Genomic DNA, 143,486 nt, shown 5'->3' with positions numbered 1-143,486 from the left:
ATCCTCCCCTTTCTCCCCCATCTTCCTTCTCCTCTTCTTCATTTCTTTTCCCACTCCAGTCCCCTCTCACCCCCACTTTCTCCATCCTCTTCCTTCCCCTGTGCACTCTGCCTCCCCTCCTGTTTGTGATATATCTTTTTGGGCCCACTCGCCTGGGCACATTTATTACAGACAGCCTCGACACAATCCTGAAGCCGAGCCACCAGCAACACAACAGCACTGCGCGCACACACTGACACACAGAAAAGCACAAGCGCACACACGTGTGGGCGTGTGTTTGCATACTCTGAAGCATTTACAGCTTGTGCTTGCTTATGTAGAAAACTTTAATGGAAGACTTTGCATGTGGCGATAAAAGGTTACTTCTGCATGACTATACCACTGATATGTTTTGCATATAATACGGGTTTTTCCGGGATTATGTGACGTCTTACTTTTTTCTTGCACTTAAAAGCAAAATCGCATGAACTATGTTTAAATGGCAATAAAGCCTCAAAAATTAAATTATGAGTGAGTAGTTTTATTCTATTTTGGAAATTAACAAAATGCTCTCAAGGTTTTATTGCTAAATGCCAGGGAAACACATATCACATGTAGGAAGTCATAACTGAATGTTTACTATTCCTTGACTTTACACTTACATAGGTACAATTCCTATATAGCCATGCTTAAATCATAGAAAAAGTAGCAGTAAATAAGAGCATTTTGTATATTCCTGCTTGTTTGGGGGTTTTGTTTTGTTTTTTCTGTCTGTAAAAAACATAGAAGCTCGTAGGACCTTGTCAAACATCTGAGCTGCCAACCTTTCCACTCATGTTAGCCTTTGAGTTTGATAGACTCCACTGGGAGCCAATTTTGAGGTGATCATAAGCCAATTAGTTGACTTCACCAAACCACAGTGCTCCAGTTTAGTGAGGTCTACAATAACTCGCCACAGCTGAAGCAGACACCACAAAAATAGGTGGTCTGTGTCTGTGTTATAAAATCCCCAAAACAAGAGTATAGGGACTATTAGTTCTATTTCAGTTCTGATCACGGTTGATTGAGAACCATTACAGCACAGATGGTTGAAACTATGTAATGGCAAGTGCATTTGAAGGAGGAGACCACTTTTACTAAAAGGATACATTTAAGATTTATTACTACAGGTATATTATTATCATTATGCAATGTTTTTCTAATTTCTTGTTGCCATTTTGTTTCACTGTGGTGTTCATGTTCAACTTATTTCTTGTTCTTGTTAAAAAGTCTTCATCTCAACAATATATAGTTAGCTATATATTTTTCCCACCAAGTCAACATATAAGTTGCAACATGTTTTCAACAACTGTAAAGTACTATACAAGGGAATGAATGGATTTATTATATTCCTACGTATACCTAGTTGACAAGTTCCACTTTTACAACTTACATATACTTGAAATGAATGTTGGTGCTGTTGGTCTTTCAAGAATTTCTTTTGACTGGTCTTTTCATGACGTTTATTGATACAGAACACATACTTTTATAAAATAAAAACAAGTCAAGAATAAACTCGAGATCAAAATGATGCATGCAGGGTCAAAAATGTAGATACGCCCACTTCATTATTAAATCATGCCTTCAGAAAGTTCCAAAATGTCTTTTAACTTGTCAGAGCCAATGACTCGTAACTACCTATTAGTGATCATTACTGACTGCATCTGGTAGTTTCTCTGTGCCAACATAAAAATGGTTTGTTTGGCAGCACTCTTTGGATTGACCAATACACTGTACAATGGAAAAATCCAAGTAGCTCAATGCAGATCTTTGAAAGAGATTGTACATTGCACAAGTTATTGAGGAGCTCAAGAGTTTACCAAGGTCTGGAGAGGACCTATACTCTCACCTGCATGGAGGTGGTTCTGACAGTCAGAAGCAAGCAAGAAACAAATACCTAAGGCAAAGGCTTGTCATGAACTGGATGCTGCTAGAACATCAGTGTTGCTGTGTATTTTCAAGCAAGTTTCAAATTTCAGTTAACTAAGAAGCTCCAATCCAATAAAGAAGTACCTACTTTAAAATCAACATATTGGACTTTGAATATTTGCAGCCAACCACAAAGAGAAGAGATAAAGATGGACGAGGCAGAATATCTTGTAATTCTTCAGTGTGGCCCAAAACAATCAGCTGCACAGATGAAATATGGATACAACTGGGTCCAATATTACCTGGACATTTGTGTCCATGATGAGTAGATTTAAAGTTTCAAGCTTAAATATAGCCAGCTACAGCTGGCTACAGCCAGAATCATAAACAATGGAACAACATCAGAATAACTCAATCAGTTAATGAATCACTTAATGTACAGTATCTGAGATGAAGTTTGCAAGTTATCTAGAATCAAACTACGAAGACACACAAGCAGTCAGCTGAGCGTGTATTAAGAGCTAAATATCTAACCAGATTAGCTGTTTATTTGGAGGTCAGGTATCTTGTTTCTGCTTAATTCAGCAAAAATACTGCTATTTAAGTAATTATGTTATTTTAAACCAGTGTTAATTACAAATAGTAAGTAAAACTTGTATGAGCATATGATTTGTATTTTTAACCTATTGGACTTTTAAGTCATGTTGCAAGATCTAAAAGAACATTGTATATTTTTTACACAATTCTCTATGAAAGAACATTTTTTTTGCATTCACCAGCCAGCTGGAACTTTCTGCATGGAGCTTGCATGTTCGCCATATGCCCCGTTTCATCTGGGTACTCTGTCTTCCTCCCACAATCCAGTCTAACATGCATGTTAGGGCAGTTGATAATTCTAAATGGCCCATAAGTCTGTCTCTCTGTGTCAGCTTGGTGATAGACTGGTGACCTGACCAGGCTGTACATGACACAGGATGGATTGATGGATGGATGGAGATGAAGAAGAACACAGCCAGGTGAAAAATGAACTGATCCTACTAAAAAAGTGTCTATATTGCATATTAAAAATAATAATAATATATATGAGACACTTTCATTACAGGAGGCTGTGAATGCTAATATAGTGTGATCATCCATATCCTCCTGCTGCAATAAATACATGTGCACAAAGAAAACAAATACTACCCTGTTCCAAAAACAAACCTATTTTCTTTGTCATTGGTATTATATCCTGCATAGAAAACAACATCAGTAAGACCATGAAATGTAATAAAAAGGATTAATTTTAATAAAGAGATTGTATTTTAATTCTCAGTAAATACATGATCATACTAACAAAAAGCCTTTCTTTCCATCACACTCCAGTTCTTCCTTTTGCTCCTTTTCTCCTTCACCTCCTTGTCACCCGCCTCACCCCATTATTCACTTTCACATCTTTTTCTCTCCTTATGTCTCTCACTTGTTACAACAATTCTTATTCCTAGGAAGGTCTCAAAAGAGCAGAATAAGATTAAGTCATGGACGGGTGTTGAGGGAAAACTCTGACCTCTTCTCCTCCCTTTTGCTCTGTCTTTCATTTTTCAGTCTCTCTTTCTTGGCTCTTTTCTCCCCTCAGCACTCTTTTATTCTCGCTCTCCCATGTACCCCCAGCCTTCCAGATTGTAATAATAGTAATAATGATAATAATGGTGATGGGCCTGGTGACGGTGATGTAAAGAAACATAATATAAGAATAACAAACACTCTCTAACCAGTGACCATCATTTGACCTCTGTGGATGTGTACCTACGTGTGCACACAGTCTCTCTTGAGCTTCTGAAACACATACAGATTTGTGTGTCTGTGTCTGTGTGAGAGAGAAGAGAAATGTGAAAGGAAGAAGAGATACAGAAAGACAGTGAGAGAGAGTAAGTTTGCTGGCATGCTGTATATACGGTCACTTCCTCTCCAGTTTAAACAGAGCAGGCTGTGCTGGCAACCTCCGCTCCCGACTCCAAATGGTTTGCATCATGTTTAACCCCCCCCCATCACCACCCCTCCTTCTCTCCCTCTTTCTTTCTCCCTCTCTTCCTTTCTCTATAAATCATGAAAATCTCAAACTTTATGTGTTCGAAAAAAAAAATGACACCCCTTTGCTTTCTCCCTGCAGAAGGGCATAAGAAAAAGCTATAAAATAGTTCTAGGATCTCTTTCCACATCAAACACCCCCTCTTCTCCTCTTACTTCCCTCGAGCCCCCCGGCCCTCAACCAGCTTTTTGTCACCCTGTAATAACCTTGGTCATAGTGCTCTTGTATCTGGCTGAGTAGACTTCCCTTCTCAAGAAGCAACATGTTTCCAGTGAAATGCTGCATAAGGCCTCAGGAAGCAGATAATCATTAAAAAAATTCTACATTGTACCCTCCTGTTTGTGAAACATCTCATGTGGTGAATGGAATAGACTATCCAGCTCTGCAACACCAAAAGGCCCAGGAGACCATGGAAGACTATAAAAGATGATGATCACAGAATTCTTTCCTTGGTTAAGAAACACCCTTTCACAACATCTAGTGAATTGTATTATTTTCACATCTAGTGAAGAACACTCTCGAGGAGAAAGGGGCATTATTGTCAAAGTCTACAATCAAGAGGCACATTCATGACCGTGACTACTTCATGACTACTGTAATTGTGGGTTTACAGCATTGTGGAAAATACTGGTTACTCGTAAGAATTCGCTGGTCATATTAGACTTTGTGAGAACATATCTGAAGAAGCCTGCTCCATTCTGGAGAAAAAACAAAGTCTTTTGCTAGATGAAAACAAAATTAATAGCTCACTACATTATCTCTCAAATAAGGTCTCAAATAAGGCAGTGTTCTGATCGACTGAAGCAACTGAAGATGGCTGCAGTAAAGGCTGGGTAGAGCATCTTAAGGGAGGATGCACAGTATTTGGTAATGTCCATGGACTCAGGACAAGCAGTCAGACAGACACATGGGGCAAAGACACCCTTAGGAATACGAATACGCAAAGAAGTTTGATGAACTTTTGTTGCTGAGAATATTCTCGCTGATGAGAACATAAATGAACATTGTTTATGCATTACAATGCATATACATAAGTGTTGTACTGCAGCAAACAATTGTGTCCAAGTAACGTAAGAACACAACTCGAACACAGCTGCTGCAGCTTGCATGTTTGCAGGAGAGTATCTGGGATGCGCAATTAACCTGTTCAATTACTAACCATGCTGAAAATAAGTACATTTTTTACCATTTCTGCATCCCTACAGCAAAGGGACCATCGGTAATGAGCTAAAAAAAAAATAACCGAAAGAGATTTTCTGTAAGTGTTAAGGTGTTTTAAGGTGTAACTCCATAATATAGCTGTCATTTGCAGAGAGGATAAAAGGTCCTTATTTCCATTTATGTATAAATTCTTTGTAATAACCAAAGCTGAGAAAGCCAAAAACTTGTGGTTATGTATGTATGGGGCTATGTGCGGCAACAGGTGTTCCTCAGTGAAATAGTTCAGATTGTATCTATTGTGTGAATTGATGTGTTACTTCACTTTTAAATAATTCATCGTGTATTTACATTAAGTCATTTAGATATGACTAATGTTTTGTTTTGTATGCTGCACACATTTCTCTGCTTGAGCTGGCACCAGCGAGGTCATTAAGCTTGGCTGTCCCTGCACAGACCCCGTTCTGTCTTTAGTCATAAAAGGGATCTCTCAAAGCCTGAGGAGACTGTAAATCAGCCAAGATATTTTGAGTATTGCTCCAGCCTGCTGGCTGGCACACACACACATTAATGCAGAGACACACTCATAAGCAGAAAGATATATTCACAGAGTCAAAGCACATCAACACACAGAGAATTGTCTACATGGGTGGGCACACATTACTGTCAGCTCCAGTAGTGGAGCTTATAAAACAGGCCCTCAGTGCTGCAGATGAAGAGAAAGAGAGGCAATGTGGGGACAACCACCATTAAAGTAATAGACACACGCCTTAGGCTTTGGCTTTCTGCTCTGTCTGAGAAGATCATATTAAACATCTCACCTCTTGATAAGAATGTTTATCAAAAGCTTTAAGTGTTTCTACAGAGCCCACATTTATGCTCAGAACTCACAGTAACACCCTTTTACAGCCCCTTTCAAACCATTGGAACATTACAAATACCTTGTTCTCAAAAAAAAGAAAAAAAATAATCTATTCATTTGGAATTGATTCACATTGACAAATTAGTAGGGGATTTACCATTGCACCTCCTGCTATTTGTGAAGAGAGGAGGAAGCTGTGCTCATTTCCATTTCAAATAGGTGCATTGCCCTACAGCTGAATCTTCATTGATTGGACATGTTCCTCATGCAATAAACTGGACGCAGATCAAAACAAGTCTTTGATTAACGTTATCCAGGACCTCAGCTACTGAGGGCCAAAGAAACCACAGACCAAAAGTTGAGACCAGGTGTGAGAGATAAAAGATTTGTGTGTGTGTGTGTGTGTGTGTGTGTGTGTGTGTGTGTGTGGTATGTGTATGCATGCTTGCAATCTCAACAACACAGATTGCTGTAGTGAAAAACTAATGTTACCAAAAAAAGGTCAGAAAGTAATGTCATTACTTATTAATGATATAACATGAACACAAAAATGAAACCCTCAGATGTTTTCAGAATGACGTTTCACTGGGCTGTTTTTGCAATAAAAGATTGCAAACAAGTTGTTATGTTGAAATCCAGGAGAGACAAGCTTCCAATCAAGAGCAGCTGAGAGTTTGTGCACTTTTTAAGAAGCACGTGCCAATCATTCATCAAGAAGTGACTCCAAAAACATTTGTATGTGCTATCAGTTTTTTTGTTACCACAACTTTAGATATGTCACCAAAGAAAAAGAGAAACACCCCTTCAGTAACACCAAAGAGCACCTTCAGTAAACATGCTAATATATTAGCTTGGCTGTGTACACCTCCTGAAAGAACACAGTTAATAATGAACACAGATGCTTGTCATTGTTTAAAATAATTTTTATTATATTTAATTTTTTTATCATTTAATGAAGATTTCACTTTTCTTCCCACCTTCTCTCTTTAATGGTGTTCAATATTCTCTGTGACATGTCGGGGTAACATGTTGATGCAGTCAGATATATTAAGATGACTGACTTTCACTTAGATGTGCAGACTGGTGGAATGTGGATACATTTTCAGAAAAAGCAACTGACTGAAATTCTGAGCACAAAAATGAAACACAGAACATGCAAAACAGACACACACCTCTGCCTACGTCTTAGCACAGTCATAATGCAAACTGCGCTGCAGTCCGGGCCTGTTTTGTGTATCACTTGTGGTAGCACTGTGGTGACAGCTGTCTTAGGACAATTATACCCTTGCTGTATTCGAGTCAATTGACAGTCGTGCTTTAATTAGCCAAATTAAATAGGAGTCTGTGTTCACTTCGCTCATGGCTCCTTACTGATAATTAAAGATGATGTGTCCAGAAACCACATGCATAAGCCTACTGCATGGCTGACTAAAAATAATAGTACCATGTGCCATTATTTTACAGTGAGAGATTTAAGTAGCTTTCGTGGCAGTAAATACTGCAGTGGTGGCCGGGTGAAAGAGTTAGTCTGTTAAGTGTTTGGTGTTCAAACACACATACGCTACCTCCCGTCTGAGGTTTTCTCTTAAGTGATTTAAACCAAAAGGCCATCAATAGTATCAATGTTTCTATCTGAATTTGTAACAAGCTTCAAGTTTACACCAAGTCACCTCCTTGAAGTAATAGAAAGCAGCTGACCTGAAACCTCAGAATGATGCAGGTTACAGCCCTGTGCTCTGACTAATGACCTCTTGTTTTCATAGCAAGCTGAGTGCCTGGGTGTTACATGTGGCCTCAATAGAACACGTCTGTACACACACAAACACAGAGTCAGATGAAAGAAATCTCACTTCCATTTAACACCAATTGGTATGCACTTTGGAAAGTGCTAAATGTGACATAGTCACAGTCATTTGACGATGATGCACCATTTACGGTCATTGCCATTTTTAGGTGCAGCATCCTGTGCCTTGCTTAGCTGATATGCTCATGATAAAATCATGAAACATAGGTTTCTTTAAAAGCCATCCCCCATCTATGTCATCAGTTATGAGTTTCACACTTTTCTCCCTTTTAAGTGGGTGGTTACTGCACACTGAACATGCATTATCTTCGAAATCATTTTTTTCTACAGATGTATCAGTTGATCTGGGCTGTCTGTTTTCGGTTTGATAATGTGTAGTTTCCAACCCCAAACATAATGAAATAAACTTTTTTTTACTTTATCAGCTACATTAGCACTCATCTCATCACTCTAATCTTCAGAGTGAAAAAAACAGCTTGGTGGATAACCAAAAATATCAATGTCAAGGTAGCGCTAGAGGACGTCAGGTGATCATCCAAATAGACTTCATCTCCTTGCCAGTCTGCTTGAATGCTGTGGCTCAGGAGGTAGAGCAGGTCATCTGCTAATTGGAAGGTTCGTAGCTCAATCTCTAACTATTCCATTCTGCATGCTCAGGTATTCTTGAGCAAGATACTGAATCCTGAGAAACACTAAGTGTTTATCAGAGTGTGAATGATGCAAAAAAGTGCCTGTGTAAATGAGACGAACTACCCACTGCTTTGAGTATTAGTATAGTCAACTGCCCACAAGTTCAACAACAGACATTTCCATTCATATAGTCATGCCTTTAGTATGACAAAAAAACGAACTTGAGCATATGTCTTGCTAGGCCAAAGTTGGGTCACAGACATTCTCGACTGGTCCCTCTGTGGCTACAGGTGCTTCAAATTACAGCTCGTAAAACTCACCAAGAGGGAAAAATTACTGCCACAAATTTGTTGGAGAGGGAGGGGGGATGCATGAGAGGGGCATACTTGAGTAGCGCTGTATGCGGATACAGTATTGACATATGTGACTGTGTTGTGTCTGCTGAACACTTCAGCATTCCACCGCAGTGCCAGGAAAGGCCATATTGTTTTTGACTTGCACTCAAGTGTCATTTTCTGAGGAGTGATTTAGCGTGGTGCGTGCGTGTGTGTCACATGCCAGCTGGCACACTCCTGTGTTGATGGTGCGTATGCCATATGTAGCGAGAGGAAGGTTACAGGGTCACAGGGCCACGAGGTCGCTGGGAGTGCACTGTGGAGAGAGGAAACAGGCCTAATCTCAGAAAGGCTGGCAGCTTCCTGTTCTGAGTAGAGGGTACAGAGAGGACACTGTCTTCACTCTGGATACCCAGCAAGTGAGTTTACTATGTAATTCAATCAGGATTAGTCCACTTACTCGTGCCCTCCAATAATAGTAAAGGGGAGGAGGCCAGACTGAACTGTGTCTCCTCAATCTCCTCAACCCAATTTTACATTTAGACATGGTTCTTTCAAAGGGCCATTTAACCAACCCTGTATACAAAGGGGACCTGATTATCAGTCTGCATTTGAAATACTTCCTTATATTTACAGTATTAGCTATTCAAGCAGCAACTACTTGTATGTAAATGAGTAACAGAAACAGAGGGCAAAGAATGACCATGCACCAGTGACAATGCACACTTCACTACACAGAGCTGCCTACAGACCTTTCAGATGATAAGTGACTGAGTAAACCACCAGATGTGTTCATCAGGCAAAGCAGTAAGACACTGGTATATATTTAGCACACATATCAGAGACCCTATGAGTTAAACACACTGTTTTACATTTGAATAAGGCATGTATTTGGGCAGCTGTGCACGATGTGTGCTAACATGTCTCACACACAGCTGTGGTAGTCAGTGTTGCTGGTTGGCATAACAACAACATAAAGCACAAGGAGTTCATTAGACATCCATTTTTTGGAGATCTGCAGTGCATACTAATGATAATTCCTCCTGGAGGTATTTTCTAACAGGTTATCACAAGTGGGGGTTTTTTTGTTTTCATTTGTTTTTAGCTCATTTGTTTCTTGGTTTTTCTTTCCTAATGGGGAGCCACCCGTGTCCTGAAGCAGTTCTGGGTTTACAGTAAACTGATCCTGCACACAGTTCCAAAAATACAGATAGAGACGAATAGAAAAGAGAAACGCAGAAAATGAAAAAGAGCTGATCATTATTTAAATCATGCTGAGCCTCCCACAACAAGGGTAAATGAATGGCTCATTGGAATATATCATGCTTATGCAGATTTTTACATTGATTATTGCAGTGAAGTTAATCTGATCTTCTTGAAGTTTTATACTATGTATGACATGAAGTGTGAATTGAATGTTAAAACTGTTAGCTTGTCACATTCACCAGTAATTGCCTTATATTTGTTTAAACATACTTATTTTGGCATCTATCTCTGACAAGAACTGCATCCAGCTCACTAACTAGCAATGATTACATGCCAGACATATCTTCAGCTTCACTCTATGTCTATATAAGTAGTTATCAGGGGCACAGGCCCACTGTGAGGATGAGTGTTGCAACAGTAATATCTAATATCTGTTCATTTTGTTTGTGTGTTTGAGCATTTGCAGGGCATGAACTGAGGTTTGAGGCTTGCTGTAGTCAGGGTTAGAAGTGGCATCTGGAGAGATAGTATCTTACCATGTATCAGGATGTGGGCAGAGACTTGACAGTTTTTTGTTTTGTGTTTATTGCTAAACTGGGTATAGCATATTTAAACAGCTGAAGTGAAACAAAGCAACAGAGTCTCAACTGAACAGAAAGATGACCAGACTTTCAGAGTCTTTTTTCTGTACTGTTCAGTTCAGAGTATGAGTTTTAAATCGTGGCCTGGTGGCATCTAAAAAGCAAAATCCAGTGTTATATCAATGATGTTTGGAGGACTGTATATGGGAATTTAAGGAGGACAGAGCTACACCAGACAAGAAGGGCAGCAGAACTTTGGAAAACCCCTAGAGTTGAAGAGTGAATACAACCCACTCTCCAGTTAAAGGAAAATGCTTCAAAAACCCCAGTTTGTTCAGCAGATTTTTGGACTTTTAGTAATCCAGGTCATTGCAATAGAAAGATAAAGTGTCAGCTGAAATTGAGCAGTAGAATACAAAATTAATCTAATGTGGATCCTCAGGTTTTTTTTTAGTGTATTTCTACATGTTACAGTAACCAACAGCAAAAAGTGGATGCTTAAAATTAAATTATATTTTAGCCATTTGAATGCTGTTGTGTATGTGTTTCTGTCTACCTGTGTTTTAACTGTACTGTATTTTTTACGTATAAAGTACTTACCTATACACAATTAGAGAGAAATATTGTCTCCTCAATTTCATGTACAACACCTACTTAACACTTAGTTTACTTAGAAAACAAGGTGCTTGATTATAGAGTAAGGCCCTTGCATACCCACATAATGTAGGTGTTGTGGTTCCCCGGGAACAGTTACCTTAGTGAGTCATGTAAAAGTATTTCCCATTTAAATACTGCAAGTACTTGAGTTCTCAACTGAGATTATAAGATGAAATGTTTAGTTATTCAATCAGCATACAATCAGTAAAGTCTTTAGAAAAAAGGTAATGGTATCTGGAAAAGTATGTGATGTGGAGTTCTGGTCTTGGTATAACTTGGCACTGATTTGAAACCAAATTTTGTGGTATTTCCCACACTTAGTTCAAGCCAGTAAGACTGCTGGTTTCACATGTTGGTTTTACTTCAGCTTTAAGTTGTTTTTGTTTAACTTTCCAAAGGTCTGTTTACTTTACTTCAGTTGCATTACAGCATTTCTCAGTAAAACCCAACTTTTCACCATTTAATCCCATCTTGTTTTGCTGTATTTCTGTTTTTCTTTACAAAGTCTTTTTAGAGCATATATGTGTGGTCTAAATGTTTATTTTGCACCAAAGTATCCTTTGTTAGGATGGCGTTTAAATTATCCAAAAATGCTTTAACATTAAATGATGTATAAAAGCAGTGCTACCTTATTAAAAACAGAAAAACCATTTATTTATGGTTTACAAATCTATATCATCTAACCCAACGCACTGATCATGTTAACTCTGTGGGCACATATTGTATCAGTGAGGAAGTCGTGTAGAGCGGAAGCTTCACCTCTGTCATGCTTCTATCAGCAGTTCTATGTCATGTGATGATGATATCTTATCTGGCTAACCGTAATAACTGTTTATCAGAACTCACAGCACTAACCTTCTGACAATCAACTTTTCCCTCTCATCATGAAATTCATGTTTTATTTATCTGCCAATAATTACCAAATGGCAAAAATAATAAAGCTGCAGTTTGCCAGTATATTCTTTATTCACTACTCAGAATTGTTATTTTCATGCCAGCCGAAATTATTCACCACCAAAGTGTGTTATTACTGGTGCATGTTTTACCAAAACCATTTTTGCTTTCAAGCCATGTCTGCAAGGAAAGGTAAATGTTCCTCTCAAGTCTCCACTAAAACAGATCCAAGTGCTGGGGTGAACCAACAGTCAAATTTGGAAGAAATCTGCTTTTTCAGTGTTGCGCTCACCCAGTGCATTGTAGAGAAATCTTAATGTCTAATAACACATCCTTACTTGTCTTTTTATTGGCCTGTACAGCTGGTTTTGAGCTTTAGTGGTATAACGTGCAGTTCAAGCTCTCTGCAGATGATTACTGGGCCTACATAAAAGCTTGTTGAACAAGGAAATGGGTACCAAATTACCATTATGTGATCTGGGTGGATTACCGTAGCACTCGCTTCATATAAAACAGAACTAATCTAACATGAGACTCTCACAGTCATTCTTTGGGTTGACCTCCATGTCTGACTACATCAAACGCTCAACAGTAACAGAATGGCTCAGCCCCAAGCGCCGAAAAAAAACAAGCTCAATCACGAAAAAGCCCAGAGGCAAACAACTGAGGGAAAGTGAATCCCTTTATAAATGAGTAACAAGTTTTAATCACTGATGTGGTGTGCAAGTGCTGTCACTTACAGTGATAAAAGTTACAGCACACCACAGCAGGGCAGCACTTTGGGTCATGTAATTACAGTATTACTACATAATGAGAGTCATTTGTAATAATCACAGAGGTCATGTTGACTCTAAGAAGTGTTTCTATAGATGCAGGAAGTCCCAATGGGAAAAGTTGGGAATGAAAAACTGCAGGTGCACCATTAACAGAGAAGAAGAAACAACTGTTTATCTTACCACGCCATGAGCATTTTGTCAGGGCAAGTAAGGGGAGCAGTGTATAGGGTAGCAACTTGTCAATATCAGTGTTACAATAGGCCCATTCTAAAGTGAGCAGTGCTTCATCTTCTCATTTGAGTCTAATGGGGAACACAATTTATATCAAACAAACATCATCTTAGGTTTAATACGACGTAAAATTAACAAATGAAATCATCAAATCATCAAGGAACAACAGGTCCACTGATGATGCCATAGCCCTGACACTCCATGCTGCCCTGTCACACCTGGAGAAGAGAGACACGTATGTGAGAATGCTGTTTGTAGATTACAGCTCAGCATTCAACACCATCGTTCCCTCGAAGCTGGACAGGAAACTGCAGGATCTAGGACTGAGCAGCTCCCTCGGCAGCTGGATCCTTAACTTCCTGTCTGACAGACGCCAAGTGGTCAGACTGGGCAGCACCACCTCATCCCCCATCACACTGAACACTGGTGCTCCACAGGGGTGTGTACTGAGCCCTCTCCTGTACTCACTCTACACCTACGACTGCACGGCCACTAGAAACTCCAACATCATTGTGAAGTTTGCGGACGACACTACAGTGGTGGGTCTTATTACCAACGGTGATGAGACGGCCTACAGGGAGGAGGTCAGCGCCCTGACCCACTGGTGTCAAGACAACCATCTCACCCTCAACGTCGCAAAGACAAAGGAGTTGATAATGGACTTCCGGAGGTGCAGAGGAGTACACACCCCCATCACCATCAACGGCGCCGCTGTGGAGAGAGTGAGCAGCTTCCGCTTCCTTGGTGTACATCTGGCTGAGGATCTTACGTGGTCAGTACACATAAACAAAACAGTGAAGAAGGCGCAGCAGCGCCTCTTCTTTCTCAGGAGACTGAAAAGATTCGGCATGAGCCCCCGCATCCTCAGGACCTTCTATCGCTGTGCCATTGAGAGCATCCTCACTGGATGCATCACCACCTGGTACGGCAACAGCACCGCTCACAACCGCAAAGCTCTCCAGAGAGTAGTGCGGTGTGCTGAACGGATAATTGGAGGTGAGCTTCCCTCCCTCCAAGACATCTACAGGAAGCGGTGCCTGAGGAAAGCGGGGAGGATCATCAAGGACTCCAGTCACCCCAGCCATAAACTGTTCAGACTACTACCATCAGGAAGGAGGTTCTGCAGCATCCGGTCCCGTACCAGCAGACTGAGAGACAGCTTTTTCCACCAAGCCATCAGACTGCTGAACACTTCATAGACACCTCACCTTCACTACTGGAGCTTCAACATTATGCACTCCATACTGTATATAAATACCACTGTTTTGCACATACCAACCTCTGTATATTTTATATATCTTATTTTATTGTTTACTTTATTTCATTTGTAAAACATGTATATACATACTATATACACACTCAAACACACACACGTAGAAAAACATATTTAGTATACACATTCAGTAATGTATATACTAGGGGTGCAACGATACTCGTATCGATATTGAACCGTTCGATACAGTGCTTTCGGTTCGGTACGCATGTGTATCGATCAATACAAGATTTTTAATTTATTTTATCAACTTTTCTTCTGACGATGCTGTCTGTGTTGAGAGCTCAGTGGATCTGCATTCGACTACTCCGCCTAGGCTGCACTGTCGAGTGCAGATCCACTGAGCGCAGCGCAAGCTAGCAAGACAGAAGCTTAGCTCGTTGCAACATGGTAAATTGAACCTCTCCCACCCTCATTCAGATCTGGCCTTTGGAACTATTTTGGTCTTCATGTGAAGTATGACCCTGAAGGTAAGCGCATCATGGACAAAAGTAAAACAGTATGTCGGATGTGCCACGCAGTGTTCAATTACATGGGTGGGAACTACTGCGTTAGTGCAGTTTGCTCGTTAACGTGTTGACGCTGTCCAGCCCCACGCACGGGGCGATCCGCGGTAGCTCGTTAACGGAGATTTGCCGTGTTGTGGCGTTAGCGTCATTTCAGATTAACGCTGACAGCACTAGTGGGAACACAATGAATATGACTGCACATTTACTCCGACATCATCCTAGTGCAAAGACAAGTGGAAGCAGACAAAAACAACAAGCACGCATGCTACAGACTTTACCCGAGTCATTTAGACAGCCGTTAGCACATGATTCTCCTTATGGGGACCTGATATGTTTAATATGCTGCTGAGAATATACCCCAGAAGAAGCGTATAGTATAGCTTTTATTTTGGAAAGAGCCATTTCTCTGTAATAAACTTTCTTTTCCAAAGATGAGGGATTTCTCCATGAGACATTTATTTTTTTATTACTTTGTCGTTTCAGCAACATTAAATTTAAAAACTGTACTTTTGAGTTAAAATATATATTTATAATTTTAATAAATGACAAATTAAAAAGGCATGAACATTTTTTTGTATCGAAAAAATATCGAACCGTGACACCAAAGTATCGAACCGAACCGAACCGTGAATTTTGTGTATCGTTGCACCCCTAGTATATACCTTTACATATTGTACATATATTTATTACTTTTTAGATTAGCCATTTTTATATTTTGCTTGTTTTACATTATTGTATTTTGCACAACTCTGTTGCTTGTGAAGCTCGCACACAAGAATTTCACTCACATGTACTGTACCAGTGTACCTGCACATGTGATGTGACAATAAAAGTGATTTGATTTGATTTGATTTGAGGAAGATAGCTTTTTCAGTGGGAGAAATGTTTTAATCACTTTTCCCAACCTTACAAACAGAACATTTGCACAATGCCTGAAACTAGCACCACTGACAAACTATGAGGTCACTATGAGGCTATGAGGTCAGTTTCTTGATCATTAATATGCAAATTGCCATGACCATTGATCAACAACCACTGATCAATGGCCATGAGTAGCAGAATCAACTTTTGCGGATTTTCTTGCCTGGATTACTGAGCATGAATGAAGACATCAGGGAAGTGTTTTCTGAAATCATAGACTAATGAACCTAAGATCTGTTTTTGCATAAACTTCTGTACAATCATACTAAATCTAAGGAGCTTGGAAAGAAAAGCATCTGGACTTCTTTAACTTTCCTTGAAGACGTTTCACCTCTCATTTGAGAACTTTCTTCAGTTCTAAGAGTAATTGATTTTAAGCCCTATGAGAGTGTCGCCGAGAGGGTCATGGACCCCCTATTGATCCTCTACCTAATCACACAAGCCAAGGTGTGAAAATGGGTTCAGCCAAGGTTTCGGGTGAACCCATTGTGAAACCTAGCCCCACCCTATCATGTGATCTTCTGAGGTCAAATGGCCCAGGATGTGAGCGGGTGACTTAAAGAAGTTTATTAAAGCTCCTTAGACTACAATGACCTGGAAGACTGAGAACCTTCACAGACAATCATACTGTACAGACAATCATAAATACAATAATATTATAAACATATCAATATAAATACAAGTGGTGCTGAAGGTCTACAATGGCTTTTAACTTGACAATCACGTCAAATAACAAATCAAATAACTTGTAAGCCCAAGTTTTTTGGATTTGTCACCATCTTACACCACAAGAATGTAATAATGTTGTAATTTCTAAGTTATTAACACTCAATTACCTATGTTAGTTTCTTAGTTGCATAGTGAGCGGGAAATGTCCTTTTAAACTTTGCTTTAATAGGTTATTAATATGTTGTTAAATAAAATCAGGCTGATTTGCATTTCACAGCTCTGTTTCCTGCTTATTACACAGAAACTACAAAAGGTAATTGAGTGGTAATAACTTAGTAGTAATAAGGTAACAAGTAGTAATTGTTTCCCTATTACTACTTTATTACTGAGCTGTACTTCCATATTATTACCCCTAGTTTTGAGGTTTTTAGTAGCCAATTACTTAAATTTCAGTGTAATATTGCTCAACTGTAACCACTGTTGGTACCACGATAATACTTGGATTTTAAGTGGTTATTACTTTGATAATTAAGTAGTAATAACTTTGAAATTACCACATTATTACTTGTTTCTGCCTTGTTACGATACTATTATCACTTTATTAACAAGCTTTAATAGAAAGTGCTAACCACGTTTTACATTGTCATGGGCTAAGAGGGCGCAGGTGAAGACAGAAGCCTCTGCTCCAGAATTTATACCTTCAAGCTCGACTGAAATTTGCAGCTGCCCACGTAGACAAGACAAATGCTCCCTGGAGAAAAGTTTTCAGGTGACACAACAGTTTATCCGTTTGACCACAGTGACAAGAGGAATGTTTGGAGGAGTAAAGGTGGGGTTTTCAAACTGAAGAACATTACACCAACTGTGATGCATTGTTGTGGTAGCATTATGCTCCAGAGTTGTTTGGAATAAAGAAGAGGAAAGAAAACATTTATGGTCCTGCCCTTGTAACCCAGCATCTTCAGTTATGGACTTTCTGGTTTTGTATTCTTTCATGTTTTTGGTGATTTTGACATGTTGCCTGTGTCTAGAACCCAGTAATTGGAGTTTTGAATCCTCTCAGTATTTTTTGATGGGCTTTCATTGTATTCTAGGTTTTGGTTCTTGTCTATTCAGGCCCTGGTATTCATTTATCCTTCAGTCAGTCCCCTTCAATTCTGGACTCCCTTTGTTCCCATAGCTGTCTTGTCGTCTGGTCTCCGTGTTTTTTTACCTTTCTATCTCCATGTCAAATCCATGTTTCTGTTTCCATGTCTAGTTCATATATGCTAGCCTGTCACCTGTTCAGTTACTTCCTGTCCTATTTTGGTGGCCCCTTGTCTCTGTGCATCCTCTGTGGAAGTTTGTCTTGTCTCCATGTCTATTTATCTCTGATCCCTGTGTCAAATTCATTTGTCTTAGTCTCGGTCTCAGTCTGTGTTTGTCCTGTCAGTCGTGTGTCTTGTGTGCTTGGGTTCAGTTCTACTTCCCCTGTTTCATTATTCTGCGCTTGGTGTCAGCTGTGCTCCCACCTGTTTCCTCTTCCCTCATTACCTGGAGTGTGTATATATTGTCTGGGTCTCGCCATTCTTTGTTGTGATCTACCTCTAGCTGTGTGCGCCCCCGTTCTGTCTTTTTGCCACTAGCTCTTTTGCAGTTCTCACTCAGCCCTTCTTTTTTATTTGGTTTTCCTGAGGCATTCTAGCAATAATGCTGCCTTTAAGTTGAGCTCTGTTTCCAAGTAATGCATTTAGGTCCCCACTCTGCCTAACACACAGCAATAGATAACGAATAGTGCCAAATTATTAAAGATGTATGCTGTACAATCATTCCACCATGCAATGTCTCTGGTGTGTCTGTCCACCTTTACTGTTTGACTGTTTATGCTAACATTTGAAATAAGTGATCATAAGTGAAAATAAGTGAAGTCGTGACAACAGAAAGATCCTTTGCAGTCTTACATACATTGTTTTCCAAAACCTCTGTTTTCCCTGTTCAAAGATGAAAAGCCACTGAATACACATATGTCTATTTACTTTCTTTCCTCACTTATCCCAACTCATCCCTCCTTTACCCCAGGCCTAAGCCACAGAAGTAGTTTGGAGCGGTTAGGCAAAAGCAGGTCGAAGTTCTTCCTGTACAGCCAATGGACAGAAGGAACCACTGCTGGCCCTCGGCCTTCAGGGGTGGAAAATATGTCGTAGGCTGTGCTCCCACCTCCACCTCCCTGCCTGGGAACGGAAGCTGGGAGCCACCAGGGAAAACAAGCAGACAATCAGGTAGGGCCCGATCTGGGAGAGAGAAAGAGAGAATAGAAGAGGAGGCGGACCTGCTGGATACGTCAGGTCGTGAAAGCCTCAACTGAAGCTCTAGGAAAAGCACACAAATGTAATGGGGTTTGGGATGGAGGTTTTGTATATTTGTTTGTGTGAGCATTTCCTCATCTATCAAAGAAAGTGAAAGGATGTATGTGTTTTCAGAATAACCAGCACGCGGGGCGTGTGCGTGTGTTTGTATGTCACACACATGTGCATCATTTAAACATAATCCGATATTAAACTTCAGACAGTGTTTGTGTAGTGTGTGTGTGTGTGAGTGAGTGAATGAGTGCATCCTTGTGTGCATGTTTGTGTTGTGTGTTTGGTTAAGGACAGTGGCCAGCAGGGGACAGGGTGGGTTCAGAGCAGGAGAGAGGAAGATTATGGTGTTCAGTTTCTACTGGGGTGGGGGGGGTGTCTTGTTGGCCTGCACGTAACACATTGTGTGTGCATACGTGTGTGTGTGTGTGTGTGTGTGTGTGTGTGTGTGTGTGTGTGTGTGTGTGTGTGTGTGTGTGTGTGTGTGTGTTAGTGGGTGGGGGTCATGGACTATCTCTGACTCTCATAGGCACACACACAGAGTCATGTTTTGCTTCCATCACTTCGGGGGACATTGCATTGACTTCCATTCATTTCCTGGACGCTTGCCTTCTAATAATTTCCCTGCTCCAAACCCAGACCAACACTTCATGCTAAAATTTATTGAGTTATCAAGAACATTTTTTGTTCCCAAAACACAAATGGGTCCCCATAATGTGACTGTTTAGAAAGATTTATATCCCTGCAGTGTTTACTCTTATGCCGTAGAAGTACACACCCATATAAACAACAGCTAAATGAAGCAGAGTTCTGCGTTTCACAAAAAATGAGCAGAATGAAAATGTCCCTCTAATGGTATTTTTAATGCCTTTGGAAGTGGCAGTAAAGGACAAGACTGTCATTGTTATCTTAGTGTTATTGTGACAGAATGGTTTAAAATTGACCTTGTATTGAACTTGAACTTGACCTTGTAATTATTCGTCATAGTGAGGTGGTGCATCAGTTCACTGCACAAATTTTAATCACGATGTTAAATACCTATGCAAATGTTGTCATTTACATACTTGACTTCCACTCATGGATCTTTAACATTATTGCAGACCTTTCTTTTTTAGCGAGTGTGATAGAAAAAGTATCAAGTAACATCTCCAGGTCAAACACCAACCCTGAGGAAGAAGTGTCAGCTGCTCACCACCACACCTCACTAATAAGTTTAAAAAAAACTTGTCAGTTTTAATAACTCTCCACTCTGAGTCAAATGTTGGGTAGAAAGAGTATTACAGGAATGACACATGATATCCAAGTTAGGTTACAAAAAACATGACAGTTTTATATGTTGAAAAAAGAAAGAAACTGATGCTCGCCTCTCTGTTCCTCTGTATCAGCAATTCACTGCAATTTTATTAGTTTGAGGTGGCCCAAAGAGGTTGAACGTGTTCGAGACCTCTTTATGGCCACACTGGGCCGTAAAGCTGTCATTTACTTCCTCCCAGTAGTGACACTGTTTTTAAGACTGTATTGAATACTGTTAATAGACTAACTTTTGACCAGAAATCTGGCTATTTTTTCCTAAAAAGACTTATAAATGAGTAGTTTATGATCCAAATGGAGTTGTAAGCGGTGATGACTGATACAAGCAAGCATCTTAGGTTTTCAGTTACTCCACTCTTGTTATTGTGAGCGCGTATTATCAGATCAGCAGTTGTGGTTGGTTAGGATATTCTGTGCAGTGAGGTACAGAGTTTTAAGAAGTGGTGAGTTCTCTGGATCGAAGAAGAGTTTTCTTCTTGTGCTCCTTATAAACATCCCCCCCCCCCTTTTTTTTCTTTAATGTAAACTGTGTGGAGAAAAAATGAATTACATAAAGCAATAAACTGTTTGTACAGTTCTATGGGTTTTGTTTCTGTACCCTTTAGCATTTCATTCATTAGCTCTGTCTTTATTATACAATGAAATGATTTATATCTATGATGTAGCTTTGATTAAGAATACGTATGCGTATGTGGTGTGTCCGCATAGTTGCCTTTTTGTCTGTGTTTGGTACGTGCTTCATTGACTGTCCTGGGTCACAGTGGGACTCCAGTGATTGAAGCCGCATTGAGAAAGGGGAGAGAGGGGACGGACAGAGGGGAGCTGGGGGTGTGGACGTGACATCTCCAGCTGGCCTGTGACATCACTCCAGCACGCACAGGAAGTAGGGGAATTGGGAGGGTATGGTACAGTAGGTGACATCAGGGCTCTGTCTTGGATCTTTTGGTCTTCCAGCTGGGTAAATTAGACAGAGAGAGACCCCCTCCCACAAGTCCCACCCACTCATCCCCCAGCTTCATCTCTCTTGTCTTCAGCCAGCCACCTTTTCAAATCCTCTTGTGTCTGTGATTACGTTTGTGTTCGCAGGCATTATTTTCCTTTCTGACCTACACCTGTCTATAATGCCATGTGTTTCCTCATGCTGTCTCGCCTTTATCTTACTCTCTCTTTTAAGTCTGTGTCTGTATTTATGTTTACGTGTGTGTCTGCTCTGCATCCGCTCACTCTGACCTTGCATCCCCATTGAATGTGTTCAAACAGCACTAACTACCTGCTGACATTCATGTAGGCACACATGAAGGCATTGCCCTTTTCTTTAATGACAGTGTAAAACATAAAAATATAGTTTATGTAGTTAATGGTTTTTGCATAGCCAATATTTTCAAGTCTAGATAGCCAGTCTCTAGCCATTAAACAAGTATACAACTTCATGTGTAAATTAATTCACTTCAGTAACTTTGCAGTCACCTTTTTAAAAAGGCAACACAATTCGTGAACTAACTTACAGACACAAATATTTTAAGATAACATAAAACATTAGCTAGCTAGTTTACTAAAGTGAGTAAACTGTATAACCAGCAAGTGTGGCTAATTTTAGATATTTCACTTAGAATGACTGTGCATATGTTGAAACCCAGAAGAGGGGAAAAGCCCACGTGAGACCCCTATAAGAAAGAAGAACTGAGCCGTCGAGCTGGACTGCAAAGCAGCTTGCAGAGGCAGAGCAATTGACTAAAGCAGCTCAAATGCCACAGCCTGTCTGGACTAATGCTTAATATTGTTTTGTTGTAACAGAGTGATGACGTGCATTATATTTTTTCCAGGTTACAAGCTACATGGCAACAATAACCAAAAAGAACATGATGTTTGCTGAGCTGAATGTTCTGAATTAAGCAAAGCAATTGAAATCAGCCACAGACACAATTTAAGACTACACTCAAGAAAGTGGTTATGTCACAGTGTTACAGTCAGGTCCATAAGTATTTGGACAACAACACTGTTTTCGTAAATTTTGCCTATTTTAAATAGGCGATTTAAGTGCAAACATTCAACTAAAATTCTAATTCAACTACTTAGGAATTACACCCATTTTTGTGCATAACAACCTGTTTTCAGAGACTTAGAGCTTATTGTACAATTTACTCACAAGTAGTTTCATGTCCTGGTGAGGTCTGTTCCCTCATTATTCCATGAAACGTAAAGCAGACAGAAAATCTGGAGCCAATTCTAAGCGTTCGACATGTTTTATAGTCTTTCACTGCAATTCTCAATATGAGGTCTAAAGAGATATCAGCACAAGTGTAGGAGGAAGTGTCATTAGGCTGAAAAACCAAAATAAAGCTATCAAAAAGATAACAAAAGCAAAAACTTTAGGAGTGGCCAAGTCAACAATCTCGTACATTCTTAGACATAAGGAATGCACTTGTCAGCTCAAGAAGACCAAAAAGCCTGAAAGACTGGAGAAGACAACTACATAGAATGATCACAAATGATTTCATTGGTTAAGAAACACTTTTTCACATCTAGCCAAGACGAGAGCACTCTCGAGGAGGTAGACGTTTCATTGTCAAAGTCTAAAATCAAGAGACACTTTCATCAGTGTGGTGTACAACAAGGTGCACACACAACTGGTCACACTGGAGAACAAGAAAACCTGATTAGACTTTGGCAGATCTAAAAGAAAAACATTCTTTGGACAGATGAAATCAACATTAACTTGTACCCAAATGATGGGAAGAGAAAAGTATGAAGAAGAAGGAACACCTCATGATCTAAAATGTACCACATCATCTGTCAAACGTGCTGGAAGCATTGCTATGGCATTGCCTCCACCATGTTTGGTCGCCAGCAGAACTGTGTCGCTAAAGTTTATTGATGATGTGACTGCTGACAGAAGTAGCAGGATGAATTCTGAAGTATACGGAGCGATACTTTCTGCTCAGATTCAGCCAAATGCTCCAAAACTGATCAGACAGGACTTCATTGTACAAATGGATAATGACCGGCGCATACTGCAAAAACAACCCAAGAGTTTCTCAAGGCAAAGAAATTGAATGTTCTTCAATGGCCAACACAGTCACCTGATCTCAGCCCAACACAGTGTGCTTTTCAGTTACTGAAGACAGAACTAAATGCAGAAAGAACCACAAACAAGTAGCAACTGAAGGTGAACTGAATTAAACGGTAAGGAGAGTATCTCAAGGAAACTTCAGTTCAGACAGTTACTGACTGCAAAGAAATTTCATCCAAGTATTTAAAGCAAAACTGCCATTTAAAATTTGTGTTAGTTTTTCCAATTACTTGTAAACCTCTAAAGATTGGAGGTTTGTATTTAACAGAACTGAATAATTTACCAACATTTTTTCTTTTTTAATGTCTGGACATTCACGATATTCATCAGTTGAGACCGCTCCACTCTTTTTGTTACAGAAGTGTGCCGGTTGGTCTCCTTTCTTGTAATAAAAGATGCAAACACAAAGACATGATCCTGTTTTGTAGGTTCATTTCTATGACTACACAGAGAGAGAGAGACAGAGAGAGTGAGAGAGTGGGCTGCCAGTCACACAAAGTGGTTGGCCGTTGGTTTGCACATCTCCACATTGAATGTGAAACACATGTTAATGTGTGGGTGGGAGTCAAGAGAATAGAGGAGAGGGTATCCATGTCTCAATATGAAAACACCCTGTCTGTCCATCTGCAGGAACATTTAATAAGACTTGCACACCAGCAGACCTTTTTTCCACCCTCTTTCTCTCTCTCTCTCTCACTCCCTCTCTTCCTTAATCTCTCCAGTCTCAAACTCTCGTTATCTTTGATCTCCAACCTCAAATTCTTTTCTATGCAAACTAATTTTTCTGGAAACTGAAAGAAAGTGTGTTTTGGTAAAGTTGTGAATGTTTGCACCTGTATAATGTTTCACTTTTCACTGTGCTTTCTGTGTTTGTTTAGGTGTATAAATGTTTGTGATATGAACTCTGTCATATGGTAGAAGATTTCCTGTGTGTGTGTGTGTGTGTGTGTGTGTGTGTGTGTGTGTGTGTGTGTGTGTGTGTGTGTGTGTGTGTGTGTGTGTGTGTGTGTGTGTGTGTGTGTGCGTGTGCGTGCACTATCTACAGCATGTTTCACCATATGTGTTTGCTTGAAGAATGTGATACTGTGAGGCTGAATGTACAAGAGGGACCTGTGTGCATGGCAGCCCCCTGCCTGCCCCCCTCAGTGGTCTGGTGTGTCTCAGTGCTCTGCTGTGGGTTTATGATGTCTGGCAGAGAATGTAGAGAGTGCAGATGGCAAGAGTGAGAGAGAAAAGGAGGAGGGAGGGAGAGGTGTGTGGCTGCATTAATATGGTCTGCAATTCTCGTTAGTGCTAATCAGGGGCTTCCTGTACCGAGAGTAGCATAAGTTCACCTTCCCCAGTACCCTAGCACCACACACTTATATACAAACAGAGACACATGCAGGCACACCTTCAGAAAATCTGATATACACCAACGCACAAAGGCAAGTACATGCACCCACACCTGCAAACTCTCTGTCAGTCCTAACGGCTCTGTCACATCCTACTCCCTCTTGTTGAATGCGGTACAGAAGGCCCATCTCTGTCTTTGTGTTTCAGATCGCTCTCCCTGACCATTTATTTCTCTCTGTTTGTTTGGCTCCTCACGCTCTGAAACTGGCCATAAAATGAGTTGGAAAGAAGTGCAAGCAAAAGTGGAGTTTTTCCACTCTCGGGGTGACTTACCATATGCTAGAGTCACGTGAGACCGCAGTGAAGAGTTCATTCTCCCTGAGTAAGGGCCTGTCCCAACATGAACTATGAGGGGTCATGAACTTCAGCTGGAGTGCAGGGGGAACTGGCACTGAGGGCGGAGATCCACAAAGACAGGCTAGTTGGCATAAAGGTAGCACAGTCGACATCCTGGAATGTGGCAACACAATGACACACTCATAAGCGGTAAATCACATGCTGACATTGGCATTTTACAGACAAAAAAAGCATCTAAGCCTGACAGAAATCAAGTCATCTGCATGCGCACAAAGTGTGTAATACCATCTGTGACCGTTTAGCAGCTTGGAGCTTGTGTGGCCATGATGGCATGTGGAATCTTTGGGCAATATGTTGACCATAGAAACAATAGAAACAAGATTCCACAATGAAAATGTCATAAGTACCCTCGCTCCTTTTCCTCTCCCTCCTCCCATCCCTTCCCTTCCTTTCTCTTGACTTTAAAAGAGCCTCAGGGTAAGATAAATTAATGTATTTAAGATGTGGAAATCAGATATTGAAATCTTTGCCCTCACCATCCTCCCCCTTCTTCCCCTGCTTCTCCCCAAACCCCCAGCCTCCCGTACCCCTTCTCCCTGCACTGCTGCTCTCTTTAATAGAGTTTAATAGTGCACAGGGAGACAGTGTGATAGATAGACTGAGAGAAACAGAAGAAATTCAGTTCAAACTAAATTCTTTTTTTTCACAGTGCACTTTTTGTGTCAAATTTTTTTTTTTTTTTCTTTTACTGTGCCCTGGGCTTTGCAATTGATAGCCTCCTCGAAACCACCTCCCCTTCCCCTTCTCCTACTCCTCTTCTTCCCTCCACACCTTCCCTTCCCAGCCCCACTGAAACCTGGCCAGCCACAGCTGCCTGACCAGATGTGAAAGAGAAAGAAAGAGAGCAGAAGAAGAGATGGAGGACAGGGAGAGGCCATCTCCTGCGGGGAATGAGGATTGAAAAAGAGAGTGGAGAAGAAAGAGATGAAGAAAAGAAGAGAAAAAATAGTATATATATATATATGTGTGTGTGTGTGTGTGTATGCATATAAAAGTTGCAGTACCGTAGCTGGGAATCTAATGTGAGAGAGCAAGCATAAATTCTCTCTGTTCAGACAGTGACTGGCCTTGTCATTAGAGACCACCTACCCAGACCACACCATGGTCATCAAATAATGGCAAATTCATTATTTCTGCTGCTTCACACCTCTTTTCACAGCTTTAATCACCACGAGGACTGAAACATGATTGAAACCCCCTCAAAAAGTCACCAGAAAGGAATAACACTTTGCAGCTCCATCACTGAGTTAGTGGAGTCCGCATGTATCAAGGTCTCTCTATGGGTAGAGCTGATTTATGAAGCAGCTCAGCACTCTAAGCCCCGAGTCCGCTCTCACACCGTACTCCTGGGGACTGCCTGATTAGAGATGGGGGAGAGAAACCATGCACTCGCACACCCCACCATTTGGTTCTTATTACACACATGTACATGTACACCCAGGACACACACACACACACACATTCATACATGCACACATAAGCACACTCGCAGCTATGCAGATGCGGACTTGTGCAATTTCTCACAGTGCCATTTCTAATTTACCTGTGCATTGTGAAATTGGACATTGGCAGCTGTAGTGCTGGATACATGGTGCAACAATAAAATCTAGAAGTGGAACGGCAAAAAGAAAATAGCATCCCATTAAGAAAGAATGCAGCAAACTTTCCACACAATATTTATGATGCACATTTGAACCAATTCATGATATAAAAGCATAAACAGTGTTCTCCTCCACTAAAGTCTGGATTTCATTGGTTCTACATCTCCACTTTGAAAATGTCCTACTTCTCCATTTTCTCAGTTTTCATTTCTCTTTACAACACTGCTTTGTCTGTTTAAAGCAATAAATAAATATAGGCTGAGGTAGTTTATTTAGACATGCTTGTCCTGCCTCACATAAGCAGATACGTGAATTTGGCAGGTACCATCAAGCTGATGGTGTCAACTCTAAGCCCAATTCTGTGCGTCTGAAAAAAGCTAGTCCAGGATGGTACCCCATGCTGTTTAACACAAGTGTTAATATGGGAGGATTGTAAACACTTGGCTGTAATCACAGACCACAGCATGAGGTGGCTTTGAGTGCAATACGATGAGGAGATGCATGTAATAGAGGTAGAAATGAGAGAGACTGGGTGGTGCAGAACTAATCTACAGCATGAAATGCTGATTTTAACAGCTGACCAGTGTATGAAAACCCAGACGGGGTCTCTGAGATCCAGTGTAGTCTGTTCTGTTCTGGATCACGGGCCATTTGTAGCATATCATTAAAACCTTGTTAAAACTGTGTTCCCCAAGCACCCCTACCTCTTAAACATATACTGTCTCCTAACTCAACGTGAGATGTGTCCCTCTCCATGTTCTCCCCATCTTTGTTATGACAGACAGTGCCCACTAGTTTCCACTTCGACTGAATCACCTTACGGGGTGACATCAGAGCTCAGCAATGGAAGGAAACACATTAAACACATAGTTTCACCGGCCTCAATGTGCCCCTCACCAGGTCAAGGATATCACAATGGAGCTGAGATTGATAAACCAGATGCACACAAAGACAAACACACCCATGCATAGCAGAGACACACACAAAAACCATAATAGATCACCATTACAGAGAAAAGAGGAAGATGGAAGGACAGAATCTGTTGTAAATAATTAACCCTTCTCTCCTCGTCTCTCATCTATTTATTCCAAAGTTTGAACTTTAAATCTATTTAAAATCTACACATAGGCTCTCTCAAATCAATAAATGGATGATTAGTGCTTAATTAATATTTCAGAGAGTGTATTCAGAGAGTGTATTTTTTTAGGTTTTATAGCACTTGTTTATGGAGAAAAACATCTACTTTTACACAGTATCATGTCCTAGACATGAAAACATAACAGCCACAATGACGGGAATATATGTTATTGAATGTAAAAATGAGAGCGTTCTGGAATGCACAACTATTACAACTGTTAAAGACCATCCTCACTGCTATACTGCCATCCCATAATTATCAAAACTAAATCAACACTAATTAAAACTTTGAAAATGTAAAAATAAAATTTTTTACAATAAAAATAATGCTTATTGCAAAGTAATCTATGTAGTAACCTTGCATGTGTGGGACTTGCACGTGTGTTTTCTGCACTAGCTGAAATGGCAACTCAGGTGCCCTTAAAATCTTAGTGACTCCTTCAATTAACTCAAAGTAAATTAATAGATTTTTTTCTAGATTATTTATTTATATTGCAGGTTTTTCAGCTTGCAGGTGCAGATCTTATGTCTGTGTCAAACCACCCTTTTACATTGGTTCCTTATGTGTACCATGTATGATCACTCCTATATTGCTTTACTATTTCAGATTCCCCCATAATCTCTGAAAGACCATCGGGTGCCTCTTTCTACAGGAACATGGATAAATATGTTGGAAACAGACAGTTCACGTAACGCTGTCAACCCCGCCTTGAACTTTGCCCCAATAAGACATACACTCAGACATGGCACGTTCAGGTTCACAGTTTCAAGAGTCCATAAAACCACCATTTTGTTTGAATATTTTTGTAAGAAAGGAGATATTACATTTTATTTGGAATTTGCAGTATGAGCAAATAGGGTACATTTCAAGGTATCTTTGGTTGCGTTTTGTTTATTTTCTTGTTTAAAACAATTTATTAACTTACTTATTGCTATTAGTGTTAGTTATTTATATGATTACCCGTTAGAGTTATTTTTTTACACTGAAAAGGTTATTCTCACAGGAACTTAATGAGGTGACATATATTATTTTTAAACTTTCTGACACTTGTGTTATAGCTAACACCTGTAGGCGGCTGCCATCTTTTCAGCCATGGTCCCTTGTGACCATATTTCAAGTGTGAAAAGAACAATGAGGTGGACAAAACTGCATAAGAGGATTCTGCGGGGGATGTAGTGGAGACATATCACGCTCTCTCTCAAAAGGGGTGTCCCTGCCTGACAGGAAGTGTATAGGTCAGTCCTAGACGTGGATGTGTGTGTGCTTGTCTGGGTCTGTGTGTGTGTGTGGCCCAGTCCACACCAGCAGGTCAAGGCTATACAGCTAGCCAGGAAATGACTGAAAACATGCACATTAAGACTTAACCCTGTATGTACTGTAATGTCTTCTTAACCTGAGGTTCTTATCTAAACAATAATTATTATCAGAGATTTCAGTTTTTGAGTAAATGTCTCTTTTTGTATCTAAAAACTGATAAGTACTGTGTAAAGCGGGTTAAAGTCTGAATAAATCGAGCAGAAGTTTTAAAATCACTAATGCCGGTCTGGCATAATGATGTAATTCTTGGAAACAGATGAAGTAACAACCTGTATACGTGAGCAACCAAATATACGTAAGAATATTTGGAATACTTGAGCGGAGGTGCTCTAAATTTAGCCTCTCCTTGACTTTCCCTCTCCCCTCCCAACACTTCTGCCTTCGAGTTTGAAACAATGGACCCCCTAATGTCCCTCCTCCATCCTCCCCCTCACCAAACACACACACATGCACACACACACAAACACTGCGTGCCATTATTGGACATGCTGCCTCTCCCTACTTAGGTGTGTGTCTGTGTGCACTTGGAGTCCATCTGGCCTCTGGAGTCCCATAAGGAAGAGCACACTGTTTAGCAACTCCTGTAGTCACTTTGCAGTGTTGTTTCCGTGGCGATAGGGACACTATGCCTTGGCGGACAGGAAGTGACTCTAAGGGGCGAAGAAATTCTCAGACAGTAAGCTCTAACGGAAGCACAAAATATGTCACTGGAACCAAGAGTATGAAATTTTTGGACTGGATTTCTCTGCCTGTCAGCAGACACGTTTACATAAGTCCCGTCCAACTCTGATTGACCTATTAACTCATCAGGTTATGTAAGGACCGCTCTGAAAATGAAAAAGGTATTGAGTTTCAGCTTGGAGTGCCTATCTGTGTCTTATCCTGCTGCCACTCTGTAAGGGCATAGTCTACAGCAGCCTACAAACAGGAGTTGGTAGCGTGATCTAAGGTTCATCCTGTTTTGGAGAATGAGTGCAACCTTGAGAGTTTTTTTTTTCCTGGAGTATCTTGGTAAAAACAGACATTTGTTATCATCAACCATTTGTAAGGAAGCCTTGCTGGCAGCTCATTAGTTTATCCTCCCTCTTGGTCCTTTCTCTTTCCCTCTCTTCTCCACTCTCCTCCTCCAGTTCTTCTATTCTTACTGACCACTCAAAGCACTTTAGACTACAAGCCACATTTGCCCATGCATTATATATAGTATGTACTTTATCCATATCCAATCCAATACTTTACCCACAGCCAAATTAGAATTCTGACTTGCACGTCTGTAGACTGCTGAACCCCAATTTCCCCAGAGGAAACCCACATAATAAAAAATTGGACAAAATATAAACTCCAGAGAGAAAAATGACCTGTCTAAATGATCAAATCTGCCTAACATTTGCTTAAACTTTGTTTATTAATTAATTTATAGATATTGTTTGCTTAATTTAAAAAAAAAAGTGAAAAGACACAGTTTGGTGTTTTTGGGTTAGCCATCTTTCCAGAAATTTCCCTGAATGCCTAAAAGTCTGCTTCGAGCTAAGAAATATTGGAATGACCACACAAGATGACATTTTCAGAGTTTAGTATGAATAAGAAACCTTTTTTCTGTTTTCGTAAATGGAGCATGTTACCATTGTTGTTGAACTGTCTTGGACAGAGCCAGGCCAGCTGTTTCCCTGGACAGACTGAGACTTACAAGCAGCCCCGGAGTTTGACCCAGGGCACATGAAGACAATGCAGTCCCTGGCAGGATTGTCTTATTTCAGTAAAGATAACATTACCTAATTAATATCTCATTGTAATGTTTATCATATCAGGGGCTAGCTACTGTTACTAAACATAGCTAAAGGACTTCCTTTGAACTTTTTCCCTGCTACTTCATCAGCTATCTATGTGGTGCATGGAAACCTACACCTCGTATCTCTTGTCTGACATGAATGTGACCAAGTTAGGCAAAAAACTTGTTGCAGAGGGAAAGAAGGAAAGCTCAAATTTAAAAGCACGGTCTTTCCTTACCATTGTATGGCTGTGCAAATGTTATCCTTAGATCTCTGTCCTTGTCCCGCAGCCCTGCTCACCTTGTCCTTCATTTTCACTACTGTACAACATTATCTCAGTATGCAATTCAAATTATAATACTGAAAAATAGTAATAATAGCTGTAATGTTACTAGCAATAATTATAATTTAGTTTCGAATAATGTCTAAAAACGAGTTCAATATGTTAAGAAAATCTAGGAATATGCAGTGACAGAATGTCTTAAAAGGCAAGCAGTCATCTACATCGTTTTAGCTCTGTACATCACTACAGTGGATTTCAAGTCAAACAGTCAAGATGAGAAACAAGAAATGCTGATATTCAGCTTCAATTAAAAGAGGTTAACAAAAGTACTGCATTAACTGCTCAGTAACATGACAAGTACTGGGGTCATGGTCAACTGGTCCTCAGTAGTTCAGAATATTAATATGATAACTTCCAAGCCAACCATATGCCAACTCCCACTGGCATTTCTGCTACGAATGCTTCTATTATTATTTGTACCAGCTTTGTGTATTTCTATTGCATCAGATCTAATTTGATTAAATGCAAAATGTGCACAATGCAACATGAACTATGTTGCATTACAGACATCATTTTACATTGCTCTTCTCAAATTCTGAAATAGTTGATATCTATGGAAAGTATATCTCCCAGTATAAAGCAAATAAAATAAACTTTTGTATGCTTTTACTGCATGAGCTTCCTAATGACTGTGCCCACAGAAACCAGCTGCTTGGGTTTTTTAAGAAAGATGCTCCTCAGAACTCTTTGGCCTTGCTTTCCCTCATCCCGTACTCTCCAGTAACTTTCTCTTTATCCTTGTTCTGCACTCACTGTACAAATGTGTGCGCGTGTGTCTGTGTGTGTGCGTGTTTGCGTCTAAAGCATGTGAGTCAGTGTCCATCTCTCCATGGCAGCATTCCAGTAAAACTGAGCCAGTGAGGGGTCTCTGTCTCACATCCCTCTTCAATCAAACACAAACACACACGTCCGGCCAGCCTGGCCCACGCTATCTTCCCCTGCCTCCCTGTGCCAGATGCACACACCCTGTGCTCTCCCTCCTCTTTCTCCTCTGCTTGCTTTTCCTCCTTCTCCTCCCCTCCAGTTCAGCACCCCTGTGCATCACATTGTCTCCCGGCTCTTCATCTTTCCCCACTTCCTGTGTCCTGCTCCTTGTGCCCCTTACACCCCCTCCTCCTTCCTACCCCGCTTCTCTCTCTCTCCTCGCGACGTGACTTTTTGCACAGACAGTGGGGCCGCTGCCACTAAACTAGGGCAGAACTGGCTGAAGATGTGCACTCACTTGGTGTGGTGTCCATGAGCACCGAGACATAGTGAATACATGCAGACACCTCAACACAGACATAGATATGTGGTTAGCACCAAATTATATTTGGCACCTTCACTTCTGCCTTTTCATGGACAGATGGATGATGCAAAGGTGAACATTTCTTGAAGAGACTTTGCACTCATTTACTTGTATGCAATTACTTTTTCATTACTTTATATTAGCCATAGTTACTTTAGCAGATTTGCAAAGATAAGACAAAAAAACTAGCAGCTCCTCAAAACTGGCAGCTGGTTTGCTGACCTTAGAATAAGACTAGAATGTGAAAGTTTACAACTGACCATGTTTTGTTTTGCGTGCAAAGCTGAAATATAAAAATTGAATCATCAGGTCAATAAGTGGCTCACACTTGATCCAGTTTGAAACCGCAACCTGTAGTTTGTAAAATGTTGTTTTCAGTATGGATTAAGCCAACAAAACATACCCTGTTAATCATTGAGGGCACAGGGGTTTTTTTTTTTTAACTTTTAAATGTGTTGAGGTGGGTGTTTCCCCCAGTTTCCAGTCTCTTTATTCTAAGCTCAGCAAACCAGCTGCCAGCTGTACAGCCTCAGATACTGCACAGACCCACAAATGACTTCCTCATCTAACTGTCGGCAAGAGTGCAAATATGCATTTTTCTCAAAAAAAAAAAGAAAGAAAGAAAAAGAGTAAAAAAAAGTTTTTAAAAAATGTAGATGATTTAACAGATGGAACAAGACATCCCTCAGTAGTTTGATAAGAATGAAAACTTTGTGAATTGCAATGACCAGATCTCAGAGCAACTAAAATCCTATGGGAGCTCAACAACACACCAAATTAAGCAATACTGTTTAGAAGAAATGTGTTTATTCCCATCTGTAGAGCTCCAGAGGCTTGTAGAGTCTGTAAATATTCTGTTGGCTCACGGGCCAACCTTGCTTTATCACTTTATGTTTTTTTTAATGCATGACTAATTTAAATCAATAGAGGCTCACTGGACAACAACAACATGTTTTGAGTATTTACTATAACTGCTATATTTAGGTGTCTTACAAGAAATGCAGTTATTTTTTATTCTTTTCAGTGACTTTTTTTTCCCACTTTAAAAAACCAACAACTGATAGGAGCATTGTGCTCATGACTCAGCTGACAAACACTTTTTATGTGATCGTGGGAATGAAAGAAGAGTCAGATTGCCCTGAAGAGAGCAACAGGGAGAACGAGGCGGGGAGACGAGCTGCAGCTGGTACAGGAAGTGAGGAGGATGATGCCAGTGGAGGGCATGAGAGCAGTCCACAGAGCAGTCTCACTGGAGACCTCTTAGTCCACACACACTCACTATGTGAATAAGGAAAGCCTGGTTGCCCAGACATGTTGTTGTGCGTTTGCAAGTGTTATCAGGAGATTGAGGATGGAGAAACAAGACGTCGAGCCATCCCTCCCTCTGTGTTTATACTCAGTCTAAACAGCAGACCAGCCACTGAGGCTAATGGGGTTCTAATCTACAGCTGGATGACACACACATGTCATCCTCTGCATTTCTCAGACAGACGAGTAACCCCTCCGTGCCACATGTGCATGTACACATACTCTCACTCTTACCTTAATGTACTTTTTATACATTTCACTGGATGCAATGACCCCAGCGTGGAGAAGTTATATGTTTTTCTGGTCTGCTTTTTTTTTAATAAGTTATTTACATTCCATTCATTTGGCAGATGCTTTTTCCAGAGTAACTTACATTTTTCACCCACACAGAAAACAATTTGGGGTTTGTGTCTTCCTTGAGGCTATTACCAACATATGGGCAGGAAGAGCAAAAGATTAAACCAGCAAAGTTGCAATTAATAGCAAGCCCAACTGAACTCCTTCAAGAGCTGCAGTATTCCTCTTAGACCTTTTTGTTAACTGGCAATCAGTGTGACACTTGGAGATAAGATGTTCACACATAAATGAGCAGATACACACAGGCCGGCACTAAAGTGAAGAACGAGAGATGCAGAGCCAAACTGAAATAACACTTCTGCTATCTTCTCACCTTTCTGCCATCTACGCCCATTTACTCAAGCGCGCACACACACATACACAAAGTGAAAGTGATGAGGCACTTGATAATTTATTACCCTTGTCAAACTGAATGGAATAGTAATGGACTGCTTTTAAGTGTGTAACTCCATGCTGAGAAGGTAATGGACACTCTGTTCTTAACAGGTCAGTGAATTTCTCTGTTCTGTGACACAAGGAAATACTCACACACTCACACACACACACTCACACACCCAAACACACACTCACACACACAAACACACACATGCTGGGCCCCAGAGCGTGTCACCATACACAATAGCGTCATAGTTCCAGCAACAGATCCGGTAGTCTCACCTTCACACTTTGTGTGATACACAGAGCACATCTCACTGCCAACGCTTTCACATGAAGTAATTCTCAATAAATCAAAGGTCAAAGCCTGTACAGGCAAACACGTAGAGCCTATATGTGCCTCTTACAGTAACACTCACACTTTCTAGTTCACCTTGAACTGCTGTTGTTTGCATGCCAGCTCATTAGTTTGTTAAATTTGTTTCCCTTCAGGCCTACATTATAAAGGCTCTTTCTGCCTTTTCCACTAATAGATAAGGATCTCATTATTGCCTTCAGTGTTTGGGTTGCCTTTATTTATATGCATGTATATGTGTATCACCCAGCCAGGCTGGCCGTCAGCCTCTCTCCCCCAAGGCCAGATAACTTTGTCCTGGCTTGTCTACCCGCTGGACCGCTCTGTGCTAGATGTGCAAAATTTATGATGTAAAGTTCCTGTTTAGTTTAATGTGTGTGCTTCTCGCTGTAGCTTCCAGCATCTGTGAATGACTAATGCATGAGCCTCTTGTACCAGTTTATATTTTCAGTGGGCTGGTATGAAACACAAAGTTTCAGAAACACTGATCTCATTCTCAAGATCCGCTAATAGATGATATGAGGTCCAGATGCACAAATTTTATGTATGGTTTAAACATCTTTTTTTTGTTTTTGTTTTTTTTGTGTGTGTGTACTTTGTGCTCGCTGCATGTATGTACAGCAGCAAAGAGCAATGCACTGTGAGCTGAAAGAAACAGGATGGGTGGATTTGTCAAGGCAGGTGCCCACATGTTAGTCAATCTACAGGCAGGAAATTGCACTGGCATAGACACACAAACACACACATTGCCCACAATATACACCCAATTTGTCACCCAGGCCCCCACGGCAGCTGAAGCAATACTTCCTTCTTGTACTTTCTTGACCTTGCACTGCTTCGAACACTGTCTTCAGTTCTCTAGAAAATTGATTTCATCTTTGTGATGTAAACACCTTAGAGAGAGACCATGTAAAGTTTTTAACTACTGCCACCGTAGAAGTGACAGTAGGGACAGCGTGACGACACTTCAAATTTCCCTTTATTTCCTAAGATTATCCTGCATCAGATTCTGTAAAAACATTATCATGATTCAACTTTAAAAATCTGGCCTTTTAAACACAGCAAATATTTATTTACTTTTAATAAAGAAAGTTTAAAAGCTTTCTCTTTGCTGTCTACACAGCAATAAAGAGCAAAAGGATAGTAACTGACTAGCTGGTCAGCTTAATGGAGCATTTAGCAACTGAAGAGCCAGATATTTCTCTCAGGGCTAAAAAGGCAATAGGAACTATAGTGGTCAGTTTTTATTCTTTGAATGAGTCACTGAATGAGTTCTTTTATTTGTGTTGTTGTACTCAGCTTTCCTCATTTTGTTGTTTTCTGCTATGTTTTTATCTTTTGTGATTATTTTTAGACATACATCACTTTGGTCAAGAGCTGTTGTTTCTAAATGTGATACATAAATAACCTGGACTCGACTTAATGTGCAAGCAGATAACACCAAGTTGTGTGACAAATTAAAAGAAAAATGGACATCGAGTGTCTCACTAAGGCACCAGGTCACATCCTGTCACCAGAACACCTTCAGTGCACTTTAGCGTTTTGCAGGAACAAACATTGCTCTTCCAAAACACATTTCCTCATTTGGTGTTTTGATGACGATGGTGGAGATCGCTGTAACACAATGGTTCACATGTTGAAAGATTTCAGGATTGCGAAGGCCTCAGATAATGATTCACACCGTTTTTGTGCAGTTGGACTCTCTAAATCAGTTAACCCCCCACCAACGCACACTCACACAATCAGACACCCCACCCATTTGCCCTATATTAGACTGCTTCAGGATTATTCATCATAGAATGAAGAGGTCAACTAGAACAATTTTGCACTTTGACACTTCTCTCTCAGCATGGTTCAAAATGCCCTCCGCAGTTAAACAAATCCCTCAGATGACCAACACAGTCAAGAGTTGTCCTTGGCACTGTTTTTCTTGTCACAACAGTAGTGGTCAAAGTTTTTCCTTTAATTTGTCACCCATCCGTACTATCATAACAAGCTCACGTTAACAACTTCCCATCTACTTTTTGTGTTACCCCGTCCTGAGACTGAATTGCCATCCTGAATTATGTTTTGTCGACAGCAGACAGACACAGTTATCAGCTGGCTATCACTAACAATATGCCTTTTTTTATGTCCCTGAGGTTTATTGGTTATAGTGTGAGTACTGGAAGTATTACTAGTGACACCGATAGCATCAGAGATGTTAAATTGGTTTTTAGGGATGGTGGTTCAAAAGACCAATGGCCACAGTTTACTTTTTTCAAAACAAACTTTGATACTTTGAAACAACACGCGCTAACATGCATTTCATCCGAGCATCCCACTAGTCTACAGTGCGGTTTGGTGTAACCTAAAACATATTATTGTTCTTGGGAAATCATAGCAGAGTTTTATGAGTGTTTGTCTTCACACGATTCATCGTCTACCACAGCAGGTGAACTATGGGTATCGGGGCAAACTAATAATTCTGACACATTACTCTGTATGCATACTTGGCCATTCAGCTCAGCTGCATTATATCTTGGTGCTTTTCAGCTTGTCAAAAGCAGAACCAGCCATAACAGCAGAGTATCACCAGGGAGTAGGGTTGGGAAACAAATTCACAGAAAGGAGGAGAGGGAGAAAGTGTACCATATGTGGGTGAGAAACATGTTCTCATGCAGGCTGTTTTTCTTTTGTTTCAGCTGCACAGCCCCACCTTAAATGAGGACAGGGAGCAGGGGAGCGCACTGGACAGAGAGGGAGCGGGGAGAGGTAGATGGGAATTCATTGAAGAATTGGGCATAATGTGCTCTGGGCAGTCCCCGACCCAGCTGTTTTCCATTCAGTGGGAGTCTTAAGCGGTGAAATGTAGCAAGGGTGGGATAGACGGACAAAGAAAGAAGTGAAAAGGAGGATGAGGAGGAGAGAGACAATAAAATATGACGTGAGACACTTCATATCAAGGTCATGATGAGGGCTATTTAAGTGATCTGTTTGTCTCCTTTTTTTCTTTTTCCCGATGTTGTCGTATTTTTCTCACAAACCAAATTGGAGCATATTTCAGGGTTCGGATCTTGAGTTTGAAATTCCTAGCCCTTGAACGAACAAAGGTTTTCTTTTTTATGTAATATGGGAAAACAATGTACTGCTTTACAATTCCTTTATCCACTTCATGTAATAATGTGAAAGGCAGCAGCACAAAAAGAGACCGGGGGAGCATTTGTTTTAGTTATTACAGCAGACTAAAGCTTCCTAAGTCAGACGTGTATATATGGTGATAATAAATGCCACTTCAGCAGCAGTTTAAAAGTTATAAGCTACTGCAAAAGTACAATTACCAACACAAACACAGCATTCTGAGTGATAAATTAAAAGCATCAACTAACCACAATAAAATTATAAAACGCAAAGCAGTTAAATAGCCTTTTTAACCTGAGAGTGAATTCAGAAACTGTGGACACATTTCTGAGGTCAAGTAAGAGTCAGACATAACTATTGTGCAAACTTTAGTAACTAAACATGCAAAGAACATGCTAAACAAAAGCACAAGCTCCGCTCCTGATAAACATTAAGCACTGTTTTCATACCATCCTACTCATGCACATAATGACTGCATATAGAAGTCACAGGGAGTTACTGGCAGGACTTTCATAATCAGTATCTGGCCATCCTGTTCTGAGTAAAACAAATATCATAGGTCTTTAAAAGAAATTCTGTGCTACATTTATAGAAAGGGCATAGTATATACATGATAAATAAATATTTAAACCCATTTTCTAGTTCTCTGGTTTGTTTCAAGTTTGCCAGAATCACTTCACAGCTAATGGGTACTTTATATTGCTGGGACATTCTTTATTTGAACACACACAAAAAAAAATCAGAGAAAGATGTCAATCTTAAACTCATTACTTATTATATGGACAACAACCAACTGAACTATCTTGCTTTGGTTTGATTGCTGGCTCCACTGAGGTGTGACTGACAAAAGAGAATGCCTGTCTGATTGTGGGCTCAAAGGACAGGAGCTATTGAATGAAAATTTAATTTGAAAGAGGAAAAAAGCAGATGTCAGTGAAGCAAGAAATAATCCTATCTCTTTTCGGTTTTTTGGTTTCTGAGTGATTGCATATTGCTATAAAAGCAGGACTGAAACTTTTGTTGACCTTTTGACAGCTCCAGAGCAAACTTTAGATGCAAAAATGTGTCATAATGTTGGAAACCGTATTAGGAGTCCCCAAGCAAATTCCTGGAATTTAAGAGAAGCTGCAGAAGTGTATGCACCTAATTTAAACTTAAGTCATTTCTCTGTAATGGTATAGATACTTACTCTCTGGAGCACAACTACAGTTATGATTAAGTCCCTTAATGTGCCCACAGCAGACAGTCCCTGACAGTTTAAATGACTCAGCAGTCAATACCTTTGCCCTTCTCATGTCTCACCTACTGAAGAATGTTTGTGAGAAGGTTACGCAAACTTCCACTGGAAACCTACTGATCATCCACCTTATCTATTTATGTTTTTCCACAATTATCCCTGATCAGGGTGAAAAAGGTCTAGCACTTCTTCCAGTGTACATTTCCCCCCCAAGGAGGGCAAATATCCGTAACATTTCCATCACTCAGACGACACAGACGGACTGACAATCGCTCACATTTTTTATTAACATCTGTAAAAATTTCATTGACTATGTTTTGTGGGAGTAAACCAAAGCAAACTTAAGGAGAAGGTGTAAACTCTACACAGACTAGCGTAGAGTTTACAGCCCCTGAGCTTCTGGTAGTTTCTCTGACACAGAGGGCACTGAAAGCTCAAAGGGATGGTGGGGTTTCCAGAGCCTGGCACCCAGCTTCTGTCACCCACTGAGGGAAACCAAACACCACAGACCTTTGCCATTTAATATGCAGTGTCTCCGAATGGAAGAGTGGCAAGAGACCAGAGTGGCCGTAGGCCACCTGCCAGGAATATCCTGGTTTCTCAGAGTGAGCAGTGGGTACCAAGGCTTCTAGCAACTGCCCTTCAACTTTAGACCTAGTGCACCGATCTTCTTTCTCATGGACACATATAGCTTTCTGACTATATGTGTCCACATAGAGGAATTCTTGCCAACATAACTATGTTTCAATTTTAGGCTGAAAGCACAAACTCTATCATTGCTTTGAATGAGGCTATCACACTTATTTATCAAGCACGCCAACACAGGGCCAGACTGAACCAAGCTCAAATTCTGCCGTTCCTCATTACCACAGCTGCTTCATTAGCCAACATGCATGCAAACACTGCTAAATAGATACTATTCATCAAAATAAGTTTTGGTATTATTCTGCATAAAGGTATAATCTACTATGCATAAATTTTTGGCCACAGATAGGTTTTTGAAAAGTCCTTATCTATCACACAGGTTGAACTTCCTGGAAAATATTTCCTGTCTTACTAGTATCTAAGGCAACAAGCCATCACACCGTGTAGTTGTTTTGTTTTGTTTTTTTAATGCAGGGTTGTTTTATTTACACAATTACACTTGAATAAAGCGGTTTAGATAATCTGGTTAAACTACCGGCAGTCTTTATGACATGTCTTCTGTTCTGAAGGTTTGTGCCTCATATGACCTACATGTAGCAGGGCCATTTGATGACACATCTAAATAATTCACTGAGGAGTTTCAATGCATATTAACAGCTAATAGTTGGGAAATGTCTGGGGAGGGGAAAGCTGTTAAGTTAGACATTCTGTTAATATTTTTGCTAAACATGGATACAATGACCGTAACTGATTAAACAGTACGTGGATTGTAATGTGAGGGGATTACCATCAGAGAAAAATGTTCCTGTTCCACGTTTGGGTAGCAGAATTGTGCGAGACTTGTGATAAATGTCACGCTGTTCCTTTTGTTTTCACCCACTGTTCAAGCAGCATAGAGCGGATGATGTCTGTCATTACACCTGGTGAATATGATCTCTCAGGAAGCACCTCCAGCTCATGAATGTTGATTTAATGCACCTGAGAGAAGAAATGCTAATTTGTTTAATGTCAAGAAGTAATTTGTGGCAAGTTGCTTGAATTATATCAAACATCTGGAAGGCACTATGATTTCTTATGTGCTGGTGATAATAAGGTGATTTTCACACAGTAGAAAAGGATGTGTGTGTGTGTGTGTGTGTGTGTGTGTGTGTGTGTGTGTGTGTGTGTGTGTGTGTGTGTGTGCCTGCCTGGCTGGCTTTGCTCCTGCTGACAGAGTAATGGATCTGTTCATTGTTGCATGTGGACTGTGTGTGATGTATGAGATTCATTTGAAATTCTCTGTCTTAAATGAGGCACTCACATGTCTCCATGTGGGAGAATACAGACCTGAAGGCCAACGTGTTGTAGGAAAATGAACAGAAGTCGTTCATTTTTGCGGTCATCATTGCTGTGAAATGGTCTCCGCTGTGGTCTTATGTCCCATTCTTTCTTTTAATGTAAAACTCATTTCATGCAAAATAAATTTTCCAAAAACACAAATCATTGCAGTGGTCTAAAACTAATACAAGTTTTATTATGAGAGATTTTGCACTGCAGTAATCAAGGGTAATTAAATTAATAAAAATATAAATGTGATCATTTACTGGACTATTTGATTTGGATGTGCAAATTAATTAAATAACTTGAGAAACATCCATGTAAATCCGTTATGCAATTCATTTTATTGCCAAGTTGATTTCGAGTATAATAACAAACAAACAAGAAAAGACATTTTTCACATTGGCTTTTAAAAAAAATAAAAGCCTTATCAACATTTTATCGAGACACCATAATCAAATAAAATGATAAAAACCCACAATAAGAATTTACACACAAAAAAAATTACCTATAAAACATTTTGACATGCAATAAATACATTCATTTCACTAAAGCAAAGTAAGATCAATATTGACACTGAAATATGCAGAATGCACAAAAAGAAAATACTGTGTTGGTTTAAGTGTATTGCTTTTAATTGTCATTTTGGTATAAAAGGTAAAACCATGTAACAAAAACACCGGACGCTGCTGATGTTTCTGGCACGCCTGGTTCATGCCTGCTGAAATATGATCCTGTCGTCTACTAAAAAAAAAAAAAAAAATCGAATTTCCATTGTAAATTTGTGATGCATGTATTCTGCCATGCATTTTTCCATTTATTCACAACTACAATTGTCTACGTGGCAGCCTGTGTTCCTGCATAACATATTTGTCCCTGAACCACAGTCGGGCACAACCACCTCAAGATGTCAAAGTGGTCTTCATTAGATCATAATCCATCATTTCTACACTTCTCCTGACCGTTTTTCCAAAACCAAAATAGATGCTTGTGCGTGTGTCTTTGTGTATGTAAGTGTGTGTGAGGACCCTGAGGCTCTGTAACATTTTGGCACAGGTTTCAGCGTGTGACGGGTGAAAGCCGTCAGTGGAATCGCCTTTCTTTAAAAATGGGTTTTTCTACAAGAAGCGACACTCCAAACGGAGCAGAGCAAGCTAATTAAATCTGACCTAATCTGGAGCAGCAGTCTGCCATCCAGCTGTGTGTTTATGTGTGCGCGAGCAGGAGTGTGTTAGAGAGATATACAATCGAATATTCTCCCCCGGCTGACTTTCACTGCACCAAATTCCTGCTTGTTTTGTCCTAGCTCTCTGTTTGTCTTCAGATTTAAACTTCTGGAGCAGAAGTTGTGCACTGTAAACTAAACAATTAAAGCCAAGGTCCACTCAGTGGACTTTGTATGTGTTCAAGGTAGAGAGAGAAAAAGAGATCCAAGCAAAACAGATGCAGGAGGATATGGACAGACAGAAGCCCCTTCACTATTTCGCTACAAAGAGCCTACTGTAGGTCATGTGCTGATTTGGTGATAATTGCTAGGCCTGGAAAGAGGGTGTCATTTCAGATGGCACAGCGACATGAACGTTAAAATTAAAAACCTGAAAATGACCTGCAGTAATCAAAAAAAAGAAAAAAAAACATGTCCTCATAAGATTAAATTGGAAGCGGGTGGAAAAAGAGTGGTGAGCAGACACACACAACGCAGCCAGCTTTCCTTTGTTATTTACTGAAGGTTAAGACTATCAAGCACAAGCTATTTTTCTCTCTGTTTCTGCTTCTTTTCCTCTCAACCCTCTCTCTGTTTGTTCTCTCCATCTCAGCGCATGACTTGGCTGGTGCAGCTGAGGCCCGACTCAATTGTGCAATTTCATACATGTTTACTTTACTGGCATCTTTCTGAGCATATTTTCCCTGAACATTTCCTCTCACATTATTCTGCATTTCCTCTACAACAATAAGATGTCTTTAATCTCTCCTTTGTAAGCCATTTCTTGGCTTGAAGATCACAATACAATAACGATGTCAGATACGGGGTTTTTTGCTTCTTTTTTTTGGGCCCGTCATCTGTTGTATTTTAACACATGCCACAAAGTTCATTTTGGAAATTGATCAGGGCTTAAAGAAAAAGAAAGTAGCTCTTCACATAAACATTTAGACAACTGTCTTCTTCAGCATGAAAAACAGCTGGAAGTAAGTGGATCATGGGAGAGGAGGGGAGGCAGCGGGTGCTGTGGGTCAGCGGTTTGTGTTAAGTGTAAGAAGAGAGAAGGCACAGAGAGAGGTGAAGAGGGAAGCTGTGCTTTGAGGGTACGAGGGCGGTGAACGAGTGTGGCCGAGCTCTGCACTGGAGGGAGGAAGAAAAGGAAGCAAAGTGCCAGAGGAAAGGCAATTGTGGGACTTCTAGGGGATCATAAGAGTAATAAAAAATCACAATACAATGATTTTTCCAGAAAAGTGCAGTTCAGAGAAATAAATCTAAAGCAGCTGCTTGTAATAAAGAGCCTCGAAAGTGTCAGATATCTCCCTTGTACTTCACCCTGCTACACTGTGGGAAAGGCATTCAGACATGTAGATGGGCAGGTGCATTAAGTAGCCACATCAGAAACCTCCCCATGCTCACAGTCGTACAATTTATTGCAGGATAACTTCATACTTTTTATACCGAAGGCACGTTTGAACTGACTGACTTCAGAGTCAGTTTTCTCATTTAAAGGACAAGCTTAGGCTTGAATAATATCAATATCTGACTCTAGCTTATATTTAAACATAAGTGCTCATAAATAGAAAAATATGTACTGTACACAGGATGATAGTAACTTGTGCTCACGTTCTCACGATTACCCACACTGATAATGACTTTCCTAACAAGGTAAAGATGGTTACAAGCTAAGCTCACCGATGCAAACCTCAGCGTTTGTTGCTAAGTTTAGTTTTGTGCATCTGCGATGTCTATCGAAAGCTTCAGTCTTTTTTGGCACACCTTGCAAAATATAATAAATGTCAAACAGTGGTATGATTTCAGACTGTGCCGCCTGTCGGAGTCACAGAGGTGACCTTGGCCTCCTGCGACTGGAAGAAAGCTTAAAGGCATGCTTTGGATTTTTTAACGTTAAAGCCAAATCCTTTTTTGGTCCACAAGATGCTACTGCAGATCATTCAGAGCCCTTTTTACTTCTATAATGTTAGTGTTACAAAAAGTTACAGGACTGGGATGGTTGCCATAAAAAAAAAAAAGAAATTAAAAAAGGGGAAATGACATGGCAAGTAAAGTAAAAAACAACCCACACCTAATTTTTTGCGGCTTTTGTTAGTGCATTCATTTATATTTGCATTCACTCATTTGATTCTAAAAATTCATTTAACTAATAAACTCTTTAGATACCTAATTATGTTATGCTCCAAACATCTTCATCAAAACCACTGTGGTGGCAATAAGAGTTTTGCTGGGCTTACTTGTCATATAAATAACATTAACAAAGGCAAAGGGCATAAAACCCCATGGGGTGGGTGGCTACATCAGTAAATTGAAACAAGGCTCTTCTAATTAGACTAAGTGAAACAACCACAGAGCAAAGGAAACACTGCCAAGTTTTTCAATTAGACTCTACAATACACTCACTGGGGTCTTCCTATTATCTTGCCTCAAATTTAAAAAATGTTCAAAACATGGCAAATAGAGGGGAATTTTTTTTTTTAAACAGGAGGATGCCAAAAGTATTGAATCCACAATATCCTCAAATTCTAACAAAGCATCTAAATGTCTCACCATGCAGCCCTTGAAAGCCTTCAATGCAACATCACCGTGATACTGAGCAGAGATTTATTCCCAAAAAGCAACAAGGGGAAGGAAAAGAGAAGATACAGTCTACTTGTTTTCTGAATGGAGAGTTTCAGAAGTGCGGACAGGCTTTCATATTAGGACAATGGCTCGCATCCACCCTGCTGTGCTCTCCCTGCTCCTCTCCCTCCCCGTTCTCCGTCTTTCTATCTGCTTCTGAGTAGAAACACACGGCACATCCTGCTCAGCACAACACACCAGCCAAAAGTTCACTTCCTGCTCCTCAGCTCTTCTCCTTCACACCAACCCTATTCCCAGGACATGCATTACCAGGCCTTCATGCTCTTAAATAGCACAGGGACACACAAACAGACAAGCAACTGCTTCCCCTTTCTAAAGACGTGAAACGCTCCCCTCCACTAACATTCGCACATAAATGAAATTAAGCAGATTTCAAACAGTGCGCTTCCTACAGAAATGCTCGGGCATTATCTTGGTCTTCCCTCTTACACAGATTTGGTGTGACAGTGGAAGCGGTATGTTATTTTAACTAGTGAAGGGGAGTGTGGAAATTCCCACGACTGCCTCTGCCTGTTTTTTAGGTTTTTAACACATACACATACGTTTGTAGATGAAGCCTCTACTGGTTTTATTTTTATTTTTTCTACTTTGTTCTTTTCTTTTATTCTTTTTTTTTCAGAGCACCAAACAAAACAAGCTGGCTTCCTGTGTGCTTGTGTGCATGAGCGACCTCCGTCTGACTCTTGTCAAAAGTTCACTAACCTCTGAGGAAAAGGGAGCCAAACAATACGAGGCTAGCTTTCATAGTCAACCAGCAAAGCCACTGCATGTCTGTTTAAGGAAGTACAGATGATGCATCATGTCTTTCACAGAGAGAGCAAGAGAGGGAGAGAGAGACACAGAGAGAGAAGGAGATATTTCACAACACAAAGCTTGTCAGCTCAACTTTACTGTAATATATTGATCTCAATGCCTTCATACTTACTAAACTGTGGTTCAGATATCGACAAGCACTTAAGGTACAAGCAAAAATGGCTTTGCCTTATGTTACAACAATGGAACTGGTCAGACATAAATGTCATTGAAGAAGACAAAATAGAAAAAATTTATACCACATACTATAAAAAAAATGTTAATACCACCTTATCTCTCCACAACAAAACTGTAACAACAAATGGATAAACAAAGAATTAACCACAGGTTTAACACAGGACAACGGTCCTGTTAATAAAAAAATAAAAAATAAAAAAAAACCTAAAGTGAGTGTGGGTGAGCGTGTGTATGTATGTGTGTTGATCTATAGTTTACAAAAGATTAGCATCCCCACGCTGGGTTCAGTCCTGAGGTAAGCACCAATTTCACGTGCGCTGCTTTCAGTTCAAATTAAAATGAAGAAAAGTGACAAGAAACAACATGTTTGATATGATCATATGCTACAGAAAATAAGCCCTTAAATTATCGTTACATTTAAAAAGAAAAAGGAAATTCCAAAGAAGTAAGTAAGGCACACTGTATGATTTTTTTTTTTTTTTAGCCTTTATGATTCACTACGTCTATCACAGTGTATTTATGGCTTTAATCTTCACATTCACCCTCTGAGGTTGGCATTGGCACTATAGTGGTCAAACATTTCTAATCTGAATTGAGGACTAGTAAAAGTGGACAAAGACCCAAAAAAATGCAACTTCTTTTTTTTTGGAATAAAGATTTACAGACAAAAATGTGCCTTCAACCCACAATCTTTAAGTGCTCTTTTGTTTTCGGGCTGCTCAGCCAACACACAAATCAGTCATTCATTGTTTCCGCATTTAATACCAGTAATACCAGCAGGGCCGGGAGGCAAGGCCAGGACACATTTGCTAGGCTGGGATCTAATGTTAATAAGTGGATCAGAGGGGTACAATGGCAGGCATGAAATGGGACATCACGCCAGCGAGCAGTGTGAATTGTCCAGGAGAAAGTGAGATTTCACAGGGATTACTGAAGCACAGCAGCTGGGAGTGCTACTCACCCGCTGGCTTCCAGGGAAGACCCACAAACCCCTTCTTATGTTCATATCACTGACAGATTAGCAGCTTGCTGTGTGTGAAGGGGGAGCGTATATGCATCCGGTGTTTGGAGTGCTTCTAAGGCAAAGGGCTGAGTAGAGCACTCACTTTGGCCTGTCAACAGTAGCGGGGCTCCCAGACAACAGACTGCAGGGGAGGGAGGTCAAATGAGAGGCCGGACAGTGGAACAGAGAAGCATCCAACAAAGCCTCTGACTACTGCCGCTCCACGATTAATCATCAGACCACAATGAATGGTTTAACTGCTGATGACAGTAAATGACAGATTTCTGTGTCATTAAGCCCGTCCTTACCCCTGCCTCTATGCTCAACTGTATCCATAATTGTAATAATTACACAATCTCAGCGGCAACACCCATGCTTCATGTACACCATAAGATGAAGCTACACTCGCCGTGAACAGGGATTAGTGTGTCATCAGTTGGGTATGTGCAATCATGTCCCAGTTATGAGATCACAGGGCTGTGCTTGCTGCATCTCAATAACAACTGAGCGCAAAGGGGTGGTTGTCGAACTGCACAGGAAGTTTCGGCTCATAAGTGGTTGAAAGCTGGGCATAAGGTGGATTCAACTGCTGTCATATAGTACAAGCCCTTTATCCACACAAATATGCAGAGTGGTGAGTGGTGTTACTTTAAAATAAATGGTGATTGGGGAATATATTGCCCTGGTGACTATCAAAATGCTCTTATCATTCAGTCATTTCCCAAGATGGTGAGAAGCTGGAGAGAGAGATACATAAATTGTCCAGTACCCCAAAAACAGGAAATAAAAAAAATGAAATAATAGAAAAAAACAGACGAAATGTACTCCCATTCCTTTAAAGTCCAGGTGAGTGGCTTATTCATATTATAAAAGTTCTGCTCAGTTCTGGACAAACCCTGAAATTTGTCCTTATGTGCTTTTTCTTTCTTTCTTTTTTTTTTTTTTACAAAGTTGAATAGTACACAGGTTTAGGGTCAGGGATAGTTTTTGTTTTCTTTGGATTCCACCATAATAAAAAATAAATAAAACAATTTTCATTTTGGTTTTCAATTTTTCACTTTGGCTCAATGGCTGTAATCATAGAAAAAAAAGTTTCTTTGCATACACTGTACATAAAAACTGTACTTTTTTTTAAGTGAGTGTCCCTTGGTCACGTAATAGCACAGAGCTCCTTTATGAAGGAGGTCTTTAGGATACATTAGATGCATAGAAAGGCACTTACAGTCTACACATTTTGGTGTGCATTAGCAGACCAATTGTTTATGGCCTGAGTCTGAGGTGCAGAGATATTGAGTTGAGGTGAATGGAATAAGGATACTGCAAATTGTGTGTGCACACAGACTTATTGGTGATATCACATGTCTTAACTTGGTGAATAGCGGTCGATGGTTCGGGCTTCGGAGAGGGCCTGTGGGGGCAGTGGTTGGCCCAGGATGTCCATCTTGTCGTGGGTGAGGCCCAGGTGTTCAGAGGCCAGTTTGGAGAGTGGATACAGGCTCTCCATGGCCTTTGCATCAGCCACCAGTTGCTGCTGCGCTTGGATGAGAAGCTCACTAGCCTTCTCTTGTTTCAGTCCAAGATGCTCTGCTGTGTATTTACTCAGAGGATAAATGCCCTCTGCAAAGTCCAGCTTCAGTTTCCCATCTGTGGTCAGGCTCCCTGCAGTCCCTCCACTGCTGTGCATCTTCATGTGGCTGATGAGATTGCGCTGCTGAGCGAACTTTCCCCCACACACCTGACATTCATAGGGCTTCTCACCAGAGTGAATGCGCATGTGCTCAGTGAGGCGGTACTGCCGGGTGAAGCGCATGCCACAGGAGTCACAGGCAAAAGGTTTGAGGCCCAGGTGGCTACGCATGTGGCGGGTCATGGTACCGCGCTGTGTAAATTTCTTGCCACAAATACTGCAGGGGTAAGGCCGTGTCAGCCAGTGGGTCTTCTCATGTTGGCGCAAAGTGGCTGGATCTTTGTAAGACTTGTCACAGCTGGAACAGCGGTAGGGTCGAATCATCTCCCCGATGCTCGCTGGATTCAGCTGGCTCGACTTGGTCTCCAGGTGTGACAAACTATTCAGAGTGTTGCCGCTGTTGAGGCTTCCATAACCGTTTGTGTTACTGCTCATGTTTTTGCTGCTGCTGTTATTGCCGTTTCCTATGTCCCCGCCTGAGTTGCCGTACAGCTCCTCTTCCGTGTGTGTCTCCACATGTGCATTGAGCTGCTCTGAGCTTGGGAAGCCTTTGTCACAGGGAATGCACACATACAGATTGTCCCCGAAGCTCTCCGGCTCGTACGGCATGTGGAACCTCCCCATTGGTCCAGTCGGGGATGGGCGACCCTCACTGCTGCCTGTCTCTTCTGTGCCTGACCCACTCTTGTCATCTGCTCCTTCACTCTCCTCCCCAGTCTTGTGATGGTTATGATGCTGATCTCCATTTTCACCCCCTTCCTCTTCATCTTCATCCTCATCTTCATCTTCAGCTGTGTATGACAGCGGTTCGTGTTTTACCCAGCGGTAGATGTTGCCCATTTCTCTGCCTGCCTCTCCGCCTTCCGTGGGGGTGTCCGGACTTGGGTGGCATGGGTAGCGGTCTGTCCCCTGGGAACCTGAGCGATGCAGGTGGGGGAGGTGCGGGGCTATCGGTTGGTTGAGAGGTGGAAAAGGTGGCGGAGAGAGGGAGCCTCCCTGGTCAGTTGATTCCATTTTTTCTGAGGGGAAAGCTCTGCCATTCGTCCCCTGGATAGGACTTGTGCGGTCACTCAGAGTCCCATCTCGCTCCTCGTCATTATGAGTGTTCCCCAGATGGGTCTGAGAAGGTGTGAGCTGAGACTGAGAGGTGGGGCTTTTCTTAGAGAGATCAAGGCCGAAGCTGGGTGAGCAGTTCCTGTCGGGGAGGGCTGCACGCCCAAGCTGAGAAGGCAGAGGTGACTGCAGAGAGGGGAACACCTGAGAGCCCTGGGTGGAGGTGGGAGCATACAACTCTCCTGTATGAACAGCTAGTCGATGTGGAACTAGCTCCTCTGGTGGTAGTGCCCGGGGTCCATGGCTGTTCAAAATTCCGCCTGGAGGACAGGATTGAATGACAGGAGTAGAAACCCTATACCTGCCACCACTCCCTAAACCCATGCTATTTGGCCCCATCTTTGAGTAGGGTAGAAATGCTGGACTTGGGCGAGGAGGGTACTTGCCATTTCTTCTTAGCTTCTTTTTGCACAAAGCCACTAAGTCAAGCAGTTGAAGGTAGCTGGCTGCTGCCAAGACAGCCCCTAGATTTGGTTCATTTGGAGAAGTGGGGTCTCCATCACTAAGGCGGCCTGTGTAGATGTAGTCCAGAATTACCCTGAAGACCCCTGGACTCACCATCTCGTGATCGAGGTTGATGAGATTGTCATGGACCACCAAAGACTTCAAGTAGAGGCTGCTGGCAGCCAGAATGTTCTTGTGAGCTCTGAAGAGGGCGTTCTGCACCACGATGATAACATCACACAGGAAGCCCTTGGTGCGTTGGCTGTTGAGCTGCAGGAGGAGATCCCTAGCATGACTTGGAACTTCCATGGCATCCAGCATTGTCTTCAGTCCACCACCTGCAACAACAGATATCTGTAAAACGTCATGCAGCAGTCATCATTTCGAGTCACAATAAGCCAATTAATGTGCAATTTTCTGCACCACTAAAAATATTATTGATGCATTTCATAATCACAATCTATCAAAAGTTACAATAAACACATTACATTAAATCAGAGTATATTTTCAGAAGTTTGAGTGCCAAAAGCTTTAACAGCAAACGGGCTAGTAATGTAAACCATTAAAAAAAAAGACCTTGCATATGGATGCACTTATTAAGATGAATTAACCGCTGTCAGATTTTCTTTTAAAACATAAACAATACTTAAATATGTCTTAATGGAAGCTCACAGTTACGCTTTTATGATTCGCTTATTATTTGCGTAACAGCTATTTAAGCAGATCGACCAGCCTTGACAGTAAAGTGCAGAACTTATGTGTGGAAAGTGCACGGAAAGGCCACTCGGTAGAAGTGAACTTTTGCAAAAGGTGAGCAGTTGCAGTGGTTTTCTCATTATAAGAAATTCAAGTCTTTGCATTCACTTCCTCTGCAGCAAGCAAAAAAAGAGAAAGAGCTCAAGACAGAGAACCACAAATATATATTTTGTAATTGCTGGCTTCCTGATAAAGTATTCCAGAAGTGCTGCACACAGTTTTAAACAAAGCTTAGGGACGAATGTTTTGCTAATATGACGAAGAGCAGGTATAAACCTGTGGGGGAAGGACACATCCAAAAAAAGATCGAGCTTTCAGCTCCCCTTCTTGCCCAGTCATATAAGGAACACTGAGCGCACGGGATGTAAATCAACATTAGGTGTTTCAATGCGTTACGTTGAGGTAGGTTTCAAAGATCCAGTGTGCGCCTACACACACGCGCACAAACACACACAGGTACACGCTCAAATACCGACAGTAATTGTTCCACCAATCTTAAAATAAACTATATTGGCTGCATGAATGAAATCCCACGTATTGTTCAATCAGTGGCATCTGAGCCTAGTTTACTTACAAGATTAAACGTCTCAAACTGTCCCTAAGGGCTCAGTCTCACTGATGGGAAACAAGCAACTAAATAAATATCGTGTCATCCATCTGATCGCTGTCTTCCTGACACCAGCTCATTCACTTCTTGTTTATTTCATTAAGTGTACACACTCAGCATAAGAATGGAGAAGTATGAGTTTAAAAAAAAAAAAACTGACAAATGAGTTACTGAGGAATTATGACAATTCCCGAACAAAATGTGTCAATTTTTTCCTCCAAAAATTTTCCACATCTAAAAGTGAGCATTTTTTAAAATGCTGATTGTTCAGCATTAGAGCTGCGAAATCAGACAGAAATGTCATCACTCACAAAATGGAAAATGACAAGTCACAGTCAAGTCCAGCTAGTGATCATGTGATAAGCATCATGCGATAAATATGAAAGGAAATATCTGTTTCTAACAACAAATGCCATTTTAACAAAATAATTCATTTTTTAATTTTTTTTCACGTACAGCTGAACTATTGTATGATCGAAAGTATATCTTTTAAAAAGACAGTTCTAGTAAGGGTAGTACGTGGGCTCACACTCCATCCTGTTTCCAGCTGTCATGTGAAGTGCATCCACCGCTGGCTTCTCTTCTTTTCGGCTTTGATTACTCAGCGGACATAATTCACTAGAAATTTTCATGAGATCAAACGTGTTTAAGATCTAAGTAAATATGAAGAATTGACCAAGTAATTTCCATAACTCGCTGAGCTGTTGCAGAGTCTTCATCGCACTGAGCTGATTACTTGTTACTCTGAACCGTATGTTAACAGACTGTGTACATTCTCTCCTGTATGTGGTTTGTAGTGCATATTTAAGCATCAGAATTGCATCAGAAAGCCTGGCAGAAAACTAAGCCTTCTTTATATCCTGACTTCTGATTAAATACTTCTTCACAGTACATAAAAATCTTTTTCTTAATTGACATATTACAACATCTATGTGCACCTGCAATGTCCTGTAGATACAGCCTAACAATTTTTTTTAGTAATGTTTTGTGATAACAACAGGCGCAGTGTTTGTGAGTTTACTATCAAGACAACAAGGATCTCTTTGCTTTTGCTCTTTGAGTTGTTTGACAGGCTACAACTTGCCCTTTAAATAGCCTAAACTCCCGACTTACTATAGCCCCTGACAAAAAGTGAAACATTACAGTAAAAGATGTAATACAAAACGCTTGATCTTGAGGCCATGTGTAAGCTGACTGCATCCTGTTAGGAAGCTATCGATGATTGCAATATTTAGTCAGAGAACACATCTTAAAGAGAACCTGCTACATGCCGTGAACTTGAAAACACATTTTAAGCCTATAATATGCCACAAAAACTGCTTGTTTTGTTATGTTAAACATGCACTGTAATGTTATTCTTCAAGACTGCACATACAGTGCAGTTTCCTAAGGGAAGCTTACAGCTCCCTCGTAGATTGATAGCTTTCTTTTTAAAGACCCCTGAACAGGCTAGAAAATCTCTTATGATTGTTATGTAGTTTATGGCAATGACATTCACCTTTTTACATTAGATTAATAGTCATTGTTCCAAAGTTTTGTCTGTTTTGTCACTTTTGTGGTTTGGGGTGAAGCAAGACTAAACTTCCTACCTCTGCATACAGCCTCAGTCATATAAACACGCCACACATCTGCTTAAAACGTTGTGCTGATGTTTTATTTTCTTTCTTTTCAATTTGGGACCCATATTCCTATAGCCTTGTTTATTTTAGAATAAATACAAAGTCAGTGTAAATTTTTCGCAAAGACTTTTACTGTACTTTTTTACGACTTCAGCCCACCTAATTTATTTTGTCATTTTTGTGACTCAATGGAGGCGAACTGTTTTAGAGTTTGAAGTTTGGAAAAAAAATGAATAGACTGGGTGTTTGCAGTGATGGTTAGTGATTATATTTGACAGTTTGAGTTTTTTTCGTCACATCAGTAAACAGGATGGACAGTTAATCATTTTCCTGTTTGATTTCTATATTTCTATAATCCTAAAAATCATCACAAATTTAGAAATAGACTACTGATAAAGACATGAGGGTGACATCTTCTTCATCTAGATTGTAACTGAGTTAACAATGAGATAACGAGATGGTCATATTAACCATGACATTATAATAATCCAAACTTCTATGCTAGTATTACGGAGGTAACCTGTTTGCTTGTTTTTTAAATGATATACTAAAGTTTTCAAAGCAAGTCGTTCCTTTTTTTAATTTACTTTTTTTTCCCTAAGCAATTATCAAAGACAATATGTATGATAATAATTTCTGCAGCTTGCTTGGATACAGTTATTATTATTGTTTTCCTGTGCGATTATTAAGGAGTAAATTCTTAACTTCGGTGTTGGCTTTGATTTCACTGTTAAAATATACATGTACATATATATCGGAATACTACATGTCGCAAAACAAAAAGTCGTGTCCTGCCTTCGTGAGTCGCCGAGAGGACCCGACCTCTCGGTTTCTAACGTTTTAATTTGCCCTTCACACACTGAGCAGTAAACCGAGTCACGAGTGAATGCATCTCCTCTGCGCTGCAGCGCCTCATCTACCCTCTGCTTCTCCTTATCTCCGCCAAAGGAGAAGAAGAAGAAAAAGAAATGAAATCATCTCCAGAAACAGGCCGTTTTCACCTCATTGCGCTACGAGGTGTATCACACAGCTGTTTCTTATAGCAACTCTTTTTTCCCTTTTCAGACCTGTCAGCAGCATTGAGAGAGCATCTCTTTCCGGGCAGCTGTGTAAAGTCTCCACTTGTACAAAGGAAACCAGAAATTTATACACTGCAAATCACCCCCCACAATAAAAAAAAAATAAAAAAAAATATTCATATAACGCTCTCCTGCGCTTGTGTCCTCACCTAAGCTCCGCACTGCTGTTGTAACACATAAAGACAGATCCCCAGTGAGGACTTTGCTTAAGGATTTTGTTGCAGCATCCCTGACAAATTTATAAGACATTTATTTTACTAAATACAGCTTTTTAAAAATGTATTTATATTTTTAATTCTGAGTTTTTAAAGTTTTTATAGTTTTTTCAAATACACTTTAATATCAGTCAATATAAAACACGTTAAAATCTCATTTTACAGAGGGATTTTTTTTTTCTTGTTTTGTACTCGAAGCATGTCAGATTATTTTTATTTGCCAACCGCCGGTTACATCGGCGTGATCTTGAAGAAATATACAAATTAGCAGCTTCCTCTTTACGTGACAATTTTTTATAACGTAAAGAACAAGGAATTAAACAATTTTATGTTTCAACCAACGCGAATTAAATGCGCTATAAAGAACATGTGCAATGTTCCGTGTCCGAATTAAAACAAGATTTAAAAAACAGAGAAAGACGCCATATGTTATAAAACAAGTTCCACTAATATCTCATCGACTCCAGGAAGTTTCTTTCTGAAAGCACGCACAGAGTTCAGTCATTATAAATAGAAATGTCATCCTTCCCCTCTTCTTGCCTCTGTACGACATATCAGCTCTTACCTGCATGCCCGATGTCTTCTGCCATCCGATCTAAGTCTCCCTTAATGATCATCTCAGCAGTCTCTAGGAGTCATATCTGACGTTTCAGCTTTGAACTGCCAGCCTCCAAAAAACCATGCCAGTTTTCCGAGCTCGTCTGCCAGCTCTTTTTTTATGATTATTAATTGATATGAATTTCTTTTCGCTCCTTAGGTCCGTCCTCCCACCCACTTTCCTCCCTCTCCCTCTGTCTCTCTGTCTCTCTGTCCCTCCTCTCCCCTCTTTCTCGTCCCCTCCTATAAAAAAAAAATACGTGCTTAGTACAGCATCATTTTCCTCCCTTTTTTTCAAGTAATTTCCTTAGCTATTTTTGAGTTGGAGCAATAACGCGCACAGGGATGATAATGGACCCTCTATGCGCCCTAAGTGTTTTAGCGCCCCGTGTGATGTCAGTCTATAATAAAACTAAAAGGTAAAATCGAGGGCAGGAACTTCATGTGACCCCGACTTGAACTTCTCAACACATCGTCTTAAAGAGACAGGCAGCAATTGTATACATATGTGTGTGTTGTACCTATGATCCTTAGGTAGCCCACCTTAATTTTAGACAGAAGCGTAATGACGGAAATAGCTTGGACAGCGAATCAATAACATGTCAGGAGCTTAAAGCAGTCAGACTTCTTCCATAACGACGCTGATTTTATTTTTTTCTTCAAAACTCAGCTCAAAATTCAATCAAGTTCAATCACAAATCATTGAGGGAATAAATGTATTGATATTCTATAATTGAAACCGTTTCACTGAATAAATCAATAAAACGGTTAAAATAAAAGTGTCCGTGTCCTTTTCTCCAGACCTCCCCTGACAAAAACCTGCCATAATACGAGCCTTAAAGAAAACAATTAGCCTGGGTTAGAGGGAAAGTTAAAGCAGGTTAGATAAACTTTGGGCACCTTAAAATTCTCTCTCTCTCGCGCGCGCGCTCTCCCTCACTCGCTCAGGTAAAACACCTGTTGCGCAGTTAAAGCCCTCGATCATGACCCGGATTGGAGACTGAACCAAACACCAGTATGATTTTGGGATACAAAGGGAAACTAGCAACTCGATGACACGAGGGCCTTTTCTTGGCTACTTAAAAATAATCAACCTCTTCCTCTGATGTCATATTTTTAAGATAAGTAATGAAGTCAAAGTTGTGCGCCCTCGCATGTAGTGCCATGATGACGGTTTTTAGATAAACAGAAATTGTATTTCCCTTTTCTGAAGAAGTCCTTTGCAGTTGCTCTATAAAGTATTGGAATTAATTACGTGAAACTTTATCTAATATCTGTTATATTACGGTTTCCTATTCTGTGCCAGCACAACGTTTTTTCACCCCATTTCCAGTTTAGTTGAATAACTTGCATGTTGTTTGCCAAATATCAACAGAAAACCTAAGTCTGAAATATTGTATATCAAATGAGCGGTGGTGCTATAATCCAGATGTTACCGTCTCTGTCAGTACGGGTTACATCAATCTGCTCAAAAGGAAAAGACCTGGGGAAGCATACAGTAATTGGATCAACTCATCTTTGTAATTCAATAAAACTGCTCATTCTGACACGTCTGCCTGTGTGCCATCCCCGCCTTTCTACCCGTTTCTCAATCTTACCTCGGACTCATGTCTGGTGCTCTGGCCGTATGTCTTCTCCCCTTTTCGGCATTCCCTCAATAAGATCTCCGCAGTTCCCTCAGTGTCCAGCTCTCTCTCAAAAACTTCTCTTCCGCGTAAATTTGCAGCCCCCTCTCTCCCGGTCTCCCCCTCTTTCACCTTCTTCCACACACTGAATTTCTCACGTGTTAACAAGACTGTCTGACACTTCAGACTGTGTTGAGGTCCGGTCGGACCAAACCTGCCGGCTGAGACTTTACGCGCACAGCGACACCCAATGGCAGTGAGTCCCAAAGGCCTTATCAAGAGTGGGACGCGGATTGTAGTGATGTTGGGGGGATGAAAAAGTCGGAAAGCGCTGGCCTCTAATTTGTGAACGCCATATGACAAGCGTACAGTAACTTATAAACCTGTTATATTGATAAGATAAGATCAGCCACGTCGTTCGCCAGAATGTCAACGAGAGACGGCTGCATATTAAGGGTAAGCACCGGGAGAGTGCCACAGTCATCGTTCATTTTCACGATAAAATGCGTTGTTATGTAAGAATCATTCAGAAGTACAAACACCCCCAGCAGCTTCCATTTAAAAATTACAACAAATAGCTTTAGGTACTTTTACTTCTAACAACTATATTACATTATATGATTATCTTGTTGAGTCATTAACACGTTAAAAGGTCTTTAATGATGTAATGAGTCGCATTTGAGTCGATTTTAAGTGCTTTATATGCTGCATAGCAGGGTATTTATATGTGTGGTGTACTAATTCTTAATTTAAGAAGCGACTGCAGTTGCCAAATGTAGCTGACTACAAGTACAGTATGTCTCTCAGGAGAAGCTTAAAGTAGCAGTAAACGTTTAAGTAAACGCTGTACCTTAGTATCTTTTCACGCAGAGTAGTTGAGCTGAGCATTAGTGAACATTAGCTGTAGACTAATAAAAAGCCTTAGACTCCCTTTGTATCAGTTGCACTCTGAGCTGTCATTACAAATCAAACAAAACATGTGCACAAAAATGCTGTGTGTGTTTATGGCTCCTAATTAGTTTCAGTACCTTTGAAAAAGTACATTTTGATTCTGCCTGCAAACTATAACAAGCAGGAATCATCACCTTTAACTGCATTTGGATGGATTATGTTATTCAGGCCTCAAGCCTTTCTATAACCATCCAAAAGCTTTTTTTTAAGACCGCAGACTGAAATTGATGAAACAAATTATTTTGCCATCATATTGAGAGAGACAGCCGATGTGATTCGGTGAAACACTTACCAAAGTGAGGCCGATTCATGTTTGTTTTGATCACAGCAGCAGCAGCTGACAATGTCATAAAGCACACAGGGCCTCTTCCTCTTTAAATTATCCAACCTCAAGGTGCTGGTCTTTCACTGAAATGCTCTGCTTCAAAACTTAGTGCCTGGTGAAGTTGGGGAAGGTATTGTCTCTGACTTCCATGTTCCCTTGATGAACTGATGATAACCTCACAGACAGAGAGAGACAAAGTTTTCTGTAGGTGGAGATAAATATCTTCTATCAAGGATATGACAGTGTTTCAATTCATAGTCCAAAATAGTTTCCACCAAAGGAAACATTGTTGTGATGTCATTTTGTCAGGTAGGCTATATGTAGATTTCTTTCTCTTTAATTAACACAGATTTAAAAAGACAGCATTTTTACCCGCTTAAATCCTAATAGTCTCAATATTTACACGATAACTGTCTCTGATTTTTATTAAGTCCAATTATTTGTTGGCAGAAAGCATTTAATATGACAGATTAGACATATGTAGGCTTTACATTTGCCTAGAAATTTTCAGTTGCTATATGATTTTTTTATTAAGAAGTTATGACACATTTGTAAAGAACAATGAATAAAGAACAACAATCTAATTGATGCCTTCAAATGTAAACTATTTTTTAAAATGCTCTAATCACAAGGCTACAATAGGTAAAATCTAAGAGTGAATAACAGCCCTTTAACAATCAGCAAACTGTGATGCTGCCTGTTAAAAAAAAGTCTCCAGTTTTGCAAAATTGATATAAAAAGAGACACAACCTTTTAATCTTAGTAGCATTAAGCAGCCTATCATTCACTATGTGCAATACTCAAAACTAGTCATTTAAGGACAGGGGAGGGTGGGAACAGTGACTATAATTTGCAGTAAATATGTAAATGTAGTAGTTTCATAACCAATAAATAATACAAGAACTTGAATAGTTCCAACAATATGCATTCAATCAACCTTTGAAGACAGGTTTTATTTAAGCCAAACTAGAAGTCTGTCTTCAAAGCCCAGGGTCTGACCAGTTTACTGATGCATCATAACCAATTAATATCATTTTTTTAAATATCACATGTTTCTGAGAGCGCTATAACAACACTTAAGGAGGAGTACCACCCAAGCATGATCGCGTTTGTTGCTTGCAAACATATCGATACGCTGTCTAATAGTGAGCACCCCAGAACAGCTTGGACAGATGAGATTAAAGGCAAATACAGTGGTTTTGATATGAACAACAGTGGCATGTGTTCAGTCTCTAAGGAAAGAGTCATCACATGACAGCGCAGTCACGATTTCATTTGTAGCTAGGGACTTGTGTTGCTTGTCATCCTCTGTCTTTCCCTCTATGTTTTATGCCTCTTTGTTGCTGACTGTCCAATAAAAGCAAATATGCCACAAATAAACCATTTTTCCCAAATATAAAACTACACAAAAGTTTCTTAATTTCAGATGTTTTGTGTGTCTCTAGGTACAACTATTGTCTTCCCAGACAGGCGTTATCTCTTTAATCAATCAGCCTCCTGAGGCCTGTGCTGGACATTAAACTTCAGCCTGTCAAAACACAATTTAACATGCCGTAATCTGGAGCACAGCAAACCTGAATGGCTGAACTTTTAATGAACTGAAAAGGCCTCCAAATTGCTGGTTGTAAGCAATGATTCAATTAAAGTTGCAAGCGCAAAGCCCCAGACACAGCCCAGGGAGCACATCCCAAAGCCTGTGCCTGACTACTTTCCCAAAGACCAACACTTGGTCAGGAACCAGAGCTGGAGATAAGGTAGGCTGAACAGCTAAATCCCTTAACATTTTGCTGTCACTCTCTAAATCACACACCTTTCCCACAGTTTCTCCAAGTGTGAGCATTGCAAGTTGTACATGTGACATATCTCACCAAAGGTTGGTGGATATGGAAACACAGTGAGGTGTTGAGTAGTCTGAACGACTGCAGCCAACTTCTTCAGACATCTGCGATCAGATATGTTGTAGGGTCATCGTGTCTCTAAGGCCCAGTCCACCTTGTTTCAATTATGACTTTGAGTGACGAATATTGCAATTACCTTATTATTGCTCCATTTCTGTCTGCCAGCAGAGACAAAGCAGGTCTGAACAATAGATAGGACAGTCTTAAAGTAATTTTAACACTTTGAAACAGACTATCTGAGTGTAATCTTCCACACTTTTCTCAACTACTAACATCAGGTCTTTTGCTCGCTCCCTTTTCTGTCTTTCATTCTCATCAATCATCTCTCTGTCCGTCCTTACTTTCTTTCCTTCCTTCCTTCCAGTGGACATGGCCACACATATCTCCAGATGCTGGCTGTGGCCGCCTCACCATACCAGACGCACACCCCTCCAGCTTCAGATTCCCTTCACCACCAAAAATTGAATGGTAGGCTCAACATTTACACACAGACCTCTCTTAATTCATTGTAATGAGCAGTTGCGCGACAGCTTTAGTGCATAGGCGTGCAAGGCATGTCATCTGAATAAGCAGAGTTGTTGTGTGCGTTTGGCCTCTATTCTGGGTTGCCCATCTGATGGTGATGCACAATTATCTTGCCATGATTAGTGCCAGATAAGAAATACTTGAAAGGCAAGAGTGGTGTGGGGGGATGAATAAATGCAAGATAGTTTCTGGGTTGAGAACACTCACACCATAGCATATTTTATTCTCTAAACATTTTCGACTATTTGACCTTCACAGTTTGTTAATGTATCCAGTCAATTAATATAAATTAAATAAAATATACAAAAATATTGGAGCTGCTTAAAAAATAATGATAATAAACAATATTTATTTAGCATTTTAGGAAACTGGATTTTTCACCTATTCTTGCAATCATTGAGATAAGAGCCTTAAATAAATAGTATTAATTCTGTATGGTAAACAGAATTCATTTAAACCTTAATAATGGAAGCAAGGCAGCTTACATGTTGAAATCTTTTTTGATTGTACATATTAGATATTGCAGTGAAATTGTGTTTTAAAGGTGCAAGGAAACATTCTTTCGGCTACCATAGAGGTAAAAGCACAATTTCAAAATGTTCATTTAAGGTCTACTTCTGAGCTTTAACCTGAGCTCTGTGACTCTCCCTCAGCTAGGGAGTTCATCCTATTGTTTATGTAATTATAATTCAAATTTCCATTTTCTTACACTTGAAGAATCAAGAAAAATCATGTGAAATAAACATAATACTGACACTGATATGGCATACATCCAGTGCTCACTCTCCATTTAGCTGCGGTTGGGTTTCCACCGCCTCCTCAGAGATGCATATGTATCTAGCACTTTAGCAGTTAAATGCTCTATTATCACCAGATAGTTGCCAACTTTTTCTACAGTTTGAGGCTGAGCAGGCATGCAGTTGGTTTTTTCTCTTTTTTTTTAATGAACATTTGCCTTCAGGACAGTAAAGTTGTGGCAGAAAAGAAAAATCCAAAATCATGAGCTGAAAGATGCTAAAATGCTCTTTAAAGCAGATTAACTACATTTAGGTCGTACTTTTCTGCCCGCGTATGACTGCCAGACAGTTATGTGATCCGGTGTTAAAGGGAGATTGAAATGGGAACATATTTTTTCGACTGATACTGAAACTGAGTAAGTAGTGCAACACATATCTGGCCTCCCCCTGAACTGTAGTGTGGGTATCAGTAACTATGTTAAAATCTGTGTATCTGTGTGTGCGCACATGTGTGTAGGCCAATCCAATCCAACGGGCGCCTGTGCAGCACATGGCTGTCCGATGCATGGTCTCTGCTCCCTGGTCTCTCCTCATTAGCCTCACACAATGCAAACATTCCCCTTCCCTCCCACTCCGCCACCCCTCCTCTCTCGCTTTCTCTCTCTACCTTCTACTCACAGTGCACACAGGGGGAAGAGCAAACCTTTTGTTTTTTGTGTCCAACCTGTGCGCAGCTCCAGCCCTCCTCCTTTTTTCTCCTTCTCCCCTCCACTGACTAAATCTCTTTTCCGGCTTGATACTGCCGAAAACCATATGGTGTGTGACATCATCAGGGCAGGAAGCAGGGAGAAGGGAATGATAGAGCTGGGGAGAGATTGGCTTGCCAGGTCTCTGTGCAGTGATATCAGCAGAAAAGCACTCTTGGAGGCCCGTTGGGGGGTGAAAGCAGAGCAGGTTGGAATTTATTCTTTTCTTTTTTTAAAGCTTTCACTCCCACCTGGATAATCAGAGGGTGAAGGAAGGAAAGTAGAGAGGCAGCATGCACCTTAAAGGGAATATTGATGACATTTGTTAACATCTGAGGTCATGGATTGTTGGCCTTGTGAGCCTATTATAGATTGGTGTGCAGGTGTTGCTGCAGCGCTTTTGTTAAAAAATGCCCCAAACAATCTGGATCAGAGGGATTTCAGATTGTTACAAACTAAGTTTGGACCATATTTAGATGCTTTGGACTCATCCTGTTATCCTTAAAACTTCTGCAGATCATCTGTCTACCTCTTCCTTTTCGTCGCTGGCAGTCCCAATCTGCTCACCAGGCTTTATGTCTGTCAACCCCCTTCCTCCTCCTTTTGTTCTCTGGGTGAACTCTCCGGCTTTGTTGTGAGATCCTGGTCTCCATACCATCACTCCGGACCCATCCAGCTCTCTATCAACACACACACATAGATACACATAAACACTCAGTTAGACACTCACACAGTCAGCATCTTTGTCTTTCACACACAAACACACATGCACTAAAATACCCTTTCCCCTCTGATTAATGGCAGAGCTGGGGAGTGTGCCAGGCGAGAGGATGGGAAAGGAAAGGAAAGGAAAGGAAAGGAAAGGAAAGGAAAGGAGAGGAGAGGAGAGGAGAGGAGGGGCTGCTGCTGCAGCTGTGGTTTTGGAGTCGGTCTCAGCACCCCCTTGCTGCCCCCTCTCCATCTCCTCTCTGGCTCCTCCGGGGACACGAGCCTTGGCCAAGCCCCAGGAACCAGGGAGTCAGGACCAGGCTAAGAGGGAGAAAAAGGGGAACAACAGAGGGAAGGAAGGATAACACAAAAGAAAGAGAAAAACAGAGCTGACCTAATATGCAAGTATTGTCAGGCAGCACCTACAAAAACAGGGGAGCGTGTGAGATGTTCATCAAACGTTTATGAAAATGTTACAAAAAGCATACATTTGCCAAAACACTTGATAAAGTTTGTTTTTTAATTTAATACTGGTGCTGTCATTTGGTTTTACAATGCATCAAAAATGTTATCAGCTCTGAGTTGACACAATATTAATATTACTTAAAAGCCGAATAATCTTTTTTTGTTTTTTGAAAACATAATAACATTTTACTGGAATATTTTTTTAATCATTTTTAGTCATCTGCATAAACCTAACAGCATGCGCGAAAACTCATTTACATTTCACATTCTCACAGCCTACAGGTAGGTAGGTGGAGTGAGCGTCAATTTATTTATTTTTTGTGCTTAATACTTTATAAAAATTATAACACCCGTGATATGCTTCAGCTTCCCTGCAAGCTGCATTTGGACAAGGGGTTAGGAAAATTGATGGATGAAAAATATTCAAGCAAAAATAAAATAATTAGTCAAATTTAAATATTCAGATGTGCGAGCGATAATACATATAATAACGATAACTTTATACTAAATCTCACTATTACTCAAGCAAACAAGCTCCATAGCACGTAGGCAGCATTGTTTCTAAGGAGTGCCTTAGAAATTTGTGCCAGAATAATTTTTGCCAATATCTACTTGATTGCAGAACATTTTTCCCCTGTAAACACGCAAAGGCAGCTAATGACTGCTTTATATCCCACTTTTAGAATTTTGCTGTAAGTAAAGTTTAATTTGCAGTAAACCATATGTACTGTGTGCTGTTCAGAGTGTACATAGTGCCATATGTATACACAGGTCATCTAAAGATGCTTGCCAATTACTGTACACGTATGATAAACCTAAGGTTACTAATCAAATATATCTGTGCGCAGAGTGTGTCAGCAACACTCTCTGCTCCATTAAAACTTAAATAGGCCTACTTTAGGCAAATTATTGCAGTCATATTGTTCATTCTCAGAACTGTAACTCTAATGAGTTTGGCAAAGAAATAAAATAAAACAAGTACAGTTTTGCATTTTTTTTAATGAGCATTTTTGCTCGGACCAGATCCAGTGAGGTTGGCCTGAGGATGGCACGAGAAATGGCAAACTTTACAGGATGAGCCTATGAGAAAAACCACGAGTTGAACACTTTTGGTCTACGCTTGGCTAGCTTGCTGCTCCTTTGTACTGTATAAACTAAATTTAGCATTAAGTGCAGAAGTGGAAAGTTTTCTGTCAACAGAAGAGATGGTGTGAGTTGTCATAGTTGATGGGTGGGGCAGGGAGAGTTTGTTTACAGAAAGCTCATCTTTTGTATCTGAGATAAGCTCGTCAGCTCCGAGCTTTATTAACATATGACTTGACCCAAGCCTGAATCTTGCTTGGGTCCGCTTGTGTGTTTTTGCACCCCAAATGTAATCTGCTCACCCACTCTGCAATGCAGTCCTGGCTTAGTGTGCGTTTGAGGCCTATCTTCTCTTTCTCTCGTTCCCCCCACTAGTCAGTGTTTTATGGGCTGTGTGCTGCGGTGCAGTGACCTCGCTCTCACCCCGGTGCCACCCAGCCGGTGCAGGATTCAGGCGCGCATGGCCCCTGCCAAAACCCCATAGCGCCACATCTGCAATCCATAAACGCCAGCCACTCTCGCTCTCCTTACTCCCTCGCCCACACCGCCTCAGACTCTCACACTCCTCCATTTCACTCTCTCTCTCACTCGCTCTCTCACCCACTAATGTTTTATTTTAATTTCCAAATTCTATGCATCCCCCTTTTTTTTTTTTTACATTCCTTTGACTGCTTCCTCCCACCACTTCTGGCTTTATTCAGGCAGAACATCAACTAGTTCTTCCCTTATCTCTCACTCCCTCACTGCCCCTTTTCTCTCCTTCCGTTTCTTTATCCACATCCAACGGAAAAATCTCTCACCCATTATATCTTCTGTGAGAGCCAACTGAGTGTGGTGGCAGTGAACTGGGAACCACAAGACATTCCTGATCCAAACAGCACTAAGTCACCAGCATTCAAGTCTTCAGAGGGTGGCCTTTGCCAAACACACACTTCACTTATGGGCTGGATTCAGTCTTACCACGTCGCAGTTGGTCCCCAAACAGCTAAATGTTTATCTGTTTCAAATTGATAGTGTCAGGGAAAAATGTAGTGCACGCATCTAAATACAGTTCCATTTTTGTATGTGTTAGTGTAAGAGCATTCTCCATCATCGGGGTATTGAAGTCCCCCTCCCCTTTAGCGGCAGAGCATACTCTCTGCCTCTCAGCCTGAACAAGATGTGTTCAACACATCACTGTTGCTGTGCCCCTGTATGAATCCATAGCGAGGTAGTAAATATATGAAGTGTTACCTCAAAACTGTCCAGTGCTCCCACCTTCCCTGGCTCCAAAAACAGTAGGGACATTTGTCTTTCTTGCATTGTCTTTTTTTCAATTTATGTAATTTTTTTTCCACTGTTCTCAAACAAAAATGCACAGGGTGAACTTTTTGCCTCCCTCCGTCTTCTTTTCTTGGATCATGTTCTCCACTTCATCCAAAAGACTTCACCTTCAGGTTTCCCAGACATACTGGCATGCCTTTATGGTGCAATCCCAACAGAGTCCACGGATGAATCATGTTGCTGCAGGCATGCACGGGCTCAGTTTTTACGATAAATATTGCAATTCATAAATCAGCGTTCTCCGAAGAAAGAAAGTACGGCGCAGGGGAGGACGCAAAAGTGTAGAGCATTTCAGCTTTAGTTTCAAATTAACAGGGGTTATGATCTGTGTGTGTGTGTTGACTAGAACTGAAAAGAAGGCTACAGGTCAGGGCAAGACCACCATGAAGAGCCAAACTGCCAGAGTATGTGTGTGTGTGTGTGTGGGGCTAAACGCTGCTGGTAGGAGGCAAAGTCTTATCAGTGCTTTTATTTTTGAGTGCTTATACAATGTCATGCACTCGATTCGTAAATTACATCAGGGAATTATCATGTACAGGAAAGTGTAGCAAGAGTGAATTTTGCGGAGATCGATTTGTATTCAACCTTTTGGCTTCTCACTCATGTAATAGTGGCAATGCCATGCATTTCAAAATGGCTTAAATGGTTTTAGTCTTCTATTTCCATTGTTGTTTCATTCTGTACTAATATTTTTTAAGTAAACTATACTGAGGCAAGTGTATGATAAAAGATAACATAAATAATGCTCGAAGCTGCAATTTTTCCAAATCTTAAACAGCATTTCATTAAGCGATTACAGAAAAGAACTTTTCCTTAAAAGTGCGACTTGGGAGTTCTGTTTCCATGATTAAAGTTACTCACGTATCTCGGTCATTATCGATACATAATTTCGTCCTAGCTTTCTACATTTTAATGTGCGTAGGCATTAAGCCACACATGCATGACTTCAAAGAGTTGCCCATGTAATGAGCTCGATACATGCCTAATGTTAAATTACTGAACTCACCCAGTCGTCGTGGTACCAGCTCTCAGATTTGTTTAATCTAAAAGCACTCAGTGCACTCAACTATTTGTTTAGAGGCAGTGACTCAAATCTTTTTTACCCATTTAGGAAAAAAGAAAAAGTGAGATGCTCTACAAACACTGAGGAAGCTTTATTAATACTTATCTATTCCTGCCATCTAGTGGTCAAAACAAACTCTGCAGCATGTTTGAGGCTTGGATGCAAAATGGAACAAGATAGCTTAACTTTGGATCAAAATAGATTTATTTAATACCTATTCCACTTTTTGAAAGTGTCCTGAAACCACATGGATGTTTCTGTTATTACATGTCTTGTCATTTTGTCCCTCCACTATTCCATATCCAAGTCTTCCATTTCCACAGTGCCTTCTTTCTTCACCCAAGTTAAAGGCGCGGGCACATAGGGGTCATACGTCCACCGAGGATACACTCTCTTGTACAAATTCATCAGCACGGTGTCTTGAGAGCGTAGCTGATTGTCAAACACGCATTTCATGTGACCGTGTGTTCCTGAAAAATAAGAAATGGCAGTGAGAATCCACAGCAAATAAGGCACAGAGACACAGACACAGGGTTTTATTCTTAAATTTTCTCACCTAAGGCCTCCTTGATGTGACCTCTCCGACCCCATTTTGTTCGCAGCTCCACTGGCTTGAACCACATGATATCATCTGTAAAAGTCAAGAAAATTTTAATGAAAAATTATGAATTATGTCTGCAGTGACAGTAATAACAGTATGAGAACGTCCTCTCACCCCTGTTAAAGAACATGTAACGAACAACAGCGGAGCGCCTGTTAATTTTGAATGGGTGTCCACTCAGAACAATCCTCTTTAGCACAACACGCTGAGGGTCACAACTGAGCAGACTGCCTGTAGCCACAAGGTCCTGGATGCCTAGAAAGACACAGTAAGAAGAACACGTGCTCAAAGGCCAGTACAGAATTTGCTTAAGTGGATAATTAATCAAAACCACCAACAGGATGAATGGTCTAAAGTTTAACTTGAGGGCAGCCAGGCCACTAATTAAATTTACTTGTATTGAAGTAAACAGGACTTTCCATCTCACCATCATTCCTTTGCTTAAAAAGCAGGACTCCTGCAGGGGGGAAGGTGATGGGGGCATACAGTGACACTACAGTAGGGGCATCTGGTCTGAGGAAGCGCTCCATCTTATGCTTGTCAGCTAAAAAAAAAAAAAAGATGGAGAAAAAAAAGATTTTATTAACAATAATAATAATAATAATAATAATAATAATAATAATAATAATAATAATAATAATAATAATAATAATAATAATAATAGTAATAATATATCCAACAGATATCTTGTTTCCAGAAGTAGCTTTTAAGATCATTATACTAATAAAGTAACTTGATTAACAGTTCTTGTTTTGTAAAGAACCGAAAGTCGACCTTACATGGTGGAAAGACATTTTTCAGTTTCTGACTTTTTCAGCTTAAGATCGACACATCTTAATTAAAATGTCAATAATTTAAAAAGGTTAAGTTTATGTTTTTTACTGGATGATACCTTATTATACATTTTTTCAAAAGAACACAGCTTAGCATTATAACAACAAATATTACAGTAATAGCACTCCCGTAATGCAAATGCATAGAGGTGGTTCTGTATAAGGACACCATTTCAACATCATAAAAAAAAAAAATCAAGTGGTACAATGAACCCACCGAGTTCCAGGTGACCCATCATCACTAAATTCATGGAATAATAGATCCTAGATTAGCACCAGGTGTGTTTCAATATTACAAGATTTACTTGTAATATGAACCAGATGTTAAAACACTGTGTTTAGTCTGCATCTTGGCTGGTTATGATATCTGATTTATTTATTTAAATTGGACAGTTTTCCAATTTCATTGTACTATTGTACTATGTATGACTGTGCAATGACAATAAAGAGTTATCTTATCTTATTTATTTATTTATGTTTAACCGATTTTTGCCCTCAACTGCAGTAAGTTACAGGATGTTTTCTCAGTGAAACAACTGAAAATAAAGTGCTCTGCTTTTGCAAAGAGGCAAATATAAGTAAGTAACTCAAAACGAGCTGCTGTACATCCACCTTTATCTGACATATTTTACCTTGCCAAACAGAAGCAGGTACAACATATTTATATAACAAAGCAAATGTCAGGTTCATGTATAATTTTCAAGTGTTTATAAACTCACCAGATAACAGGATATCCTTTTCTCTCATCTCCATAATTTTCGTCATAACTGGTCGGATCTTTTGCTCATACTGAGGCTGCTAGCTTGCGGCTAGCTCTAAACTCTGGACAGTTTTCGCTTTAACCACGTTACTTTGTTAGCTTATTTAAAATGCCCATGTTCAGCTCGGTGAGGCCAATTCAACGGTTTGATTTGGTTTGTTGTTACAAACATTATGGCGGTTTGTGACTTAGTTTGGCAAGCTTTATCTCTTCTTGATAGCTATCGCCAAGCGATAAACGATATGTTAGTTAGACTGATCAGTCAGTTACCGGTCAGTCGAGAATGCAAGAAGTTGGACGTTACAAGCCCTTGCCCTGAATTGATGCATCTCTGGCAATGCGTTTAATTTAAGTTTGTTTATGCAGGATCACTGCTGCCATTTGTTCTGCTTAATGTACTGGATGAATTCAGCAGGTTTTCTACCTGATGTGTGCTGAGAGAAGATGGGAGAGGCTCGGAATCTCCGAAATCCACAGTGGAACACAAGCTCCTCTTTAGATTTGATCGGTTCTGTGTTGCTGGGGTGTCTCCGCACCAAAACATGCATGACTGACATCTATGCACAGAAGAAAAAAACATGAGGTCAGCAAAAATTATTCTGTGTAGCTGGTGCAGCTTTGCTTACAAAAAGGAAACATTTTCAGATGTGAATACCTTCTGTTCGTGGGGCAAGAGAGACACCAGAACCAGAGGTTTGCCTGACTGGACACTCTCCATCACAGAAAAAGGCACATCAATGATGTGCAGGGTCACATACCAGCCATCCTGAAACGAGGAGGACAGCAGAGTGAGTGAAGCCAAAAATCATGGTTAAACATGAGAGCATTTACAGCTGAAGACAACTACTGTTGTCGACTTTACCATGGCTCCATCCTCCTCAGCTGCAGCCTCAGCCAATATGCGGCGGCGAGTGCGTTCAAAGCTCTGGAACTGGAATATACGCGAATAGTCGAGGGGCAAGTTTTCCATGGGGTCCCAAGGTGACGAGCGGAAACTTTTTAACCCCCTGTAGCGCTGGAACCTGCGAGAACAGGACGGCAACCCAAACAAATCGGAAACAATAAATATTCCACCCCAAAAGGAAATGTAAAAGAAACAAAAAACATAAAAGAAATGCTACTGACCTGATTCTAGCTGGAGTGTTGAGGGGCGTGTCCACCTCATCGGGGAACATTTCATTGGCTCGAGCCTCACGGTAGCGCTTTAGGCCTTCTTCCTCAGCAGCTTCATCCATATGTTCATCATAGCGCTGATCTGCGCCCGCTCGCTCGGTGGAGCACACCTCTTCCTCCTCCTCCGAATCACGACATGAACCTGGGTCCTGGGCAGAGAGGACATACGACAAATTTAGTACAAGAGGTTTGAACAAAGAATGCAAGCTGCTCTCTGACCAGAAACACAACAATCATTGTACTCATTTTTAGTGATCACTGAAGAAGCTTTGATGCTTTGGCATTTACTAACAGCAAATGCAGTGACAGAGATAACACTATTGGTTAATTCAAGGAAGGAAGGAAGGTCATGGGCCACAAGGGGAATAAGGCTAGCCTCACAGTAGTTTTAGTTTGGTTGGCCTTGACTTTAAGACATCTGTCTCTGACATTTTTGCCACCCAAACAAAATTTTATATGGAATTTTCTGTGCCAAGGCCAAATTTCAGCATTATATAGTAGATATAACTCAGATAACAAACAAACTATATTTTCAAATTACAAGACTACTGAAAACATTTTTAAATAACCTTTTACCAGCTATGAGTCTGGCTCCCTCTTTTTAAAACCCTGAGCTTCTAATCCAAACATACTGAGTTAAACAGGTGTCCTGGGTAGGGATGGGCGATATATTGAATATACTTCATGTATCAAAAGTTTTTCCACGTACGATGGTTAAAATGGGTCTATCGGAACCATTGAGTATAAACTGCCTTGGCAATATTAAGCTTTTAAGAGGTTTTTTTGGAGCGACTGCATCACTAATCTCCCTCCAAAGCAGAAGGTTTCTGCCTGCGTGCGTGCATGCGTGTTTATATTCTACCTGATAGGGAAAAATATGGTGACAGCCAGAGTTCCAAACGAGGAAGTGAATGAGACTGTAACTGAAGACGAGTCAGATGAGCTAGTTCCAAAGAGAAACATACTGGCAGTGGTTTGGTTTTCAAAAGGAGCATGTCAAACAAAATGCCATAATTTGCAAAACATGGCATAAAACCATTGCCACAAAAGGTCGCAGCACCACAAATTTATTCCACCACCTGAAAAGTCATCCATTGCAAAATGAAGAATGTTTTAAAGTCCACATGTCAACATCTCCCCACACACCACAGAAAACTTGAAATAAACCAGCCATGAAGCAGATGACACTGGCGTCTTCGTTTGCCAAAGCGATCCCATACGACAAAAAAAAAAGGTCTGTGTTGACCACAGACAGTGACCGTATGAATGATATATATGGTTGAATATATATGGTTGAAAATAACATTTGTTTTTGGAGGCTAGTTAAACATATCGTGATATATATCATATATCATGATATAGCCAAAAAAAAAAAATCGCCCAGCCTTACTCCTGGATAACATTCTCTAGCTGTAATGTACAATATTGTTGTTGCACCCTACTATTACAAAACACTTACTTTGTTAGTCGCTGCCAGTATTAACAATAACCAGACACAAATGGCAGGAAAACAAATAACATCAAAACGATCCTAATTATAGAAAATATTTATGTAACATAACCAACAACTCCGCCACAATAAACAAACAGCACCGAGGGGCCTTGTATGTGTGAATGGGATAAGTAATTGCCCGAATTCAAACTATGGGAATCCCTGCTTTGCATACATTTGAATTCAGTGTGTTACGTAACGACACTCTCCAGTGCAAGACATCCACTCTTAAAACAATATCTAGAAATTGAGCATCCAAGGGCAACATATTTGGATAAGGAAATGAATCATCAAAGAAGACATGCTTTGCTGTGCTCCCTTGGCTGGCAAATTACAGGAGAAGCCAGACACAAGAGCGGAAAGCTCTCAGCATGCGGCTGATTCACAACCTTTCCAACATCCTTGCTGCAATAGTAATAATAATCATTATCATTTGAAGTGCCCTTTCCACTATTGTTACCTTCGTCTAGATACGTATGCCTGTGCGCTAACCTTGACATCAAATGCATGCTAATAACAATCACAGATCGTAATGAACCCGTTGCATAAGGAAAGTTTCCCCGACTTCTTTTCAAGCAGAGCGGGAAATAAATAAATGGCCAACCCCTCCCTTCGTCCAGACAGGAAGTTCTGTTCACAAGACAGGAAGACAGGAGGCTTCTCTTGGGATTCCTGCTCCAAACACTATTGTTGTGGTGAGCAGCCTGGCACTACACGCCAGAGTCAGACACTGAGAAAATAAACAGTGCCTCTCAGCAGTGAGGTGCACTGCCTGTGGGTCACGTATGCACCGCTTCAGCCCCGGAACCGCCAACACTTTATTGCTTCTTCACAAATTACCATCCTCGTCATCCTCCACAGGACTGCACCGCCTGACCTTAGCTACACTGTTGCTATGACAACACGACCACGCGCAACAAAATAACCATAAAAGGTATGTTCTGGCTGAACTTCTGGTCAAACTACTAAATAAGAAATGAAAGAAAAATTCCAAATATAACAACATTTGTACAATCACTGACACACGAATCCTCTACATCATCTATACTATAATGAAAAACCTGTCGTAATCAAGTCATCTGAATCCTGTAGTGAGTCTCTGGTATTTTCCATGGAAAGCGTTGTTATCTAAGTACTTGGTAACTTACTGTACCTTGTTTTGCAGTAAAATGCTGTTAAACTTTTTATTAAATATGATACTACGGACTAAGGGCTTCTCTGAATTATTCAATTTTAGCATGTAAGCATGCTTTATTACTCTTACCACAGTGGTAAATTATCCAGCTTTAATTTTTGGTGGTGCGCCCACAGGTAGGCAGACTCATGTGTTGTTGTTTTTCTAGTCTGAGCCTACTCAGGCCTCATGGCTTGAAACAGAGCACTTCTTCAATCATGGCGTGTCCACCCCAAGTTAGGAACCTGCCCCATCAAGAGCAGTTCAAGTATTTTCGAATCTTGCTCACAAGTCAGGGAAGAATTGAGCAAGAGGTTGAAAGATGATTAGTGTAGCATCTGCACTGAAACAGACTGCTGTTACGAAGAGAGATAAGCAGGAAGGCAAAGCTGTAGTTACTGAAACAGTAAGAACAGGGATATAGGCACGGGAAATTAGTTTCCTCCAAAGGGAGTCTCAGCCTTAAAGATAGGGTGAAAAGCAGAGTCACTCACAGTCGTGCTGCTTCTCCCTTCCATTGAAAAGAGCTAGTTGAAATGGTGAGGGCATGAGCCTAGGATATCTCCTGCATGATTCCTAGGTGAGTTGAATGTCCAACCCAGGAAGAGACCAAGGTAGACTGAGGACAAGCTGGACAGGCTACATCTTGGCTGACTTGGGAACGCCTCCTTAACAAACCAGTAGACCTCATGACCTGGCTAGACAGACGAGCTGGCTAAACAAAGAGATGTCTGAGCATCTCTGCTTAGATTATATCCTGACCTGAGCTTTATTAAAAAAAAAAAAAAAATCCAATTTATGTCCATTTAAATTAATGCCCATATTTCAGTGTATCGCATTTTGCAAGGCTAGGCTGTCATATCATTATAAACTTTATACCTGTCTTTTTTGTGAAAAGTTTTAAAAAAAGGAAAGTTTAAACTGATACTTGCATTTTATTTATCTTCTGCTTCACTGTGTCATTAAAGACTTATGTCAAAATTACTTTAAATGTGTACCTGAGAGTCAGTCTCCCCATCCTCTTTATCCATGGCTTCATCCATCATGTCATCATCATCGTCGTCGTCATCACTACTTTCTTCATCCATGTCGCCATTCTCCTCCTCACCTTCATCAACAATCCACGTGGCCTGATAGTCTGATGTTCCTTTAGGGACCTTCATTACACGTTTTTTCTTCCTGGCTTCTAAAGAGAGAAACATCAAAAAAAAAACCTTTGAATCCTGTGTTTTCCTGGCACGATAAACTGTATACTTTTGCATCAAGAAAACCACATTACTCATTTCTATTTACTAGAAATGACTGAATTACTTCAGCTATGTGTAACCATCCAAATTTTTACTGTACATCAATAACATTATAGCAAAGTCTTTGTTTAACTGGCTTGTTGTGTCTATTAAACTGTCAATTAAGTTATATATATTTTCATCAGTCAGACAGTTTCCCACTACTTGAAAGTATAAAGTGATATAGTTCTAACTTCAAATCAAGTGTGACTGTTCTAACACAAGATCTCTCATTTTGTATCTTAGTCATCATCATTTTCTGAGAGCATTATCTATAAATTCTGTTTCTTCACCTTCAGCTTCCAGCAGTTCTGATTCTGTTGGCCATGTCTGCTCTCCGTCCATGGGATCCACCTCAGCCTCTGCCTGCAGACTCTCCCTGTTGGATGGGTCCGCTTTCATGAGCACCCTCACAGGGGCCTCATTTTCACCTCCATCCTGTGGGAAATGCAAATGAGCAGGTAAATGTGACCCATATCAACTAAACTAGATGCACTAACACTCCAAAACAATTAAAGGTGTTAAAGTCTCACTTCGCATTTAAACCTACTGACCACCATTCATTATATTCACTTCAAATTAGTTTTAATGGTTAAAAACAGCGTGGGAAAATGCACATATTTTTAGCAGGGGTACATTCCAATTGTTATGCAACGGTAATATTACATTGATAAAAACAGATGCTGACAGTTGTAATGGATTACATAACTTAAACAGGTTTCCATGCTTCAAGTTTGGAGCTATGCTTTGTATAGAGTGTGGAAAATGCATGCCTGAGTCCACAAGTGAGAAACAAATATCCATAATACAACTTGTCATAAAAGTCCAAAGCTAGGTAAAATTCCAAAAATATTTTTTTTAATTTTGGTGATGCAGTAGAGCAATAAATGAAGTCATTTATATAATTTATTGTTTAATAAAGTATACGCTATCAGGTCTGCATGTACATTTGCCAAGTTAAAGTATTAAAAAAAGCAGCAACACCTACCTGCATGTCAACATCTCCTCCTTTGCTCGGCTTCAGTGGTCTGGACACTGTTAAGTTCAGAGGAAGAGGGTCTACTGGGGCATCAATCTGGCTGAGCTGAAAATCACCATGACCACTGATGTGTACCAGTCTGTCAACCCGCAGAGGGTGGCCACGGACATACCCAGACACACAGAGTGTGCCCAGGCCAGTGGGTCCAGTTGTACTATCAACAGGGTTGTTGGGTGTAAAAGTGACATGTTGAGCAATGAGATGTGACCGTTTGGAGCGGAAACCCAACTTTCTCTGTCTCTGAGTCCCCAGGTGTCTGAGAAGTAGTGTGGCATCTTGTTCAGAGTCCAGAGGGAAGAGACGAGCATCAGGAAAACGGGCCTCTGTGATCTTTGACAAAGCTCTTCTGGACTCAACCCTCTTCTTCACAGGGAGCTCGGACACACCCTGACACACCAGTGCTATGTAGGTTGAATATGGGAAAGAGAAAAGGGCTTAGTAGAGGCACATCAGAAACGAAGTCAATTCAATTTAAAAAAAAAAGAAAGAAAAAGATTTATAATTACCATAGCTGGGGAGACCCTGAGCAAAGAGACAAGAGAGACAATAGTCTCCATAGGTGTCCCAGCCTTCAGTAGAATCCAACACAAATACAAGGCTATCTGCAATCTTTGTCACATCCAGCAGGGAGTGCATGTCAGCTATAAAAAGAGATTACAGAAGTGTTAAAGACACACAAAAAAAGAGTACATTCTTCAAACATTTGTTTTAGAATGTCATTTACTGAACACAACAATTTTACAACACAAAATATAAAGATAAAAAAAAATCCTATCTAAAATACAGTAACATATCTGACTTAACTTCTTATTCTTCTATGGTATTCTACAGTATGTCACAAGTGTGTCAGCATTACCAGGGATGTTTACTTATTCTATGAACAAAATTCTCAAATTGTAATGTCTTTTACATTTGAAAAACTAAAATTACATCAATAGATATCACAGAAGCAACACTATTTGTGCACTTATTAACCTTTAACTACCTGGCTCACTTTTTTTTTTTCCAAAGAAAATCTCTTTTCTAATCCTTACCTGTACTCTGGCTTAGAAAGGTGAACCTCTGTTTAAAACGAGGCAGAATAAGCCCAAAACTGTCACTGACACCACTGATGCACCGGTCATGATGTACAATGCCCCCAACACCTTCTCCACGAAGCAGCTTAGTGATGGCTCCAGCATCGGCTTGAGCATGTAGGGACACCACAACAACTAAATGAGGAGGACCATCCCTGCTGCCAAGACGTCGCTTTTCTGTCAGGACCTGGGAAGAAAGAAAGAAACTCAAGCAACTCCAGATTCGTTACATTAAGAATTTAAGAACAGCAATCCATCACGTGATATTTTAAATTACCATGTCTTTCTTATTCTTGCGCAGCTGGTTGGCTTTGTGTCTTCTGTCCATCTTCTTTTGCTCCTTCCTCTGTTTTTTGGTAAGGACTGTCACCGACACTCTGCCTGTGAGACATTGTAACACAAGTTATTTATTAATTTATACAATGTGTATAGTATTCTTTTAATATAGGCCTTACTACAACCCACAACCTTGCTGCTTAGAAAGAACTTCTATTCTAACACACACATATGGATCATGCTCCACTCTGCTGCACAATGTTAAAACACCTGAAGTCTAAGATGTCAGTAAATCTCGGCAGATACATGAACAGTGTGTGAACATCGGCCGTTTGATTTTTACAATATCTTTGCTGCTTTAAAACATATGCTGGCAAGGCAACCAATCAAAAACACCTGCAGAATGAAGTTCAAGTCAACACAACAGCGCAGCTGTTGCAGCAGACAAAGCTTCCCCGCCCCCAGAGGGTCATGCTGATATAAATAAAGTAAGCAAAAGACCACACATTAGACAACTGAACTAAATGTTATATGCACAGTACTGATTTGTTTCATTGTCAATGAATTCAGTAGAAATGGCACTATGCTTTGTTAGAACATTTTCTTTTTTACAGCTATGTGTCAAACCTTATATAACAAGAGATAAAGCAGAAACAAGAAACAGTCATTTTTGTTCCAAGAGTTTTCTGGTTTTCATTTGTATCCCACTTGTAGTTGAAACTGATATGCTGGTTTCACCAGGAGCCCCCAGAAAATTGCTGTTGTCCCCGCTGGCTAAAGTCTGCAGACAAGACTGTAGTGCTATACTCTGATAATCCAATAAAATGATTACTTACATTAAACAGTCCACTTAAATTCTTGTTTAGCTTTTAAAGCCAATTGCCAACCGTCAAATATGCATTACTGCAGATGTAACTGATGAAACATATTACAATACAGACTGTACAATGACTGACATTTACCATTTAGTATTAGTACACGTGTGCATCAGTGAATGAATAATAATGAATTTCATATTGAAGACACAAATTATGAACAAATCCATACTCATAATAATCATAAATATCAATTAACTGAAATAATTTTCCATTATGCTGTTCTGTTTATGTTAAACTATTTTTACTAACCAACTTTGATACCACTGCAGTACATACAAGCATCAATGAACAACAATGAGAAGAACATTCCTTTGTTGTTTTTAACTACCACACTGCCTTATATGTGAATATATTTTTTCAGTTTGAGAATGGGGTTTATTTATACCTGATATATTGATGAATGACACATCACTGCCAAAGTCTGACAGCATATATGATGTTGAATAACAGCACAAGCCGGCTGGATGATTATCCATCAGCCATAATACATAAGGTATTTTAGCTTATCAAAGAAAAACATTTATTCTCACACATTAGTGGAGCGCCCTCTGTTGGAATCCAGTTTAACTGCAGTGCAGACACTTCACAGTCATTTAAATCAACATTCCTGACTATAATGCTGGCATTTATTGAGCAGGGTGTTATTGTGTGTACTCTTTAGGGTACGATTGGGTCATCTGGCTGTATGTTAATCATGTGTGCTCAAATAATTTTTATTAAAGTGTCCACGTTACTTTGTATTTCAGACATTCCAATAAATGTAAAATGCCGACAAATTCACTACTCCACAAAATTTAGGTTTACAAATATCAGACTTTTGCCTGAATATATATTTTTAAGCTACAAGGTGTCCAAATGTGTGTGTGTACTGCTTTACGCTGAATGAAATGAAAGTAACATTAAATTATAGCATGAACTATCATTGCTGTACTGCTTGACATGTAGTGTTACTATCTGACGATCATTCAAAGCACGTGTAAAACGTCTACAAGTCGGAATGTGAGCTTGAATTTAAATAGAACAAAAATGTTTTTAATGATAAACTTTCTCGGTGTAATATAGAGTGTTAAGTCCTCTGATTTTCCAGTAACTGGATAACTGGAAGACCCCCGGACCACGTTTAAATGGCTGAAGCTCGTTGGCAAACTCCAGTTAAACACCAAACGAGGCTCGCAAGCGAATACAGACTTTCACTAAATACCTTAAAAAGTATTTAGTACAGTATATAAGATACTGTACTGAAAGGATTGAGCACTTAAAGCCCAACACGTGTACTTGCAGAAGCAACCGCTACATGCTAACAACACACATGTAAGCCCCAGGTTTAACGCTGTGCAGCTAGACGCGACTTGCCTTTGTTTTCCCTTTCAATTTCTCCTTTCGTCCGGTGCTTGCCATGTTTGTGTCCTTTATTTTTTTGTTTGTATATGCCGGGTCTGTGGCCCTGTTGTTTTTCCCCGTCAGCAGCCATTTCCACCATGTGGGTAGGTCAGCTAATTTACTTCCGCACTTGCAGCAACGTCACGATAGGGACGTGTCTTCCGGAAAGCTTTTCTTCAAAATAAAAGCTTGAATAAGCATTATTTGAACTTGCTTTGATAGTGTTGATGAAGAGGTGTAAAGGAGGTCAAAAGGAGCTGCTCTGTGCCTCGGTGGATGGAAGAAAGCATATGACAGGGTTCCAAGAGAGGAACTGCGGTACTGTATGAGGGAGTCAAGAGTGACAGAGAAATATGTGAGGCTGATGCATGACATGTATAAGGCCAGTGCAATGACTGTCACTAGATCAGACTCAGCCAGTGGTGAGATGTGCAGTACCACACCTCACCACTGCAGAGCTTCAAACGAGTGCAGCGTGGGATTACATCAGGCTCTGAGCACCTTCTTGTTTGCAGTGGTGATAGACAGGTTGATATACAGTGTTGGGAAGTAACGGAATACATGTACCGCCGTTACGTATTCAGAATACAAAATATGAGTAACTGTATTCCGTTACAGTTACCGTTTAAAAAGGTGGTATTCAGAATACAGTTACTTTGGTGAAATAAATGGAATACACGGCGGTACTTTCCTGTTTCATATTGTCGCGGGTCAGGATTGTTTGGGTTTGTTTGACAGCTACGTTTTGTTGTTCCAGGCGGCAGCGTTATGGTTGCCATGGTTACAGGGTGACGCTCTCTCTCTGCCTGTTTCCTGGGTGAGAGAGCGCTTTTTTGTTGTTGTTGTTGTGCTAAGCTAAAAGGCAGAATGCTACAGGCATAGCTCTAAAGAATGTAGCCTGATGGGCAGTGTAGTCCGTGCTGCAGGGAGAATGGACTGCCATACACGTTATGTGTCTGTGAGCGAGGGAGGGAGAGAAAGGAAAAGTCCGAGCTGTCACGGAGCAAAAACGGGAGCTGGAAGCATGTAAATATAATAATAACCACTGCAGCCAAGAAGAGTGCCTGAGGAGCCCATTTGTAAGTAAGCTATTAAGACTCAACTGTACACCGTGTTCGTGTTTTCCTCCGGAAACAATAAGTTCCGTTGGAGCAGCCTTTCAACGCCTCTCTCTGTCTCCCGCAAGCAAAGTTGACCCAGACAACAAAGTAAAGCTAGTTTTCGGCTACCAGCCCGACACGGAACCCGACGTATTAGCCAGAGGTCCCTTTACTACGTTTCGGACCTTCAGTAACAGTAATAAATCACAGCAATAGTACATTCACGTAGTTGTAAACAGCATGATAATATATTAAGTATTCCATAGTATTCAGAATACGTTACTCTCATTGAGTAACGTAACGGAATACGTTACAGAATACATTTTGGGGCATGTATTCAGTATTCTGTAGTGGAATACATTTTAAAAGTAACCTTCCCAACACTGTTGATATATGAGGTCAGGCAGGAGTTTCTGTGGACGCAGTGTTTACAGATGATGTTGTGATCTCTTGTGAGAGTACGTCTTGATGCATTCTCAATCATCCAGGAAAGTAAATCTCCAAAAGTTGAATCTGTTCATCTGGACGTAGCGTTTTATGGGAGAAACGTTTCGTCACTCATCCAAGTGACTTCTTCAGTCTGAGACTGATGAACAGATTCAACTTTTGGAGATCTTGTGAGAGTAGTGAGGAGGAGAAAGACAGCCTAAGAGGTGGAGGTATGCTCTGAAGAGAAGTGAAATGAAAGGTAGAAGCAAGACAGAGTACACGTGGAATGAGGAATAAGGGGGAGACGGGTGTAACAGTGAAAGTGCAAGAAATAGATGTCATGAAGGTGGATAAGTTTAAATATCTGGGATCAACCACCAAAAGCAACAGATGGTCCACAAAGAGTGGTGAAAAAGTGAGTGCAGGCAGTGTCAGGGGTGATTTGTGACAGAAGGATAGCAGCAAGAGAGGGAAGGTTTACAAGATGGTATTGAGATCTGCTATGATGTATGGTCTGGAGAGAGTGGCACTAACAAAAAGACAGGAGACCAAGCTGGAAGTGGCAGAGCTGAAGATATTAAGATTTGTAATGAGAGTGAGCAGGATGGAGTGGCAAGGATTAGAAATGAGCATATGAATCTTTCCTTTTTAAGAAAGATGGGCTGGATCATGTCCCTTAGCTATTGTGCTATAGCCTCAGGCTTGCGGGGGATTTCCTATGATACAATAAGCATTCCTTCTCTATTTCCTTCTTGTCACACCAAATACCTTTACAAATGCATGTCATTAACTCCAGTTGTAGCATGTGGCTGCTCCTCCTTGAGCTTGGTTCTGCCAAATGTCTCTTCCTGTTAAAAGGGAGTTTTTCCTCCCCACTGTAGTCATGTGGCTGCTCATGGCTACAATGTGATTATGTGATTGCTGTTGGATACAGACCCTCTGTTGCATTGTACAATCTACCAAAATTACCTTGAGATGACTTGTTTTCTGTTAACTTGCGTTTGTGGTAGATAAACTGCTACAACCTATCTTACATGTCTGTGTTAACATTCCCCCTGGGTGGCTTTGTGTATCCATTCATTTATTGTATATTTCTGTTAGTTTTCATTTTCTTATTATTTAAGAAAACAAAACAAAAGCAACAAAAAGTGATGTGAAGCAATGGATTATTGCTTACAGAAAGTTAACAATGGTGCCTCTATTAGGAAAGAAGTATTCCACTTCTGAATGGATGAACAAATAGATAAATTTAATATACAGTAAACTGCATACAATGCTTTCCTTACTCACAAGGGGTCGCCACAGCGGATAGCTTTGCATATTTGAGTTGCCGGAGTTTAACGCCGGATGCCCTTCCTGACGCAACTCCCAAGAGAGTTGTGTCTCCTCCCGGAATCGAAACAGCTTTCCCTTGTTAGGCAAATGTGTAATAAGCCAAAGATGTTACACTGCCTCATGAATATACAGTACTACTGTGAAATACAGCTACTGTCCACCTTTGGGCTCTCTAACAGTCTGTTTCAGTTCTATAATGTTCTTGTATTTCCTCATCATCGATAACCAAGTCCTTTCATTTAAAATACATATTACATTTATAAAGTCCCCCCTACTCACATCTTACGCCAGAAATATCGAAAGTGAAATTATTAAAAGTAGCTTCGATAAAAATATGAACGTGATCGCAGGTCCAGTGTTCGTTAATGATGTTCCAGTGTCTCCGCCTCTGGATGTACATGGGTCAGGGAGAGTTTACAGCAAATTCAACAGGCAGGGCGGAACTGCTGTTTGCACTGAGGAGCACGTACAGCCTGGCACATACACACATCTAAACGGCTACGGTTAGTCTGCCAGCGTGAGAGGTTAAATCCCGAGGTTTTTTTTCCCAACGATAAGGCGGACATTATCGCGGCTTGTTTAATGCTGTTCTGGAGGTGTTTGAACTTCCCTCACATTTCCCCCCGACGCATTTCCACGAAGGGAGGCGGCAGCGGATCGCTCGGCAGCCATCTTTGGACCTGTCTGGGAGTGGGATCTGACTGCTCTGGCACCCCAGTTACTTGAAGGGTGGGGATTTTAACCTGTAACAATTCGCAAATGTGCGCGTTATAATCGACTGACAGCGTGAAGAACCACAAGGATTTGGCGCACGAAGTTGCCTCACTGGCGATGAAACGGAGGGGATACTTTTCAAATCCCAAACTGTTTTGAATTAGCGACATTCTCCACAGCGCTGAAGCCTGGCCTGTCAAAAGAGGGTGAGTTTCAGCTAACTGGCTAAGCTAACTTAGCAAACATAACAAACGTTAGCCTGCTAATTTAGCTTTTTCTGATAAGCGAGTTCTTACAGGTCGCGTAATTCTACATTATCCATGTTTATGTTCAGCTGTTCACGTCGTAAACACGACGCCAGTTATGCTTGGACTGTTTCGCCATATGACACGTAACTTGGCTAACGTTAAGTTTGGTGTGTGTAGCTGACATCACACTCCCAAGGCAGAATCACTCCCAAGCTGCTGTCTCTTTATATTTCCGTCTTTTTGATGTGATTTTTTTTTTTACATGACGCTTAAAACCGCTGTGGGAAAGTGTTAGCTTTTAATGAATCCCAAACCAAATAATCTGTGAAATTCCGGTTGTTTTGAAACTCTAGGAGGAGGAGACAGGTAAAAACGCAGCAGGTAATGCTGCGCTGCTGTTTGCCTCACCAATCTTAGTTTGGGCAAACGCTGGATAATTTAAAGGTTTTCAGATCTATCGCCCTCATTCCTCTTGGGTAACTGGTGCCTAGTTACCAACTAACTTAATATACTTGAAGGCATAAAGATACACTGGCTACAATGTTACAGTGCCGTTTCTGTTTGTTTTTGGGTGAAACAGACGTAAACCCTGTGCTGTGTTGTGCCATAGATTGGCGTGCCAAACGGAGGTGTCTTAAATGACCTCCATTACTTTTACATTTGTTTAATGGGTTCTTCAATGTAATGAAAACTACCTGTATTTTTTTAAGTTACTTCTAGGACATGGAAAGAAAAATGTTTTACTCTCTTAAATTGCGGCACACTTAAGAAGGCGTGCCATTGCTGCAATACCAAGATAGACAGATAATCACTAGTGAAAATGCTCAGCAAGGCCCATTCCTACCTCCCTATAGCTGCACGAACAGGAAATGCTGAGAAATGCAGCGCAGTGAGGGCATACATTGGGAATTCCAGCCCTCCAGCTCTGTTGTCCTGTCCTGCTGCATTCTTGTGCATGCATTTGTGCAAGTTGGAACACCAGGGTATTTATATTGTTGTTGATCTTGTTGTTTGTGTTTGTTTTTTTCTCTCTTTTTTTAAATGAAAGTATCAGTTATCATCATTCACTTTTGTGCTCACATGTTCACAAGTTGAAAATGCTATCATGAGAAATGACAACAAAGCTCATTCATGAGAAACAATGTAGTGAAGAACAATGGCAATAAAGAGCCACAGTCCCACATGGTAATGGGGCTTTATTTCAGAGCTGTGGCTACAACTGTGTAGTATAGTGAGTTGTTCAGTGTTGTTGTGAGACAAAAGATGTCTGCTTGGAACTGGGGGCTGTTTCTCCCAGGCTGGGAAAGAAGTCTTGTGACTCTAGCGTCAGCCCTGCATCAGTTTGCAACTGATCATCTGAGCCGAATGGACTCAGTAAACTTTTCTCTGTGATCTTTTACAGTCTACATTAGTATTACAGTAGTGAAGCTGTTTCAAAGTGATAATGAAAAGTAAAGTCTTGAGCGTGGTGTTGCTGGCTTAGTATAATCTTTTATTAATTTCTGTATTTTTAAAAGGCAGAGACATCACGATAACCTGAAATTTAGTAGTTGATATCAATATCAGTAGAATTGCATGAGTCTCAATACCCAATTTGATGTACTTGGACATAAAATACCTTTAATTGCACAAAGTCATTTTAAATCACTGTCATGGTGCTTTAAAACATTATTTAAAATGTTAACATTTTATTGATGGTTAGCCACTGCAAACATTTAGGTGCATGAGTGATTTCACAATGGCAGTGCCAGGTGTCTCCAAAAAGAAGAAGTTAGTGTATTTCAGGATAATAACACAGTAGTTCCACACGCTACTCATACTGCCTTTTATATCAATGAGTAGAGCCTGCGCTATAGTGGCCGCTATAGTCGTAGCCATCTTCCATGTGTAGTTTTTCCTGGGCTCATGGGCGTCCTCCTCCTCCTCCTTCATCATGTAAAGATAGACTGGAACACTTGTAGGCGTTTTTGCCCCCATCACTTCCAGAAGAGTCGATACATACTCTGCCAGCGACTTTTGGCTGCTCCATTATTTCCTAAGGGTCGCCACAGCAGATGGATCGGTATGTTTGTTTTGGCACAGATTTTACACTAAATTACCTTCCTGACACTACCTCTCCATTTATCTTTGCTTGGCACTAGGCTTATACTAGCTTGTGACTCCTTAAACTAAGTTTAGTGTCTCCACTCGGTTTCAAACCGGGTATCTTTTGCGTATAAGGTGAATGTGTTACTACACGATGGAGCAATTATGGTGATGTACTGAAAAAAACGAACTAACAAAATAACTGTTGTTGGGGTTTTTTTTTCATAATTTTGGTATTGGCTTTGCTGACATCATGAAGAGCTAAACATGTTAACCCCCATAACCCCAGTAAAATTATATTGAGCTTTTGATATATTATGTTAATCCACACACCCTACTGTGATTATTTTTTGGTTATTTTGATCTATTTATTTATTTGTTTAATTTGTTTACATTCTCGAGAAGGCGGCGCACTTGACTGCTTCCAGTAAGACACCACTTATGAAAAGGCACGCTGCTTTTCAGATGTCATTTTCCCACATGGTGTGAATCACAAACAAGTAATTTATTTTAATTGTAATGAGTGTTTCTGTTGTGGATATTTCAAAGTCAGGGCAAAGGAAAACTAAGCCGTTATTGTGGTATGACACCACTTTGAATAAGTGGTTTCAAACAATACTTTTAATAAACTAATAAATATAACCTTTAAATTTTTTTTTTTTTTTTTGCTGAACAAACCCTTTAATCACTTTTAGGAAGATGCATGTACGCTGTTTGCTGCGTTTGAGAATGTGTTTTCCATGTACCTGCAGGTTTAACCAGTCATCCCGTCACTGGAATGCTGAGTTTTCCTTCAGTCATTAACACTGTGAAGGTGCTCAATTTCTCTTCCACGTTCAGGCTGGAGATGGGCAGCTCTCAGGCACGTCTTTGTATCCTCCTCACATCTTTTTGTGTACACACCAGTCACTGAAGGTGTGAGGCCAGTTTTGTTGGGACATGGCCCACTGATTTCATTGCTGTGGTTACTATGGAAACAGGAGACTTATCTCTTGCTACCTCAGGATTTCTGACATCATGGTTAAGTTCATGCTTTGTTTAGCCTTCTCATGCCCACATTATTAGGCATGTCTGTTGCTCATCCGAACAACTAAGAGCTTTCTCACTTATATAGCCTTCTAATATGATATAATCAGTGTTAAGAAGTATTATTAGTAATTCAGCGTTTATGTGAATATTACTTCACAACATCCACATTTCCTTTTCTTGCAGTGTGCTGTGCTTCACAGTCCATACAGTGTTGCTGTAGCTTTCTAATTTAGAATAGCAATGCATGTATACATCTCTGCTAGTGTGTTTACTCTTGTTTTTTTTCTTGTACTTTCAGTTCTGAACACATGAAACCACTGTCCTGCAGATGAGTCATCAGTGGGGGCTTTCACGTCGCTGTCGCAGACCCAGATAGTTCCTGGCGGCAGCGGCATTGCCCCCAACCCCTAATTATGCCCAATAACAGTCGGGCGGGGAACCTCAAGGACCCCGAAATTGCTGAACTCTTCTTCAAGGAGGACCCAGAAAAGCTCTTTACGGATCTTCATGAAATTGGACATGGCAGCTTTGGTGCTGTATATTTTGTGAGTATTTAACAACACATGCATACAGACATACCCACAAATCAATTAGATGCGTGTGATGGATTTAGAAGGTTTTAATACAGCATATATTGTACAGATATTACGCCTAAACTTTGCTTATGTTAGTCAGCTTAGAGAGAACTGATTACCATAATGTTGTTCCCATGTTGCCCCAACATGTCTGCTTGTAGCTGTTGTGCATGTGACTTAATACAGATTGGCTCAGGTATCATGATATCACAATGGGGCTTTTTAATGTTGATTTTTCAAAGCACATAGATATAATTTAATCTTTACAGTTTCATAATGCAAAGTTAATTAAGCTATATTGAAGTAGGACCTTTATTATGTTGCCTTATTTATCTCGTCGTAGCTTAAATCACAAAAATCTTGACAATCAGTTTTATGTAATGTGTTTATTATTCAGGCACGGGACGTGCAGACAAATGATGTGGTGGCCATCAAGAAGATGTCATATAGTGGGAAGCAATCCAGTGAGGTATGATGACCTCAACTGTTCTATATTAGGTTAATAAACTGTTTACTCATGAATGTTACTTGTTCTTGCTGTAACAGTCCTTTTTTGTTGTTTTACTGTTGTCCCAGAAATGGCAAGACATAATCAAAGAAGTGAAATTCCTGCAACGAATACAACACCCAAACACCATAGAGTACAAAGGATGCTACCTACGAGAGCACACTGCATGGGTGAGGTTCTACAACATTGTGTTAATGATGATGATCTTGATGTAAGACCAATATTTATTAATTATTTAAGGGCCAAATAAAAATTCACACAAAGCACTTCTGATTTCCTTACAGCTGGTAATGGAGTATTGCCTTGGCTCTGCTTCCGATTTGTTAGAAGGTGAGTTGAAAACTTTGGAAGAAATTACATTCCTGTATTTGCCATTTTATCCCCATCACCTTTTTTCTTGATTTACATCACTTATTATACATCTTCAGTTCACAAGAAACCTCTGCAGGAAGTTGAAATAGCTGCAATTACACATGGTGCTCTTCAAGGTTTGGCTTATCTTCACTCCCAAAACCTGATTCACCGGTGAGTGTTTTAAGTTTTTTTAGGAGCATGCTGTGCACAGATTGCTTTTGCCCTCAAGCACTGTGTCTTTTACGTCTTGATATAACCATTTCCTCTCATGTGTTTGACAGAGATATCAAGGCAGGAAACATCTTGCTGACAGAGCCAGGGCAGGTAAAACTAGCAGATTTTGGCTCTGCTTCCATCGCCTGTCCTGCGAACTCCTTCGTTGGGACTCCATATTGGTAAAATTCAAAACATCTTACTATAATGATTTATCTATATATGTCTGTATATACCCTATCTCCTTCTTAACAGATGGGCAATCTGTTTACAAGAACATTGTCGCATATTAAACATAATTAACATCTATATGTGAAAAAAAACTTCTAAATCCCAATTCTTTTCACTAAATATGGAAAGAAATGCTGCCAGACTAATGTTATTGCTACTTTCACTCTGCGAGCAGCCAAGTTACCAGTGACCAATCATGGCCAGCGATATTGTCACAGCGTCATGGATAAAGTGCATTGCGTGAACAGAGTTGAGGCCAACTCAATTTTTACTTGTTGAGATTCAGATCCATCACATAGCGACGGCTGTCAGGTGCCCATTTGCAGCTTCACATCCCTGCATTCCACTGGAATATGAACTGTAGCCAAGTGGGGTTTTTTTTGTTGTTGTTGTTGTTGTTGTTTATGTTTGTCAAACCACCTGCATATTTTTTATATAGTATATTAAACCATCATTTACAAGTTAGCATTGTGAATGTGATGCCTTCTTTGTTTTTTGTTATTTTTTTCAGGATGGCCCCAGAAGTAATTTTAGCCATGGATGAAGGTCAATATGACGGAAAGGTGGATATTTGGTCTATGGGTATAACCTGCATTGAATTAGGTATGTCCTAGCTCCTTTGCTGTAGCATTGTTAGAATTCACACATCTGCTTTTATACTTCAGTTAAGTGCTCACAGTCAGCAGCAGTGTTTCTCACACCATTAGGTTCATTCAGTTACTGATGTGGCTTTTTCTTCTTTCACCCTCACTTTCCTTGTATGCATTTCTTAATGTAACCTGTTTCTTGGTTCATAGCTGAGAGGAAGCCGCCACTCTTTAACATGAATGCAATGAGTGCCTTATACCATATAGCACAGAATGACAGCCCCACACTGCAGTCGAGTGAATGGTGAGTTTAGAATTGGATCCATATTTTGTTTTTCAAATTGAATAATGTCTATTTATGTTCTACTACATTCTAAACTTTGTTCATATATGATCTCACAACTGTAGGACGGACTATTTCCGAAACTTTGTAGATTCTTGCCTTCAGAAATTACCCCAGGATAGGCCAAACTCTGAGGAGCTCCTAAAGGTAATCAGCCAAAAATGATTGTGACCGATTTGTTATTCGTTGTGATGAATCCTTATAGACACATTAAAATTCATGAATTTAACGCAAAATGGCTTTTCTGTTGCTCCTCCAGCATGCATTTGTCCAGCGTGAGCGACCTGAATCGGTTTTAATAGACTTGATAAACCGGACAAAGGATGCAGTACGGGAGCTAGACAATCTGCAGTATCGCAAGATGAAGAAGATCTTGTTTCAGGAAGTCCACAATGGCCCAACAACACAAGATGAAGAGGAGGTCTGTTTGAAATTGTGTTAACCCCTCCTTGCTTGCCTCTCTCCCTTTCATATTATTGTGTCCTCTGACACAACATGTGTTGTAATCTTGTTACTTTCTACTTTATTTTACTTTTAGGAGCCAGAACCAAGTGTGAGTAGGACTGGTACAGTGAACAGTGTAGGGAGCAACCAATCCATCCCCAGTATGTCAATCAGTGCCAGTTCGCAGAGCAGCTCTGTTAATAGTTTAACAGATGCAGGCGATGACAAAAGTGAGGCAGACATCGAAGGGGACCACACAGTAATGTCCAACAGCTCTGTCATACATGTCAAACAAGTAAGACATCTTTCTTTCATTTGTCTTTCACTTTACATTATTGAGTAAAGTGTTATTAGTATTATTCTCACTGGAGGTATTGTTTAGATTGGTTCTAAATAGCCTGCAATGTCTGTATTGTTGTGCACCTTTTAGGGAGAAGAGACGTGTAACCAAGATTTACAGACTCACAACCAGCCAACTGAGCAGCAGTCTCCTCCTCCACACACGCCACGGCCAAGAAGAAACCGTGAACACTTTGCCACAATACGCACAGCTTCAGTGGTAATGATGCTATCATTTCATTTGTACATCATTGTTAAAGAAGTGTTTAATATCTCAGATAACCATGCATATACCTGCTGGGTGTTTCTGTGATTGTAAAAAGGCAAAAATATTTTCACCCAGTGTCCTCGTGATTATTAGAAGCTTTTACCTTAAGGCTAGCAATATATTTTTTCATGTAATCATCAGAAGTGTTTTGAACAAGCAATGAAATCTATTTACAATACTTGTGTGCCTTATAAACTTCATGTCTAAAGATAAGTATTTTGTCTTGTGTTTGCTAGCTCACTCGCCAGATTAAGGAGCATGAGCAAGATTCTGAGTTAAGAGAGCAGATATTAGGCTACAAGCGCATGAGGCGACAGCATCAAAAACAGCTGATGGCTCTGGAAAACAAGCTGAAGACTGAAATGGATGAGAACAGACTCCGTCTGGACAAGGAGCTGGAGAATCAGAGGAATAGCTTCGCCCAAGAGATGGAGAAACTGATCAAGAAACACCAGGCGTCCATGGAGAAAGATGTATGCTTTCAGCTTCTAAGTGTTCATTAAGTGTTACCATTCACTCACTGTTATTGTGCATAGAAAAAACTGATTATATTTGTTTCTTTATCAGGCAAAAACCTTTAGCAATGATGAAAAGAAGTTCCAGCAACACATCCAGAGTCAACAGAAAAAAGAGCTCAACAGCTTTCTTGAAAACCAGAAACGGGAATACAAACTTCGCAAGGAGCAACTTAAAGAGGCAGGCAGATTGATGTTACAGACACAGAAATACATACAGATTTCTTTTTTCTTTTTAAACTAGCAGTTAGTAAACATTAATCAGTATAATTTAAGTGCTGGTAGTGACCTTCAATCTGTTATTACTTTAGGAATTGAATGAAAACCAGTCAACTCCCAAGAAAGAAAAGCAGGAGTGGTTGTCAAAACAGAAGGAGAACTTCCAAAACTATCAAGCAGAAGAAGAGGCCAATTTACAGCGCAGACAGAGGCAGTATCTGGAACTAGAATGCCGCAGGTTCAAAAGGAGGATTTTGACTACTCGCCACAGAATCGAAAAGGATCTATTGCGAGAGGTCTGTACCTTTCTCTACCACTATACTGTTGAACAGTATGTTACAAATATTAAGTAATCCACAAACTAAAAATGGTGTGTTGTTCTGGAAGTAATTTTGTCTCGTCACTGTTGTTTATCTCCATTTGGACATCATTAGGAGCTAAGCAAGCGTCAAACGCAGAAGGACTTGGAACATGCTATGCTTCTCCGGCACCACGAGTCCATGCAAGAGTTGGAGTTCCGCCAGCTAAACAACATCCAAAAGACGAGGGCTGAGCTGATCCGACTACAGCACCATACGGAGCTTACCAATCAGCAGGAGTACAACAAGCGAAGGGAGAGAGAACTTAGACGCAAACATGCTATGGAGGTTCGCCAGCAACCCAAAAGTCTCAAGGTCAGGAAAAGTTTCTGAGCATGGGTGTATATTAAATATTCAGATACTGATTTTAGTAATAGTGCTTGTCTACGCACTATTTGAATTATACTTCATCATGCTTGGGTCAGGACTAGCTGGAAAAAAGATGCACAGATTTTGGAATAAAATGTCAGCCTCAGAATCAGGAGTGCCCAGCTTTATACCTCTTGATATTTTACCGTTTTAATTAAAAGAAAACAACAACAAATTGAATAGGCCGTAACCCAGAATTACTTTAGTGTAGTGCTTTGTTTTCTGGTTGTACTTCCTCACTTCTAAGCATGCTAGCTATTATCTGTAGATAATATAGTATTTACTCCTTTCTCTACAATCTAGTCCAAAGAGCTACAGATCAAGAAGCAGTTCCAGGACACTTGCAAGATCCAGACCAGGCAGTATAAAGCACTGAGGAACCATCTGCTGGAGACGACACCAAAGTCAGAGCACAAAGCTGTCCTTAAACGGCTGAAGCAAGAGCAGCACCGCAAACTTGCCATTTTGGCCGAGCAGTATGACCACTCTATCAATGAAATGCTTTCTACTCAGGCGGTGAGTCTGGTAAAACTGTAAGACTGTTAGTCTCTTACCTGTAATGGATATGGCCACATCAGTAATAGTTGAGTATATGTTTTACTGCTTGGACCCTGAATGTGATCTTCTCGCTGGTCTTAGCTTCGTCTGGATGAGACTCAGGAGACTCAGGTCCAAGCCCTACGAATGCAGCTACAGCAAGAGCTGGAGCTTCTCAATGCCTACCAGAGCAAGATCAAGATGCAGACAGATGCCCAGCATGAGCGTGAAAAGAAAGATCTGGAGCAGAGGGTGTCACTCCGAAGGGCCCTGCTGGAAACAAAGGTTCTCCACCATAAATTATGTTCATGTTAAGATTTACATTTATATTTTCTTAAGCTACTGAGTCTCAGAGTTTGAATGTAAAGGGGCAAAATGCTCCTACCTTCAGTTAATCCAGTTTGTTTTACATGCAATGTGGGTGAAGTGGCGATGGGATTTACATGAGGTCAGTGGCCTTCTCGTCGTTATAATCATAAAGAGTTAATTTGTCTTGCCATACGAGCTGCAACGTGATTAAAATGAGAGAAAGGGAAACCAATAATGTCCACTGTGTACATGTTTACTATATACCTTTAAGCAGGTTAAAAAAAGGGGGGAAACTCTGGTATAGTAGAGAGTGTCCTGGCATTTTAAGAGTCCTGAACATTACTTTAGTTGCCATGTTTGTAAGCCATAACAGTATTGCGACCAGTTTAATATGAATTTCATTTTTTTCCTCCTTTTCTGCTATAGATTGAGGAAGAAATGCAGTCCTTGCAGAATGAATGCTCAGAGCGAATCCAGAGCGTGCTGGAACGCCAAGCCAGAGAAGTTGAGGCTTTTGACTCTGAGAGTATGCGCCTAGGCTTTAGCAACATGGTGCTATCAAACATCTCTCCAGAGGCCATGGGCAATAACTTTCCGGGGGCTCAAGTAAGTTGGTGTCAACATCAGCAGCAGCACCCATCTGGAAGCTCTCAAGGTGCACACTGGGGCAGCAGCAGCTCAGGTGCAGGGTTCAGTCACCAAGGCAGTCACCATCGATATCACTCCAGTCCAGGAGGGGCATCTATGCAGCATGGCTGGGGACAGGGCATACAGGGAGGAGGGGATTCGACACCATGGGGCCACCCATCAGCTGGAGTTCTGGGCGCACGCACTAGTGGTATTCAGAACAGCCCCCAGGGGATGGGAAGGACACCCTCGGGAGGGCACAGTGAGCAGGGAATGAGCAGGAGCACCAGTGTGACCTCTCAAATATCTAACGGGTCCCACCTCTCCTACACATAGATCCCTCATCAGCCATGGAATCAAGAATCCGAGTGCGCGGAATCTAAAAACACATCAAGGCAGAGCTCTATTGCGCTGTCTCTCTCAGACACTACCCCACCATTTACCATTTCTCCCATGTACAGATGTGGATGTGTGATGAAATAAATGTTGCTCAGGTCAAAAGGGCTGGAAAAAGCACAGCCCGCCCTCACGGCAGTTTATCGGCACACATACAGATCCTTAAAATTTATGTTACATAAGCAGTTTGAGTGTCAATATGTTACTTTCATTTGTGTTTAGTTACAGTTCTCTCCTAAGGAGGATTTAAAAGAATAAAATAAACAAACAAAAAAAAAACATAAGTTTGTGCTATTCACAGCCATTGCTCTCATTTTGCACATGAAACACTGTTAAAAGCCTTTGACATGTGTTAATTTTGTCCTTTTTTAAATGTATCAAACAATCACAGAACTGATTTTATTCAGGACCTCCCTTCTTCACTCTCCCCATTCGTATTCAGTAGTACACTGGGCAATTGTTTGATGGTGGTTACAAACGCAGCAGAGTGAGTGAAGATGCTTGTGATGCAAGCCTGCTGTAATGGTCGTCATGATGACTTCGATTCCTCTTATCTTAGTTTTATTTTCTCTACCAAAACGAAACATTACAGATTCAGAGCCAAATAATCTAGTCTTAACTGTTTCACACATATGCTACAACTATCCTACAGTGCCTTTTTAACCTATGATAACTGAAATTAGTCTCAGATCTTTATAGTTTAAATTTCCTTCTTCCATTTCTTATCAGTGTTAGCTTCTTTTGTTTAGCCTATTTTAGCAGGTTTTCAGACATTTTCCTCAGATTCTCATATTCAGTACAGTTTAAGTCCTATGTATGTCGAGAAACAGAACATTACTGGTGCATATCTGCAACCAGTTTTCATGCCTTCACATGGTACTTGAGGGGGAAACCCCTGCGTTACAGAGAATGTCACTGTACATGTTCTCAGAAGGAATTGTGACTTATTGGCCTTCATAAAGAATCCTAATAGACATCTGTTTATTTTTATTAGTGCCTTTTAAAACTGCTGCCTTGTTCAAAGCACTTTATACAACTAAATGTGTGTGAGATTTAATAGTTGACTTCTTTTCGCAAAGCACCTGGTGAGTGATCATTGGTACGCGTGTTGTTAAGTTTAGGAGTCAGACTTAGATGTGCTGTGATCCATTTTCTTTTTTTCTTTAGAGCAATTTCCCAAGTACAGAGTACAACTACACCAATACAATTTTAACTAAGGAGATTGCCAGTCAGTGAAGCTATGGCTGTTGTTGCTCTCAGTTGTTTATGTTAAATTCCGAGTGAAGAGAATATGTGAGGATGGTGCTTTTTTGTGTGTGTGCGTATGTTTTGGCTAGAGTTTCTATGAACTGATGTGAGTAAACTGGAGAGTTTATTATGGCGGGCAGGAAGTTAGAGTTAATTGTCATGACCATAACAGCAGGCTTGGCACAACTAAATCTGAAAACACTGGGCCCAAGTAAGCAACACTAATAATTTAAAAGGTGCTAAGTTAATAATGTTACACCAAGTCATTGAACCCCAAAACTTGGGTGACTGAATCGAGCACATGCTTGCATTTTGACGTTGTAGCATGTAAAACTTAGTCAGTGCATAGTTTAAAAAAAACACAAACCAAGTGCGAAATACATGTGGCAAAAAAACACTTCCTTTCCTCCTCTGAATTATATTCATGTCTGCATTCTTTCTCTCTCTTCAGTTTGTAGTTAATGAACTATCGCTGGAGAAGTATGTTCCCATTTTACCTTTTAACAGCCTCTCCATTCAAGTGAGACTTGGCATTTTGACACTGAGAATATAAAACACTTTAAAGATAATTCTCTGGAGTTGGCAAAAGTGACTGCTCCTCCTCACAAAGCTGGAATTTATGTGTGTGTATGCGTGTGTATGGTTTTTTTTTTTGTTTTTGTTTGTTTTAATTGCAGGAATTTTAAATGTAAACCCACATTTTAAGAAAATAATTTCTAAAAACTGACAGACTACAGTGACATGTGTAAACCTTTCACGCTCAGAGTTTAGGTGTTAAGTTGTGTGGACATATCTCAATGTTACGCTTGGTTTGTGTACACTGACAAATTGCCTTTACTATCATCTTTAAATACCACTCGTTTAGTCACCATCTCTGAGTATTACCACTGCGGAGTTAGTTCTCTGTCGCTGCACACATTTGACCATTTGTCTCCATTCCACTCTGATTCAGAGCCGCCCTTTCTGGCTGGCTCTTTCTGAATGTTGTTTGTTGCTCTATTCCTATCATATTTGAGGACACACAAAAATGCTGGGATATTTTTCTTTCTAGGTGGGATTTTAACTTTCATTATGTATATATTCTGCCTAGAAAGTATGCATTGTATCAAGTTACATATGGTTTGGTCCCGAAACTTTTTTTTTTCTGTTATGCCAACTGATTAGTTCCAGCTACTGTAACAAAACAGGTTGTAGTCATTTTTTTTTCTTTTGAGTTATTCATGTTGTAAAGAAGATGAGAATGTATTTATCTTTATTGAATTGTTACTATATTCATAGGCCACGGCCAAGAGTTTGAATGTTAGGTCAATCAGACCTCACATAGATGCCAACTTTGTTTATGCGGACACATTTTGTTCACTTTTGTGTCATAGTTTTGTGTGAGGGAACCTGGATTTTGTTATCAGTCGAAAGACTTCTCCACCAGCCTGGATTAGATTTTGTTTTGTTTTATTTGTTTGACTTAACTTTCAGATATTTCTCCTACTGACTGAAAGCATGTAGGATATTGAACGAGAATCAGCGACAGAAAATAGCGATCCTTTTTATGGTCCAACACTGTGCCATACCTTAGTTGCCAAGCCCAGATACCACTGCATTTGTTTCATCTCCATGGTTGTAACCTATCATTGGGCTGACCACATGTAATGTATGAAACAAAACAACAAGGTTCTGGTGTAGTGGCCAAAGTAAAAAGGCTTGAAAAGATAATGGGGTGACAGGCAAATTCTGAAAAAGATATTGCATTTCTTTGAAGATGTCAGTATTGTTTGCCACATTACCACTACAACTTATAACCTATAATAAAATGTATAGATGGTGGAACTTGTTATTGAATGTCAGAGAGATTATGAAGATACTACATAAGATATGGTAAAGTACAAAAAGTGGATTTAAATCGTGTACAAATATTGATAAGCAGAATTAAAAATAGGATCAAATTTACTATATTGTTTGTATTGTATTTACTATTGTGTGGGCAGAGGGATATTGAACAGAAATCAGCTGTAATAAAGTAATTTTAGTATGGCTTACTTTGTGGTTGTGTATTTTTTTTTATGTATTTTGCTTCAATGATCACATTAAACACATTTATTTTTTTATTTTTTATAAAAGCCATGGTCAAGTGGAAATGAATAAGGCTGAGTCCATGAACAGAAACGGTTTAAAAGTACCCAGGTTGGAACCCTATTGACTGCCTTAATTGAACCAAAGATTCAACAAGGTGCTGGAAGCATTCCTCAGAGATTTTGGCCTTAATAGCATCACACAGTTGCCTCTGATTTGTCGGCTACACACATCCGTGATGCAAGTCTCCTGTTCCATCACATTACAAAGGTGCCCTGATCGTGTTTGGCTGGAGGTCATATCAGTACAGTAATCCCTTTGTCATGGTCATTGATCTAGATTTTTGACATGGAACATTATCTTGCTAGCAGAAGGTATTAGAAAATGGATTCACTTGAAGAGATGGACATGGTCGCCAATAATACTCATTATTCCATTAAAGGGCCCAAAGTGTGAAAAGAAAACGTTTCTGACATCATTACACCACCAGCACCAACATATGATACAAGGCAGGATGGATCCACAATGTCATGTTGTTTGTACCAAATTTTGTCCCTATGAATATGAACTCTTTTCCATACCATTCTTTGTGAACTCTAGACATGGTTGTGTGGCAAAATTCCAGGAGACCATCAATTTCTGAAACAGACCAGCCTGTCTGCCACCTCACAATGTTCAAAATCACCTTCCTTTCTCGTTCTGATCCTCGGTTTGACCTTTAGGCAAGCTTGACCAAGTTAACACGCCTGAGTAGTTGCTGTGTGATTGGTTGATTAGAAATTTACCTTGAGCAGTTGAACAGGTGTAACTAATAAAGTGGCTGGTCAGTTGTTGTTTTTGTTTTTATTTTTAATCTATTGTTAAATTAATTGGCAAAACCTTTAAATTTAATTAAAGTACATTTTAAATTGATAGAAGAAAATAATTTCGGGAATATTTTATGATTCTGTTTTATGTATGAAAAATATAAACCGAAAATTACACTACAGCAGATTATGTCGTTTTTTCCCCAAATTAACAAAACATTGTCTCTACATATAGAAGCTACTGGTATTGATAATTTTATAATTGAATTACATTATCCAGAATAGAATATGTATTGTGAGAAAAATACGGTACGTAGTTTAATTTGGAGGCCTGACAGGACCTATCAGCGTCCGCGGACCACGGCTTCGCAATATAAATAAACCGATGTTGTAATTGGTTCTGAAAGCGGAACTGCGCTTGACGCGTAATGTGACGAGCATTGTAAACAAAAGTATGGTAAATGTTTCCCTAGCCTAGAAAAGAAGGAATGCTGTCTCAAGAGTCTTTTCCTTGAGTAAGGTAAGAGGCCTAAAACACGAATTCCCCTATTTAGATACCGCTTTCTTGTTAACAGTATGGGTGTGTGTGGCAAATGAAACGTTAGCTAAAAGCCAGTGGCTCTAGTTTTCTCCTCTCTTGTAGCTAACATAACTCGATTTCTGCACCGAAACTCGCGCAAACAGCTCATTACTCTAACGTTATCGTTAAGGTAAAAGTCAAATACAATGGTTAGCTCAAGCACCCATGCACTCTCAATGCTCGAAAGTGTCTAGGTAGATGGCTAGCGGGACTGTTTATAGCTTGACATTAGATGCCACGCTAGCTAGCTACTCTCACTGTGTCTGTGTCACGCTGACCGATAATCGTGGACATTAAATAAAATGACTCTGCGCAGGTTTTGTGCGGTCAATGTCGATGAGTTTGGCAAAACTAGCTTTCATTTCATTGTTCATAATTAATGATTTTTTTTTTTAAAAAAACGTACGTTTTCTAAAAGATGAAAGATTAGCGGCACTAGATATTTAACATCAGTTAATGAGTTTCTGTTCTTGTTGTCAATGACTCTCAAACATTCTTTTCACAACCAATTAATTAAACGTGAAACATGCACGGAAATGTATAGGGCGAAACACACAGGCTATACAATATTAATGAACCTGAAGGTCAATATTTGGCTAAACCCCAAAATTTGCCGGGCCCCCAATGGCCTCCCTCTTCCCCCTGGCAACACTGTCCTATGCTGGTAATAAAATAATAAAGGTGAGCACGAGGTAGGAAGACGCCCTAGAATGAGTTGAAAAATTAACTTGTCCTTTATTCCTGCATATACATTTTCTACGTGTGTGTGTCATTCGTATTGTCTCACTTTGTATGTTCCTCAACCTTATCTGTTTTTGGTGTGCCACCCCAAACATTTTAGTGGCCCACATTTGACCACCCTTATGGAAAAAATTGTGGAGGTGCCCCTGCTTCAGTAATGTTGAGGCCTGAGCTCTGGAAAGGCCAATCATGACTCTGTGTTTTTGTTTTGCCCCCCCCTCCTCCCCTCCTATACATTCACAGAAACTGGTTGAAAAGCAACCAGTTTCCAGAGGAAAAAGCTGAAAGACCTTCAAACTGTATTGTTTGGCATTTTCCATAGAATCAACTACAGAAATGGAAGCGAATTATGTATTTAGTGGCATGCTACTAATAACAAAGTGCCTAAAGATACAGTTTAAAATCACTTCTTTGCCAAGGTGTCACTTGTGTCGATAAAACATTAATTAATCTTTTAACTTGAATTATTTCTTGGTCAGCCTTAAGTGGTTAACAAACAAAGAAACATTCCTATGAAAATGGTCAGGTACAATGACCGAATTTAAAAACTGGTGAAAAAGCAGCCACTGTCCAAACGAAAACAATTGAGCAATAGTTCACACTGAAAGAACTTTCTGAAGTTCTTTCAGTGTGAACTATTGCTCAAGACTTTAAAAAGTTACCAAAAAGCCTGAGTACAAAATCTAATACCTTGAGGAGAGGCTTAAGACTTTTGGACTGTATATTGTATGTACTACAGACATAATTTAATTGTTATTTAGCAACAACATTGTGCCCACTACCTTCATAAAACTGAAGACATCACTTATTTATGATGCATGTGTGTTGTCCTCACAGAGCTCCAGGATGTTGTGTGAAATCCTGCTCACATCGCTATGGCTCCTGTTTGTTATCTTCTGGCTGGAGTTGATAAGCCTGTGGTTGTTTCTGTCAATGTTCTTCCAAGACCGTGCATTTTACCACTGGGGGGATGGGTAAGAGATTGTTCTATGGTGTCTTTTTTAAATATTTTTATTTCTTGAGTGATTAAGTTGTATCTACATGTTCTCACAATATCTGAATTAAATGTAGTCCTTCTTCATCCAAGTACCTGATTTATTCTACTGCTTTTCCCATTGAATTGGTTTAAGGCTGCACCATCCTCTTGTCTCCTTATTAGCTAGGATCCATAGACAACTGCTGCTATTAATTTATTTAAAAAGTTGTGTCTCTGACATTGAGAGCTTCGTGTCAAGAGTAACTAACCTATCAGGACTACGTTGAATGCATTGCTTTGGAACAAACACTTGTTCAGAAATTCCTGAGTTTTCTATGCAAATAAAACCCAGCTACAGTTTCTTCTGCTGCATATAATGTTTTGATTCAACACACACCGATAACAGACCTAACTGGGAACAGTTAGGTCTGTTAGATGTGTGCAAGATGGCACAGTTGTGCTGAGCAAATTCAATGCTCTTTTAAATTTCCAGCAATTGAATTTGAGTTTTTCAAGGGCAGTTAAGTATGTGTCAGTGTGTTGTTACTAAGTCAGATTGATTTGTACTGTCACCCATAATTATAAACAAGTTTGACTTCACATGACTCATGATGTTTTGCTCACTGAAATGTCTTTGAACTAACTTGGACAAAGTTTGTGGAAAAAGGAGACTGTAGACTCACAAGGATTGAAAGTAAAGATGTCACCATTTAAACTATGGCTGTTATTTGATCTTAGCCCTCAAGCCCTGTTCTGAACAAGTAGATAGAAAAAATATTTTAAAGCCATTCGCTTGTCATTGCAGGATGTTTGCAGATGATCCTGGACAGATGATCTACATGTTAAGCCGGTATGAATTATGTCTTGATTCAGTGTGTTGTGGGTTTTGGGGTTTTTTTTTTGTTGTTTTTTTGTTTTTGTTTTTTATATAAATATGAGCTGTTTGTTTATACCTGTATGCAAATCTGATCTCTTGTCCCTTTCCACAGCGCTGATGCCCAGACAGAGACGCAAACCTGAGATGGAGAAAACAAAAGAAAACAAGAAGTCCACTAAAGACTCTGAATGGAGAGCTGTTGAAGTAATGTGACTGAAGAATATGATAAAAGGCAGGAGCCTTTTTTCTTTCTTTTTGTTTTCTTTTTTTTGGTCCTGCCTGGCCCACCCTTGTGCACAGTCCACTTTCAATAATAGATGGTAGAGAGGTACAGCATGAGTGAAGGGCCAAGCTGAGATGCAGAGGGGGGTGTGCAACATTTATGATTTTTACTCAAATTTTGGTGAAACAGAATGAATGTAAAGGAACTGTTGATTCAGAAAAGACTATGCTTTTTTTTTTTTTTTTTTTTTTTTTTTTTTGTCTACCATTTCATTTTAAACATTTTTTTTTTTTTAAATATGTTGAGATAGTGTTTTGATCATGTGATTCTATGCAACTACATTTGTTGCTTTTTACAGCTATATTCATGGTTTCAGAAAGCTGATGACTGTAAATCTGTTACCAGATTTTTTTTTTTTTTATCATCTTTTTTCTTTTTATTATTTGTTCCAATCAATTATCAGATGTTTGTATGTTTGATGCTACAGCTTTTAACAATGAGCTACTTTTGAATGTTGGATTTGATGGAACACATGTGATGAGTGTAGAATAGGTAATTAATAATTTGATCAAATATTTTTATACACTTAACACTAAGCGTTTCACCTACAGTAGATAAAGCATTATTTGAGCTTGAAGGAGGTATCTAGTATTACAAATTTCAGCCTTCATCTGATTTTGATCAACTGTATTACCACTCTTATAAAATAAATCTTATACCAGGTCAGAAGATGGCAAGGGAAACGTATTCATTTGTAAAAGGGGATCAAGGAATGTATCGGGGGGAATGGTAGCAAGTGTATAAAGCAACTTCTTCTTCCCTTTTTTTTTTTTTTTTTTTTTTTAATTTTTATTTTTTTAAATATATAGATATATCCAGTACATAAAAGGAAAAGTCCACTTTTCAAACATATTAGTCTCAGCTAGCCTGTGAGATTATTTGTCTGCCAGCCATTTTTGTGTTATCTTTAGGTGTCTGTTGATTAAATGGTTTCCCCTGAAACAAACAGCATATTTGGGTTTTCTTCGTTTCAATACATTTTTCTCCCAGTGAGCCAAATGTTGTCACTTTTAGACTGGTCTTAAACAATAGTTCTACAAGCTTTTTGAAGAGCTTTCTGAGGGCATTTCAATTTTATTGGAAAATGTATTTCTTTAGTCAAATATATGAAAAATGCCAAAGATAAGTTTGGAAGAAACTAGTGTTGGGTTTTTTGTTCTGTTTTTGCACCAACAAGGTGATTCCCAAAGATCTATTAAATGGAAAGCTTATATTGGGTCAAGGCGAGGACAAGAAGTAGGAGACCTACAGCAGATGAGCAGTGTGTGAAAGCCATGTGCTTAAGAAGTTGGAATCCAGCAAAGACCTGATACAGGAGCTGCAGTTGATCCATCTACTGTCGATGCTCACTTCAACCTCATCAGAAATGGTGTCATAGGAGGGGTCTCTGTTACACCTGTTTGAATCTATTAAGCAAGGTAAACTGGGAGAAAAGGCTGAGGTATGCCAAATTCCAGGAGAACTGGATGAAACATGAGTGGCAACAAGTCTTATATAGTAATTTATCCAAATCATCACTAATATGTATGGAGGAAGTCAGAAAAGGCACAACAGTCAATGTCTACATCAGCTGTAAAACATGGAGTCTAAGTGAGTAGTGTGACTTACCGACATCATTACAGTATCAGATTTTGATCCACCATGCAATACCATACAGCAGAGGCTTCATTTTTCATGTCAATGATCCCAAACACATTGCAGTAAAAGCATACATAGATTTTAAAAAACCCAAACAATATTAGTCATGGACTGGCTTCCCCAGAGCATACACCTTAATGCTATTCAAGCAGTGCTGGGTCATTTCAACAAAGAACAGAAAAAAGCCAGTCAGCATTCAAAGAGCTTTGAATGTAATTAGAAACCTGAAGCCGATTTCTGAAAACTACTTATAGGAAAGCTTGCCTAACAGAGTTTAGGTTGTGTTGAAGAATAAAGGTGGTCATACCAAATACTGGGTTTCAAAAATCGCCCATGTCCCCTTTTCCTGTGAAAAAAAAAAAAATTTTTTTTAAAAGGACAACGGGTTGTTCAAGTACTTCAAATTCCAGAACACTAGGAGGCGCTCACAATAAAGAAAGTCCACTTAAGAACCGGAGATGTGGTTACACTACCGGGTCATCATCCCATCCTGCTAATAAAAGATGAAAACGCACTCAGGCCATGAACTCGATAGGAGTTAATGTGTTTTGTTGACATCGGACGTATTTGTGCTGATTATTTGTGCAAACAAACGGTTTTGTTTTTAATTTTAAGCGTTTTTCATAAACATGGCTCCAACGATTCAGACACAATCTCAACGAGAAGACGGCCACAGGTACGTTCAACAGTGCCTTTACAAGTTCGCTTACCTGAGTGGTTTCTGCACGTTTTGTGTCAGTTTACGACACGGAGTTAAGTGTAATGCAGTAACAAGTGATCAGCGGGTCCCAGGGTGCTTTTCTGATGTGTGTAGCATTAGTCGGAAGTGTTAGCAAACAAACAATCAAGCTTAACGTTCGGTTAATTTACGAGAAGCTTACATAAATCAGCGTAGGGATTTCCATAAGCTTAGTGTCAGTCGTTTGTGCCAGTCAACAATTTATTATTATTTTTTTTAGCAGCACTAATGTAAAGTTCAGGCAAATCAAAAGCTGACTTTATGTTGGCTACAAGAATGCTAACAACAATGTGGCGGAAAAAAAGACGCCCGAAAGATTAGTTATTAAGTACTAAAAAATTGTGGTTTTAAGTTTGCGATATGTGTAGGGTAGCTTTTGTTCCTTTTAAACATGTTAACGCACAAATATCCCTTCCAGTGTTGCCATTGCCAATATTTGTTTTGAATTTTTGGTCCTTCGTTTGCAATATTGCAATATTGCAAAATAAAATAAAACAAATAAAATGAGAGTTAGCTTGTAATTGGTTTAAGCTGTACATTTCAGACCACAGTGAAAAGTATGTATAGACAACATAAGGAATGCCCTATTTCTGCCCAAAAGGAGAGGTTCTCTGTTTTCCAAGTTGAAGACATTTGGATTCTTAATATAAAATTAAATTGTGTAGTAAAGGGATTGTGCATTGTGCACTCTTTACTACTAACCAATGGCTGTTTTTTCTTCCAGCAGGCCATCCTCTCACAGAACCGTCCCAGAGAGGTCAGTAGATTTAAAAACATATTTGTATGTACATAGTTTCTGTCAGGTACAGAAACTGCTTCTGTATGTGAAGATTGCTGGCTTACCATTGGTGTATTCTTTACTTTGGTGCTCTTGACAGGTCTGGAGTTGTCTGCAGAGTGAAATACTGTAACACCTTGCCTGACATACCCTTTGATCCTAAATTCATCACTTATCCATTTGATCAGCACAGGTATTCATTTTTCACTCCAGTGAATGGAGTGAATACAAGTATTCACTTCCCATCAAGTAAACATGTTTAAACACACACACCCATATATAACCTGTGGTTTTCTTTATTGGCAGGTTTGTACAGTATAAAGCCACTTCTCTTGAGAAGCAGCACAAGCATGAACTCCTGACTGAACCAGACCTCGGGGTCACCATTGATCTTATCAACCCAGACACGTACCGCATAGACCCCAACAGTAAGTCTCCATCAAGGTCGATCCTGTTCTTAATTTACATTGTGAATTATTTAAATGTCTGCACAGACTAAGTTCATCTTTCACATTTTCAGTTCTGTTGGATCCCGCTGATGAAAAACTGTTGGAGGAGGACATCCAGGCTCCATCCAGTTCAAAGAGGTATGACTACTAAATGGGCTGCTTTGTGTTATGCATTCAGTAATATTTTATTTTGAGCAATTTTCCCCCTTCCCTATAAGGTCGCAGCAGCATGCCAAAGTTGTCCCATGGATGAGGAAAACAGAATACATTTCCACAGAGTTTAACCGATACGGTGTTTCCAATGAGAAAGTGGAAGTCAAGTAAGTTGGATCGGTGAACTCCACCTTTACATTTCACACATGTACAGATGCTTGTTCTAGGTGTTCATGTAATCGAGATGTTTTTGTTTTTGCGTTTAGGATTGGAGTGTCTGTCAAACAGCAGTTTACAGAAGAAGAGATCTACAAGGACCGAGACAGTCAGATTTCTGCTATTGAGAAGACGTTTGAGGATGCACAGAAATCTGTGAGTGAGCATATTAATATGCTGCTCAAATCCTTCTCTTCTTACACCAACAAAATTATGTAATATGTAAAAGAAATGTGCAACTCCTGTTTTGGCAATTGTTTTTTTTTATGTTCTGTTTGTCAACTGAGTTCTTTTATTTTGATATGTGTTTGTGTTGGTAAGCTACAAACTAGCTAAAATAAAAGTTCTTTATCTCCAGATTACACAGCATTACAGCAAACCCAGAGTTACTCCTGTGGAGGTGCTACCTGTGTTCCCTGACTTTAAGGTGAGCTAATTCCTTAACTGAATTTATTTGTATTAACCTATGGAACCTTAATGATTGAAACATGCATGCAACAACAACAAAAGAAATCCACTCTTGTTGCGCTGGTAGTTAAAAATAATAAATACATTTTCTCTTTGCCCCAGATGTGGATCAATCCATGTGCTCAAGTCATATTTGACTCCGATCCTGCACCTAAAGACATGTCTGGACCAGCAGCTGTGGAAATGATGTCTCAGGCCATGATCAGGTATGATCAGATGTGTTTTCTCTGTTCTCCTCTTCAACAGCTTTTTTTTTTTTTTTTTTTGTTAAATGTCACTTGATGTTTGTGAAATATAGAGGTATGATGGATGAGGAAGGAAATCAGTTTGTGGCCTACTTCCTGCCCAATGAGGAAACACTCCGAAAGCGCAAGAGAGACTTTGAAGAGGGGATCGATTACATGCCTGATGATCTGTAAGTAAAATAGTGCATCACAAACATGTTTCTGTGGAATTTACTGCATTAAATAAACATTAATTGGTGTTATTTATTTTACTTTATTTTATTTATTTATTTATTTATTTATTTTTTGAGTGTGTTTGGTGAAAGTGTACTGTATACAAGTATAATGGAATTTTGTATGGTATGTTTCAGCTATGATTACAAGATAGCAAGGGAATACAACTGGAACGTTAAGAACAAAGCCAGCAAAGGCTATGAAGAGAACTACTTCTTTATCTTCAGAGATGGAGACGGTGTTTACTACAATGAGCTGGAGACAAGGTGACACCTTAGAAATGATTTGTATATGTTGACACTTGGATGGAAAATATTTTTAACTACTTCAACATTGTACATGTTGGTTTGTTGCACAAGTTTTGGTATTGGTGGTATTGATGTTGTTGCACAAACCGTCATGACAAATAACTGGCTGGCCAAGACCTTTTACAACTGTTATTCTGGCCTGTAGGGTGCGCTTGAGCAAGAGAAGAGCCAAGGCTGGAGCACAGTCTACAACAAACGCTGTGCTGGTGTGTAAGCACAGAGACATGAATGAGAAGGAGCTTGAAGCTCAGGTGAGTGCATTTCATTGTTTTTCAGAGCTTTCAATCAGGAGTTTAGCTTTCCATCCTATAGTTTGCTGATGAAGCTAGAAACGTACGTTGTTGTTACTGAATTTTTTTTGTTTGTTTTGTTTTGTTTTTCTTGGAAGAAGATTGGGATTGATACAATGTCTTTAAAGACATTTAAAGAAAACTATTTAGAAGTTTTAGAACTGTATGATTGATCTAATAGAAGCAGTTCTGCTGCCACACATTTGATAAACAAAATAGTTGCTATACAAAAGAAGTGCTGGTATGGGAGGTGTCTTTTATTGCTTTAAGCAAAAAAAACAACAAAACAACAAAACAAAAAAAACTAACGGGGTCAATGATGGTTTGCATTATTATATATTTAGCACCGTGCTTCCAGCATTTTCCATGTCACTCGACAGACTACGCTAGATTACAAATGCTTTCTAGGAATGGCCGTATACTTTGATTTTTGTCATTCCTCTGTTACTGTGTATTTATAACTGACTGCCTTCACTGTGATTTTTCAGGAGGCACGTAAAGCTCAGTTGGAGAACCATGAGCCAGAAGATGAGGAAGAAGATATGGACATGGACAAAGAGATGCAAGATTCTGGTCAGTTGTTGACATATAATTTTTACTGACTTTTCTACCCTCTACCCAGAATTGGCTGGGGAAAGACTCTGATGATTTTATTTTATTTATTTTTTTTGTCAGATTAAGCAACATAAACTTTGTTTTAGAAATACGTGACAGTCTGGGCGGTGAGCTACCAGAGCATTTTCTGTAATTTTACACATTTATGATGTAGAAAAACTGTCATGTGCTGTTGAAATTGCACTTCTTTAGCTTATATCTGGGGAAACGGAACGGTTCATATATAGTGCTTTTTTTTTTTTTTTTTTTTTTTACTCTACCTGAGCACTTATTGCGCTTTATCTAAATCTAATTAATATTTTGGGGATTAAATGTGTAGTGAAATGTCTTTAAAGTGCAGTTTCATTTGTCCGTATGTGCCCTCGATGTAAAATGAGTTTGAGCGATTGTCAGTAACTATGCTAAATCAACGCACTGCTATTTTCTCCAGGTGATGAGAAGAAGGGCAGTGGCAGCGAGGCAGAAAACTCTGGCAGTGAATCTGAGAGAGACGATGAAGACCAGGAACAAAGGGGAGAAGATGAGGACGAGGATGAAGACAGAGGGAAGAGGAGGCGGAAGGCAAGCGGCAGTGGTAGCGAGAGCGGCGAGGAGAGGACCAGAGAAATGCGAGATGAGGAAGAGATCTTTGGCAGTGATGACGACAGCGACGACAATGAGCCAAAGAATTCAGCCAGGAGCAGCGGGGAGGAGGGCAGCGACAGTGAGGATGAAGGTGGGAACAGAAGAGGCAGCCGGAGTCGCAGCCCCTCTCCTGCAGGCAGCGACCGCAGCAGCGACCATTCAGAGACTCGGGCTCAGAGTGGGAGTGGAAGTGACAGAGGCTCAGATTCCAGTGACGCCAGCGACAGTGAATAAGACCAGTGAGCCGGTGACCTGTCCTATCTATATATTGAGCTCCAAACATTGGCGCTCTTACACTGTCATTGAGTATAATATTGGCCTGATGTGGGGTTGAAATTTCTTGCTGATTACAAATTGTTTATGAAATGCTGATAACCTTTCACCTGGATACAACTCTGTTCAATCCAGTTTTTATTTGTAGATTTAACTCTAGTTGCTATTTGTATGCCATTCCTCTATATTGTTTGCCAGATGGTCATTACAGGATCATGTTAAAAAAAAAAAAAAAAAGTTTTCCACTCTAAAATGTTTTAAAATGTTTTCCACTCTTGAAATGCCTTTGGAGTGGGAATAGTGTAAAGCATGTGGGCTCTCAAAGCAGGTAATAAATTGTAGATGACATTTTGTAAAAAACCTCTGACCAGAGTTTGTTCTTTTTCTGCGTCTTTTTCTGATTTGGGAACCTCTTGAGTATTTTAATGAATTTAACCTGTGCTGTAATTAGTACAGCTGATCTTATAGTATTGTATTTGTTCATCTGAAAAAAAAAACCCTAAAATGACTGATTCAAATGCAGAACTGACAGAGCTGTTTGGGTTAAAATGTTTATTAACAATTCCATACACACCAGATGGACATTAAACTGACAGCCTCATAAAGGAACCTTTGGAGATGCAGAAGATGTACATTCAGCGAAAAAATGACAGGTGGCTCTTCAGCCATTCTTCTGTCAAGTCATCAGGGTTTCTTGTTTCAAACACCTTAGAGAGTAAAGCAAAGAAATTATAAAATGAGCAATAGCTCATACACGGGAGAGTTAACATGTAAGAAAAGACATGTTTATAAGAAAACATTACATTAAAATATGAATAACCTGCTAAATAAATTGGCAGTAAACATAAAAGTAATTGGGCTTTGGTCTAGAATCAGTAATGATCTAGTTTATATGTCTGTCAACTACTAAAACAAAACAACTGAGTATTTTTCAGAGAAAAGTAAATCTGAGACTTTCAATTAAAATCTACAAATTTACAGATTTTCAATTTCTCTGAATAAAAAGAAATATTATACCTTGTTACATTAAATACTAGTATATTTACTCAACATACCACTGTATATTATGAACTCATAATTTTGTGATAATTACCTTTGTGAGCTCTGCAGTTTGGACCAGTCGATTCTTGCTTCCTGCATACATCATCTGCTGCTCTGGCTTGCACCCTATTAAAATGAAAGTGACATTTTTTGGGGGGTAATTTTAATACTCACCCAAACATATCTTTAGAATTCAACCTTCATCACCATAAAAACATTTAAAAGTGTATTTTAGATTAGTTTACTTTGCCATTGTTGCTACAATGCTTTAAGAATCTAGATTACTGTAACTGCTTACCCACGGGACTGGAGAATATGAAACACAGCGGGTAAGACACTCTGCCATCATCATGGACATATTTGTAGCTGTAGACAATGAATGTACATTTCTGTCAAGGAACTTTTCTGTTTATATAACCATATCAGTAGAATCTGAACAGGGAGCAAGCAGTAAGGAGTCTGAAGAGGTGGAGGTATGGATTGGAGAGAAGAGGAATGAAAGTCAGTAAAAGCAAGACAGAATACATATGTGTGAATAAGAAGGAGACAGATGCAAAGGTGATGCTGGAAAAGTAGTGGCAGCAAAGGTGGATGAGTTTAAATACTTGGGGTCAACCAATCCAGTGCACAAGAGAGGTGAAGAAGAGTGACTATTATGACTGATAGCAGCTAGAGTGAAAGGGTTTACAAGAAAGCACTGAGACTTCCTATGATGTATGGTTTGGAGACCGTGACACTGGCAAGAAGATGAAGACATCAGAGGGACAGCTCAGGTTGAGACAAAATTATAGTGGCAACCCTGAGACTGGACGTGTGCAGAAGGGGCATAGTGGCTGCATTGGACATAGAATTTTGAATATGGAGCAATCAGGCAGGAGGAAAAGAGGACCACAGAGGAGATTCGTGGCTGTTGTGAAAAAGGACATGCAGAGGGTTGGTGTGACAGAACAGGATAATAGGATTGAATGAGATGGAGGCAGATGATCAACTCCGGTGACCCAGAAGGGGAGCAGCCAACAGAAGATCACTTGATTTTGCAAAAAGACTATTTTTTTTTAATTAATAATTTTGCTATTCATGATACGATGTAAGGATATCTGGGCTGCCGCTCTGGAAGTTCATTTCTTAAGTCATCCATTGAGATGTCCTAGAAGACAAGACAGAGTGTGAGTGACTTTTTAAATCAAAACAGAGAGTAAATAAAGAGAGAAAGAAAAAATTGTCTTACGTCATATTCCTCCTCAAGAATAACGAGCTGTTTCTCCATGTCTATTTTCACTAAGAAATTTCAAAGAAAAATCTTTTGTGCTTTGATTTTATTTTATATTAGTTGGTCCGCAGATATTCATATGCGAAGAAAATTTTTGATAATGGTTTTACAAATGTGAAGTAGGTGTGTAAGGAACGGATAAACGTTACTTACTTAGTATGGCAGCATTGCTGGTCTCTTTTCGAAATCTAAACTTTTTCAGTTTATCTTTCAGACTTTCATCCACTTCACACACAACTAAAGAGCTTGACTGTAAAAACAGGCCATGAAAACATTAGTTAAATTGTGTCACTCTATTAAATGTTCAATATCTCCAGATAATACTGTGATAAATAGTTAAGTGGGCTGGTCTACAGACCAAAAATAGAAACAAAAAAAACGGGGTGAAGGACATCTACTAGATCTGTAAAGGGCTCTATCCACCTTGCATGGGTATATTAAACATTCATGACACTCTTTGACATTTTGAGGGCAGGAAATGTGTTGCAGCAATATGCAAGATTGTAGTTTCCTGTTTTATAGAGCAAGGGGGATGGTCGCAATGGTTAAGTAGAACAAATATCTTTATGCGCACAGACAAATACGTAGAATTATGGTTCATCGAATGCAGTGAACTTCAATTGAAAAGCTAAGTCTTTCAAGAAATTGCATCAGTTTCACCTACCATTCTCAAAGGATCCTTCTCTGCTTTTAAGTCCTGAGGGTAACACCGCCTTGCTTAAACTGTTTGCGATAGACTGACAGTTACTTTCAAACTGTTAAAGATGGCAGGGGAGGGCAGACGCAATGCTAGATTGCCTCTCAGTCATGCTTCCTCCTTTCAGCAGGAAAACATGACAGCAGTGTTGAAGCAGAGCAACGTATCTCAGTCTTTTATTGCATAGGGGATAAATTATGGAAAACATTTACACACTAAACTCACACATTTTACCGTAGCAGAAGAAGCTGGAGTTGAAATTGAATAATTTTAGGCCATTTAAACCTGAAGATGATCAGGTTAATCATTTTGTGTTGTCTTTTACTGTCACTTAGTATCTGCGACTTTCACTTCCCTTTATAATGTGAATGTGAATATCAAAGTGAAACTTGCAGATGTAGAAAACGTCTTCATATCCTTAAACAATAGCAAAACAGAATGTTGTTTAGGAGTTGAAGTATTTTATTTATAAAATTTAAGTCATAATAATAAAAAATAAGAAAGCCATTATGTTTAAGCAGTCAAAAGTGTGGGAAGAATAATTTATTTAAAAAAATTCTTTTTGTTTTACATTCTGGTTACATTATGGAAGGGCAACCTATAAATCACAAGTGACAGCACATTGTAATATTAGAGTTGATACTGGATTTTTGGTCAATATTGGAATTTGTAAGGCACTGGTCACTTACACATGCTCTGTGTCGCCTTATAGGGCCTTTTCCCACCACGCCTGAAACTAAAAGGCTTAAGTCAGATCTCACACTCTGCACGACTGCCGTGCATTTAAGAATCTGCAGTCTGAAAGAAATCAGTTTCCTTTCTTTATGAATAAATTACATTACACTTACACAGCAACCTACCCCGGTGCCCAGGAATATTATCAAATTAGAAGTGTAAATTAATTGTGTATCTGATAGGAAAGAAATTTATTGCCATGCTGCTCTCTACTGGTGGAAATTGTAGGCATGTTGCACCTTTGGCCAAATATACTTTGCTGTTTCCTAGACCATTTAGTTTTAAATAACAATAATTAGGCGCAATGTCCCTTTTTAATCTGTACTGATTAGTACCAGTTGTGTTCTTCATGATTCAAAACTGGTATTAATAAAATAATGGAAAGGAAGTAATGAATAATAAATACCAATGAAATCGTAACAGCAAAGGAACGTTAACAATAAGCAAGACAACTGAAAGACAATACCCAGACAGTAAAAGCTACCATATGCAGTTTAATTTAGTCGATAAAATCTTTTAGTCTTGTGTTTTAAAAAGTGAATTTTAAAAAGATGCTACAGAGTCTGCAAGTGGCAAAAGCCACCTTTAGATGTAGTCACTACTTTGAAAGGGCAGAAGGGTCACATCCTAGGATGTAAGTGTATGAACTGAGCAATATGGTCAACGTTTCCGCTATGTAACTAGGGCCAGCATTAATTTAACAGTGGTTAGTAACATTTGAAATCAATTCTAAAATATACAGGAAGCCCGTGGAGAGATGCCATGATTATGGTGATGTGATAAAGTCTACTAAAACCATTAAAAAAGGCTTTCTGCTATGTTCTAAACTAGCTGAAGGTGGAAGAGTGACTTTTCATTTATATCAAAGAGAATAAATTGCAGTATTAGGATGCATGTGTGGAGGACTCCTTTCACATCTGAGTATGAGGATACTGGTTTTATTCTGGGGTTGCTTTTTATTTCAAGGAAGCAAGACTGGAGAACTGGACAACCCAAACCTGAATAAACTGAAACTCCTGTATCTCTTTATATTTGTAAAAAAAAAAAGAGCCAAGAGAACTTTTATCGCTATTCATGCCGTTTGTGGGACTGAACAATAACATTTTTTATTCTGATCTATAAAGTGGAAGAAAATGTGGCGTCTTCTAATATTTAGCATCAATATCACAGCAATAGCTAGGTCTCTGGGCCACTGTGTCTATGGTGACCAACAAACTTCTTTCTAAAAGATAAGAATGCAACAATCAACTGCAGAATCCTTGATAAGACCCTTAGTTTTACATTATACACCCTTCCAAATGCAATCCAAATTTATTCATAAATCACATTTAAAAACAACAAAGTTGACAAACATGCTGTACATGAAACAAAGGGTTACACAAAAAAATAAGAGATACCATATGCACCATACATACACGCACACACTGAAAGAATTGCCAAAAAAGAAAAGATTGCATACATTTTCATTAATATGAAGATGATAGGTCATTATATTTATTCATGAAGACCGAAGACACAATTAGTTAAACTACAAGCATGTCTTAAAAACATAAAGGCCTGGATGTCCCATAATCATCTTCTCCTAAATACCAACTATATTCCAATTATAACAGAGCACTTCACTTTTTTCAGACTGTAGGCTTTCTTGTGGTTCCTAGGGTATTTAAAAGTAGAATGTGGCACAGAGCCTTTAGTTAGAAAGCCCCTCTATTGCGGGATCAGCTACCAACTTGGATTTAGGAGACATACTGTCAAGAGATTTATTCTAAAGACACTTCTTCAGCTAAGAGTCTAAGGGTAGAAACACACAGACGCTGCAGCATTTACTTGTATACAAGGGCGATCACAGAACGCTCACACCAGAGTGGGGGCCCTGCGATGCGCGCTCTGTTCCTGCACTTGTCTTTATTTATATACAAAAGTAATACAACAGTGAATACGTCTATTCATAGGCAGAGGAATGTTAGTGTGTAGGGAGTGAAGATAAGAGTGGTTCAGGTGTATGTATGTGTGTTGCGGGATACAGAAAGACGCGGCCCCTCTTCTTGTTAGGGAGCGTCAGATAAGAGTGTCCAGCTCTCCTCTTCCTGGTAGGAGTGAAATAATAACAGCTTGTTAAGCTGTAAGAAAGAATTTATAAAACAGTCCTGTAGTGGACAACAGTCTAAGTCATAAAAAGGTCAACATCAGTATTCTATCATATGCAAACTTATATCATTAAAAGATTATACTGACCACTAGAGTACAACTTTCCATTGACACATACACCCTCTCTAGTTTTAAGATTAAACTCAGAACTTTCCTTTGTGATAAAGCTTATAAATTAGTTGGGGCTGGCACAACTGAACTTGAACCATGCCTTTTACTGCTGCAGGACTTCCTGTGATACACTGTGGTGTGTTGAGCACTTCTTTTTCACCCACCACTTTTCACTCATTACGTGTTTATATACCACTGCAGCATGTCATTAAAATTTTGTCTTCTCTCTACCTTAGTCTATGTTCTGTCCTATCTCCTTATGTTCTGGTTTGCTTTTCTCTTCTCTTTCTTCTTTTCTCTTTCCCCTCACCTCCCAACCACTTGTGGAAGATAGCTGCTCCTCCCTGAGCCTGATTCGGTTAGTTTCTTCCTGTTAAAAGGGAGTATTTCTTTCCCTCCCATGCAAAATGCTTGCTCATAGGGGTTTGTATGATTGTCGGGTTTTCCCCAGAATACTGAGGGGGTTTTTCTACCTTGTAATATAAGGTGTTCTAAGGCCTATCTTATTCTAATTTGGTACTATATAAATAAAGCTTAATTGAACTGAAAACATCTTTTAAGATGATCTAAAGGATCATCATCTAAAGATCTGTCGAACCTCATGAAACTCTGACATACATCTACTGTATTTATCTACTGTATTTTATATTCAGGTTAAGTTGCTGTTTCTTGTCTATTGCACATTTTAACTGTATAGCACCTGCCATTTATATCTTACACAGTACTGTCCATACACTCAGGATGGTGGGTCAATTCAAGCATGATCATATGTTATCTTTAAATATTAAATTTATAGTTTAGTTTAATTTAGCCAGAATATTGCCTACTTTTTGGCATTTTTGTATTTTGTATTTCGACTGTTCTCTATGTCGAAGCACAATGTGTGGTCTTTTTTGCACTGATGTTATGTATATGTGCACACTGTGGAACCTGAGCTTCACAGTTTTGTCTCTTTGCATACAGGTGATATAACAATAAAATTCACATTGGCTTTATCTGTATAACTACAGTGAGAGAAGATGACAGAATAGCATACACTACTCAGCCACGACATTAGAAACAGTGGCAAGTGAAAGAACATCATTAGTCATTTTGCTAATGATGCAGTGTTCTGCTGGGAAATATTTGGTATTGACATTTATGTTGATGACAAAACTGATTTCAGCGACCACACACATAAGGGCAATACAGGAGCTTAGAAAGGCTCATCGAACAAGCACGTTAGGTTAATTTAATGGTTCTTAAACTCTGGTGCGGCCCCACTGGTAGGACATAGAGCCACAGCAAGTGGGATTTGGATGACCAGAAGCTAAATATAGAATAAAACTAAGTTAAATTAATAAAAACACAAGTTATGTCATCAAAAAGTACCGTTTCTTCTGTCTTTAATAACCGATACAAATGTGGGGAGTGGGCTGTGTGGGCGAGTGTGGTGAGAGGTTGTCTGTCTCTGAGATCAACTAGAGTAGAGACCTGTTCAGGACGTTATGGGATAAACAACATTCCCCTCGCAGAGAAAACGTAAGAAAATTTATATATGTATCAGATAGATAATCCACCTCAGCCAGGGTCTTCTTCATATTTATGAGATTGTGGGCGGACATTAATATTACGTGCATCGTGTAGACGTATGACGTTGTGCCCACGTCTTACGTCAACTTAAAATCGAAGTAGATTTCTCCAGGCGTACACTCCTTATTTCTGTATTGTAACTAACATTTTTGTACATAAATTCTTTAACATAGTATGCTTAAAGCCACAGAGGCTCACCACTGTACAGGAACCCCCTTAAGGAGTACCACGCATGGGATCGAAAGCTACGCTTCTCAGCTAAGCTAACGTTGCTGCATCTTTTAGCAAAACTTGCTAGCTAAGAAGCTAACGCTACCGTCGAGCTAGCTATGCATTACTACTAGCCTAGCCCGCTAACCAGTGACAACTGACAAAGGTAAACAACAAATCTTTTGAGTCTCTTCAGTTTAAATCATCACTTGAGTAACTTAATCTTGCTATCTGGCTAAAACCTCTGGCCGATCAGAATAGCGTTTTAACATTCTCGTTTTTACCGCTAAGACTGAAGTACGAGGCGGAGAAAAGGGGCAGCAACAGCGTCAACGAAAAACAATACAAATCTCGATCCCTCATCACAGACTAGGCCAACCGAGCTAACTCCAGCTAACCGCTGTCTAATGCTTAGCTGCCGGGTGTAATATTCGTCTGTTTTAGTCTAAGAAACCCTCGCAGCAAGGTGAGAACCGGAGCTTTCAGCCGAGCACCCAGCTTTGTTCATAAAATCAACATTATAGCTCATACTGTTACAGGTGATACCGTTTGCAGTGCTGGGAGTTAGCAGTTTTGACATGTAACTGAAGTTACCCTTGCTCGTTAGTGATTACATGTCTGCGATTCATTTTCTCTGTAAGAGAAAGCAGTATTAGTTTCTGTAAAAAAAGAGGCATTATTCACTTATGTTTTTTGAATAGCAGACGTTTTTTGCTCTACGTTTTACTGACCCAGTCCCTTATTGATAACTGTGTTGACACACCTTTTGTGAATGGCTCATCTGTATAATGATGCTATGACTTAAGAAGCATAGACCTGGGAGAGGTCTTTATAATGCCTATGATAAAGCAGTAGTCTGTTTTATTTGCACTTTGTGCCATAATCTCTGATTAATGATCATGATATAAGATTAGACCCTCATTGTCAGTTATTTTTTCCTCTCCCTCAGGTTGATGATCCATTGTATGATCTAACAGAGTCATTACTGTTACCTTGTTTGCAAAGTTGAGGCAATAGATTACTCAACTGCCTTATTTTAACATAAGCTACTTCTGGCTGCTCCCTTGCAGTGATGTTACATTTAAGAAGTTTTTCCTTGTATGTGATTTTAGAATTAATGTGACAGTTCACCGAATGTCTAGTTTAAGTATGCAATGTGGTTTGCTTTCTGTGTTTGTTTTGTAATAGGGCGCAGATGATCCAGAACATGCCGGAATGAAAAAAATATTTTCCTGTTTGTGTGATTAGCCACTACAGTTGACACTCACTTTCAGCCTAAAGACATCCTGTGAAAAATCCACGCCACATCCCTCGCTGAAGTTTCTCCTGCATCTGAACCATGTGAGGGTCCCTCGGTCCAGTCTGAGGGGAATCCCAGGACTGTTGAAAATACAACCCCGCTGTGCGGGGCTGGACTCAACCCATCTGTGTCTGAGAGAGCAGCCTTTCCTGTAGCCCGCTCCCTGTTGGCACATTCTTTTTCTCCTTACCAAGGAGACGCGCCATGATGTTCCGAGACCAGGTAGGTATCCTCACAGATTGGTTCAAAGGCTGGAATGAGTGTGAACAGACAGTGGCGCTGCTGTCCCTCCTGAAAAGGGCATCCCGCACCCAGGCTCGCTTTCTACACATCTGCCTTGAACACTGGCTGGCAGATTGCACTGACATCCACATCCTTGAAGCTGAGGCCAACAATGCAGGTAGCTGAGAGCTTAAGTGTCCTTTATTATTAATTACTTTATAATTACAGAGCCATGTTAATTGTTTTTTCTAAAATGAAAGACAGCATACATTAAATAATAAAATGTTAATCACATGTAAAAATCTTTTTGTCATTAGCAATTGTCAGCCAATGGCACCAGGAACCAAAAGAGAAAGTGGTCTCCTTGCTGTTGTCCCATCTGCCTCTGCTGCAACCACGTAATAGTGAGGCCAAATGTGAGTACATGAAGCTGCTGCAGAAGGTTTTGAGTCACACTATTGAGAGTAGCCTGTTTGTGGAAGAAAGCAGGCAGCTGCTATCTTATGCCCTCATCCACCCTGCGACCACACTGGATGACCGCACATCTCTCGCCATGTGGCTGAACCACCTGGAGGAGCACCTTTCCAGTGGGTATACACCACGTGCTCCATCCAGCCCTTACCACCCACGCCAAAGCTCAGATGAGTGGCCCAGTTCTGCAGAGTCTCTGGACCCTGGCCTTGTTTGGCACGACAAGTCTCCTTCATCCAGCACACCTTCAGCAGGCCAGAACGGACACATGTCATTCCCAGGCGGGATGTCCTCACCTATTAACAGCAATAATACAGGTAATATTTGTCATTCAACTCTCATTTTTCATCTTTTGGGAAAACATAAAGAAGAAGTGGTTTAGTAAAAGCACGAGTTGTCAGTCACGAGCATATCGACTATGTTTTACAAACAACTTTTTTTGTTGTTGCTCATATCTGAAATGTTTCCCTTTCCAGGCCTTGGTGGGCAGATGCAGCCCAGCCCTCAGAAGAAGTCCATGTCCATTATTTCTTCCAGTCCCCAGGCTTGTGGGTCTGAGTGGGTTAGCCAGGATGACGCATTGGGCCGGCAGAACTTTATTCAGTCAGATCACGCACCCCTTTCGCCCCAGAGCAGCGTAGCTTCTTCAGGCAGTGAGCAGACAGAAGAACAAGGCTCTGTTCGCAACACCTTCCAGGAGGATGGTAGTGGCATGAAAGGTCAGAGTTCTTTACCTAACCAGTCCAAGAGCACTAAAAACTCTGGTAAAAGCGATGCACAGACAACAGCTGGGGTGATTTTAAGCCAAAATATGTGACTTTTTTTGTAACTCCCCCCCCTTTTTTTGTTCTAGATGTTCCTGCATGGTTGAAGAGTCTCCGCCTTCATAAATATGCATCACTTTTCTCCCAGATGACCTATGAGGAGATGATGATTCTCACAGAGCAGCACCTGGAGTCACAGGTTTTTAAGCCTCCTTTTTGCATATGCTGGCGCCAGGCTTTGATTATTCTACACTCCTTATCAATTGTGAACATTATTGTCCTCAAACCTGATGATACATCAGCTCTCAATGAGGCATGAAATTAAACAACGCACCCTACAGTTATATCGACCCAGTCGCACATACAAATGGTGCGATTTTGCCTCTGCCCCTTGGCTTTAATGAAACAGATGGTGATTAGGTCTGTTATTTAGTAACTGTATAAATTGCCCAGTGTTCCCTCAAGAAATGACTTTCCTGCTTCTTATGCCATCTTGCTATTTTCTCTCTCTCCTTTTTAGAACGTCACTAAAGGAGCACGACATAAGATTGCCTTGAGTATCCAAAAACTGCGAGAGAGGCAGAGTGTGCTCAAGTCTTTAGAAAAGGTAATTCAAATTGGATAATATTTTTCTCAAGCTAAAAAAAAAAATAGCAGTGGTGCTTTGTCTTGATGAATTTTCAATTGCACTGATCAAAATTGCACTTGACTATGTACTTGGTGACAATCATGTGATTTAGCTCCACTGGGAAATTCCCAGTCTGCTTGTTGGCATAGAAACATGGAGGAGGGCTGGTAGGAATTCAGTGTCTTCCTGTAAGACATTTCAGTGGAGCAAACGTTTGCTTTGCTACAGCCTAAATCTGGATTTCCGACTTGGAAATCAATCTTTCCGCTCACAACAGCACCCGTAAAACTTAAGCTATCATATGACAGTGATGTCATCATCTCTTGTCAGGATATTTTGGAAGGGGGAAACCTACGTAATGCCCTCCAGGAGCTGCAGCAGATCATCATCACACCTATTAAGGCCTACAGTCCACCCACTGCAGCACAGACTGCTTCAGACACCACCACCTCACCTTCAGATTCTACAAAAACAGGAACGGATAAAGAGCCGGCCCCAGAGGGCTTCCAATCCAACAATCCACCTCCCTGTGATGGAGATTCCTCAGGTGCACCCATCTCAGATGGTGACATTGCTGGACAGTTCACTCGTGTTATGGGTAAAGGTAAGAATACAGTAGAGGTTTTACGGAGTAGATGAAGGTTGCTAATTAGATTGGTGGCCAAGTCCTTATTGGAATCTCTCTTACAACTTTCTTATAAAAGCTATGAATTTAGATTTCATACCCAGGTCAGGATATTGTATAAAACAAAAATACTTAGAATAATCCATTTTCACCAACCCCCATTAACAGAGATCAGCAGGTATCACTCACACTGAAGGGTACTGTGGCTTTTTTCCCCCCTTCAGTTTGCACCCAGTTGCTGGTGTCAAGGCCAGATGAAGAAAATATCAGCTGTTACCTTCAGCTAATTGAGAAGTGTCTGACACATGAGGTAAGAAACTGAAGATGAAGCTTTTTCTCTGTTTGCTCATATATGTGTGGATGCAGTTGTAAATGGAACTTGTGACAACCTTAAAACACAAATATAATGCCTTTAAAAAGATCTTTTTAAAAAATCTTGCCTGTTTCTTTCTTGAACTGAAAAATAAATACAGATTCCAAATGCCTTTCCAGAAATCCTGCTAATACTTCGTTCATTATTTCACTCCTTTTTGCTGTCTTGTTTTGACAGGCTTTCACAGAAACTCACAAGAAAAGGCTGGTCTCCTGGAAGCAGCAGGTCCTCAAACTGCTCCGCCTGTTCCCTCGGAAAGCTATGCTGGACATGCCTGGGTACCGTCAGAAAGGGTGAGAGTGCTGGCCTTCTTTTACCTTTGATCTTCCTCTTTAGCAGAAGAGCTGTCACATCAGTTTATTGTAATTCTGGATTCATCTCTGTTATCTGTTAGCTTGATTTTCTTTCCCTTCTTTTTAGTTTCCTCTTTTCCTAATTGAAATTGCTGCTGTCATTTCTTAAGAAATGGCTGTAATAGTTCAATAATCCTTATAATTTTTAAGGCATGTTTCTCTGGTGTTTGTTTTGCTACTCCAGCTGGACCTATGGGTCCAACTCCCTCCCCACAGCAGGTTCTGTAAGTGGAGGTGTAGGGCGGCGCGGCCAAAGGCAGTTCCAGATGACCCCTCGTGGACTTCCAGCTGGACGCATGTGTCTCCCAGCTGGTATTGGGGGAGCTTCTCCACGGCACACTCTCACTAGTCCTGCGCTGACAGGACAGGGTAGACAAGTCAGTATTTTAAATGTTATAATTATATTATGACATCAAGTTGTAACATGCATTACTAAGTTTAACTTCTATACAGATTAGATGGCCTATGAAAAAAAATCAAATATTAAAAGATTTAATGACTTAAAACCAGTTGTTCTCAAATTGTAAACCCCACTGGTGACAAATAGTGAGCTAAGTGGTGTAGAAATGACCCAGAAAAAAATAGTGGAGGGTAAATTTGAATAGTTTTGTGTGAAAGTTTTGGCCAGTATGAAGCACGTTAAAACAGTCATACATCTTTGTTCTGAAAGCAAAAAAACTCCCCCCAAAAAGAGGTTTAATCAGTACAGATTTGACAGTAAAACTGGTTTCATAGTTTTATATAATTTGAGTGTTTTTATTTGAGAACCTAGCTGAAGGTTTAAGAAACTTTGCCAGTTTTCCTGGATAAGTGATGTTTGTGTAAGGAGAACTTGTGTTTTCCAATATATAGAGCCTGTGGTTTGCCAACCCTGGAGGCAGTAACAGCATGCCAAGTCAGAGTCGCAGCTCTGTACAGCGGACCCACTCGCTCCCTGTCCACACTTCCCCACAAACCATGCTCATGTTCCAGCAGCAAGGTATATATATATGCACTAACCCACAAACTGTCATAGTGCTTGTTTAATGTACCACATTCTGTGCCAACATGTAAACACAACCTTCTTGACATCTTGGGATTCCTGTTTACACTTTATAACACCTAGCTTTACCTACATGTTCTGAAAGTATTTTTTTTAAATGCCTAACTGGAAATGGCTATTGGAATATTTGAAAGCTCTGGGTCTCAGTCTGAGTTTTGCAAGTAGAACAAGCTACACAACCTCTGTGAAAAAGAAAAAAAAAAAAAAAGCTATGAATTGGTCAGATGCCAGAATGGAGAGTGTCTCTCCCTCTGTGCCAAGGACAAACTAACAAGACGGCTTAGCAGCATGTTGCAGAAAACAATCTGTCGCCTTGTATAGTATACATAACCTTTTGGTTGCCTTGTCTTGTGTGCCAGATGCCAGACGTGAGCATTGCAAATTTACCTGTAATGGATCTGTCGTGTTTTAGCAGAGTCAGCTTCGGATATTTCCATAAAGGAGTGTGTGAAAGCCAGAAATGTATAGTTCCACAGACATGAACTCAGTATGGTTGTAGTTTCAGTGTCTACACTCAGGCAGTTTCATATTCTTGTATGCTTAATAATGCAAAGAACCAAAAACCTAAAAAATACAGCATTTCTAATTGACTGAGTCCAAATCTGAATACTGGCTTTAAGATTGTGTTGCATTTTTTAAATGATCGATTGAATAAATGTTGGAAATATTTAATTGCAAACTAAGGTTTGGTCCTGCACAACAGACCATGTTTCCTAATTTACTGCGCTTCAGGCAGCTTACTGCTTATGAACAGAAGTGTTCCTGAACTCTGCTGACCTTGTTATGTTTGTGATTCAATGCTTAAATCTGTATTTTTAATATAGTGGCATCTACAGTCATCTGCCTCTGACTTTCCTCTTATGGCATGTTGTTTTTGTTGCACGCTTTTCCTACACTTCATTTAGTGTAACAACATGCCTGCATCCATACATCATACACCTTATTTTTCATTTCTAGCTTTAGCATAACCAGTCAAAGCAAAACATACATGCAAGTAAAAAGGGTGTGTGAAAGCAGACAGAATTATACAGCATGATGGTAGGACTCTCAGATATAAACCTTTTTATTCTTTTGGAAGTTTTGTTCCTCGGTACAGAGGCAAAACAAAACTATTGTAGCATAATATGTTCTTTGAGTATCCCAGAGGATTCCTTATAAAGCTGTCTAGACATCACTGTCAGCCAAACACCTAAATGCCTTTGTGGAAGTTCAACTTTCAAGCTCCGTTTTACTTCTGCTTCTCAGACCAGTATTGTACTATCGATCATGTCTTTATTCTCTTGAAACTGATTGAAATTTACACCTTACATCAGAATACACCTAAGGCTTTGCAGTCACAGTCTGCTTTTTTAAGTAAGTGAAATGCTAACTGATGTAAGAAAGAAAAGAGGATTGCAAAGGCAGACCTATATCTCACTCTTGAGTTAAAAAAAACCCAACTGTTTGTAAGTATAAATTACATTTCATTAAACACTTTTAAAAATACAGTAAAATGATGTTAAACCTTAGACTTTTACACCATTTATACAAATTCTTGTGCCAGTTACCTCCATTTTTCGTAATGTTCATACTGTTTAATTCGGTTGAAACTGACTATCTGTAGATATGCCTTGTCTTGTTTGTTTAGAAAACAGAACTACTCCCTTTATTAGTGTTACTCACTTCAATTTTAGATTACAGCACCAAGGTGAGCTGAGCATTAGCAACATTGTGATGATTATTCTTTTGCACACAGTAGCCACATGTGCACATTGTGTTTCAATAATGTAATCTAAATGTGAATCAGGCAGATTAATCTGCGTTAATGCAGATTTTATATATAAATGGGTTTTTTGATTGTTTGTTTTCTAAATTTAGTGTTGTGACAGTATGTCATTTCCTAACGTTCCTGTGGACTAATAGTTTTATTCATTTCCTCAGAATGCCAAGTTCCAGGTGCTGACCTGGAGATCAACCCTACGCTGGAATCACTGTGCCTCAGTATGACAGAGCATGCCTTAGGGGGTAAGTGTCAGCAACTTTAAATGGGACACTGGTTGGCAAACTTGTACACAGCTTTCAGCTAGAGCAGAAGAGCAGGGGTGGACAGCCCACGATCCCCTTAACTGTGACTCCTGCAAGCTTTAAAAAACAAAATAAAACAAAAAAAGATGTAATCCTGTAATCCTTCTTAATGTGCAGCTTTTATTCTTTTATTGTTTGGTAGGAGGAGCTTAAATAAATCTTTTGATATTGAAGGTTGCTGACCCAAGAACTAGTCAAATGGGAGAAAAAGAGCCCTTTAAACGAAAGACAGTGTAAAAAATGGATATACCCAGAGAAGTTTTTACTATTGTTTTTTCAGCCACAAGCTACCTTACATGCTTGACAGGGTCAAATTTTACTTTATCAGCTAATGCTAGCAGGCTTGATTAGAATGTTGCATCTATAAACTGTATGGGTGCAACTCAGACACACATTTGAGGTAATTAGTGCCAAGTGAGACTAATAAAATACTAGAATTTCACTCACCAAAACTGAAATAAAAGAAGCCATAACATTAGTCAGATAATCCATTGAAAAGGCTCCAACAGCATAGACACAGTGAACAGTTTAATGAGTCAAAGTAGTGGATGAGGCCTAGCAGTCTTGATCAGCTCCAGCTGCCTGTGGCAGGACACCTGTCTGTCAGAGTGGCCACACCCCTGACTCAGTTATTCAAGTGGATGAGTTACAAAAGAATTCACCCCATTTAGAGTGGGATCAAAGCCAGATTGTTTTATGGTTATTAATTCTGTTTGACATTTTAACATGGGGGGGGTCTGTGCAGTGCTCTATTTGGAAGAGAAACTCGAGTAGCAATTAGAGGAACTGCACTGCCACTTCTATGTTGGCTTAATTTTTAAGCTCTGGAGGTTGCACCTGTGTTTCAACATCAGTATCTCTGTATAATTGTCCAGTATTGTGGTTGTAAATAATTTATGAGATGGATGAATTTTGGAAAATGTTATATTTTCATTCCTTTAACTGATGCGGCTAAAGTTATGTTCTGTTTTGGCTTTGTATATCTTAAAATAAGGATGCGTAAAGGGCCTGAGGGCCAGAAGCAGCATAAATCTTAATAGAAATCTGCAGATTGTCTGTATACTGGATAGTATGTGTTAAATCAGTGATACTGCAAGACAGAAGCCAATTTAAATTTCATAGGATTTAGTGTTTTTAATTTTCTTAATGTTACTAATATATGTATCTAACAGTAAGTTTAGCAGCAGGACAGTGACATGGCCCTTCAGCGATGCCATGCTTATCACATTGTGATTATAAATGTAATGTACCTTAACGTGTCTCCGTTCTACCCCTCAGATGGAACAGACCGGACTTCAACAATATGAAAAGAAGAAAGGAAAAATACACTTCATTTGAGGCCTATTCAGTTCCTCATCACCCAGCACAAAGATAAACGTATGCTTCAGAAAACCAGGCAAAGCAGTCACTACAAAATGACAAAAAAACTGTGTATATGTTCTCTAATATTTTTGTACGTTATTATATACAACTAAGTTTATTAAAAATGGAATACAGATGATTATTATATTGCAGGACAGAGAAAAAAAAGGTTAACTGTTCAAACTGCTCCGTGTCACCTGCAGGACTGTGGCATGATGTGCAGAGGCTCAGTTTGCCGTTGTGAGAGAAAAACAGTAGATTGGTGCTTTCATAAAGGGGTTCCGCCCTATGAGTTACTCTTCTTTTCCTTCTGCCTTGGAATAAGGCTTTCTATCCAAAACACACTGACACAACAGCCTCTGCACCATATAATGTGTAGATTCTGAAGATTTCCAGCCAGAGTTAAGGCACTTTTAATAAATGAACTTTGATATTAGGCACTAAATGGTATTTGGCTCAATTACACACTTACTGAGGTTCCCCTTGTAGTCAGGTGCTGATATACAGACACCAGTATGCTTTCTAGCCACCGTAATCATTCTTTAACCTGTGATAGCTGGGGCTTTTATTGGTTGAAACTTGGTCAGCTTTCCTTGGTTCTTTTTGTCGTCTCTAATGAGCATGTTTTTGTGTCAAAGGAAGGAGAGAGATGACCAAAAGGCTTGAAGAACAGCTTGTAATTCAACCACAGGTTTATCCTTTGTCTTGGTTGTTTTTCCCTTGAACATGTAGTCAAAATAGAAGTGACTCTCCTCCTCTAAACTTCTACCAAGCCAAAGAGAAGGGTTGTGTGACTGTCAATTTGAGAAAGACATTTATAGTGAAATGGTATACTATTTTTTAAAAAAGAACAGCGGTTTAAAGAATTTATGCCAGCTGCAATTTGTCTCTGTTATTTTATGCCCTACTACATAAATGATGATGAATCTCATTTTGTGCCGAGGAATCCCCAGAGGGGTGAGTAAGGGCTGTGGGGTTTGTACTGTGTGAGAGCTGATTTGATATTGAATTGATAAAAGCAAGGAGCGCAGAGTGTTTTCAATTTACAATCTAATGCCAGGCGAGAAAACTAAATGAAACCCCTCTCAACCCTCTGGCCCCCTTATGATTGGCTTTGGAAAATGAAGCTTGATCTCATAATAAATGCTATGGAGCACAGCGCCTCACCCTCGCAGTGCCCTCTTCCTCAAATGGCCAATGTGATGATTTGATGAATCATACTTTTCAAGGTGCTTGACGATGTCCATCTTTTTTCTGTTTGTGTCTCAGTGTGTTTCAGTCTCAGAACCCTAACATTATCATGTGGTATCAGTGTTGAATCAAAAACTGTCTTATACAGCCTCTGTCTGTGAATGTGGCAGAGCCGGAGGTGCATGTACGTGTAATATGGTCTTAACTTTTGGATCACTTTTGGTTGCAACATAAGGCAGGGATAACCATTCAAATTATTATTTCATCAAAAATAGGAGGTCTGTCTAGTAAAGATGGTTATTTACAGATATCTTTTTTTTTCCAATTGTATTTTTTACTCTCCCTTGATATTGATAACTTATGCTTATTTTCTATAATCGCATGTTTTGCCACACTAATACCGCACTGTTGTAGATAGAGGGCATGGTGGTTGATGGTGCCCAGTGTCACCGGAGAACAGAAATCTTGCAACTAATGTTGTATGTTTATATCGCCTAAATGTCACTGTTTACATCTCTCTGGGATGATGCCAGATTCATGTTCTGTGATGTCATGCATAATCCATTGTCTCACAATCTAACACAAAGAACTGAAGCCTTCTCACACCTGAGCAGGCTGGGTAGATCCCAAAAGCAAGTCTTCTACCCCCCCAATCCGTGGACTCCATATGAGTTGCAGTAGTGTTTTTTTTTTTTTTGTTTGTTTTGTTTTGTTTGTTTGTTTGTTTGTTTGTTTGTTTTCAAAGGTATAACTATATGAGGCACTTAACAGCTCTTTTTTTTTTTTTGTTGTTGTTTTTGGTCATGTGGTGGTGAGAAAGAATTGTTTCTCAAGCCTTGTGATTAAACTGTTTAGCTGTCATGTTCTCATAAACTGTTTATGTGGTGCCTGAAATTCTCGCTCCAGCATCCTCAGCTTTTGTTTTAATAATGGTCATGAGAAGCATCCTAGTCATAGATTTCTTCAGAGCAGGCTCTTGGGATTATCTGACTTGTTAAAAGCATCACACTCATGCCCGCAAAGGACTTCAGTGAGTTAGCAATGGTGGCTTTAAGACTTCTGTCTTTTATTTTTAACTCTTCATTATCCTGTATACCAACTATGTTGTTGCAGATGGCTCAGATTATCCTTCTCATGGCCTCTGTTGCTTTGGACAGCCTACTTGTTACTTCAAATAGACACAGAGGTACAGTGTGGCAGATTTCTACAAGAGTGTGTGTGCGTGTGTGTGCGTGTGTGTTTATAAAGATGATGCAGCAGGGGGGTGACAATGCTTTTCTGAGCCACATAATCATGATGTGATTATGAGTAAACTGAACACTAATAACTGGCCAAGGAATATGTTTACTCCATGTTTACATTCCAAGATGCGTGATATTAGTTGAGAAGTGCATGTATTAGTTTCAGGCTGGTGTATTTTAACATGCCACGCACCCACTACGGAGGTACAAAGCCTGTGTCGCATGGAGACGTCTACCAAGTGGTCCTGAGACCATGTTCATGTCCCAGCATGGCTTTATTATTGAATTAATGTAGCCCACCAGCTGCATATATCTATCTTGTACCAGTTATATTTAATTCTAAAACTCTCCCCCAACTTTTTCTAATGTTTTATGAACCTTTTTGCATCACATGCTTACACTCTACTTTTTTACTGTCACTCATATGTGAATGGTCTGAAATGCAACATCCGTCGGATCATTGACAGTCCAAATAAAGAGGTTCAGTTCTTTTGCAAATTAACTTGTGGTCTGTGTTTGTGTCTGTCCTTTTTTTTTTTTTTTATTATGAGGCTTCGGGAAACTCGTGAGTCGCTTTTAAGATGCTCTTGTGTTGAAAGAGTGGCCACATTGATGCCGCAGAGTACGTTTTTACTTCCGGGTTGCGCGGTTCTCGCAGTTCATCAAGCTAATGCGAGCTAGTCATCTCGCTGTTAATAACGGCTTTAGTTTAAATAAGAAGAAACAACGTCTGTTTGGTGTGGGAACTTGATTGCAACTTCTTAGGTATGTTCAACATGCGTGTTGTGGCCGTATAAGCCCGATGTAAATGTCTGTAGGCAAGGCAAAGACCTTCCTACCGCAGAAAAGTAGAGTTAGCGGATGGCTAGCTGTGCTTAGCATGTATCAACACTGTACAGCTGTCGGCTAACAATGTTAGCTTGTTAGTTCTTGCTTAGTGTATTTCACGCTGCATAAATGATTAAGTACTTAATTTGGCTGGTAAATTTACATCTTTAATGACGATTGAGGTCGGCTCAGTTGTAGAGTTACGAGTTCGTAAATCTTTACTTTTAAGTCGATCATCCCCGGTGTCTCGATAATAGCGGGTGGTGTGATTTGTGAGGACAGCTCGATCCCAGATAATACTGCTGCCCCTGGTAGGTTTGTTAAAACTGAAACAGTTTTAACATTTCTATAAGTTGCTGAGACACTAACGTTAAAAAAAAGTTTATTGCTGTTTAAGAATGGTATAAAGCTTTGTTCATAAAACATTTTCAGAAGTTGTGTCACAGAGTGCTTTTCAAGGAAGTGCTTTATAAGACACCTAATCAAATAAAAGGAAGCCTAATGCAGGAAAGAGAAAGTGGGTGTTTTTACCATTAGTCAACCTTCATGTGAAATTTAATATCTAAATGTTTCTAAAAGCCAGCTCCTCTAACAAGACAGGACATAAGACATGGGGGCAACAGCTGGAGCCTAATTGAATTAAACATAAGAAAATCTAAACATGGGTGTAAAAATGAAAGCATGAATTACAATCCGAAATAATCACTAATGTTAATAAAATGAATTATCTGTCATTCTTTGTTTAATTTATCTTGTCTATGCTGTACATAGCGGGACAGCCACAGAAGTACATTCACAAAGCCCCTGGAAAGCATTGCTAACCGTGGCCAACAAACTTGAACTTTTTCTACCCCACTTCAGATGTCAAAAAATCTTAATATCGCGAGCCCTGTAATTAAAAAAAAAGTATATTATTATTACCTTTGGATTTCTAGCAAAAAAGGGACCCGCATTGAATTTTGCTCGAAGCTGTGAGCACCAAATAAATAATTAAATAACTTTAGGTTTGTGTGATATTTTTCACCTTGTTGACCACTCAAAGTCTTAAGAATTGCTGCAACTCTGTTACTGGAAACAATGCAATGGATTTTGCCTTGTGTTGCTGTACAAACTGCATAACAACATAATTTCTAGTTTACCTTCAGGCATCTCTTTCTCCACTATATTCTGCAAAGGGAAAAGAACTTTTAACTGCACTTGTTCGACAACAGTCCATTATCAGCCAACCGATTCATTGACTCTATTTAGATGGACTCTGATATCAGTTCTGCTGAAAGCTGTGATATGCTAAAATTCACACTGGACATAACATTTTTACAGAAAAAGCAGAGGTCACAAAACTTATAAAGCAGTTTAGCTCTTCAAAATTTGTTGTTAGTACTTCTCCTTTAGTTCCTAAATCATGTGTTGTTATGTGTTATTTGTGTATTCTTTTGTAATAAAGTTTTGTAATATGTATTCTGCTCCCAGTACGCACACCTCTGTGTACTCATCTGATGTCATAGAAACTCAAGATTTCTTAATGTTAAAAAGACTCTCTTGTGCAGTCTAACAATACCATAAACCAACATTTGGCCTGTATAGTTTTTTTCTCCTCTTTTCTCTACCTAAGATTCAAGTCTGAGTTAAAAAAAAAAGAAAAAAAGAACTGTAGATTAATCAATAATGAAAATGTCAGTCTCGGCTCTAGAGTCAACACCTTTCTAAAACAATTTAAACAAAAATAAACCTTAGATTTCAATGCAGTGAAATTCTGAGAAGTGCTATTGTGTTGGATTGCATCAGTTTTATATGAGCATTTGAAATAAACTGGCAACAAAGTGTGCGTCACCAGAATTTTGACATTATGTTATCTATAAATATTCCATAAGGTTGAAGCTGAGCTTTGAACAGACTTTTCTTTTTTGTTTTTCAGGCATTGTAAAGTCTGTATGGCCACTATACATGGATGGTGAGAGTGACATGTCAGGATGTGGATGGAAATCATTTGCTGAAAGATAACTGTAATTAGCTGTTCCTTGGAAATTTCCTGGATTGGTGAAACTGTCTCCACATATTCCGTCATGTCATTACCAAAGGAGTCAGGGAACCGAGGAAAAGATCGAGAGAGGGGGGCTCGTCCCAAGGTGAGACAGAGCCGGTCAGAGGAGAGACGAGATGCAGGCGGTGGAAGGAAAGGTGCAAAGGGGAAGAAAAAAGGCCTTTCCTCCCACGACGCTGCGGCTGAGCGACCTGTCAGTGATGGCTTTGAGTATGGTGAGCTGTTGAGTGAACTGGAGTCCAGGGACCAATCTTCCCCTTCCCCTCTGAGGGATAGTTGGAGATGGCAGGGCTTTGAAGTAGCTGCCTCATTACTAGGACAGGAACGAGTAACAGCAAGACCAACTCTGGGAGCGACTGGCTCTGCTGCAGAGTTACCCACATCTAGTGAAGGTGAGGGGAGAGGGTCAAGCAGCAGTCGCACGCTCAGGCAAAAAATCCAAGATGCAATGGGGCAGTGTTTCCCAATAAAGACACACACTGCAGCGGCACCAGCTCCACCGCCGCAGGCTCTTTCATCATCAAGTGCCTGTGGCTCCTCGAGGCGCAAGATCCATCTCAGTGAGTTGATGTTGGATGACTGCCCTTTCCCTGTAGGATCAGAGCTGGCTCAGAAATGGTATCTCATTAAACAACACACGGCCCCCATTACCCAGCCTCCCCTGCTAGATTCTACAGTAGTGTGCACTGCCCCGACTTCAGCCATGGCAGCTGCAGTGGAGGATGTGGATGACCGATTACGAGAGCGCAGGCGCATCAGCATTGAACAAGGGGTTGAGCCACCTCCCAATGCAGAGATCCACACATTTGAGGTTACAGCCCAAATTAACCCTCTCTACAAGCACGGCCCAAAGCTGGCTCATGGTATGAATGACTTAGCTGAGACTGACAGAACCTCCGTCCATCAGCAACAGCAGCTTCTTCTCCAAAGACAGCAGCAACACCAACTCCTCTTACAGAGCTGTTTGGACACTTTGGATGAAGTTGCAGCCTCAGCCTCTGCATCAGCCTCCGTCCACACCTGCGACGCTGTCTCCGACGCTTTGGTTGACCCAGACATAACTGCGACCAGCATGACCTCTGGAGCAATTCTTCCTCAGACTGAGCATCACAAATCTCACGATAGCTACCGCATTCACACTCAGATTGATTACATTCACTGTTTAGTTCCCGACCTGCTGCAGATCATAAACCTCCCATGTTACTGGGGAGTCATGGACCGCTACGAGGCAGAGACATTGCTGGAGGGAAAGCCTGAAGGCACCTTTCTACTGCGGGACTCTGCCCAGGAAGACTACCTCTTTTCAGTTAGCTTCCGCCGCTATGGCCGCTCACTACATGCACGTATTGAACAGTGGAATCACAACTTTAGCTTTGATGTTCATGACCCCAGTGTCTTCCACGCGCCCACAGTTACAGGACTGCTAGAGCACTACAAGGATCCCAACTCCTGCATGTTCTTCGAGCCCCTCCTGTCCAACCCCATCCACCGCACACAGCCCTTCAGCTTGCAGCACATCTGTCGAGCGGTCATTAGCAGCTGCACCACCTATGATGGCATTAATATGCTTCCCATTCCAAATGCTTTAAAAAAGCACCTGAAAGAATACCACTATAAACAAAGAGTACGTGTACGGCGAATGGATACCTGGTGGGAATGAAAAACAACAAAACACTGACTTAGAGAAACTTCCAAATACATTTTTAATGCAAGTCTCACTAAACTGAACTGAGAAGTGAGTCTTATTCTTCACTCCGTATGGCTGTATTAACCTACACCACACTGTACTTATTTATTATATTCCTGCTGTACAGGTCTTAACAAATTGTACTAAACAACACTGATGAGGCAATATGTAATCTCACTGTTCTTGCACACTCAGTTCTTTATCCTCAAATTAAACAGACTTATTTAGATGTGTGTTGTTCACAGCTATCCTCACATATCATCTGTGTTTTCAAGTGTGACTAAATCAGCTTAATTATCTAACGATGGGAGGGGGGGGGGGGGGGGGGGGGGGAAGAGTCCTAGAGTGAAAGGAGATGATTATAATCAAGTTGTTCATCAGTCACGTGCTGAGAAGGTGAAACACGCACTGACAAGGTTTCTTTCTTGTAAGTGAGGTGCTGAAGTACAGCACGTCTGTGGTATTAATCATAATTTCCTACATAGCCCAGGGCTGATCATAAGGGATGACAGTTAGGTGCATATGCTACGTGGTCCTATTAAAGATGCAAAGGCTTGTCACTCACTGGATTTGATAATGTGCTCACATTAGTTTTTAGTTTAATTTTTACTTTTAACTACAATTAAAGACTAACTAACATCCCGTGGTATCAGTCCTGTCTTTGCTGCAGTTATGTACAAGTATTCTTTCGCTGGTGGGTGTAGCTCCCGGTGCTTCTAGTGGAGACACTGGACGCGGTGAAACTAATTTGAAAATGTCCTTCTCCCAGGGAGTGAAGTAAAACACTCCATTTTCTTTTATACCTTTCTTTAGCACAGTGTGATTTTTTTTTTTTTTCCACGTTCATTTTAAGTGTGCAAGTCTTATACTCAGATTCTAAACCTTTCAGCTTCAATCCTAAGCTGTTGGTTTCCCGTACAGTTAAATTACTGCAGTCAGTGCTGGCAGTCTTCATTAGTTTAGTCAGGATTACATGTGGCTTGCATGAACCTGTCAGCCGCATTGTGATCAGAATGTAATTATAAAGCCCTGTGGTTTATGTACCTTATTTTGCCCAAACTCTGACTTTTGTGCATTTCCATAAGTCCAGAAGTTGAATCTGTTTTATACATTTTTTCCCTATGCATCTAATTGTGATGTGAAGGGAGAAAATTGATCTTGTTGCTATACTTCCTGCTGGGTGTATTTGAAAGAGGTAGGGTGTCTCCACACTAATCTTCCGTTTCAGCAGTTCAATGACAAAATTACCATAATGAAGTAGCACTGGTGAATCTTAATTAACAGGGAGAATGATGGGAGATGGAATGAATTTGAGCTTTTTTCTGGGCTGACATGAAGTCAGTTACCAAGACAAAAATCAGTACGCTCTAAAAGCTCTGCAAAGAGAAATCAGTCCTAAACTAAAACCCTTAAGGTGCTGAAAAAGGGAACAGCTTACAGTGTGTAAATCTAAATGCTGGGGAAGAGTAGGGTCGTAAAGGCTATAGTGTAATAAATAAAATACAATGCTATGTGATGCATCTGTGTTGAATGCTCAGAAACACTGAAGTTTAAACATAAAAACAAATCACCAAAAAATGTACTGTCTTCTCATCAGACTGTAAAATCTTGCTTTATGTGTGTTGAGTTGAACATACACAATCCGTACAATCTATTTTATTAATATTACCTGACTAAAATAAACATATTTATGTATAATTCTGTCCCGAGTTTGCATATGAGCACTGCAAATCTCGCAAATGAAGTGTTTACACATTTGCGTGTTTAAACTTCCAATTACCAAAGCAACGCAGAAAGACTGAAGCATTTCACGCAGGTCAGACTTACGTGGTCAGTGACATATTTATGACTTATTTTGAGAGTAATTCCAAATTTTTACCCCTGCAGGGGAGTCATTCACTCCTATGTGTGAACAGCATTTTGTATTAATGAATACACAGAAGAGACACCCCCACTGCTAATTGTTGTGTGCACTAAGTAATGGTAGTCACAAAAGCCAACCATCCCAGTGTTAATGAGAAACCATGGAGATGGGACCTAGTTCGTCCTCTGAGCCACTGTGATGTTGTTTTCTCCCTGAGATGGCTCATTTGACATGCAGAATGTAAATCATCCATGACAAGCACTCATCCAATAATGAGGCTGCTATTATTTAAGCAGCAGTTCCAATGCACCATTAAAGTCTGCATTCAAAATGCGAAGTCAGAGCCTTTGACCTTTGTGTACTTAATTAAGTCACCATAAAAACTCCACAATAAAATGAGTGATGGAAGACATTTGACCTGTCATGCATACACAAGTGTGGGCTACACCAGCAATTTGAGTCCCTGAACAGCTCGAGGTTTGTGCATCTTCCACCGGTATGCAAGACTCTGCAATCAGGTATTCATGGCAGAAATAATCCAGTAATAAGATGGGGTTTTTTTGTGTCTGTGCAACATATTCCCATAGATTTTTGTAGCTATAAAGAACTGTAACCAAATTCATATATGCATTCCTGGAAAGCAGTTTTAACAGCTTGCTAATTATTACTTATGCTGGCACCCTGTCAGTCAGCATTTACAATGAGTTTCCAGCAGAGCAGATCAGCTAAAGATGCTAAATTTTTTTAAATTTGTTTAAAAGCAAGCATACAATTCAGCATGCATTGTTTGAATTTGTAAGTTGTCAATGCGATACCATTTAGTTGTCTTTAAATACAGCTAAGCAAGCTCTTTATTTACCCAATAAATGCAATAATTCTATGTAGGGCTTATTAGGAAATTACAGACCTGCAAAATAAAGAGTTGCCATTTTATTTTATAATTGCTATTAAAGAAAAAAGAAATTCCAGAGATAATTTCAGTTAGTTCAAAATGCTGTATTACTGCAAGCACAGCAGGTGGCTGTAAAGAGCTTCAGTGTGTTCCCCCCTGGCTCCTCTCAGTACCGTGTGATTTGTGTGTGGTGCATTGAGATGGAGGGATTGAGTTAGTTTTTTTTTTTTTTTTTTTTTCAGCTGGCAGCACGGTGGCACTCATCATGCAGGTATTACAGGTCCTGGGGTAAAAAGAGGACTTTTCTTTCCCTGGATCATGAGGCCCAGAGGAATGGGATGCTCAAGCAAATCAGAAAGCTCATTGGCTACACATACTTAGTGTGTTTGTGCCTGTTTGGACCCGTTTTCCTCTGAGCCTAATCTCTACAGTTGAGAATCACGAGGGTGGAGAATAAGCTTGGGATGTTCATAACACCTGGGGACAATTACTTTCCCAAATAATCTGCCGGTCATAATCTAACAAAAGCTCAAAAAAGAGCTTGATATGGCACAGTCTTGGCTTATTCAGCTAAAAACCTGTAGCAACCTTAGGTTCCAGGGGTTGTTTTTGATGTGTTTGTTTTAGCGTGCAGTATGTAAACCCATAGATTTAAAACTCAACTACCATGAGATGCGGCGTGATCTGCGCCATTAATTCAGGGGAGGGCGTATCAAACTGATTTGGAATTCTTGCAAGATGCAAACAGCTAGACATGATTCTCCTTATCCACCCAGAGAGGAAGAATATATTTCTGTGACTGAGAAACACCACGGTTGCGAGAGTTATTTTTGGTCAGTAAACGAATCCAGCTGAATCTCAACCTTGAACATGAATCAGTACATTCCTGTCTATTTTGAGGCGCACCACCTTTTCAAAGATAGCGCGTCTTGTCAAAACCAAGTAAGTAATTCGTGAGTTATTAAAGTTTCAGTTCTTAAAAGTCTTGCAATTCCCCCTCAGGAGGTACATTGTCACACAGTGACATGCGTACATTTGATGTTTGTTTCCCTGGAAGCAAACCTTTGACAGCACATTATTTTCTTTCCTACTTATTTAAAATCCAAATGCACTCCTGCTTCTCTCATGCGTGTATTGGAACTCTTGTGAGGCCTTTGCTGCAGAAAAACATCAATATTCTAATTTAGAGCTGTTTGTGTTCTTACTGCTCAGTCTCTTGCCGTTTTTACTCTCCTTTGCACTGTCAGATTGTTGATGGAATAATAGGGGTGTAGGGCATTCTACAACTAAGCCCAGAGAGCTACTACACAGACTGATGAGATTGCAGGGTAAGTGACACATGACAGTCTACATCCCAGCCTCCAACCTGTGAAGCTGATAACTAACACCCTGGCATGTTCTAAGGATGTTCTGAAGTTTTAATCAACAGCTTGTAAATTAACATATTATTTAATTTAGCATCAAAATATAGTTGTAATGTGTATCATAATGTGTTTGTACAAACTGTAATTGACACAGAGATAAGGCAAATATAATTATAGATAAGCATTGTTTGTTCTGAGAAGATGGTTAATTACAATAAGCCTTCACAATCACTGTGAAAAGGCCCATGCATCATTGATAGAACGTAGAGAAAAAATTATAATTGCATAAATGATACATTACATTGCATAACACCTGCTCTGTGACTAATTATGCTGTTGCACAGTGGCTGCAATGACCAGTAGAAAAAGTTCAAGCGATAAAAGGAATGTGTAGACCTCAGTAGCTGGTTGTTTTTTTTATTTTTTTCAAAGTCATTTCTCACATCGGGCTCCTTTTGGACCCAGTGATATCCACCCTGTTAATGTACTGTAAGTGAATGGACAAGATTAATTTGCAGGAAAATACATTTGTGGAGGACAGAAACCTGAAGTATATGGCCTTTATGCTAATCATTCAAACTAATAAACACCACACTACTGTGCTAAAGTTATTAAAGAACCTTTCTTCATTTTATATAACATTTCTAAGTAAGTTTATGTTAATTATGCATTGTAAGAATGAGTCATTTGTCACTGTCTTTTATATTTGTTTTGTTTTGGTCCCTGTTTGATTTGCTGGTGCTACCTCTGTCATGGTTCCTCTAGTTTTGGTTTTACTTGTTTCAACCCCCTCCCCCACCTTTTGACTTTGTTTGTCCGTTTGGCTCTTGTTTCTCTGTCCTGTTCCCTGTGCTCCTTCGTCTATTCCATAACTTTTATATTTCCATTTTTACTGCTTTAAATGCAGTGGGGTGTGTCCCCTGTTGTACGTCTTCATTGGCTATTGAGACTTTAATTGTCCTGCATTTGGTTGCTGTCCAGCATAACTCTAAATACACTGTATGTTAGACATCTGTTGAAAGTATTACAATACTATTGGTAAAGTATTACTAAATCAAATTTACTTGAGTTCTGACATGCTCTGCTCTTAATATCATTGCATAGAGTACTAGAATAAGAAAAGCAGCTATGTACAGTTCAGGCATCATTACTCTTTGTTAATGTATTCATTCAGTTCATCTACTTTCTTGCTTAATTGAGTACTGTTTGACCTTCTGCCTGTAGCTGCAATATGGTTTTATTTATCACAAGAGATCTAGCCTACATATCAGCCACATATTATAAAGGAGAAAAAAAGGGCTTCAAAAATATTTCCATTTCACCCACATGCATCACTTCTGTCTGTTGCATTTATAAGAGCAGAGGATGAACTGTGCCTGGCTTTACAGTTAGAATTTGTTCACTGTAATCATGTAGCAAATATGACTTGTGACCAATAATTAGACATAAGCTAATCAAACAAGAACTTGACACATTAACTGCTAAATGGGCCCGAAAATGAGACAGATTTTGATAAATGACAGATCAAGACATGTGGTCACTGAGCCTTGATATGGCACTTCCGGCTGCCATCTTTCTTTGGTTAGAAATAAGATGCATCACAGGGAGGTTTTGTACAAAGTCCACAGGGGACCTTTTGAGATGTCTGGAAATGTGTTCAACGCAGTGGTAACCTAACTGTTGTCAAACCCCTACTGGGGTTTTGAAATTTTGAATTGGAGCTTGCTAATTATCATTGTGAAAAACAGATGCTCAATGCTCTGTGCCATTAAGTGCCAGAAATATCTCAAGCAGCAGCCAGGAGAGGCATAAATAGTGCAGCTAAAAAAGAGGTATTAACAATATTTTATTTTATTTTATTTTATTTTACTTTTTTTGTTGAAGGAAAAAAAAAAAACTTAACACATTTGCAATAAGCTATAAGCAGGATAAGAGCATTAGAACCAACTTTGGATCAGGTAGATGTGGCACACGAGCTTTGTCCCTGCATGTTTGCTCATCCAATGGATTCAATTTTCAGGCTTTAGGAGTCAAACCTATATAGTTATAGTTCTCAGGAAAAAAAATACAAGCACAAGCAAGTGCTCACGATGCTGAAAAGCATTATGGACAATAATGGACAATTTAAAATAATGATACTCTAAAGAAGGTGGGTTGTATGGAATCAGATGAACAGGAGCCCACTTAGATCAGCCTGGACTCCTTTTGGTAATATGCGTGCAGGATTCTCAGACAAAAGTAAGTAATGTTTTTTCCGATAATGTATATTGCATTGCTGAGCAGGAGTGAAAGTTAGCTTGGCCGTATGATGTTTTCCTCTAATAACTGTGCAGCGTGCTACTGTGCTGTCTGCAGCATCTGCAGCCACTTGTTCTGGTTTGTTGCTCAGCATTGTAGTTGTGGTTATTGATTGCTGAACAGCGGCTTGAGTTCACTTTGCCTGATTATTGTTTGGGATCCATTTTAGTTGATAAAACACCTGCCTTATACGTGTACTGAGCTGTGTACGCCTGCCAAAAATGTGTAAAATTAAGCTCTTATCACAGACAAAGCTCAGCTTTCATTCCAATATGTAAAAATGCCTTTTCTCCATAAAGCAATTTTTACAAAAAAACAAAAACAAAACACTGAATAATAAAGTCATTAGACCCCTTTTAATGGCTTCTCTGGTGCCATACAGCAGACATGGCTATCTCAAAAATAGCAGCTCTTTTAAATTATGCTTCTATTGCCTATCTGCTTCTTCAGTGCCAGTGGAGGCCTCGTCAAAATGAGTGACACTTGTAAGGAAATGAGTTTGACCAACTGCAGGGGAGCTGGAAAGTTAACAAAAAAGTTATTCACTGCAGTTTTGACCAAACTGTATCCTAACAGCTGACATAACAGTTTGAGTTGTTTTTCATTTTGGTGATTGATGTTTTTTTGTATCACATGCAACTCAGAGGTTTTTTAACACCTCTGAGTTCCTCTGTGTTCCAGCTAATATATTCTCAAGCTCATTTAATCAGACCTGTAAAAAACGCAGTTCAAAATGCCACGTGATGAGTAAACAGATTGGAGAGGTGAATTTGCCAACTCAATGAATTTCAGTTTGACTATAGTGAAAAACACTGCATATGAACAGGAACTGCTTTGCTCAGTAAACCTTGTAGATGGATACCTGATGGTCCTATCATAATACTGATACTGGGGTTTCATTTACTTTAACATCTCAGTTATTTATACTTCCTACAAAAACACAGCAACATAACTTCATGTAGGAAAAGAACAGTAAAACAGATGTTTTTCCACAAATACAATGACATGAATACCACATGTAGCTAAGAATACTTTAAGTTATAATTTTTTTCAGTGGGCATAACATGATGTGAAATGCAATATAAGGACAATAGGGCCACCAACACAGAAGATCTGCAGGAAACTCATGCTATGAACCTCCTGGTGCACAGCTTCTGTGCTGATGTTAATGTAAGAGGAGTTTTGGAACTCTGCAGTTACTGAGTCAGCAGAGCGCCAGCGACCTTTATGAACTATGCACCTCAGCACTAAGTGACTGTGCCCTGTAACTGTACATTGTCTCACACTGATTGCTGTGGTTCCTAAATGCTTCAACGCCGGTTAATAAGACCCCTTCTTCCACAAATGTTTGTAAAAGCAGACTGGACGGCAGACTCAAGACACACTGGACTTGTCAGTTGTTATATAATTATGAGTAATGATAAGATGTGCAGTAGATATTGAAATTCTAAAATTCTATTTTTCATTAAGAAAAACCCAATTTGCATTTTCACAGAGCGATGAACCTCTCCCTATCTTTACTTCCCTCTCCGTCTCTTCTCTTTTTACATCCAATCATGTTGCTAATTAACCTGATTAGCTGTGAGATGTTCTGCCAGGTGTTTTTTGTTTTGTTTTCATTTTTTTTAAGCATTACAACAACATTTTCATTCTTTTGTTGCTTCTGAGTTGACGGAATTCAGTTAATTTATTCAGTATGATCATTTCTTGTCAGACTCTGTTAGGCATGTTTTAACCAAAAAAACTGATAATTCGCTGACACAAGCCAATGTAGTAATAAAAGCTAAATGAGGTTTGGAATTGTGTAGTAAAGGGTCAAGCACATAATTTAGGACAGTGATAACTGGGTGTGTTTCTTTGTACATTTTTCTAGATAGGCATCACTCAATATTTGCAGCTGATAAAAAAGTTCTAGAGCGTGGATTTCAGTGCAGTATTTAGAAGACCAAATACGCTCTTTGTTTATTGACAGAGCAAATCTTTAGAGGTTTTTACTGCCTCTACTTGGTTTTAGTGTTCTCTACTACACTCAATTCAAAGCACCGGGGTTGAGTGCAGGCGTGACCACAGCTGTAATGGCTTCTTTGAATTCTGTTTAGAGAGAAAGTTCATTCATTCAGTTTTTTTTTTCCATGAGGTAAAATTATAATACTAACCACGGGTGGGCAAGTGCAGGGTTTATTGTATTTCAGGTAAGAATAAAACAAATGTATTAAATTCTGTAAATTCTTGGCAGTGATAAGGAAATAGTCCTTAAAGCTTTTTAAAATTCTCCATGGTGCCTTTGAGCTTTTATGATCTCCTTTTAACAAAGCACTAGGTCTTTTCATTGGGAAGAAAAAAGCTGTTTCCCTATACTCTCTTTTAGTGGGTTTATGATAGACCCATTTTGTTCAGGAGCTTATAGTACTTGACTTGGTTTTTACATCAGATGCTTTAACAAATTAAGAATTTCCAAGCATTAACACATTTTAAAGGGAAATTTGGCTGTCACTTTACATCTCATACACAAAGGTGATCCGCTGGGTTCAGTTTAGTTGCGCTGACTTTTAAAAAAATCATTTTACAGCAAAAAACATCCCCCAAAAATAATAAAAAATATGTGTTTAAAATGCATGGAGAGCCAAATCCTGCATGTATTGAATGCCAAGTTTGATAAGTTTTTTTCTTTTTAAAGAAATTTTGAATTTACAAGCACAAAACAGCACTGTTACTACCAGGTGGGAAGACCTTGACAGTTATGAAGTATTGAGTTGTTTACCAAATTAAGGTGTGATTTCTTTCTGCCTGCGAGCTTCCCATTAGGCAAATGGGAACAGACCCCTATGACTCAAGTGCATCTTCTGCTTTTAGACAGCAGTAAACCTGTTCATAGCTGAGCAGCTGGAAGGTTTTCATACTCAATCTGTTTTTTCCCCTTGCCAGATTAAAAAAAATGAAAAATTGTTCACTCTCCTTTGGTGTCTTACTCTGGATTTATAGGCAACATCTTTGAATACAGCAGTTAGATTAATAGATATCAAGTCTTTTCTACCAATCCTTAAAATTGGCAAGTAGAGGATCATGAGGATTCTTCTTCTTGACACTGTCAAGTGCTTTTGATCATTAGAACTTTTTCTTAAATGGTCTCCAATATTTTTTCTTCTAAGTAAGGGGACCTTTATGTAGAAAAGCGAAGGGGAGGTCAGGGAGATTAAATCCAACTGGCAGATCTATTGATTTTTCTAAATTTCTTGCATATCATTGCAAGGATATGCAAACTAAAAGCAGATATGACTGGTAAGTATTCCTCTGGTTTTCAAATAAACATCATCCTGTATAAAGTGTGGCATGATGGTGAAGTGGATAATGCTGTGGCATCATAGCAACGGTTCAAACACTGGCTGTGGCCTTTCCATGTGGAGTTTACATGTTTCCCCTGTCCCTACATGGGCCTCCTCTGGCTCCTTCTTCTTCGAAGATAGGTGAATTGAATTGAACTGATGAAATGGCCATGGATGTGAGGAGTGATGTGAAGTATTCAGAGTAAAGCACAGTGGGAATGTAGTTAAAATGTGGCTTGTAGCAAAAAGGCAGAAACAATCGATAAGTTAAAAAATATTACTCACTATATGCTCGCTCATCTTGTGTAGGGCTAGCTAAATGCTGAAGTATTGCAACCACGACCTGCAGCCGTTCCAATGTTGTGGGAAAAAATAAAAAATAAAAAAATAAGAACACTGGCCCACTTTAACCTCTGACTATGGCACTCTGTTTTGGCTCTTTCATCTATTTTTATGTGACATCACGTGGTGATTAATAGGTGAACAGGACTGCCTTTCCTGTGTTACTGTTTAGGGTCAAATTGGTTTGATGTTAAATGGCCCACAGTGACGAAATAATAACTTCCCTCAAATGCCTTAAAAGCAAAAGTAACAAGCCCATTTTGAGAATGTAAGTAAAAGTTAAAAGTTTTCAGAAAAATGAATACTTAAATACCTGAAAATTCTACTTAAGCACTGTAATGGAGTATTTGTACTTTGTTACTTTCCACCTCTACTAGGGGTGGCTCAGGTTCGCAGTATCAGTTTCTCAATGACAAGACCTTCACTCAGATAAAAAAAAAAAAAAAACCTCAGCCGAAACTGGTGTTGGTAACATTAACCATTCTTATTAGCACTGCCTAAAACATCTGCACAGTAAGGATGTTCCTGGCAATTCATTTCGTAGTTGACCAAATGAGAGGGAGAAAAAACTAGACTAACCAACTAGTCTAAAACTAAGAAACATAGTTAAGTTAATTTTGAAAACCGTTAATGGAAAATGTCAAAAACTGATAAGAAAACCGCTTTAAACTGTTTATGAGATTTTTCAATAATGAATCATGCCACTTAACTGTGCGGCACCTTTCATTGTGCATTATCAACATAACACGTTATATTCCAGACAACGCAGAAGAAAAACACTTAAAACACTTTATATTATATCAAAACATGTAACTATATCAGTTGTTCACGTATTACTAAAGTATGACAAGTTAACATCTGGAAAAGGAATATGAAAATAAAAATAAATTCATCATCTCCCATCTTTAAGTGGTCAGTAAAATGGGAAAAAAAAGCATGTGAGTACATTAGATACAAATCAAAGGATGCTATATACGCAGTGCTTAACAATTTTACCAACCACTGTAAGTCTTATCCCACAGCTACCATAAATTAACACTAAATAAACAATATTGGTAATTGCTAAATTAATTTTTTATGTTTCTGTTAAAGTTAATCTACCAGTCTATGCACACGCTCTTTAATCAAAATCAGATTGTTATGCTAAAATATAATTATTGTTGTTTTCTGTGAATTTTCAAATGTAATTTCTTACAAAAAAAGCTGAAAAAAAACAGTTAAGCACAATATTATTTTTTGATTAAGATGCCAAATAAATTCCTATTTCATCTAAATATGTCATCTAAATATCATTTACTTGAATTCCCGAATGGAAAATTAGTTTTACTGGTTAAATGTTATGTTTGATTAATTTCTGATTTCTCAAATTTGGGTGTAAAAATGGGAAATTAGGTTGTTTTTGTTGTGTTGTTTGTTAATTTTTTTTTTTGCCTAGTAAATACCAATTAAATTTTTAGTTTTAAATAAGTTTTAGACAGATTAAAAAAAATGTATTTGTCTTTCTTTGTTTTTGACAGGTGGTCAACTGAATTTGTTAATCTTCATGCGGATGTCATTGTATAAATGGCTGCCATTACTTTATCCCAGGGTCAATATTATTAGTAATATCGGTCAGTTACTTACTGATAACACCAAGATCAAATCCATGACACAGAATTTCACTGTATCATGTTGCAGGTTCTCCTTCCCATGTTGTGATAGAAACAGCACATTTCTGAATTGGTGTAACCAGCTCTGTGTAAATGTAGGTTAAGAAATAGCCTCAGTAAGATGTATTTGCAGGGATATGCTACACTATTTAACCATGTGCTCATGTTGCTTAAGCTATTCCAGATAGCCATATGGACCCATGGTTGTTAACGGTTTGTGATTTAAGGAGTAAGGATATTTTGATTTCGATTAAGGCAATGAGGGGGACATTTTTAATACCTGATCAAGTAAAACTTAAATACATAACAAAGGTCAAAGAGTGTTTTCTCTCTGTAGGAAGATTGTTGCTCCTACGATCTCAAGCTCACAAGAGTTTTTAGTCCACCAACTGATGGAACAATTAGACTTTACAAAAAAGCTTTCTCTAGAGTTCATGTTCAAGGTGAATGTTCATAGAGGTCTGTTCATCATTTCTACTAAAGTTTCTCTCAGAGTATTTTAGAGAAAAAAAAATTGCTGACTATACATTTACCCACTCCGAAATGAGGTTGTTCCTTAAGTGGCTCCTTTTTTCCTG

General features: G+C 39.7%; 7 protein-coding genes and 1 long non-coding RNA gene across 14 annotated transcripts; 5 read left to right on the top strand and 3 right to left on the bottom strand.

The window, feature by feature from the left end:
- Positions 1-41,428: 41,428 nt before the first annotated feature.
- hic1 (hypermethylated in cancer 1) lies at positions 41,429-56,780 on the bottom strand. Of its 3 annotated transcripts, none has more exons than XM_063493469.1 (2): positions 56,662-56,780; positions 41,429-50,528 (listed from the first exon to the last, which is right to left on the bottom strand). In XM_063493469.1, exon 2 carries the CDS (start codon positions 50,509-50,511, stop codon positions 48,310-48,312), a length of 2,202 nt encoding a protein of 733 aa, XP_063349539.1. In that variant the 5' UTR covers positions 50,512-50,528; positions 56,662-56,780; the 3' UTR covers positions 41,429-48,309. The 3 variants fall into 3 exon arrangements, with proteins under 3 accessions (XP_063349539.1, XP_063349537.1, XP_063349538.1); XM_063493467.1 differs by lacking the exon at positions 56,662-56,780 and adding an exon at positions 55,032-55,154; XM_063493468.1 differs by lacking the exon at positions 56,662-56,780 and adding an exon at positions 55,032-55,074 and having other exon boundaries at positions 41,429-50,544.
- A 9,824-nt stretch (positions 56,781-66,604) lies between these two features.
- On the bottom strand, positions 66,605-78,610 carry tsr1 (TSR1 ribosome maturation factor). The gene is made up of 15 exons (XM_063493341.1): positions 78,450-78,610; positions 76,224-76,323; positions 75,905-76,133; positions 75,377-75,511; positions 74,820-75,271; positions 74,125-74,269; positions 73,544-73,731; positions 69,832-70,028; positions 69,569-69,728; positions 69,362-69,472; positions 69,131-69,263; positions 67,541-67,657; positions 67,228-67,368; positions 67,069-67,143; positions 66,605-66,982 (listed from the first exon to the last, which is right to left on the bottom strand). Exons 1-15 carry the CDS (start codon positions 78,578-78,580, stop codon positions 66,804-66,806), a joined length of 2,493 nt encoding a protein of 830 aa, XP_063349411.1. The 5' UTR covers positions 78,581-78,610; the 3' UTR covers positions 66,605-66,803.
- A 3,208-nt stretch (positions 78,611-81,818) lies between these two features.
- On the top strand, positions 81,819-95,881 carry taok1a (TAO kinase 1a). Of its 2 annotated transcripts, XM_065471927.1 has the most exons (21): positions 81,819-82,264; positions 85,144-85,253; positions 85,719-85,965; positions 86,393-86,464; positions 86,572-86,673; positions 86,788-86,833; positions 86,932-87,028; positions 87,139-87,252; positions 87,813-87,904; positions 88,099-88,192; positions 88,297-88,378; positions 88,491-88,652; positions 88,770-88,970; positions 89,106-89,234; positions 89,519-89,755; positions 89,850-89,978; positions 90,109-90,312; positions 90,451-90,690; positions 91,048-91,260; positions 91,384-91,566; positions 92,017-95,881. In XM_065471927.1, the coding sequence occupies exons 3-21, from the start codon at positions 85,834-85,836 to the stop codon at positions 92,551-92,553; spliced, it is 3,066 nt and encodes a 1,021-aa protein (XP_065327999.1). In that variant the 5' UTR covers positions 81,819-82,264; positions 85,144-85,253; positions 85,719-85,833; the 3' UTR covers positions 92,554-95,881. The 2 variants fall into 2 exon arrangements, with proteins under 2 accessions (XP_065327999.1, XP_063348876.1); XM_063492806.1 differs by lacking the exon at positions 85,144-85,253.
- A 1,256-nt stretch (positions 95,882-97,137) lies between these two features.
- On the top strand, positions 97,138-101,200 carry LOC134641366 (uncharacterized). The gene is made up of 4 exons (XR_010095522.1): positions 97,138-97,254; positions 98,893-99,029; positions 99,837-99,881; positions 100,021-101,200. It is a non-coding gene; the product is annotated as an uncharacterized LOC134641366 (long non-coding RNA).
- Positions 101,201-102,293: 1,093 nt separating this feature from the next.
- On the top strand, positions 102,294-107,543 carry paf1 (PAF1 homolog, Paf1/RNA polymerase II complex component). Of its 2 annotated transcripts, none has more exons than XM_063493196.1 (14): positions 102,294-102,505; positions 103,296-103,325; positions 103,447-103,539; positions 103,653-103,774; positions 103,867-103,933; positions 104,014-104,115; positions 104,215-104,320; positions 104,523-104,591; positions 104,735-104,838; positions 104,931-105,047; positions 105,228-105,356; positions 105,544-105,649; positions 106,177-106,261; positions 106,734-107,543. In XM_063493196.1, exons 1-14 carry the CDS (start codon positions 102,459-102,461, stop codon positions 107,159-107,161), a joined length of 1,605 nt encoding a protein of 534 aa, XP_063349266.1. In that variant the 5' UTR covers positions 102,294-102,458; the 3' UTR covers positions 107,162-107,543. The 2 variants fall into 2 exon arrangements, with proteins under 2 accessions (XP_063349266.1, XP_063349265.1); XM_063493195.1 differs by having other exon boundaries at positions 102,295-102,505; positions 103,293-103,325.
- A 200-nt stretch (positions 107,544-107,743) lies between these two features.
- gmfg (glia maturation factor, gamma) lies at positions 107,744-110,280 on the bottom strand. Its single transcript, XM_063493681.1, has 7 exons — positions 110,176-110,280; positions 109,665-109,761; positions 109,470-109,519; positions 109,339-109,388; positions 108,540-108,622; positions 108,294-108,367; positions 107,744-107,907 (listed from the first exon to the last, which is right to left on the bottom strand). Exons 1-7 carry the CDS (start codon positions 110,176-110,178, stop codon positions 107,836-107,838), a joined length of 429 nt encoding a protein of 142 aa, XP_063349751.1. The 5' UTR covers positions 110,179-110,280; the 3' UTR covers positions 107,744-107,835.
- A 4,571-nt stretch (positions 110,281-114,851) lies between these two features.
- LOC134641094 (protein Smaug homolog 2) lies at positions 114,852-127,122 on the top strand. Of its 3 annotated transcripts, XM_063493302.1 has the most exons (14): positions 114,852-115,150; positions 115,276-115,450; positions 116,173-116,684; positions 116,824-117,294; positions 117,454-117,696; positions 117,831-117,940; positions 118,262-118,348; positions 118,700-118,973; positions 119,219-119,304; positions 119,545-119,660; positions 119,905-120,097; positions 120,573-120,699; positions 122,683-122,766; positions 124,105-127,122. In XM_063493302.1, exons 3-14 carry the CDS (start codon positions 116,489-116,491, stop codon positions 124,131-124,133), a joined length of 2,016 nt encoding a protein of 671 aa, XP_063349372.1. In that variant the 5' UTR covers positions 114,852-115,150; positions 115,276-115,450; positions 116,173-116,488; the 3' UTR covers positions 124,134-127,122. The 3 variants fall into 3 exon arrangements, with proteins under 3 accessions (XP_063349372.1, XP_063349369.1, XP_063349371.1); XM_063493299.1 differs by lacking the exon at positions 115,276-115,450; XM_063493301.1 differs by lacking the exon at positions 114,852-115,150 and having other exon boundaries at positions 115,164-115,450.
- A 148-nt stretch (positions 127,123-127,270) lies between these two features.
- Positions 127,271-131,490, top strand: socs9 (suppressor of cytokine signaling 9). The gene is made up of 2 exons (XM_063493890.1): positions 127,271-127,385; positions 129,364-131,490. Exon 2 carries the CDS (start codon positions 129,512-129,514, stop codon positions 131,147-131,149), a length of 1,638 nt encoding a protein of 545 aa, XP_063349960.1. The 5' UTR covers positions 127,271-127,385; positions 129,364-129,511; the 3' UTR covers positions 131,150-131,490.
- Positions 131,491-143,486: the final 11,996 nt, after the last annotated feature.

Source organism: Pelmatolapia mariae, linkage group LG14 (genome assembly GCF_036321145.2).
Source record: "Pelmatolapia mariae isolate MD_Pm_ZW linkage group LG14, Pm_UMD_F_2, whole genome shotgun sequence".
Taxonomy (NCBI): domain Eukaryota; kingdom Metazoa; phylum Chordata; class Actinopteri; order Cichliformes; family Cichlidae; genus Pelmatolapia; species Pelmatolapia mariae.
This window is presented reverse-complemented; position numbering and strand designations above follow the sequence as displayed.

Bases quoted from the DNA above. Each gene is read 5' to 3' on its own strand.
- hic1 (XM_063493467.1), bottom strand. From the start codon at position 55,083: ATGATCATTAAGGGAGACTTAGATCGGATGGCAGAAGACATCGGGCAT. The intron at 50,529-55,031 runs GTAAGAGCTGAT...CTGTTGTTGCAG, and splicing joins AGAAGACATCGGGCATGCAG to GTGGTGGACTGAAGACAATG.
- tsr1 (XM_063493341.1), bottom strand. From the start codon at position 78,580: ATGGTGGAAATGGCTGCTGACGGGGAAAAACAACAGGGCCACAGACCC. The intron at 75,512-75,904 runs GTAAGGATTAGA...CTCTTTTTATAG, and splicing joins CTTTCTAAGCCAGAGTACAG to CTGACATGCACTCCCTGCTG. The intron at 67,369-67,540 runs GTGAGATGGAAA...GTGTCTTTCTAG, and splicing joins TTTTAAGCAAAGGAATGATG to GCATCCAGGACCTTGTGGCT.
- gmfg (XM_063493681.1), bottom strand. The intron at 109,520-109,664 runs GTAAGTAACGTT...GAAATTTCTTAG, and splicing joins CAGCAATGCTGCCATACTAA to TGAAAATAGACATGGAGAAA. The intron at 109,389-109,469 runs GTAAGACAATTT...CTTGTCTTCTAG, and splicing joins TTCTTGAGGAGGAATATGAC to GACATCTCAATGGATGACTT.
- paf1 (XM_063493195.1), top strand. From the start codon at position 102,459: ATGGCTCCAACGATTCAGACACAATCTCAACGAGAAGACGGCCACAG. The intron at 103,934-104,013 runs GTATGACTACTA...CTTCCCTATAAG, and splicing joins GCTCCATCCAGTTCAAAGAG to GTCGCAGCAGCATGCCAAAG. The intron at 104,592-104,734 runs GTGAGCTAATTC...TCTTTGCCCCAG, and splicing joins CTGTGTTCCCTGACTTTAAG to ATGTGGATCAATCCATGTGC.
- taok1a (XM_063492806.1), top strand. From the start codon at position 85,834: ATGCCCAATAACAGTCGGGCGGGGAACCTCAAGGACCCCGAAATTGCT. The intron at 88,653-88,769 runs GTCTGTTTGAAA...TTTTACTTTTAG, and splicing joins CAACACAAGATGAAGAGGAG to GAGCCAGAACCAAGTGTGAG. The intron at 90,313-90,450 runs GTCTGTACCTTT...GGACATCATTAG, and splicing joins AAAAGGATCTATTGCGAGAG to GAGCTAAGCAAGCGTCAAAC.
- socs9 (XM_063493890.1), top strand. From the start codon at position 129,512: ATGTCATTACCAAAGGAGTCAGGGAACCGAGGAAAAGATCGAGAGAGG.
- LOC134641094 (XM_063493299.1), top strand. From the start codon at position 116,489: ATGATGTTCCGAGACCAGGTAGGTATCCTCACAGATTGGTTCAAAGGC. The intron at 117,295-117,453 runs GTAATATTTGTC...TTCCCTTTCCAG, and splicing joins TATTAACAGCAATAATACAG to GCCTTGGTGGGCAGATGCAG. The intron at 122,767-124,104 runs GTAAGTGTCAGC...TCTACCCCTCAG, and splicing joins GACAGAGCATGCCTTAGGGG to ATGGAACAGACCGGACTTCA.